Source organism: Cnephaeus nilssonii (genome assembly GCF_951640355.1).
Source record: "Cnephaeus nilssonii genome assembly, chromosome: 4".
Taxonomy (NCBI): domain Eukaryota; kingdom Metazoa; phylum Chordata; class Mammalia; order Chiroptera; family Vespertilionidae; genus Cnephaeus; species Cnephaeus nilssonii.
Genome location: NC_137075.1, coordinates 35296023 through 35440201, shown reverse-complemented (window position 1 = coordinate 35440201; position 144179 = coordinate 35296023). Strand labels below are relative to the sequence as shown.

The 144179-nt window shown below is 42.6% G+C and overlaps 4 protein-coding genes across 4 annotated transcripts; 3 read left to right on the top strand and 1 right to left on the bottom strand.

Moving 5' to 3' along the window:
• Nucleotides 1-5013: 5013 nt before the first annotated feature.
• On the top strand, nucleotides 5014-5485 carry RNASE6 (ribonuclease A family member 6; the record flags this gene model as incomplete). Its single annotated transcript, XM_079768018.1, is given in 2 exon segments — nucleotides 5014-5421; nucleotides 5423-5485. Coding segments are annotated over 2 exon segments (471 nt in total).
• A 35476-nt stretch (nucleotides 5486-40961) lies between these two features.
• On the top strand, nucleotides 40962-126621 carry LOC307097669 (ribonuclease 4-like; the record flags this gene model as incomplete). Its single annotated transcript, XM_079767735.1, has 3 exons — nucleotides 40962-41036; nucleotides 52606-52891; nucleotides 126372-126621. The coding sequence occupies exons 2-3, from the start codon at nucleotides 52623-52625 to the stop codon at nucleotides 126619-126621; spliced, it is 519 nt and encodes a 172-aa protein (XP_079623861.1). The 5' UTR covers nucleotides 40962-41036; nucleotides 52606-52622.
• LOC307097986 (ribonuclease pancreatic-like) lies at nucleotides 78932-80522 on the bottom strand. The gene is made up of 2 exons (XM_079768323.1): nucleotides 80446-80522; nucleotides 78932-79530 (listed from the first exon to the last, which is right to left on the bottom strand). The coding sequence occupies exon 2, from the start codon at nucleotides 79503-79505 to the stop codon at nucleotides 79035-79037; it is 471 nt and encodes a 156-aa protein (XP_079624449.1). The 5' UTR covers nucleotides 79506-79530; nucleotides 80446-80522; the 3' UTR covers nucleotides 78932-79034.
• Nucleotides 126622-136791: 10170 nt separating the features above from the next.
• LOC307097705 (angiogenin-like) lies at nucleotides 136792-137229 on the top strand (the record flags this gene model as incomplete). The annotated part of the gene is made up of 1 exon (XM_079767770.1): nucleotides 136792-137229. The coding sequence occupies one exon, from the start codon at nucleotides 136792-136794 to the stop codon at nucleotides 137227-137229; it is 438 nt and encodes a 145-aa protein (XP_079623896.1).
• Nucleotides 137230-144179: the final 6950 nt, after the last annotated feature.

Here is a 144179-nt window from a genome sequence, read left to right as displayed (position 1 = left end):
GAAAAAAAAATTTGGATAGTGAAGAAAGAGAAGAGACAGGTGTGTATGGACTTAGATCAGGGGATTAGAAATTAGATATATAAGTAGGGTGAAATTTTAACAGGGCATAAAAAGAAGGAACAGGGAAAACCTAAAGCAGAAATAGGGTAAGAGAAACAGGACAACAAAAGGGGAAAGTAAGGAAGAGAGTGTTGCACAAAGGGAAAGTTGAGATAGAGTAAAATGATGCTAAAGGAAAGATGAAAATAGAATGTAGAACACTAATCCCAAAATAAAATAAAGAAAAAATAAAATGACACTTTAAAAAAAGGTAAAATAGTAGTAGTAATAATACTGATTAAAAATAAAAATGTAATAATTAAAAAGGTAAAATCAAGTGAGGAAAAATAATTAGTTTCTTAAGTAAAAGATGAAAAAAAAAAAAAGTTCACTTCCTCTACTGTTCTATTTGGCTTGCCTGTTTTCTAGTCAGGACAGTATTGAAGTTCCCTGCGTTCTATTGGTCCTCAGTGTTGTAGGCCACAGTCCTAATTTTCAAGCAGGCAGTACTTCTTTGTTTCTCATACTCCTTTATTTGTGTTTACAGAAGAGTCAATTTGTGATTCAACCCTTGGGTGGCAGTGTTTCTGGACTGACCTCCAGGTCTATAGATCCTCTCTAGCTAGTGTTTAGATTTTGATTTCCCTGTGGCACTTAATACCAGTTTGGGGGGATGGGCTGCCCCAGAGCTGGTTCTCTGATCATTATTCCCTGCTCTGATCCCCAGCTTCCACAAAAACAACTTTCCCCTGCAGTCTCTTAGAGTGTCCGCAGTTGGGTGATCCTATGTATTGGGCTTAGTAATTAAAAGCAAGGATTGAAAGAGGAAAAAAACAAAGAGAGAGAGTGAAAAAAGAGCCAGAGTAAGTGCATGAACTCCAGTGCTATGGCCCCAGTCTGTGCAGTTTTTTCCCCCCTTGGGTCTAAGCAGCCACACACTGTTAAAATTTTTAGGCTGCCCTTTTGTGCCCAGTTCAGCTATGGGTTGCTTTTTAGAGTTCCCTTCTGTTAGCAGCCCTGTGGATCCCCTTCCACATTTGCGGATCACGCCAGCCCCAACAGCTGCGGACTTTTCTTGGCACAGACTTTCCCGGATCCTCCAGCTCCCACAGTGCACATTTCTCTCTCCTGCCTGGACCACAGACTTCACCTTATCCCAGGCGAAATCTGACCTTTCTGTGAGGAGGCGTAGAGCTCCTCCGAATCTGTGTGCTCGCGTCACTTGGGGACCAGTGTTCCCAGGTTCACAGCTGTTCACTGGGTGCCATTGTTGTGTATTCCCAGAATTTTCAGGCTTCCAACAACATCCACTCTCCCCTTCAAGATGGTGCTCCGGGAGGGATCCCAGCAGCATTGGAGGCTGCCCAGTCAGGGGGTCCGGCAATCCCCCGCAGTCCCCTGGAGTATAGCTGTCACTCAACTCACAAACAAACACTCCCTGTGGGACCACACACTCTCCCTTCGTTCTCTCACTCATGCACTATCTTGCAGTCTGCCTTCCCATCAGCAGCCATCTTCCTTCCTCCTATATCTCAGTTTATTTCCATGACCATCGAGAAGCCTCTAGGCTCCAATACATGATGAGGCTTCTCAGCGGTTAAAAAACAAAATTCAATGGAGTAAATTTGAAGACCTAATTGGCTTTATTAAGCAATTCATAAATCCAGTAGCATCCTATCTAGCAACTAGAAGGGTGCTCTGAAGGATTGTCCAAAATAGAAGGTTTATAGGAAGCAGGATGGGGCAACAAAGCTATTAATGAAAGAAAAGAAAGGATTATTTTGGCTCTGGAACAACTTTTCTTTGGGGGAAGGAAAGAAGAAGGTTTCAATTATATAGATTGTCTCTTCTTTCTATGTGGAATGAAGAGAGCCTTTCTATGTGGAATGGGCCTTACTTGGGCTTGACCAGAACATTCCATATTGGTTGATTAGGATTATGTTTATGGGAGAAGTTGAAATTGCAATTAAATCAGGTATTAAACCTACATTTGGTATTGTTTTAAAAGAAGAAATTACCCCATAGGCCCAAAATGGTGTCATTTGTGCTAAAAAGCCTATGATATCAAACGCAGATTTTTCCTATAAATTGTAGGGAAAGAAAAAAATTTTTTTGACTGTCTTTGGGTCCCTGTTTGGTTCTAAAAATTAAACTGACTACGACAGATCAATAGGAAAAAAAGTACAAATTTTATTATATTTTTACATGTAGTGGGAACCTTTATGAAAGAATAAAGGCCCAAAGAATTGAACAGAGCAGGACCTTTTATACCTTTTAGGAAAAAATAAATGAATTTGTTAAAAATTTGACAAAATGAAGGGGTTTCGTCTATGGGTAGTAAATGGTAAAGGTAAGGGTTAGTTTGGAGTGCCTTCTCGAGACTAATTAAAGAGCAAGTCTGTCTTCAGTAAAAGAATATATTTCCTGCCTTTAGGCTGAAAAGGGAAGTTAGGGAGTGTTTTCAGCATTTACTGATTCTTAATTGTCTTCATCACAAAATAATATTTATATAAATGAGCCATATTTTGCGGTGTCATAGTTTTGTTTCCTTCAGGATAAACTAAAATATCTCTCCATTTATTTTTCATCTATTTTGATGTCTTCTATTAGAGTTTTATAGCTTTCTTCATAGTGACCATGTACATATTTTATTAGATTTGTATGTAACTATTTCATTTTTCTTTGGTGATAATGTAAATATTTGTGTTGTGTGGGTTTTTTGTAAGTTTCAAATTCCAATTGTTCATTGTTGATGTATAACAGCGGTTCTCAACCTGTGGGTCATGACCCCTTTGGGGGTCGAACGACCCTTTCACAGGGGTCGCCTAAGACCATCGGAAAACACAGACATTTACATTATGATTCATAACAGTAGCAAAATTACAGTTATGAAGTAGCAACGAAAATAATTTTATGGTTGGGGGTCACCACAACATGAGGAACTGTAGTAAAGAGTCGCAGCATTAGGAAGGTTGAGAGCCACTGATATATAAGAAAGCAATTGATTTTGGTATATTAACCTTGTCTCCTGCAACTTTGTTATAAAGCAACAACATTTTTTATGCAGTAGATAATCAGAGCCATTAAAAGCATTAATAGCTGGTTTGGCTCAGTGGGTAGAGTGTTAGCTCGAGGACTGAAGGGTCTTTGGGCAAGAGAGGGAGGAAATCAATATTTCTCTCTCTGTATCTCTCCCCCTCCCTTCCACTCTCTCTAAAAATGAATGGAAACAATACCCTTGGGTGAGGATTAACAACAAAAAACAGAAAAGCATTAGGCAACAGTGTTCCACTATTATATTTATGCTGAAGGGACTAATCTGCAAATAATACGTAGAATGGGTTGGAAGGAAAAGAGGCTAGAGGTAGGGAGTCCATGTAGGAGGCTTTCTTGTGAACCCTCCATGAGACAATGAGATTCTGAATAAGGATATTGCAGCACCAGTGGGAAGGTAAGAATAGATTCAATAGGCAATTACCCCAAATTCCCCTTCTTCAAGTGAATGGGGTCTCTTCACACAGAGTTTCCTTCTGGGGATGCCCTTACCATCTTCTTCACCTAACTTCTAATTAATGATCAAAACTCAGCTCAGGTGTTGTGCCCTCCAATGATCACTCCTCTCTGCTGTCTCCTCACACTTTCCTGTCGTTTCCTCTATCAGAGCTGTCAGTGATGTTTATATTTATTAATGTAAAATGTATTTGTCTGTTCACCAGTCTCTTTCATTAGAACATGAAATCTGAGTAGCTCAGTGTCTGTTCTAATAAATGTCCACTTGAATGAATAATTTATTCAAGTCTGTTGTTGGGACTTACAACATTACCAAGTATGAGTTTTGAGTTACACTGTTTCTTTAAGTAAGCTTACTCTTCCTGTGCCTCTGGTGATATTGATACGATTTTAAACAGCGAGTTTGAAGGTCTAAATATCTCATCCACATTGCACACAAGAAGGTTATCTTCCAAGCCCTCTTCTTTCCTAAGGGCTCAGAACGTTCCCTTGAGAAGGCAGGCAGCTCTGGAATGCCTGGGGAAGAAACAGCCTAAAAAACCTGTGAACTTGGGAGTAACTACAGCTTCTGTTTCCAGTGGGAGCACCAAGGTGGAAAGCTGGTAAGAGAAGCCTCAGGGCTAGGGAGACTAGGACAGTGAAGATGGCTGGGAGGTCCAAGTCAAATAGATAGAGGATAAATATTTCAGGCAGGAAGGGGGAAGAGACAAGGTTTCTGACATGGGGGCCGTTGAACCCGTGAGCATAGGATAAAGAGAAGAATCAGATCTGGCAAGTAAGAAGAAAGGTCTTCTTCACATTCCTCCTCACTGGGCTTCAGGTTCATCAGAGAATTGTGTAAGACTCAAATGAGAGAGAAGATGGTTATGTTGTAGAAGACCGAAGAAACCCAAGTGACGTTTAGAGAAATGGAGTTACACAGCCTTATTTTGCCGGCTGTCTCAGAGGAGTTGTCTCCAGAGTCTGAGCAAACCAATATGGTGGAAGCCCTTCTTTTATCCCCTTTTGGTTTCTTTGTCTCCCAAATATGGATGGGGACTTCCAGACCTTTTGTGGGTTTTGCAAAAAGCCCCGTGGATTGAGATGGGGGTCTTGAGATCATATCCAACGGCCTGGCCTGTTGCCAGTGCTGATAACCCCCTCCAATGGTTCATGGTTGATGGGCTTTGTAAAATGTAAGCATTTAGGTAATAGGTCTTGCAAGACCAGATACTGGAGAAAGGGACAGTGACTTTATTATAGGTTATCAAGAATGTACATTAGGTTACTGCACAGATTCAGATTACTAGTCCCCCAAATATCAGGGTTACAGTGGAATTAACCTTTTAGCCTTCTCAGTTAGAAGAAAAAAGAACTATGAGATCTTAAAAAGCACAATAAAAATCTAAATGGTTACAAATAACAATTTTACTTTTATTGCTTATACTACTACTACTGTTATCTTCCCTCTTCCTACACAGAAATATGGTGCTAGATCTCCTGGGATGCTTTCCTCCCCTCCTATTGCTGCTGGGACTGTGGGGACCAGTGTATTCACTTTATGCTTTGCCTAAGAATCTCACCAAAGCTCAGTGGTTTGAAATTCAGCATATACAACCAAGCCCTCTGCAATGCAACAAGGCAATGCAAGGTGTCAATAATTATACTCAGCACTGTAAGCCTCAAAACACCTTTCTGCATGACTCCTTCCAGAATGTGGCTGCTGCTTGTGAGCTGCCCAAGACTGTCTGCAAGAATGGCCAGAACAATTGCCACCAGAGCCCAAAGCCTGTCAACCTCACTAACTGCAATCTCACTGGAGGGAAGTATCCTAACTGCCGCTACCAAGATTCTGCCCAGTACAAGTTCTTCATTATTGCCAGTGACCCCCCCCCCCCCTCAGAAGAGAGACCCTCCTTCTCATTTGGTTCCTGTACACTTATATAAGGTTGTTTAAAGTTTTTACCATTTTGCCTCTCACTTGGTACAGGTTCCCTTATGCTCTCCTTCCTTTTCTTTGTTGGTTCCCTAGTTCCCACATAAGAAAAAAGGAAAGTATTAGGAGAATTAGAGTGTCAAGGACACCAGACCAGAGTTGGGACAAAAAAAAACACACAGGATTCTTTTCTGCTTTGGAGCTGTGTGTGTTTCAAAGGAAGGTGCCGAGAACCAATTCCAGCATGTAATAATTACAAGAGTTTTACCAAAATGTTGGTGAAGCTTGGGGAGCTCAACAGGGTTGAGTCACATGTAGTTTACCTGTTGGAAACGGCTACAAAGCACCCCTCCCAAACCTGAATGGTATTGTTAACTGCCAGACAGCTCAGGGCATTTTATTGCCTCCTGTTGGCCAAACACCTGAACAGCTGTAGGCTATTCCTTGAACTGACAATCTCTGTAAACCTTTTGATACCATAGCCTTTGCAGTGTATATTTCCACCTTGCCTTGGGACAAATTGTGTTTAATAAAAGCAGGGGTCCTTGGTCAAGGAAGAGAGTCTTCTAGCTCCTTCAGCTGGAAGTTCCTCTGACCCCCCAATGCCTATCAAAAATATCTTTCATCCACGGGCTCCTTCTTAATCATCTACATGCAGCCCCTTTCTCCAGAATGCTGAACCCTTTGTAAGGCTGGGGAAAAAGAACCCAGGCAATTGGCGCCTGAACGTGGGACCTAACCCTGGAAGTACCAACATCAATGGCAAGTTTCTGGAGAAAGAAGTATTCACCTGAGTGGAAAATATCACCGGACCTGGTGGTGGAAAGTTCACTGTGCGTAGAGCTCATGTCGGCTTCGGAACGCCACGGTTCTGCAAGTGGGTGAGTGATACTTTGTGTTTCAGTCAGATTATTATGGGGAAGAATTTGGTCAATAGGCAAAATTATAAAGAAATTGGAAAATCAAAAGGTACTTTTTAAAATCAAGCTGAAAAAAGAGTACCGTGGTCATCTTTAATATGGTTTCTTGTTCAAATCATGAAAAACCTGGTTTGTTTTGAGGATCAAAAATCTATAATTTCTAAAAAGCCACCAGATCCTCTGCCCCTGGAGAGGAGAGACTGGGCTGCTAGAGAGATTAAGGCCATCAGGCTCTCTCCCCAGGAGATTATTCAATGTTTTGTTTAAAAATTACCGGAGAACATCTTATTGAAAGATGAAACAGAGGGCCGGAGACCGTGGGATACCAGGACACAGGCTTTATTGGAGATCACCCTGCCGGCCGCCTTCCAGAGGGGAGAGGGAGAGGGAGAGGGAGAGAGAGCCGGGGTGAAGAGTGCCTTTTAAGGGGAGGAAGAGGGGACGGGGCTTAGGGCACTCAGCACACGCTGATTGGTGGTTTCATGTAAGGCACATGATTAGGCACCTAGGGACTTAGGAATTGGGGGTCTAGGGTATATGGCAGGTGCTGATTGGTGGTTCAATGTACAGTCCATATAAGGTGTTCAGGAATGTCCGGCTGCAGGTGGAGTTTACGTCATGCTCTGTCCATCAGTTGGGGGAAGGGAGGATCTATCACTTATGATATGCAAATTTTGGCCAAGATAACCTTGGGTGCTAGTAATTCCTTCGGAAAGCGAAAAAGGAAAAAAAATTAAGATCTGTCTTTATCTTTTGAGCATGAAAAGATATTCAGCCAGATCTGTTACTGACTCTTTCCCCCAGAGCAAACAGGATGTGGGGGAAGGGAGATATCTGGCAATCCAATATGGAAACCCACTCTTCCAGTATGCTGGTTTAAGGTCTCTTTTCTCAAGCTGAAAAAGTTTTAAAGCTACACCCTTTGTTTATGGAGGAAGAAAGCTGCTTGCCCTTCCCCCAGCAGACAGGTAAATCAGTTTCCCTCAGTGGCAAACTCTTAAAGCCTTTGAAATCAGTTTCCTACCAGCAGCCATCTTTGAGGAATGTGGTAATTTGCATTTGAAAGGCTACAAACTTCCTCCAAACACGTTTGGCAGCAAAAAAATAATAATTTTTTTTTGAAGTTTGATTAATTATATAAATAATAAAGTTAAAGTTTTAAATATTTTGAAATGACAAAGTGCTAAAATATTAATCTAAATTTGCCTCATGAAAAATCTAGAGGACAGAATTGGATCTATTTTATTATGTCTTGTGTTTTAGAAATTTATTCTTAAGAATATAAAAGTGTTATTAATCTAGGAACTGCTAAATATTTGACTTGCCAGCTCTAAAAGTTCAAGGTTCAAATTGAATTGGGAGAAATTATATAGTTGTGGTAATTAAATGCCTAAAATATAAAAGTTGTTGAAAAAATGTGTTTTCTTCTGAATATAATTAAGAACTCAAATTATGTTGTTTATTTGTCTAATTAAATAAAAAGAATTAATTCTGTGATTCCCAACTGAAAATTTTTTATATAAAGACCAGTTTAAATTTGATATCTTAAGATAATTATAAAAAGTATTATAATCTTTAAATCATATATAGATATATATTTGATTTTTTTTCCAAGTTAAATTTCAAGGCTCTAGCCGAGGGATAATTTAAGACATTTTCACGGGCCCTGAGATGTTTTCAAAGTTATTCTCTCTTAAAGGAAATATTTTTGAAATTTAACCGATCTAATATACTTGAAATTGCACGGAAAGCTTTATCAAAAAAATTAATAGCCATATTTTACTTATAAATGTTATAAAGGTTTTGGCCTCTAAGGAGGGCAAAATAAGTAACTAATATTTCTTAAAATCCAAAGGCAGAATTTTAAAATAACAAAAAGCCCATAGCCACCTGCATTTTTAATCTGATGGAGGTGGGGCCGCTTTTGCACCTTGTGAGTAAGATGTAAACATTTACTAAATTTGCTTTACTTTTTAATTAAAGATACCTACTCAAATTATAAACGATTAAATTCTAATAAAGACCAGAAACAGCTAGTGAGAATTTTGTTTATCTGTAGGGATTTTGGTTTGCTCTTCCCTTGTATATTGTGAGAATAAACAAACCATCTTTTCTATCAAAGAACAGTTTAGGCAGCCACCATTATGGCCACATGGCTTGCCACTCCCCCTGGGGGCCACCATCTTGAAACAGCATCTTTGTAAGCAATTTGAATAAGTTTTCTAAGGAAGTTACTGAAGACTTCCCATAATCCCTCTGTATATGCAAATAAGCTTAAGAGGATACTTTAAAAATATAATTATAATTTTAATAAAAAGGATAAATTTGAAAATTTTGAATTCTCTTCTACTAATATTTAAAGTATAAACTAAGCCGAAACCGGTTTGGCTCAGTGGATAGAGCGTCGGCCTGCGGACTGAAGGGTCCCAGGTTCGATTCCGGTCAAGGGCATGTGCCTTGGTTGCGGGCACATCCCCAGTGGGGGGTGTGCAGGGGGCGGCTGATCGATGTTTCTCTCTCATCGATGTTTCTAACTCTCTATCTCTCTCCCTTCCTCTCTGTAAAAAATCAATAAAATATATATATTTAAAAAAAAAATAAAGTATAAACTAAGATTGTTGTTAAAATATTAAATCTGACAGTAAAATAGTAGTCAAGTTTACTGTAATGAGATTTCTTGTGACATGGCTATTCCGATGCACAAGCAAAAATTAAACAGCAGCTGTAGGTTGCTTGTATAAAGAAAGACAAAGATTTAATATTTAAATCAAAAAAGGAGGGATAGTCAAAAAATATGATATGTGGAGAAATATCCTGGAAGTAAATTATATTAAGAAATTTTTTACTTTGAAAATTAATTTTCACTTGTTATGAAAACAGCAAGACACCCATGAAAAATCACATGGTGTCAAAATAAGCCAGAGGAAAATTGTTTGGAAAAAATAAAAAGGATCCCAAGTCAAATTTATAGAAAAGATTCCTTTATTCACCTTTGGTTGAGAATATGTTTGTATATTTCCAGAAAAGCCCATGTGAATTCCTGCAACAACGGATCCCAAAGAGGAATTGACAGGACTGCTCCAGCCACAGAATAAGCAGTGGCCCCAAGAACTGAGGAGAAACAGTCCCGAAAATAAAGATGGTGAAGATGCCTTTCCATGCTAGCAGTCAGCAGCTCTGCGTCACTGCAAGTTGCCCAGGACCAAATCAGAGAGGGTCAGACCTGCGTTGCCACTACTTGTCTACCATCCAGAACTGAAATATCATTGCTGACATGTACACATAAGGAACTGTTGGACATTGAAATTGGGACTCAAAGAACTGTTGGCCCAGAAAGAAACTGACTGCAGGCTAATTCCTTTAATGCCTGACAGCAATTTAAAGGGACTTGATAGACCTCTGTCCTTTCCATTGAATTTAAAAACCTTAAAACATACATTCTTGTTTAATTTAAAAAATCAAAAAGGGTGAGATGCCAAGAACCAATTCCAGCATGTAATAATTACAAGAGTTTTACCAAAAGGTTGGTGAAGCTTGGGGAGCTCAACAGGGTTGAGTCACATGTAGTTTACTTGTTGGAAACAGCTACAAAGCACCTCTCCCAAACCTGAATGGTATTGTTAACTGCCAGACAGCTCAGGGCATTTTATTGCCTCCTGTTGGCCAAACACCTGAACAGCTGTAGGCTATTACCCAAACTGACAATCTCTGTAAACCCTTTGATACCATAGCCTTTGCAGTGTATATTTCCACCTTGCCTTGGGACAAATTGTGTTTAATAAAAGCAGGGGTCCTTGGTCAAGGAAGAGAGTCTTCTAGCTCCTTCAGCTGGAAGTTCCTCTGACCCCCAATGCCTATCAAAAATATCTTTCGTCCACGGGCTCCTTCTTAATCATCTACATGCAGCCCCTTTCTCCAGAATGCTGAACCCTTTGTAAGGCTGGGAAAAAGAACCCCGGCAGGAAGGTAATAAGGAAGAGGGCAAAGAAGGGTCCAGACCTCCATATTTTTAACCTGGCAACTTCTGCCAAGCTTTGTTACACTGCATTAACAGCAATAAAACACTTTCTGCTGCATTCCAGTGAGTGTGAGTATGAGTGAGAACCCGTCTTTTTTTTTTTTTTTTTTTTTTTTTACCAGAAGAGGACAGACACTAAGGAGGGTCTGTCCCATCACTGGTTGGAAATAGGCACTTCTGTGGTGTCAGGGGAAAAAAATTTCAGGACATTCACGTAGGAGGAGTTTAGTGATAGTGGCAAGGTTTGTTTATTTATTTACTTAGTTAGTTATTTAAATTTATCTTTATTATTAAAAGTATTACAGTTGTCCCATTTGTTTATTTCTCAGTGACTCCCCTCCACCCCACACCCACCCCTCCTAGGCCTTCACCACTCTATTGTCTATGTCCATGGGTTATGCATATATGCATACATGTTCCCTGGTTAATCACTCCCCAATATCCCCCCCTAACCCCAGCCTTCCCTCTGAAATTGTCAGACTTTTCCATCGTTCTGTGTCTCTGGATCTATTTTGTTCATCAGTTTATTTTGTTCATTAGATCAGTGGCAAGATTTATTAGAGTGACAAGTGACAGTAAGCTTTCAGAGAGGCAGAGAGAGCAGGCAGGCTATAGGGGGGTGGTTGCGTGGACTCAGAAAAGGAAGTTACAGAGGCAAAAGGAGAGTCCTGCTCTGTTTGCTGCTCCCCTGGTTCTGAGTCTTGCCAGGACCCTTCGAGTTTAGGACAAAAGAAGCCAAAAGTTACGTGCCCAAGAGGGGCCTGCTCCAAGAAGGACACACACTGTGTTCTTTGCCTAGTTTCCATATATTCCTGTGGGTTCGGGAAAGCCCAGGCTTTCTGTCGTACCACCCAACCCCTTTCCTGGATTTTCCAGGATGTGTCTGTCCTCCCTCTATCCACTGTATTTTTCAGGTTCTCTGGGGCCTGTGCCTTTCCCAAATCCAATCCTTTTCCCAGGCTAGTGTGATCACCATGTTGGCTCCTACTACACATGCCTCACAGTTATCCTTCATCCCTTGGCTTCTGTTGGGCATGCACCATGTAAAAGGAATTCCCCCTTATTGTTTTCTCCCTCCCCACCCCTCCATTAATCCAGCAAAAGGATGCCAGTTACCCTTTGTAGTGGCTGTAAAGCTATCTTTCCTGTATAGTCAACTAGGCAGGATGTTTTGCTCTGTTTGGAGGAACAATGCCAATTACTCCCCAGGGTGACTGTTCCATTCATCCCCTCCTCTTTTGTTATTATCTAACTAACTGCATGCTCTAATACTTTCACACCATTGTCAGCCTAGAGAGAGCTAGGCTTGTATTTGCCAGTTTTCCAAGAAAAATGTTAGCTCTAGGTGTAAGGGGAAAAATATTTTTTTCTCTATTCTTCTAGGTTCTTGGCTGAGAATGGTCTGCAATAAAAAGAAAGTTTAATAAGAGGAAACAATTTTAATTACATAGGTACATATGGGAGCCCCCACAAAAATATGGGACTCAAAAGGTGGCAGAGGATTGAGTCTTATACACCATCCTGAGCTAAGAAACTGGGTAGGGGGTCTGGGACTTCAAAGGGATAGAAGATGGTTCACAGGAAGGTGAGAAGAGTAAGTGGGAGACAAAGGTTGCTGTGTGATATAGTTAAGTCTCCCAGCTGAAAAAGTGATCTCTGGTTAGAGTTTTTCCTGGAACAGGCTCCCTTTCTGATGTAAATTTCTCTTATAAAAGGGCAACTTCCACTCTGTTTTCAGAGCTTCTGTGTGTGCAGTTCCTCAAAGTAATAAGCTCTAAATAATTTTGATGCCAAAGAGGCATGTTTTGGGGTGGCATATTCTGTTCCCGTTCACAGAGGGGGTTTCAGTTTCTTTGTCAACCTCTAGAGTTATTGGGTAATAACCCCATGGTTAGAAGGCCAAAGAAGTCAAAATGCTTTGTAGAGTGGTCAGTCTTAGAGTAGCATCCGAAGACAATGCATATTGGAAAGGCCAAATATTGAAGTAATTACAGATCTGCCAATTACCAGTGCTACAGAAGGTTCTTTCCAAACCAGACTATTCTTTTAATAGATGTCCTAATTGGGCTCACCTTCTTTTATGCCACACATTTATGTCATGTCTAAGAAACAAAGAATGAAATATGACACTTTAGTTTTCAGGTGCTTGGATTACAAGGTTGATGAATATTTAAGGGCTCTCCCACTGGGAAGAAAAAAGCAGGCCAGGGCAACTTGACACCTGAGAAGGTGGGTACCCAGTAGGGGAGATACCAGAGAAGAACTTGGGTTGACTCTCCTGGTTGTTGCTGGGGGTGGAGTCCTTGCGATATCCTGAGAAAAAGAATTTTCTAACTGGCATGGAAGGAGTGATTTTTATTTCTGTGGAATTACATCACTTGGTTTCCAAAGTCCCATTTTCTTAGAAGTATATATATGTAAATGGGGTTTGGGCACAGCTAAAATAAGAGCCAGTATCTAGAATGTCCTTTCCATGTTGGAGCCTGGTCCAGTTCAGCATCAGGTTAGTGTTGCAGTCCAGTAGTCATTTGTATGTGTGTGGGGGTCCACATGGCTGTGGGCCATATGGGCAGAATGTCAGGAAGCCAAGTGTGAGCCATGAGCCAAGCATGCCAAGAGGAACCAAGAGAATGAACTTCTTTGTTTAGGGGATTATCCCAATCTTCATGCCATTTTGTTGCAGAGTACCAGAGAAAAACCAAGAAATGCTTTAGAGAAATGGAGTTACATGGTTTATTATGTTGGCAGACTCAGCGGAATAACTTTCCAAGTCTGAGCAAAGTAGCATGCAGGGAGCGTCTCTTTTATATCTTTCTGGTGTCTCTGTCCCTCAAATATGGATTATGCTTCCGGTCCTTTCTCAGGCTTTGCAAAAAAAGTCCCCAGGTGTTGGGGGTCTAATGGTCTGGCTGGGTGCCAGTGCTAATAACCCCCCCCACTGCCCCCTCAAGACTGTGTACTGTTCATAGTTTATGGCCTCTGTGAAATGTGAATATTTAGGTTACATGTCCTGTAAGACCAGTTTCTGGGAAAGAGGCAGTGACTTAATTATAGGTTATCAAGAATGTACACTGGGCTTGCTGGCACAGATTTAGATTGCTACCACCCCCTCCCCCCCCACCCCCCGAAATATCAGGGATACATTGGAACTAGACTTTTTAGCCATCTCATTTTCAGTGGCCATGCCCACTATTGCCAATGACCTCTCTTCCCAGGTGTGATTGACAGAAAAGTATCTTCCCTTTGTCATCCCAACTTTACTGGGCATGCGTCTATCTTCCTTATGTGGTGTCCTCCCCCAGTGCTTTGCAGAGAATATGCCTATAAGGTCTGCCCTTCCTTTTGCTCCTTCCCTGTTATTAACAACTAGCTAATTACAATGGTATCAGGGGGAAGTCTATGGTGTGTGACTTGAGTTCTCCAATTTAGAATAGCTCTTGATAGTATTGACTTGTAAGCTGTGCTGCATTTACATTTTATAGTTTCAAAGTCTTCAAGGAAAAGTCTGTGGGGAATGGTGGGAAGTATCTTTGCTCATGTTTGGTGTGAACCAGTATAGGAAACTAGCAGCATCTTCAGAAGAGGTCTTCCGATGGTATGCTTTGACCTGAGTGATAATCAGAATGGATTTAGCTATAATAATAAAAGCATAATATGCTAATTACACCGGACGTCCTTCATCCTTCTGTATAAAGCCAGGGCTGTGAGGGCCGAGGCAAGCCACTGTGACTGCAAGGGCCGAGCCCCTTGCATGGATTTCATGCATCCGGCCTCTAGTGTACTATATAAGCATTGGACATTTCCTGACATTCTTGGAGAAAGTAATCTGGTGAAAGACTGAATTTCCTTTAATCAAACAATTCAATTACATTCTTGTTATTTATACATTAAAAGGATTGAAGAAATATGTACTATGGAAGTTTTGAATTATTAAAAACATTAAAGAACATAAAATATTACTTTAAAATAGCAAAATTAAGTGTGAGATATACATTCTATTTCATCTTTTTCTGTGTCCTTAAAAATCACTGCAAATATTTTTCCCAGAAAAAATTAAAAACAAAAATATGAGTGCCATCTTTTAGAGACTTCAGCAAGACCTAAACTTCCTCTCTCCTCTCCAACTTCTCCCTCCTCCAAGAGTTGTAGTCACTTTTTGTTTCTGATAAGGGAGGGAGTAAGAATGAGGGTAACTGGGACAATCTTATGACAAAACTCTTAGAAGGTGTTAGTTTTAGAAAAATGGACTAGACTGAGATGGAGATTCTCCCAGATTTGTTCTCTTTTCTACATGCAATTATGTACTGTGAGAGTGTCAAGATAATTGACTAAATTAGAAGTTCATTTAGCTGTATCCATAAATCAGCTTAAGTAACCTGATATACATTATAGAATAATCCCAGAACTAGGAAAAGTTTAGGAACAAATTCAGCAAATGCTCCAGCAGCTCTCAACTCTGGTTTCATATTAAATTCAACTGGGGCTTTTAGAAAAACATCAATGCCTAGATCTCTGTGAGATAAATATATATATTGGTTTCTGCCCCCATCCCCATTTCTGGCACAAGGCTCCTAAAAGCCTTAAAAATTCCTAAGTAACAAGATTACCTACCTGATCCCTGTTGTTTATCATATTTAATTCAAATTAGGCTAGGGTGCACATCCTAAGATCTCCTTCCTGAAGCAGCTTTCTCTGCCTGAAGGGTTTGATTCCTGATTAGGGCACATACCCAGGTTTTGGGTTCAATCCCTGGTTGGGACATGTATGGTAGGCGACAGATAGATGTTTCTCTTGCTCTCCCTTCCCTTCTCTCTCTAGACTCAATGAAAAAAATAAAACCCTTAGATGAGGATGGAACCCAGTACTCTTCATTCCATGGGCTGACAGTATATCCATTAAGCCAAACTGGCCAGAGGTATTATTATTATTTTTAATCCTCACCTAAAGAATCAAACCCATGACCCTTCAGTGCATGGAACAACACTCTAACCAACTGAGCCACACCAGCCAGGGCAGGAACACTATTTTTACATAAGTATACATTATTACTAAAATGTTTTACCTAAAATATTTTTATTTTATTTATATCTATTTATTAGTTCTTAACAACCCTATGTGATTTCAAAGTTAACTATCACCCAAGCTATTTTCTTGACAAATTATGTAACAAATATGAACTTATTTTTGTAAACCCAGATAAAACAAAAATACCGTATTCAATATTAATAACTAAAATACGTGTCTATTTAACTAAACCAACCTTAAATTAGCTTTAATATAAAAAATATTTTAGATTATAGGATTCTGAAAAATACGTGGGATGGCTTCTATTTTAATTTAATTTATTTTTTATTTTTTTATTTTTTCTTGTTGTTATTTCCTCCCCAGGATATTTTTCTATTGATTTTTATAAATATTGGGAAGGCCAAGGAGCGACAATGAGAAAGAAACATCCATGTGAGAGAAACACATCCATTGGTTACCTCCCCCAGGTGCCAGACTGGGGCCTGAGATTGAGCCTGCAACCAAGGTACATGCCCAAGATAGGAATGGAACCCGGGACCTTCAGTCCATGGGCCTACCTCTATCCACAGAGACAAACCCAGCAGGGCACTTCTATTTCTTAATTTAGGTAAGTATTTAATTCCTTTAAGCCAATAAATTATTACAACCTAATAATATCATCTGGAGAAAGAGAGTACACCATATATAAACACAAATATCAAAAACATATCATACACATAAACAGAATTACGAATAATTGTAGAGAAGACAAGATTTTTCATTTGCCCTCGATAACTTTTAAGGAACCTGGACATGGAACGGGGGAGTATCAGGCACGGTGACTTTAGCCACTTGTTTTAACTTTTTATCTTAAATGTATTGAGGTGACATTGGTCAGCATGAACATGTCGGTTCCAGGTGTGGGTTTCTATGTTACAAGATCTCTATATTGCACCATGTCAAATGCCACTTGTTTTTGAAAGTGCCCGTTTTTTTTTTTTTCCTTTGGTTACCTCAGGCCCTAGTGAGCTGTGTTTACCCAGCAGGAAGACCTGTTGAAACTTTGAAAATATTCCTTTTAGTCTTTGAAAAATTAGCTTCCAACTTTGTTAAGTTTCTGGTCAGTTATTGAATCTTTTAAAACCTGTTAAATATATTCTCATAATCTTTTTATCTCAATAACCTTTTGAAAATTTCCACCTTATTGGGAAGTCTCTAGCTTTTCCTTCTGCGTTTGAAAAAAATGATCTTAATTAACCTAATTAGCACCTGTAACACCCAAAAAGCTAAATAGTGAATTCAAAAGTCTCAAGTTATATTTTTGAGTATCAAACTTTTTTCTTCTAAAGTGCAAGGCAATTGTGCTTCCAGTGACCAAATTTTTACAATATCTACAGCCATTCCTACACTGTATTCAGATTGAGAGTTGAAAGATGACAACACTGGATTCTGGTGTGGCCAGCAAGGAGCCTGAGTGAGGAGCCAGCCAAAATCACCTGGAAGGAGGGAAGTGGAGAGGCTCAGGGTTTTCCTTATCGTCTGTAGTGATGGATCCCTCTGTCCATTGAGCTAGTTTGCCTTTATGAAAGCTGCTGTGGTAACCAAGAGTGTTTAATAAGTTTTTTAAAGTAATTTTTTTCTTGATTTTCTCTTACTTATTACGAGCCTACTCATGTATTCTGGGAACTATGAAAAGCCTCCATATGCATAGAGGAAACTATGTTTTTCCTTAGTGGAGAAGGGGATGGGATGATGGTATCAAAATCACATTTCAAAAATAGTTGCATATTTTAAAACATACATATTTAAATTGAGCAGTCTGTTGAATTTTGACACACACACACACACACACACACACACACACATATATTCATAAAAATAATCACCACAACAACAATCTACCCAGTCATATAGTCAGGGAATTCAGAAGAGGAAGGAAATTGGCCTTCAGAGTCACTTTGCTCAGATACATAACAAGAAGAAACTAGAGAATGACCCATAGAAGTAATGAGCTTTAAAGGGCAGTCACCACTCTCATTTGTAAAACATGCCTAGTGATGAGACAGTATAGGAGTAACATCTAGGCTCCATCTTGACTGAAAGGACTCCCACTGAGAGGCCTGACTATGACTCCTTGCTTTCAGTAAAATTCCACAGTTGAAATTAACATAACCACATCCTTACCAAGTAATAGACTGAAATGCTTCTCTCTGATGGTGTGCAGGCTAATAGCTCCTGTGATAGATATCTGAATTAATTACAGGAATTCTGCTTGAGGCTTAAGCAGCCCCTTTGTTAGCAGAGGTGAGGAAAATGCACAAAGTAATGACTGTTTTTCAGAGATTTCACAGGAGTATCCATAACTGGACTCAGATCAGTGGGTCAATGGAGGAGCCAGGAACAAAGGCACTGAGAAATTTCACACTCTTCCTAGAATCCCTGTAGATGCCTACCTGTCTGAGGCCAACACCCACCTCTTGTCTCTCCTTTCCTTCCTTCCTTTAACTGTAAAAGCTGCCTGGATTTCTGACTCTTTTTATGTTGGGTTTGCGAATAAGTTCCATAAATCTTTCCTGGCTCCTAACTCTGATGTATTGAATATTGGCTTTTCTTTTGAAGCATAAAGCTCAAGAACCTTGGGCCTGTAACAAAAAGAAAGAATGTACAACCAACATACATCATTTTTAACATCATGTTCTGCAAAATAGGTGTTTTTTCAATTAAATGTGAAGTATGGTAGCAACCATACTTAGGTAAAAACTGCTGTTTGAATTTTAACCCTGCTATTCTGGCTTCTGCACGCACTTACTTGCTTAAACAATAGGGTAATTACCTCAGCTTCCAGACTGAGACCTGGAAACTCACAAAGGTTATTTTCCTGTGCCTGTGGACCAGAACCACAGGAGATTGATTCCCACTGACTCAGTAGCTCCAGGAGATGAGACTATAGATGACCTTTAGAGATTATTAACCCTGCTCAGTTCTCTTCTTCATTCCAATGTCCAGCAAGATGTAGCTGGGAACCCCCCTGCGGGCTGTTCCCAGAATTTAGAACAAAGGAAAATTTTTGTGGTTTGGACCTTTAAAAGGACTGCCTACACCTGGGACGGCGTGGTCGTGAGGGTGGACTCCACCTGCGTGTGGTGTTCTCTCGGCCGTCCTGGCCAGTTCAATAAATCCTTGCCTGCTTTTTTTAATCAATCAGCAGCCTCCGGTGGTCTTATTTTGACTCCAGGGTTCGACCCCACAACAAAATGGTAATGAGAAAATGTATGTGGCAAAACAGCTATGATCAATAAAAGCTGTAGGAACTGTCACCTTCCACCATATTTATGGCTTAAAACCAGCAGAGACCATCTTAATCCAATTTTTCTGGGTGAAATTTAGTGGGTAAGATTTCCCCAACACTAGTGGGCATAGCGTGGTTCTTGCTATAGCTTCAGAAAATGAATTTTCTAAGGCTCCACAGGAGGATAAATTGTTTTTATTGGAATTATATTTCTCAGGTTGCAAAGTCCCATGTTCCTTAACACAGTCCTGAAAGAGGTTTAGCTGGCGGTTCAACAGACCCAAAAGCAGGGCAAGTGTCCAGAGCCTCTGTTCCATGTTGCAGCCAGGCACAGTTCAGGATCAAGGAGATTCAGTCTATTAATCCATTGTGTGGAGTCCACCTGGCCATGGGCCACATGGGCCAATGTAGGAGAATGTACCCGGAGCAACAGCAGTCCCAAGAAAGCTGAGGGCCAAGTGTCAAGGCCCCAGAGAGAAGGCTCCTTTATCCAGGAGTTTAAATATTCTCTGACCACTGACTTGTTCTAAGGTGTGACTGACAGATAAGTACCTTCCCATATCACTCAGACCTTACTGGACATTTGTCCAAACTTCCTTTGTCCAGTCCCTTTTCCCATTGAACTGTGGGGAAAGACTTGGAGAATGTTAAATTACAGCTATATAGCAAGGCTGTATAAAGGGCATGCCTATATTATCTAGTCTTCCCTTTACTCCTTTTCTGTTACCTAATAACCAGATTATGACAATGGTATCACAATATGATGACTAATTTCACCACATTATGCAATCATTAGAATACATTACCGTGCTAAACAACACACTCTGAGCCACCCTGATCAGAGATGGAAAGCCCATAAAAGAACACAAAATGGCTGACAGAGCTCCTCTGAGAAATCTCCACTCCTTTCCCAAGAATATCCTGAATATCCCCCCGCTCCCTCATTGAATACCCAACCCCTGATTGATAAAGAAAGCAAATCTTCTAAAGGGCGCTGTTCTGTCTGTGAAGGAATCCATTTTGTCTCATGGCTTCACCAGTAAACTCACTTTTACTTTAAACTCTATGCTGGCTTGTCTTTGAATTCTTTCCTGTGTGAAGTCAAGAACACACAGTGGGTCTCAGATCCTAAGATTCTCAGACCCACGTCCTGAATCAGTAACTAAAATATTTGTGGAAGCATTATTTTACAGTCCCTTCAATAGTCCACTGACCATGGAAAATTTCTTGTGGTTCCCCAGAATCAATGGGCCCCAAGTGACTATGATTATGGGACAACTGATCTCATCCTCACTCCCAAGTCCTAGATCCACACAAGGCCCCATCCACAAGAACCTCTCAGAGAGCTCAACTTCTCTTTACTTGTCCCCCCCCCGCCCCCCCCCACTTATGTACAAGCTCTCTGCAAGAAATTTATATGCCTGATCTAGTTCAGATGAATGATGCCTAATTTGCTGTTAATTGTTAATTATGAAGACAGTAAGTGTGAGAAATGACTCACATTTCTGAATTTTAAATGATGGACTTGGAAAAAGATGGGGAAAAAGACTTTTAATACATTCTCCAGAGAGCAGGCATCTATTGCACAGGCACAAGTGGGGCAAGGAACATAGCCTATTTATTTAGTCCCTCCTCTAGTTCCTCATTGGCTGAGTACTATGAGATCACCTGTTTCCTTGTACATTGCCTAGGTCTTGCTGCCTCCCATTGGGCCATTAAAAAAAATTGGGCTGAGGTCTTTCTAGCTGACTCCACCTCCCCTGTCTACCTGAGGCAGATGCCTGGGATGGTTTCTACCATAATGCTGGCCAGCGTGCATTTCTTTGTTCCTACATCCTCTTCCCTCCTCCCCACATTCTGCTTGTCCTGGGGAAATTCAGCGAATTTCATTAGAAGCAGACCTTGCTGGAGATGGACCACAAAGGTTCATTTTTTACAAAAGGAAGTGAGATAGAAGATAAGCATGGAGGGAGGAAGGTGAGAAAACACCTTTCCACTTCCACTTTCTGCAAGCCAGAAAGAAACCCAAAGTACATGTGAATCCACTGAATGATTTGCAGAGGTACTTATGGGATTTGTCCCCAGACAGTGTTGAGATGCTTCCCTGAGTGCCACTGTGTAGTCTTTAAGAGATGCACTTTCATTTTGTACCTGAAACAGTGAAATGCTTTCTCTCTGGCTATCTTAATTCTAACCTGCATTTCTCCCATGGCCTTCAGGCTAATAACTCCCACTACAGATTTGCTAATTAACTAGAGGAATTCTGCTTAAGGCCCTAGTTTTTATAAGAGCAGCCACTTGTCAGATGGAGCCTTTTCCAAAGAGGTGAGGAAATATATACAAAGTAATGACAGTTTATCAAAGATTTACAAGAGTCTCCTGATCTCCTGACTGAACTCAATTCAGCTGGGGGTCAGGGAACAGATGGGAACAAAAGGATTTAGAAATTTTTTGCTTTGTTGGATCCCTGCCATGCCTAACTGTCTAACACCCTCACCAACCTCACCATTCTTTCATTCGTTGACATAAAGACACCTTAATTATGGGTTCTCTTAACATGAATTTTTGGAAGCTATAAGATGTTAAGTCTGATCAAATAATTGAATCAAGCCCCCTCTTGGCCCCTCTCTCCCCGTGTTCCCCCCCCCCCCGCACCCTCCCCACCCCCCGCTCTAGGAACTGACCTTTAGACTACTTTACAACCAATATTCCTTTTGCTGTCCACCTTCCACTTGCTAAGACCACATTCCTCTTGTTAAGACCATTATCTTTCCCCTCAGGACCTACCCAGAGAATTCTCTGCCCAGAAAAACCCCACCTAGAGTCCTTTAGAATCTCTGACTCCCTGTCCCTGGGTACTGGTGCCATTTTGGGGCTCAGCCCACCTGGTTTTCCAGATGACTTAATAAATTCATAATTCTTTACCCCTTTTGGCCTTGTGTTCTCCTCCTTAGTTGACCCTAACATAAGGCACCCTCTCCCACCCCCACCTCCTGAGAGACCAATCGGGAGCCGAAAACCAGGATTACAGGCTTTATTAGGGGAAAAAGACCTGCTGGGCTGTCTCGCAAGGGGAGAACAGCAACCTGTGCAGAGGTGAACACACCTTTTGAGGGGAGGAATGGGAAGGAATGGGGGCTTAGAATACTCAGCACATACTGATTTGTGGCTTAATGTATGGTCCATATAGGAACAAGGGCTTAGGGTATTTGGCAGGTGTTGATTGGTGGTTCAATGTATACTCCATATAAGGTACATAGTTAGTCACTCAGGTATTTCTGGGCTGCAGGTATGGTTAGTCACTCAGATATTTCTGGGCTGCAGGTTAGGTCATACTCCACCCACCAGTTGGGGGAAGAGAGGATCTATCATTCCAGGCTTTTGGTAATAGTAAAAAAAAAAAAAAAAAAAAAAAAAAAAAAAAAAAAAAAAAAAAATTGAGAGTCTGGGCAAGGTCAGGGGGTGAAGGTCTGTCTTCCATAGCTACTTCCTGCTGAGAGGGGGCATCGTCAGGTGCATCTAAACAGGGTCTCAAAGATTCTGGTGACATAGGTGTCTCTAGGTTCTGAATTCAAGGCCAGATAGATCTCTCCCACCTTCTGGTTGGCGAACTGCAAAAAACTAGTGAAACAGCGCATGAGACAAGGGCCAAAGAGCAAAATTAAAAGAATAAATACCAGTGGGCCTAATAGTGGAAGGAGCCATGGGGTAAGTGAGCCAAAGGTAGCATACTCCCCTTCTAGCTGATTATGTCTTCTTTGGTCAATCCTGTCCCAGAGGGATTTAATGTGATCTTTGACAATTCCTGATTCATTTCCAAAGTAGAAGCATTCTTCTCCAAGAAAGACACAGGTACCCCTTTTTCTGCTGCCAAGAGATCTAAAGTGCACTAGTTCTGTAGGGCTACCGCTGCTAAGGAGTCTACCTGCCTTTGAAGGGATTCAAGGGAATTTCTAATGATGGAGATACTTTCTGAAAATTCAGCAGACAATTTGTGGTAGAAATGAATAGAGGAGTAAATGCCTCCCAGTCCTATCCCTCTACTGCAATGAAGACTCCCATACCCACTAAGAGGGGAACAAGGGCTGCCCTTTTGTGGCGAAGTCTGAGAAGAACAAGAGAGGATTCGAGTTCTCCCTCTGTTCTGATAGAAAGATTGGGGGTTAGGAAGACATAAAGGCAGAGTGAGTGTGACAGGTCCTGGGGAACACAGGTGTAGGCTGTAGTCCCACAGAGGAGAAAAATACCAGGTGGAGGGCAGGCTAAGGGAGGGGGTAAATTTATAGATTGTGCACAGTAGTAAGGTGTAGGGGTAGCTGAAGTAGTGGTTTTAGAGGTATTTGTTAAACAGGTAGTGTTTTCCGTATTAAAGAGAGAGATGTTGTATAGGGTATGTTGAGGTTTAGTATAGGTAAGAGTTAAGTTAGTGGCCCAATAGGATGGAATTGGAGTGGCTATGATGAGGGTTTAAGCCAGTGACAGACAAATCTAGCAGGATGTAGAGAAGGAGGAATTGATGTTAGAGAGAGTAGATGGAAAGTTGTGTTGATGAAGGTGGACAAAGGAGTAGGTCCAGAGTTCGTAGGGCGAAAGAGAATGTCCTTTAGTCGGGGAGGGACAGGTCGGGATTAATATAGGTGTTTTTTTAAAATAAATCTTTATTGTTCAGATTATTACAATTGTTCCTCTTTTTTCCCCCATAGCTCCCCTCCACCTGGTTCCCACCCCACCCTCTGTCTTTACCGCCCCCCCCCCCCCCACTGTACTCATCCATAGGTGTACGATTTTTGTACAGTCTATTCCCACAACCCCACACTCCTTTCCCCCGAGAATTGTCAGTCCACTCCCTTTCTATGCCCCTGATTCTATTATATTCACCAGTTTATTCTGTTCATCAGATTTTTTATTCACTTGATTTTTTAGATTCACTTGTTGATAGATATGTATTTGTTGTTCATAATTTTTATCTTTACCTTTTTCTTCTTCTTCCTCTTAAAGAATACCTTTCAGCATTTCATATAATACTGGTTTGGTGGTGATGAACTCCTTTAGCTTTTTCTTGTCTGTGAAGCTCTTTATCTCATCTTCAATTATAAATGATAGCTTTGCTGGGTAAAGTAATCTTGGTTGTAGGTTCTTGCTATTCATCACTTTGAATATTTCATTTTTAAATTTCTTTATTGATTAAGGTATTACATATTTGTCCTCATCCCCCCATTACCTTCCCAAACCCCCCTCCCACACTCATGCCCTCAACCCCCTGTTGTCTGTGACCACTGGTTAGGCTTATATGCAGGCATACAAGTCCTTTGGTTGATCTCTCCCCCTTACTCCCACTCACCCCTACCTTCCCTCTGAGGTTTGACAGTCTGATCGATGCTTCCCTGTCTCTGGATCTGTATTTGTTCATCAGTTTATGTTGTTCATTATTTCCCATAGATGAGTGAGATCATGGGGTGTTTATCTTTCTCTGACTGACTTATTTCACTCAGCATAATGCTCTCCAGTTCCATCCATGTTGTTGCAAATGGTAGGAATTCCTTGTTTTTTAGTGAAGCATAGTATTCCATTGTGTAGATGTACCACAGTTTTTTAATCCACTCATCTGCTGATGGGCATTTAGGCTGTTTCCAGATTTAGGCTGTGCCCAGGCTCCACACTGTGGCTTTTGCATATAAATGGCCTGCCTTGTGGCAGCTTAACCAAATCAACTGAAGCTCCAGTCAGACTGCTCCAAAACCACTCAAGCAAAGAGGAGAAAACTAGTTCTTGCTGTAGCTCCTGCTGGGGGGCCTCAGAGAGTAGCTGACCTGCACCCCACTGGAGATCCAGAAACTAGGGCATCAAGTGTTTGGTGTGAAATGACACCATATTTCAACCACTCTCATAAGGGACACATTCAAGAGGCAGACTCAGTGAGCGCCAAAGCCCTACTGGAACAAGTCCCTCCCCATAAACGTGTCTCCAGCACAGCAATTCCTCCTTTATAGACACAGCGGGTCCTCACGGCCAATTGGCCTGGAGGTCAATTCCTCCCAGTGACACCAACAACAATCAAGACTTAACTACAACAAGGCTGTACACACAGTCCACTAAGGGGTGCACCAAGAGCGTCCACCTCAGGTAACTGGGAGGCTGAGCCGTTAAACCCTTAGGACACCTAGTACACAAAGCTACCCTAACCAACTCAGGGAAGCAGCGAAAATGAGGAGGCAAGGAAACAGATCCCAAACGAAAGAAATGGAGGAGAACAAATGAATGGACATAGAGTTCAAAACCACAGTTATAAGGTTTTTCAAGAATTTAATGTAAAAGGCCAATAAATTTAATGAGACCCTCGAGGATATGAAAAAGGACCAACTAGAAATGAAACATACACTGACTGAAATAAAAAATATTATACAGAGACCCAACAGCAAACTAGAGGAACGCAAGAATCAAGTCAAAGATTTGGAATACAAAGAGGAAAAGGACATGCCTCCAGAAAAACAAGAAGAGAAGAGAATTCAGAAAGTAGAAGATAGTGTCAGAAGCCTCTGGGACAACCTCAAGCATACCAACATCCGAATTATGGGGGTGCCAGAAGAAGAGAGAGAGCAAGATACTGAAAACCTATTTGAAGAAATAATGACCGAAAACTTCCCCTACCTGGTGAAAGAAATAGACTTACAAGTCCAGAAACTGCACGGAACCCTAAATAAAAGGAATCCAAAGAGGACCACACCAAGACACATCGTAATTAAAATGCCAAGGGCAAAAGACATAGAGAGAATCTTACAAGCAGCAAGAGAAAAACAGTTAGTTACTTACAAGGGAGCACCCATACGATTATCAGCTGATTTCTCAACAGAAACTATGCAGGCCAGACGGGAGTGGCAAGAAATATTCAAAGTGATGAATAGCAAGAACCTACAACCAAGACTACTCTACCCAGCAAAGTTATCATTCAGAATTGAAGGACAGATAAAGAGCTTCAAATATAAGAAAAAGCTAAAGGAGTTCATCACCACCAAACCAGTATTATATGAAAAGCTGAAAGGTATTCTTTAAAAAGAGGAAAAAGAAGAAAAAAGTAAAGATAAAAATTATGAACAACAAATACATACCTATCAACAAGTGAATCTAAAAGTCAAGTGAATTAAAAATCTGAAGAACAGAATAAACTGGTGAACATAATAGAATCAGGGGCATAGGATCAGAGTGGATTGATAATTCTCAGGGGGAAAGGGGTGTCTGTGTGGGGGGTACGGGAAGAGACTGGACAAAATCATACACCTATGGATGAGGACAGCGGGGGGGGGGGGGGGAGATAAGGGCGGGGGGGGTGGGAACCGGGTCGAGGGGAGATATGGGGCGGGGGAAAGGAGGAACAATTGTAGTAATCTGAACAATAAAGATTTATTAAATTAAAAAAAAAAAGAGATGATTGGCCTTTTCTATTTTCCCTGAAGACTGAGGGTGGTAGGGGATGTGGAGGTTCCATTTGATGTTTAGCATTTGAGAGACCAGCTGTGTTATCTGAGAGACGAAAGCGGGGCCATTATCAGATTGAAGAGACATTTGAAAGCCAAAGCGAGGAATGATGTCGTGGGTGAGAGATAGTTGAGAGTACAGGTTCCTGTCCAGCTGATGGGGAGACAGATATATGTGTTTTCCCCACAGAGAAAGAAAATCCCTGATCATGGAGACAAGCTGAAAGGTGTAAGGAGAAGAGGTGGACTAAAGGGTATGAGATTCCTTTTTCTAGTTTTGCACTCCAAGCTGAGAGGGTAGTCACCATGGCACTACCAATAAGGGGTGACAGATGAGTGATTGAGATTTTATTGCAGTGAAAATGGGAGGGAATGTTAGAATGGGCTGTTATCCAAGGGAAAAGAGAAAGGAAAGGAAAGGAGCAATGGAAGATGAGGCTGGAGAAAAGGCAGGGGGAGAAGGGAGTAGGCCCCGAAGCCTGTTCCCAGGCCTCTAGTTGCTTGGATTTAAAACTGCCACATTTTTCTGAAGAGATAATGATCTCAGTTTCTGATAATAGGCAGACAGTTAAGTAAGCCTGTGCAGTCAAAAATGTTGTTCTTTGGGAAGGGTGGAGTGGTTGAGGAGGGTGGGGTAAGAAGGCTCTGAGGTCAGAGCAGTTTTCAGAGCATTAAAGGGGTGAGAATGTTGGCCTTGGGATCTAAAGGCTAAGTGACGGGGTCCCTTCGCCATGTCATGTCATAGAGGAGCTTTGCAAGAAGACTAAACTTGTGAACCTGGAGGCAAGAGTATCCAGTGAGCCTGAGAAAGGGGAAAATTTTTTGTTCATAGGAGGGGACAGTCATAGAGGAGATAAGGAGATAAGGTGTTTACAGTCCAAGGAATGGCTTGGCCTTGTGGGGTGAGAGAGTGAAACTTAGGTAGGTGACTGTGGTTTGGGACAACTGGGTTTTATGAGGGGATGCATGGTAGCCCTGGTCAGGCATCAAGGTCGAATGAGGAAAGAGTGAATGGGGGAATTTAGTAAGATGCAGTGTAGAGGTAGGTGGCTAATGGCTGTGAGACTAATCCATCAACCCCCATAATAGAGACTGAGGAGTGGACAAGGGTTCCAGCCAATTCAGAGAGGGAAGAATAAGTGGCCCTAGTGTCAATTAAAAAGGAGATCAGCTTACCTACCACCACAATCTTTATCCGAGGCTCTGTCCTGGTGATGTAAGTCTGTGGGGCCCTGTCAGGGCCTGGGAAGCTTCTTCAGTGGCCAGTCCCAAGGGGTCTGGGAGTTCCACACCAGATCCAGAGGGTGGCCATGCTGGACTGGCTAAGGCCTGAACCAGAGGAGCCAGACTATAGTCTGATTTCCAGTGGCCTTCCCTTCCACACCTTGAGCAGGACCCTGGCGGGGTTCTCAGGTTTGAGCAGGACTTGGCTCAGTGTTCTTCCTTGCTACATTTGAAGCATGGGCCCGGAGGAGGCTTAATCCCTGACTTACCCGTGGTTGGAGGACCAGCACTTCATTTGTGGTTCATGAAAGTGGTGGCTAGGAGCTGGAAGGCCTCCTTCTGGGCCTCAGCCTTGGCCTGATCTCACTTTTGATTTTGGATTTGGGTCTCCTCATCTCTATTATTAAAGACCTTAAAGGTCAGGTTAACGAGGTCTTTTTGAGGGGTTTGTGGACCTGTATCTATTTTTTGAAGTTTGCGGCATATGTTAGGGGAGTAAAGGTGGTCATGTCAGTGGAGAAAGAAGCCTGAGATGCCTCTCAATCTGTGAGGCTGGACATAGAGAATGGGACATGGACTTAGACTAAGCCCTCAGTTCCTGCTGCCTCCCTCAGGGGTAGAATGGACACGGGAATGGAAGAGACTGTTGAGGAAGACAGTCTTTGGGTGGCCTGAGAATGAGTGTCAGATGGGAAAGGCTGTTTTGGAGCTCACATTCTCAGGATTTGGGCTCTCAGGGACTGGGGAGAAGGTGGCTGCTGGTTAAGAGGGTCTGAAGAGAAAGAGCTGAGGTGTTTTTCAATTTGAAAAAGATCAGAAAGTGAGAAGGGAATGGCTACCTGGATAATTTCCTACCCCACTGCAACCTCATGCAAAGGAAACTGGTCAGCCACCTGTGAATTCAGTTGCTGGCTGTCATAGGGGTGGAGATTCGGCGGAGAGCGCACAGGGGAAGGCGGGCGGTTAGAGTTCTCAGAGGTAGAGCGTGGGGTACAGGTTTCATGGCAGGGTTGTAAGGGGGCAGCAGGAGTGGGCAAGGTGGAGAGGAATGATCAGCTGGTTCGAAAGAGTCAGAAGACAGAGAAAGGGGCTGAGGACCATTTGAGAGGGCAAAGAGGACTTCCTGAGAAGGATGTGATGAGTGGAACATGAGGAGCAAAGTGAGGGGTGAGAGCAGAGGTAAAAGAAAGCCTGTACATAGGGGATTTCAGAAGCTTTCCCTGTCTGGTGGCAAAATTATCTAGGTCTCGAAAGATATTGGAATCGAAAGTGCTGTTTTCAGGCCACTGAGAGCCATTATTGAGTTTATATTGTGGCCAGGCAGAGCTTCTTTGGTTTGATGTAGCCAGAAAGACCAAAGGTGGAGAGATTGGCGAGGAGACACCCTAAGGGTGTGTTTCGAGGGGGTTTGGATTGAGAGGTCCCCATGACTGGAGAGAAGGGGTATCAGAAGTTGGGGAAGGGGTAGTGAATGGGTATAAATACGGTCGGATACAAAGGGTCGGGGCTGCTCTCGGGGCTGCGTGGAGAGAGCAGTCAGCCGGCTGGTTATTAAAAGGCTCCCTAAATTTTAATTTGGTCTGGACTCCAGTGGTTGTTTACTTGCGTTCGCTCCACAATATTTGGAGGCCCCAGTGAGATAACCAGCCTTTGCCTGGTCCTGTGACCGGAGCTCACCGGGGTCCCCAGACTCTCCGACTGAGGGGGAGATCTCTGAGAGAAGTTCCTCAGCCCAGGGACTGGTGGAGGTTGGAAACCCCGCCTGCTAAATTTCCTGATTGACTCTGATCGGAGCCACCCTGATCGGAGCCACCTGGATCTGGTTGTTACCGGTAAGAAACTTGTTTCTGGTTCTGGTCTGTGGGCGCCCATCTAGGGTCTCTGGAAGGCTGGACTTGGCACTACTTCCGAGACCAGATCCCGGTGCACGACAGTGCCCGGCGATCCTCAGTTGGTTGTCTTTGTCTTTTGTTAGTCTGTGTGAAGTGAAAGCTACTTTGTGCTGTCTGGCTATACACATGAGAGTATTTGTTATCTCTTTCTATTGTTTAATTTGTTTAAAGATAGGGCGGACCTCCTGTGATGGTCTGCAAACGTCTTAAGCAGCGCTGCTGAGTTATTTTTCTCAGAGACGTTTGCTCTCTACCACAGTCGGAGGGAATCGGCCCATTTAGCTAATAAGAATTTCTCTCTCTGTTTGTATGTTTGTATAAGTAAGGGTTTCAGTTTGCTCTGATTTGTGAATTTGCTGTATTAAATTGAAATTTTAAAGTCCTAGAATTAATTTAAATATATAAATTTGTGACATTTCAAAGAACAAAGAACTTTTATTTATGGCTTTCTTATCTCTTTTGGTGGTCGGAGACTTCCAGGGGCAGGGCTTACAGCTACGCACAGCGGAGAGATTTACAGGCCCTGTCCCTGCCTGTGACACCATAGTCCAACATTTGTTTGACTTGCTGTTTTCAGTTATTAAGATCCTCATAGAGGACATAACCTGGTCTTTTCCTTCCTCTCTCATCCTGATTCTAATAACATCTGTAACTGGATTAAAGATCTTATCTTTCAGGAGGCCATCCAGGCTTTCAGTTCGCAAGAAATCTCCCTACACACCCTTATCCTCCTCCCCTATCTTTCCAGGCTGACTAAGAGTCATTTTTCTCCAGGTCAAACCTCAGCCTTCGAAAGGGAGGACTGCTACAGCGGTAGTCTGTAGTTTTCTCTGAAACCCCCACTGTTTCTATTTCTCCCTCTGTAGAAATTGTCTTCCTCTGACTCATAATCGGAAAGGGAGACAAGCAACTGGACTGGGGGATGGGACGGGGTAGGGAGGGGGTGGTCCGAGAAATCAAGAGTGGTAAAGGAGGAGGATTTAAGATCCTCTAGGAGTGTAGGGGCTTAGAGTAAAAATCTATGAGGGAAAACAATGGTTACAGATTTGAATGAGAAAAAAGTATCCTTAAATGTAAAAAGCCTGGTTATACAGGATCTCAGACCGCTTGCTTTATTTCCCCTGCTAAGGACAGAACAAATGGTTAATGCAGAAAAAGTGGGGGAGGGTGTCAGCAGTTAATTATGAAGCTGGGAGAGATAGGTTTTTGTTTATTTTTACTGACTGCAGACCGCTCTGCTAGCGTAGGTGTCTTATCAGAACTTCTAGCTGCCCTAGTGATTTAAAACTGGTTGCTAGGCAGACTCTGCCCCCAAGAGTCAGATGAAAGAAGGGGCTGGAGGCTCTCCCTCCTTTCGGGGACCTTAGCCAGAGACAGGAGCTGCAAGGATTTATTGAAAACGGGGAGACTGGTCTCACAGGAGGTAAGGTGCCTAGGTTGAGATCTCAAGGGTAAGAGTCTGTCGGAGGGCTGGACGCAGCATAACCTCCAGACTCTGGCCGGAGGACACGACTGTGTCCTCGGCCCGGCACAGGTGTCCGGACTGGTTGTCTTGTGTTTTGTCGTGTTGGTGTCGGGACTATTTGTTTTGTGTTTTGGTCTTCGTCAAACTGGGTCAAGGTTTGTCTGTGTCTCCATGTTCCCCTCTACAATGTTTTTTTTGAAAAATTTCTAGGACTTCAGAAAACGGGAGGACGACTACGGCTCTGCTGTTAATGCTTTTGATTTACAGATCCCAAAACTGTAAGAGTACTTGTTCACTGAAAGGGTATAAGCACAGATGTTTGTTTGATATTTTGTTTGTCTGCCTGGGTATAATTATTTGTTCATGTAAGTGTGGAAGTCTGTGAGGAAAAAAAAAAAAAAGGAAATATTTAATTTGTTTAAGGCTGAGTACTCTGACAGCTAGCAAACCCCCTGAGTGGCCACTGGGATCCCTTTTTCCCAGGGGTGCTTGCTCTCTGTCAGAGGGGGAATCGGCCCTCCTAACAAAATTTCCGTCTATGTTTATTAATTTGATAAAGTTGTAACAATTGTGGTCCAAAGAGGTTTAAAACAGGGACCAAATTCTAAAGTTAACTATTTACAAGAAGGAAGCTGGAACTGGCAAAGTCACCAAGTCTGCCCAGAAAGCTCAAAAACTAAATAAATTTTATTTCTGACACCTGCCACCACCCAGTCTTAATCAGTGGTGGAGAAACGGTCTCAGAACTGTTTTTCTCAATTGGCCATTTGAGTTTAATATGACTAATGATTCAATACATTGTAAAATCTTTAGAAGGAGGAGAATGGTCCTTTTTGTGTGTGCAGCTCTTAAGTTATTAGTTTTTAAAATCAGTACTTTTTAATGGAAATACACTCAAACAGAGGCGCTTTTCAGAGAGGTCATGGAGTCTGATTGCAGTGTTAAGGGTCACAGGTTTCTCCACGCCAACTTCGCTGGCAGGAGGCAAGCACTTTTCCCAGTGGGAACAGATGAAAACGCCTCGGTGGGAGCACCTCCTTCGCCACCTGGGACCTGCGCCATGCTCCCTGGCTCCGCCCACCCAGAGCCCATCCCTTCCAGAGGTTGTTTTGAGTAGCTGGCAGTGGAGAGGAGGAAAATTCCCTTGTGACCCCCTGCGCCCCAATGAGACCCAAGAACCCCCGGCGACTCCTTGGACACTTTTCACCATGTTCTGTTAGGGGGCTTAAAGGCAGCAGCTAGAAATTCCCCCATTCCCCTTTTCAGGGTTATCAGAATCTGAGATCTTTATCTGTAGGAAGAATGTGGCAGTTTGAATTTTAAGCGGCTGGAGGCTTGGGAACAGGGTGCTGGGCCTGCTCCCTCCTCCCTCTTCCTTTTTCTAAATATTTTAAAATAATGGAAGGTTTGAGGCATGGTTATGCATTTTTGAAGGACATAGAAAGAAAGAAAAGGCCAGCAGCAAATAGGAAGGAATTAGTATACCTATTATAGGAAACAGGGGCACTGGAAAAGAGAATGTCCTGACAGGTTAACTAGAGAAGCAAAAGGGGAGACTCAGACTCCAAGGGTCTTTAACTTAGAGGAAGAGGACTGACCGGGCCAGGGCTCCTTTCTATTAAGCCCCCAGGAGACCAGGGTAACCTTACAAGTGGGGGCAAACCTGTTAGTTTCCTGGTGGACACTGGGGCAGCCTATTCAGTCTTGACAGAGCCAATGGGACCCGTAACCTCTAAGAAGACATCAGTCCAGGAAGCTACCAGACAAACTTCCTGTTTTCCTTGGACATCAAAAAGGACCGTAGACCTCGGAAGGAACACGGTAACGCATTCATTTTAGGTCATGCTAGAATGCCGGTACCCCCTACTTGGATGTGACCTCCTAAAGAAGCTACAAGCCACCACCACTCCAGCTCAGCCGCTGAACTGGACTGAAGTGGAACAACGGGCCTTTGAGGAGCTAAAGAAGGCTCTCGTCTCAGCACCTGCCCTAGCCTTGCCAGATGTCATGAAGCTCTTCCACCTCTACGTGAGTGAGGTAAGGGGAATTGCCAAAGGGGTTCTCACTCAGATTCTAGGTCCCTGGAAGAGACCTGTAGCCTATCTGTCTAAGAGGCTAGACCCCGTGGCAGCAGGGTGGCCAGCGTGCCTCTGGGCAGTGGCCGCCACAGCATTGTTGGTAAAGGAGGCAGATAAGCAGACTCTGGGCCAGAAACTAGCCCTGACAACACCCCATGCTGTGGAGGCCCTCCTTAGAGGTGCTCCAGAGAGATGGATGTCAAACACCAGGATCACCCAGTGCCAAGCTTTTCTCCTGGACCAGCCCCGTAACGGTTCCATAAGACACTGGCCATCAACCCTGCCAGCCTGCTTCCAGATGATGATCTGGAGGAACCCATTCATGACTGCACAGAAGTAACAGACGCAGTACAAACAGCTTGCCCAGGCCTGACAGATGTCCTGCTATCATCACCAGGCAAGGTATTGTTTACGGATGGGAGTAGTTATGCTCAGGATGGTATCCGATATGCAGGGTCAGCGGTAGTCACCCTGGACCACACCATTTGGGCACAGTCTCTGAAGAGGGGGACATCAGTACAAAAAGCTAAACTTTTGGCCTTAATCAAGGCCCTTCGATGGGGACACAGTACCAACCACCGAGAAAGAGGGTTACCAACTTCAGCCGGAAAGGACATTAAAAATAAGGAAGAGATTTTAGCCTTATTAGAGGTCATCTGGCTCCCAAGGGCAATAGTGCACTGCAAAGGACATCAGAAAGGGGAGACAATTGAAGCCAGAGGAAATAGAGCCACAGACCAAACTGCAAAGGAAGCTGCCCTAAAACCAGTGGGGCCTTTACAAGTCTTAGTAACCCTGCCGGACCCCGACCTACCACAGACCCCCTCCTACATCAAACAAGAGGAGGAATTGGCAGAACAGAAGCAAGCCATCAAAGGACCAGATGGTTGGTGGACCCTACCAGATGACAGACTGTTGGTCCCAGAGGCTCTAGGTCAGACGTTAGTTGCCCAGTTACACCAGGCTACCCACCTAGGCATCACCAAGACTTCTGAACTTCTGCGAGGCAGGTACTATATACCAAGCTTAGATAAGATAATTAAAAGCATAGTCACTAGAAGTACTGTCTGTGCACAGGTAAATGCTAAGCAAGGTAAGAGGGTCCCCCCTGGGAATTCAGGCCCCAGGGAAATCCCCCAGGAGAGCATTGGGAGGTGGATTTCACAGAGATTAAACCACTAGCGTCAGGGTACAAGTACATGTTAGTTCTCATAGACACCTTCTCAGGTTGGGTTGAAGCATACCCCACTAGGACAGAAACTGCCTCTATAGTTGTCAAGAGATTACTCCAGGAGATTATACCTAGATTCGGGCTGCCAGTAGTCATAGGATCAGATAACAGCCCCGCCTTTGTAGCCAAGATATCTCAAAGTATAGCTCAAGCCTTAGGACAGGCATGAGCAGGACTCTAAAAAGGAGTTTAAATTTGTCCTAGAAACAGGTGAAAACTGGACCAACCTCCTGTCCTTCGCCCTCTTATGGGCCAGGTGTACCCCCTACCGGGAGGGGTTCCCTACTTCTTTTTGAGATCATGTATAGTAGACCTTCCCCCATCCTTCCCAGGGTCAGGGAGAAACTGAAAGCTGGAATTCACCATTCCCTTGCTCAAGTCCTTACAGGCTCTGCAGTATACCCAGAGAGCCACCCATAAGCTTGTTCGAGATGCACTGCCAGTGCCCACCTTGGACCCTGTACATCTCTTCCAGCCTGGGTCATGGGGACTCGGTGTGGGTAAAGAAGTTCACTGCCCAAGGACTCACCCCAACCTGAAAGGGACACTACACTGTTATCCTGAGCACGCGACGGCTGTTGAATTAGGAGGCACCCAGACCTGGCTACACCACCCCCAGCTCCTGCACCAGGAAACAGCCTGGATCCTGGCAACCAGCGGCCTCACCTGTGAGATCCCTAACTTGGGCTCCACGCAGGCCAGGAGACTCGACGCCTGCAGGAGGGGAACTGGACTTCAGTGAGGACAGTACTGATGGGGACTGTGGTACTAGGGGACTTGGAAACTGTAAAAACATTTTTGCTAGCCAGTGAGAAAGTCCAGGGCTAATTAAGGCTAGATGTGCTAGGGGACGGGAGAGCAGGAACAGAACAGAAAATGTCCTTAAAGGAAGTGGGATGAGTAAATAGAAAACTAATTGTGCCAAGCAGGCAGTTTAGAAAATAATAATAATAATAATAATGCTGTTAAACTATTTAAAGTTAGGGGGCAGTACAATCCCCTAACTAATAAGGATGAGTCCATGATTTGACTCATGCATATAAAACCAGTGGGGAATGTTAGAGAGTGGGAATTTTTGAGCATGCTTTCTCCTAGTAGACTTGGCCATAAATCCCAGCTACAAGTAACAAAATATCCTTACAAGATGTATCACTGTCAACTTTCCTGATAACGGGATGCAGTTACTTACTCTACCAGGCGCCAGGACCCAGGCGCCAGGACCTTATAAATGACATGTTGACTTTACCTAAGAAGAACTACTTTGTTTAAATTGTTTTAAAATTGTTTGCTCTGCAAAAACAAGAGGTAGTGAATGGGTATAAATACGGTCGGACACAAAGGGTCGGGGCTGCTCTCGGGGCTGCGTGGAGAGAGCAGTCAGCCGGCCGGTTATTAAAAGGCTCCCTAAATTTTAATTTGGTCTGGACTCCAGTGGTCGTTTACTTGCGTTTGCTCCACAACACTTGCAAGTGGAAAGGCACTTGATGCTTTCATTTTCTGTTTCTTCACCTCAGTCTCCTCACCCTTAACCCACCCACAGCCAGCGCGGTGGAATTCTTGAAGACTCTGCCAACAGCCTCCTCTTTAAGCTTCCTTACTGCACCATTGGGATCCTCAGCCTTCTTACTGGGAGACAGCACACCCACAGACACAGCACGTGGGCATGACATGACATCTTTATTTCCAAAGGACAGTAAAAGCAGTCTCAGCGCCATTGTGGGGACTAGGGAAATCTTCAATTAGCCAAGACCCTCCTTTTGTGTCATTGAGAATCTTATAATCAAGTCATAAATGTAATCACTAGAAACCCAAGTGACATAATTATCTGAACAGCAGGTGGCCAACTTCCCAGAACCAGCCTCAGGTATTCATAGAGCTACTTAAACTGCACAGCTACTAACTTTCAAGTTCAAGCTGTCAGAACATTTTTAAATATCTGAGTGTATTTTTCTATTGGCAGTTGTTTCACATCTATTACAATCACTGGCAAAGATACAGTGTTTATTAATCATAGACTATAATTTCTTGTTACATTTTGAAACGCAAATGGATAAGACTTAGATGCACTTTAATAAAATTGTAAAACTTTCTTCTCAAAAAACCTCATTTTCTGTTTCCTTATAACCTCATTGTGCCAAGCTGAAAATAAAAACAATTAGAATGAAAGCAACCATTCACCATTCACCTGACTCTGCACTGTCATCTGTGTAGGCAGGTTGTGGATTTCCCCAAGGTTGCTCAGTGAAATCCTTGAGGCAGAGAAGGGATGTGGCTGTGTTCAGAGGCTGGAGGCTGCTCCCAGCCATCACTGCCAAACTAAACCCAGAGGCTGATCTGTTTGTGTGAGCTGGGATGGAACTGGTGTTTCAGGCCACGGGACTGTTTGTGTGTGAAGGTGACATTGGAGTGGAGTCCCTTGTCTCTGTTGTTAGGTGGTTCATCAGAGAAGGGTTGTGTTGATCAAGTCATCTTGTCCCCAAGGCTGTAGGAGGTGGCTGCTGCCTCAGTCTCCTGGGACTGCTGAGGCGCTCAGGGTGTTGGAATGGGCCTGGCAGCCACCTTCCCTAACAACTGACTGGTTGATAACTTTTTAGAACTCACTTCTCAGTGTCTCTTGAAAAAGTGATATGTGATTAATTTAAAATAGGTCCCATTCCCAAATAGCTTGTCTGCCCACAAAGGACAGTGAGGATTTGGGCACTCTGCTAGGTGCCAGTAGAGGCTTCACTCTAAGGGCCCCATATCCTGTTACCTCTCTTTGCTCCTAAAAGACATTGAACTTTGGTGTTTGGCAGAACAAATGCTCTGATCAGAGACATGCCTGCACCTTCCTCTCCAGAGGCTTCAGTAACCCTGAGTCACCAAGTACTGAGGGAAAGCGTTTATTGCAGTTTACTTCGTCCTCTTCTCACTATCTTCAACTTTTTTCCTTTTAGCTCAGGATTTGGTAGGGGATGAAGGCAAGCAGAGAGACGATGGGGGAAAGTGAAGCTCAGGCAGGACTCTGTCACAACACAACTGAAAAGCAGATGATGTTTGTCCTTTTTGGGTTCTGCATGCTGCCCATGTCACCAGAAAGGGACAGGACTTGGGCAGTAGGACGGGGATGTGTGGGTTTTTGACTTCTGCAGGAAAGAATTCAAGTCACAAGCCCAGCTGATTTTGAGAGTATGTTTATTAAAGGATGGGACCGTGACACAAAGGAAGAGCTTTGGATAGAAGAGGCAAGATCACAGTAACAGAAGTGACCCTAGACTGGGCTGCCTAAACTCAGAAAAGGAAGTCACAGCAACAGATGTGAGCCTAGGCTGGGCTGCTAGATCACTGAGAAGGAAAAAAAATCTTATTATGACAGATATCAGGCTGGTGGGAAGCAACAAACCATAGGCACTTGGAAGTTCAGAAAAGAACTGTTTTATTCACACTGATGCTGACTTAGCGGAGTCACCTCTAGAGGCTGAGCCCTGGGTCTGGGTTCTGACCTTCTTTTATACGTGACTAGTAGCCCTGCGCATGAATCTGTGTGCCAGTAGCTGGACAATAGATCGCTGCTGCCCTTCAATAGCTCTCTGCCCACTGCCCCACCCTCCTGTAGCTCCCCCCCCCCCCCCCCCCCGCTTCCCCGTCCCTTCCTCCCACCCTCCCTTATAGTTTGGTGCCCTGTTCTGTCCTGTAGCTCTCCACCATCCGCTTGTAGCCTGCTGCCCCACCCTCCTGCTGATTCGTGATCCGGTCGTTTTGTCTTTGGTCATAATGACCATTTGCATATTACATCTTTATTATATAGGATAATCATCAGGGTACTCAGGGATCTTTCCACACAATGGCAGCCTAGGAGGTTGGCTGATGCAAGAAGCAAGCGAGATTACAGAAGCCAAGGGCATGGTTATGGTGGAGCAAGTAAGGGGAGGGTTATCTGCTATTGGCTTGCCTTCTCAGTCTGAGTGACAGAAGTGAGCCAAGCAGGGACTGTTTTGGATCATTGAAAAGTTAAAGAAGAGGAGGGCCCTGGGAGCTTAGGAGGAAGAAAGTAAAATTATGCACCTGAGGAAAGGGAGGCAAGGGTGTGCTCAAGGGAGAGCATTCATTGGGTCCATTGTCTTGAGGATTTTTATGTGTTTTCTATAGACAGAAATTTTAGTGGAGGTCAATCAGAATTCCGTATTTTTCCATGTATAAGACATTATTTTTTTCTGAAACTGTTAGACTGAAAATCGAGGGGCATCTTATACACGGAAGTCAGACAAGGAGGGAGCTGCGTGGGTGGGTAGCTGCCCCTTCCTTGTCAAACAGGCTTCCTCCAATCACGAGCCTTATTGTTAACTAACATCAGCTGATGCCGTGATTGGAGGTGAAGGTGCAGAGTGTGCAGATGCAACAGGGACCAGAGTGTTCTGAGCCCATGAAGATGCCAAAAAATAAAAAGATAAATAAATAAAAATGTGTTCTGTTTTATGTTTAAAATACTGATTTCTTAATTTGGGGTTGGAAAAGTGGGGGCATCTTACACAAGGGGGTGTATTATACACAGAAACATAGGGTACTCATCAGCTTTTTAGGCATATCTTTTAACATGCTTATGTATCAAATGAGTTTATAGTGGGGTTTGAAATCATTCTCTCAAAGAGTGATGTCTGAATAATTTAAAATAGGTCCCACTCTCAAACAGCTTGTCTGTCCACAAGAGGAAAGTGAGGATTTGGGCAGGCTGCTAGGTGTCAGTAGAGGCCCCACTCTATGGATCCCCTATCCTGTTACCTCTCTTTGCTCCTAAAAGACATCAACTTTGAAGAAGAGACATAGAAAAACATTTTAGAAAAAGGAGAATAACTTTCAAGTTCAAGCTGTCAGAACATTTAAAAAATATATGAATATATTTTTCATATATTTTATCTCTATCTTGGATTTGTCAGGCTCTAATTGTTTTTGTTTGTTTGTTTGTTTGTTTTGTTATTTATTCCTCTGACTTCATTCGTTCTTGGGTTTGGCACTAATGGCACCACTGGGTCTCTGTTACCTATCTCCCTGAATAGGGTGATTTTAGCTATTCACTCTCTGGTTGGTTAGGTGTCCTTCCCTAACCAAGGACACCTGCTCCTAAGTGTCCTGGTTAGAATGATATGTTACAGAAGACGAGAGAAAAACCGAACAACGCTTAGAGAGATGGAGTTACACTTTATTATTATTACACACGGGCTGAGAGAAAACTGTATTCAAATTCTGGGCCCCAACATGAAGGAACTTTCCCTATTTATATTTTTTTATCGTCTTTGTCTCCCAAATATGGTTTTTTTCCGGTCCCCTTTGCAAGTTCTGAAAGAGCCCTATGTGCTGGGGCCTTGAGACCTCAACCAAAGGCTTGGCCTGGTGCCAGCACTGATAACTTCGTCTGGGAAGGTTATAGCCTCTCTAGAATGGGAGTAGTCTTATTTTCCTTATTATTCAAGCAAGCAAGCAAGCATTTACAGAAGCCAAAATAGCAGGGTTAAAATTTTAAACAGCAGTTTTTATATAAGAAGGATGCTTCAGATAGAGTCTTATGATTTATTAGCTGACTGTTAATTGTTTGGCCCTTTGTTTAAATATTTTTCTCTGTTGTCCTCATTCTACTTGCCAGATAATTTCCCTAGTTTTTTATTAACCTGCCTCATTCACTTTTCTTCCTCCTTAAGTCCTCAGGCCCTTCCAGTTACCAAAACTGTTCCTAAGATAGGCTCTAGAGCACCTGCCCAAGCATGTGTAACCCACTGGCAGCTGTTTAAAGAGTTAATCGCTCCTAGGAGAGAGTGCTTTGGAACAGGGACCAATGCCTCCAAAGTGAAGGCATATCTTGGGTTTTTAGGATTTATCAGTAAGCTAGAAGCAGAACTTTCCTGGGACTCTTGGAAGCCTTCCTACTCTGCCTGCCTTATTTGGTAACCACGACCAAACCCAGTTGTGCTGGTGAGCCCTGAGAGAAGCCAGGAGAGTTTGCATGGTTGGGGTCTCCAAAGTGATATTGGAGAATGCATTTTTAGACCATGAGGGATAATAAAAAGAACTTTGGGCCTAGGTGTCAGTCACTGTTTTAGAAACTAAGACTATAGAGATGATAAGACAATTATTCTTCTTTCAAAGGGTTCTATCCAATGGAGAGACAATGAGATCAATTAACCATCTCAGGAGTGATGCTTATCAGTGAAGATAATCAGTTTTGAAGCTGTGCTACAAGGAACAGAATACTGGGGGCTCCTGGTTAGTCTCTTGTGGACAGCTGAGGATGAAGTAAGGAGAAGCCCAGGAAATATGGCAAAGATATTTCTGAGGCTTAGTAGCTGGGAGGCTGAGGTGAAGTAAGTGGGTACTAACAGCTGTCACATAACCTTCTCTACAAGTGCTTTCCTGGTTCTGTGAAATCTATGAAAAACATACTTATTGGCATGGCTTCCTTTCATAAAACCAAATTATGTGTGTAAATAGACAGTGCAGGGGAACAGCATTCTGCTGGGAGACCACATTTACTCTGTGGGGTTCTTTCAAGGCAGTTCTTGGAGTTGGCACATAGATCAGAAACAACATCTTCTGGATCCAGATCATATATGTGAACAAAGAAACCTTTGTCCTATCTTGGGCAAGAGTAAGAACCACGGACATCAGAAAAAGGGCAGCTTTGGAACAAAGGGCCTTGCTTATCACATCAAACATTGCCTCTTAGAACAACTCCTTAATCCACTCCAGTGGGTAAATATTTGATCTGGTCATTTCCAAGAAAAAGGTGAATTTCCTTTTTTGCCAAGGGCAGAGTTCTTGGTTTCCTTATCTCTGCCAGCATTAGGGTTCTTTGGAACTAGTTTCCCCACCCAGTTCATTAGATCGCTATATAATCAGAACCAGAGGGATCCAGTGCACACAGCTGGAACGCATCTTCAGGAACAAAGAGCTGGAAACCATCTTCAGCTGGAGCCACTGTTCCAGATTTTTGCAAGATTCTTACCCCTGGGTAATCTACCGCTGTATTTTTTTCATATATACATACGATTTCTAGCCACTTAGCTATTTCTATGAAACAATTTTCCCCCCTTTAAAGCCTATGGGCCCAACTTATGAACTAAGAAAAAATGAACCAGATTGTAAAGTTTAAAATGAGAGCAGATTTCTTTTGGTATTGTGTGTGTGTGGGTGTGGGTGTGTATGAAGGGAGATTAGTGAGCCTGGGAGCAAGTGAAGGGTTAGAAGGGATTCCTGAATTGTGATAAAATCCCCAAAGACCTGGGGAAGCCATTTGCTGAAGGGCATCTGGATGCCCCCAGTGAACAGGCATTAAATGTGGCAGAGCAAGAAAAGAAACAAAAAGAATGCTTTTAGCCCTTTTCTTCTAATCTTCTCTACTAATTTTTTTTACTTTAAAAAAAGTTTTTAAAAAATATATATTTTATTCTTTTTTTTTTTCTTTTTTTTTTTTTTACAGAGAAGAAAGGAGAGGGATAGAGAGGGAACATGGGTCAGCTGCCTCCTGCACACCCCCTACTGGGGATGTACTCGCAACCAAGGTACATGCCCTTGACTGGAATCGAACCTGGGACCCTTCAGTCCACAGTCTGACGCTCTATCCACTGAGCCAAACCGGTCAGGGAAAGAAAAAAAGAAGTTTTGATTGCTCTTTAAGAGCCAAGTGGAACACATCCAAGATCAAAAGAAGTTACACTGGCAGGCTGAAGGAAAGAAAGAAGGAAAAGAGATAAAGGGAGGAGTATGCATTGGGTGTTATGCTTTTCGCTTTGAGGGATATTGCCCGAGAATATATAAAAGTGTGAAGCCATATGGAAATTATAACCATAGTTACTCATCATAGACTGTAAGTTAAGTCCCTGGTGTGTAAAGTTGGACAAATATCTTGAATACAAAACATTGGCTGAGGAGAGAGGAAGAGAATATTCATTCTTGTGAAGATTAAAGGATGGGTTTGAGACAGATGATAAAGTTAGTCTGAAGAACAGTGAGGATATATTTCACTGACAAAAAGCTGACTGACACTTATGTGCTTGAATATGGAAGGTTATGTGTGAGTGAGTTTGACCACCAGATGTGAGGCTCTAAGCCCTTGACCTAGGCAGATTCACTTCAGTAGCACAAATAATCTGTCTCATACTTGTTTTCTCCCAAATTGATTGTACCTCTTTAGGGGAAATTTAGGATTGAATATATGAGTGAGAAAGTTGTGAGTGGGGGAGCAGATATTAGAAACTGGTGGCCATGGTGTGTACTGGCTGGGCTTTGGTTTCTGGATGTCTTAGGGATTCAAGATTACAATACGCCTGAGCAAAATTTAGCTAAGTTCTTACAGAATTAATGTGCAAGTTCTGCAAGTTTGAAGGAAAGATTTTTCTTTACCTCTCCAGACTGGGATGGGAGGCCTTCAATCTCCACCAGCAAGTGGCTTTGTAGGATGTAAAGCCCCTGTGTGGCATCAGTCCAGGGCCTTAATTAGAGGTGGTCTATGGGTTTTCCTTATACACTGAGCCTTAAGAAATGATACATCTCAGTGAGATTGAGTCTCAGTTCTCCTTATCATCTATTTGTTTCACAAGGTGCCTTCTACTATCAACAAAACTTATACAAACTTGTCTCTGTAATTCCACTAGACTTTTGCCAGTAAAACAGGAAAATATTCTGTTATGCTTAAATAGAACCATAGAATTTTATATTTTAGAGTTGGGAACTCTCTCATTCTATAGATGAACAAACTTAAGCCTGGAGAGGAAAATGAAGTCAATCACTAAAAAAATTTTTAAAAATTGAGGGTCTACTGTGAGGCAGGCACTGTGATTCAAGGTGAATAACATGGGCTCTGCCCTCCTGTAGAGTGTACACTAGTAGGAAACACTGACAAGGAGATAGGTGATTGAATAACAGCTTAGAAATGGCACCCGTGGAAATTTGCAATAGATATATCTTTACTTGGTGATATCCTTGCGAGCAGATCCTGAGCTGTATGACTCTTGCTTTGACACTTGTATCTACTGGGGTGTCCTTGGTCTCAATAACTAAGCACAGAGTGTTTGGACAGACTCTAGTCAGGCCCAGCAGCTCACACTACCTTCTTTGAACAAAGATATTCCCACAACTTGTAGAGCACTGGCACATCTTGCAAGGACCCATGGTCTCCACTACCTCATGGAAGATGTTGGCAACATTTCTACCCACCACTGCCACCTAATGACTCTTTTGGCTACTACAGCTCTGGCTCTACTTGATTTTGAACTCTGGGTTTCTGGCCCCAGGCAGAGAGGTGTTGACTTGGTGACCCTAAGGTCCTATTTCATCTTGGGAACCTTAGAAGACAATATTTGTCTATTGAAGAATAAGAGACCTAAATGAATCCAAATCAATAAACCTTTGATGAGGTCTTCCACAAAACTAGAAAAAGAAAACACACCCAGAAGACTAAAAAGCACAGTGTAAATGTAAAGAGCTTGGCAAATGGGGAGCATGGCAGGCCGGCAGCTGTGTTGAAGCAGTGGCCATGTATGAATACTTGTTATTCTTTTAGGGCTGGCTCTTCTGTCTTCAGTCATGAATCACATTTTTGCTCAAGTTCCAAGAACATGCTTTCACTTGATTCTATTACAAGTTATAATTGATGTTCTTAATGGAAAAATTTTCAGCTGTTGTTTATTTCAGTATTGTGGGATGAACAACATTTTTCTTAGTGTATAATTTGGTATTCTTCAACAGTGTGCCAAATTTGTGTATCATTATTAAGAATCAGACAAGGGGTATCATGCCAAATGATTATGAGAAAGAGTGTTCACTTTGCTCACTCTCTCACACGCCTTCCCATGAAACCATCAGAACCCTGGATTTCCGGGTCTTTCTAGATTCACAGACTTACTCCAAGGGCTGTTTAGTAATACTACAGGCTTAGAGCTAGAACCTGTGGCATCTTTAAGGGTATAAAAACACTTGACATGAAAATAATGTTTATTGAGTTAGAAAAGTACAAAATAAAGATTGCTAATTAATTTAATGTCTATGAAAATGTACCATTTGTCTTTTAATTTAGGATTTATATGAATCACATCACACTTAAGAATAAATTGAAGGTCCATTTTTTTCTCCCATTGTAAGAATTTCTCATTAAGTGTGATGGTTGCTAAGAAATCATAGCCAATCATAAAGTAAATAAGTTGCTCATTCACAAACCATTTGAAAAGTAAAATTATAAAAATCAGTTTCAAATTTTTGTGAAAAGTCACTTTTATTATTGGATATGGGAGTACTCACATAGATTTGATATAATGTGGGGGGAAGATATGACAGTTTTTAAAGGTTCTGAATGTTCTTTAATTTTTTTGCCAAAGAACTAAAGATATTGTCAGAAACCTCTTGCTGCAAACACCAAATAGTTTTCAGTTCTCAAATCTTCACATTTCTTAACACATAAAGTTTTAAAAGTTCATAAGAAATTTGTTTTCTATTTTGTTATAATCTATGCTTGTTTAATTCCATTTTAATAGCTATCATTGAGATAAAATCAAACTCCAGGAAGAAGCATTATATTTACTTTATGGGTTTATTTGTCTGTGATACACTGCCCCTGGGGAGTTTGAGTTCTACAGTTTAGACTGAAAACTCTTGAGAGATGATGGTAGCAATTCTCTACTCTTCCTTATTCTTTTTTTTTAAATACTTTATTTATTTAATTTTTAAATCCTCAACCCAGGATATTTTTTCCATTGATTTTTTAGAGAGAGTGGAAGAGAGAGAGAAAGACAGACAGAAATATTGATGTGAAAGAAACACATTCATTGATTGGGTGCTATAGGAGCCCCAACCAGGGCCCTGGCCAGGAAGGAGCCTGCAACCTAGGCACATGCCCTTGACCTGAATCAAACACTTCTTTGGTCCACAGGCTGACACTCTATTCACTGAGCCAAACTGGCTAGGGCTTATTCTTCTTTTCAAGAAGACGTTAAGAAATCATTACAGCCAATTATAAAGACTTCAGCTTGAGGAAAAGTTCTGAAGAGGCTTTTTTTTTTTACACTTGATCTTAGCCAAAAGGCCAAGAAGCTATTGAAGAGGTTGTTTTTTTGTTATTGTTGTTTTTTTTATCACATAGTAACATCATATGCCTATTGTATAACAGTCTATGTACATTTATAAGGAAACTAGAAAATATTCTCTGAGAATAATCCACATTGTTCCTAAGAATAAGCTTGAATTCCTCCTTCTGCAGTCTTCTGTAAAAGTTGACCCCAGACCCACTTCCAGGAATTGCATTGATTTTTCCATGCTCCTCTCTGTTTTTTTCTAAATAGTACAGAATAATTCCACCTTTAGCCACAAACCAACTAATTCTTGGGGAATTAGGTCTGTGCCCCTTCACCTAAGGGCAAAATTGCTCTCAACTGCTCTCCTTATAGCCAGCTGGTTTATTAACTTGAATACCTGGAATACTGACTTTAACAATCCTCTGATTCACCCTTTCCTGGGTTTAGGGTTCATTAGAAGTCCTTCTTTGACCTCTTTGGTCAGTATAGCTCAGTTGTTTGAGCATCATCCCACGCACCAAAGGTTGCCGGGGTTGACGGTTTGATTCCTGGTCAGATCAAACCCCTGGTATTGGTTTGATCTCTGGTCTGGGTGCCAATAGGAGGCAACCAATAAGATGTTTCTCTCTCACATCAATGTTTCTCTCTCTCTCTCTCTCTCTCTCTCTCTCTCTCTCTCTCTCTCTCTCTCTCTCCTCTCCCTTCCTTTATCTCTAAAATAAATTAAATGTAATTTTTTCAAAGTCCATCTTTTTTATATGTCTCCTATCTTACTGTCTCATCTCAGTGAACTGGAGCTCCCATTACTTCCCCATGGATGCTACATCTCCTTTTAGGGAGGACTTGGTATGTCTTACTGGTTTCTGTGTGCCAGGGCCTACCTAGCACAGTGCCTTGTACCCAGAGGAGCTTATATAATATTTGTTAGTCAATTAATTAATAAATGAATTAGAGTGTGAATGGATATTGCAATGCTATGACTGATAGAAAGGTAAGTACTCAGTGAGTCTGAAGGGATAGGAAAGAATGTTTGGGACTGGAAGTTGTGTTCAGGAAATTTTTTTTTTTTAATTTCTTTATTGATTAAGGTGTCACATATTTGTCCTCATCCCCCCATTCCCATCCCACATCCCTCCCCATGGATGCCCCAACCCCCTGTTGGACTTAACCATTGGTTAGGCTCTTATGCATGCACACAAGACCTTTGGTTGATCTCTCCCTTCTCCCCCCACCCTCCCCTATCCTCCCTCTGAGGCCCGATAGTCCGATCGATGTCTCCTTGTTTCTGGTTCTGTTCTTGTTCATCAGTCCATGTTGTTCATCATTTCCCCTAGATGAGCGAAATCATGTGTCACTAGAGATGTACTTATAAGAATTGAATGTGCGACGAGCAATAATAGTTATGCTGACAGGCAAATGAATCAGTCAGTAGTGAGTTTCTTTCTGGACCAACAGTTCTTTTGAGACCCAATATCAATGTCCACCAGTTCCTTATGAGTATATGTTGGCACTGACCCCTCAGGTCTGGATGGTGGACAAATGGTGGTATTGCAGGTTCGACTCCCTCTGGTTTGGTCTCGGCCGGACCCGGGGCCAGGCTCACCCGGATCCAGGGGCCCACTGCCTCACCCGGATCCGGGGCCAGGCTCTCCCGGATCCAGGGGCCCGCGGCCTCACCCGGACCCGGGGCCAGGCTCACCCGGCTCCAGGGGCCCGCGGCCTCACCCGGACCCGGGGCCAGGCTCACCCGGATCTGTGTTCAGGAAATTTTAGATTGATTTTCCAAAGTATTGGCTTGACAAGAAATGTGAGATTAATGAGGAAAAGAAAATATGCAATTTAGGTGACAGAGGGTACCTGACTCATGATGCCCTGTGCTTTTAGCCTAATTTCCCTTTTTAGCCTAATTTGCCCCAGCATACCTTTTTCCCTTGGCAGAAGCCTTTGTTAGTAAAGATGATGATGGACCTAGGTCCCCTGTTGCTAGTCTTCATTCTGGGTCTGGGTCGGACCCCACTGATCCTGGCTCAGAATGACAGCAGGTACAGACACTTCCTGGCCCAGCACTATGATGCCAATCCAAGTGTCCACAATGGCACATACTGTGAAACCATGATAAGGACATGAGGGTCCCCCCCGGCCTCCCTGCCGGTACGGAGCCACAGTAGGGTCCAGAGACATAGTTGTTGCCTGTGAACATGGCTTGCCTGTCCCTTTGATGAGTCCTTTTACCGTCCATAACCAGCAAGCCCCTGGCCCAGAGTTGACTCTGCTCTCCATTCCTGGAATTTCCCCACATACTCCAAAACAGTGGTGACTATATTCATTGACAGGGGCCCAGAAAATGAGTTGCCTGGATCTTTTGTTTTCTGTTTTACAACATGTTAATAAATAAAAATGTCTCTGAAATCAGTAAGAATCAAAGTCTTCTCATTAATTCTTGGCCTATTGATTTTTCCCCATTTTCTCTACTCAGCTGCCCCCAGAGAGGATGGCATGGAATACAAATGCCCTTTTCCCTGTCAGTTAGTGCCTTCTCAGTCAATAGGAAGGTAGACTTCCCCTTCCTGTGAGTGGAAAGATAGATGTAAATTCATCTTACAGAGAGAGCTGGGAAATTGCAGGGCTCATGGCTGCTAAGCAAAATTTTCATGAGAGGCAAATTGTTCTTGCTTTCAAATAAGTCAATATTACTTTTATAAAAGTTAAACTAAAAGGAGTAGTGTTTAGAACTAAATACCAACAGATTAATTAAACTTTATATCTACCTCTCTCTTAAACTTTCTTTTTCCTCTCTGTTTCTCTCTCTCTCTCTCTCTCTCTCTCTCTCTCTCTCTCTCTCTCTCTTTCCAACACATACACCAACACACCGACACACACACACACACACACACACACACACACACACACACCTGCATGAATACCAAAATTCACTCCTGGTACCCACCTCTTGTCTTAGGCAGGAGGTAATTTTGAGTTGTATTGACCAGACTGCTCCCAGGGTACTCTTGTGGTTATTTCTCATAAAGTTAAAAAATTTGATTTTCTCCTGAATCTTTTACTTTATCAATGGATGTCAGGCAACTGTGAGGTCTTTGGGAATTTATAGAAAGATTCCAAGCTTATCTCTTATTCTTCTTCATCTAGATTTGTTTTCATGTAAACAGACACTCTCTTTATAAAATACTAGAGACTCGATGCACGAAATTTGTGTAAGGGTAGGCCCATGCACCCCGGCTGCCTCGGGGCCCCACCATCTACCCACTGGTGGTTCCAGAGGTCTAATTAGCATATTAGCTCTTTATTATATAGCATACTAATCAATTTACAGATTTTGTGGTTAACTTTTGGTAATCTAATTTCTATCAACAGATGCCTGAATATTTTATTTAGAAAGTAGTTGTCAATAAATTACAATTATGAATCACTAGTTTTGCTGTCTTGTGAACATATGACTGTGCTTGTCAAGGTATTCACAATGGTGCCCTCTCCTGCTGCCTACATTGCCCTGAAATGGGCCAAAAGCCTTGCTTTTTCAATACCCAGGTTATAGATAAGTGTCCAGGTGCCACCAAGGAGAGCCCAATCTCACTGAAAGCATTTAAAGTTATACAGGAAGAAATGGGGAAGTAAATTACTGGTGCACACTCAGCACATGAATCTTTCTTCCTTGACTTATCCTATTTCAACAACTTGATATCATTATCATTTCCTAAGATAGTAGGAAGAAGAGTTTTCCAAATCTCTCCTAATAGAAATTTACCTTATTGTAAAATCTCAAAAACCCCTTAGAAAGTGAGAAAGGTCCAGATGTTGGCAGAATATTTGGACCTTTTTCTCAGGTTCTCCAACTAGTACCTTCACCCTGATATGATGCAAGACGACTTCCATAGAGATCATTGACCTACTCAAGGTCTTTTAGGGCAGTCCACGAGTATGAACCATTATTATATTGAGTGTGCCATAGCTGTGAAAATACATATTTTTCTCCAAAAATCTGCTTAGAGTATTATCATTGCATTCTCTGCTCTGGTGTTAGGGCAAATGACTGTTTCCTAGGAAATCACATGGCAGTGGGATGGGGCTGCTTGCTGACCTGCTGATGGAACTAGAAGCTGGGTAGCCAATCCTAGCACTTTTTTCTCTGGGTCTCTTGTTCTCTCACAACCTAAAGCTGTTTAAAATGAAATGTCATGTGAAAGGCAAGTCACTCTGTATCTCAAGTGAGTATTTTGAGGAATTGAAGTCCTGGTCAACTGTTTTTGTTAACTTTGCAGGGAAAAGTAAACAAAAACCTAAAAATGCCCAAGCCCTTTGAAGAATGGTGATATGCAAGGAAGACAATTCCACTCAATTTGCCATGGAAATTTTTCTGTAGGGACAGAGCATAAAATCTAGTAGCTGAGATATTTCAACTTAAAAACAGCCTTCTAATTTTGAAGGAATACATGTACTCCACAAAATAAAGGAGAGGGGAGCAACAATATATACAAATTTGTGTAGTCATATTATTTTATCCAGATTGAAAGAAGCAAAGGAAACCAAGAAAAATGGAAATTGCAAAAATGATCATTGCCAACACTTACTGAGAACTTACCATGTACCTGGCATTATGATAAGCACTTAACATTGATTTTATAATTTATTCCACATAACATCCCTAAGATGTAGGTATTATTATACTCACTAATGAGGAATAACGCTGAGAGAGGTTAAGTAATTTTCCCAAGATCATATAGGTAAAGTGGCAGAGCTAGTTCTTTGGGATCACAATATCAAAAGAAGTTCTTATTGAGAATCAATGTGGTAGAGTGGAGGAAGCTTTTGGGACAAGCTCTGACCAAAAAGTATGTGTTGGGATGGTTTGGGGATCAATTCATTTTCTGTTGCAGCTAGAGTCTTGAGATACACTCATTGATGGCTACTTTGGACTTGTTGGCCAATATTTGTTGGTGGCTTATTAAATCAGTTTGTTATTGTGGCCGAGGCTGTGGATTTAGTTTAGGTCTTCTCTGGAGCCAGTTATCTTTCTAAATCATATATTGGACACCAAGAAGCAGGATGAGAAAAAGTTAGACAGTCCCAGGCAAAATAAGAAGTGCAAGATTAACCATGCAAGATTAGATTTGGGGAAAATAACCAAAGTACATTGTTGTGATGAAGCTATGATCTAAGTGCTAAGTGTACCTTCAGAAATTTTATCCATTAGTCTAAGGATGAGGAGTTAATCAAGCATCATTTATCCCTTCTACTCTTGTTCCCACACTGTTCACTTCTCTATCTTCCTAAGTCCATATCTCATATCTATAGCTATAGACACTCTAATGTAACCTAGAGCTTTCTAGCTTTTCGTATACAAGCAAAAGGTGGCTGTGACTATAGGAGATAGCATTTTAAAGAATGAAGTTATGTTTGAAACTGGTATGCAGGTCCCTCATCAGCCATTTCAGTCACCCAGACAGTGTGACCTGCCATCATGAAGCAGCATCTTTGAAAACAAAGGACAGTAGTACCCATACACATCAAACCAGGACTTCAGCTACAATCAGCCCATGGACTGCATATTAGAAATGGGTCTGTATGACCCTCAAAAAATTGTGCTTTCTGTTTTGGGTTGCTCACTTCCTGTTGAGTCAGAGATTAATTTTATTTGCTCTAGTACAGCAATTTTCAACTGGTATGCCACAATAATTTTTAAAACATGCAATACCTGACTATTTAGTCAGGAGCACTGACTCTTTTCTCTTAGATTGTCAAATTAAAAAATGACAACCAACACAATAGCTGCCTGTTGTGAATGAATCAAAATTATACCTATTTATTTTGTCAGATTGACAAATGATATATTTTTTGGTGTGCTGCAGAATTTAATAATTAGTTTATGTGTGCCATGAGATGAAAAAGGTTGAAAATCACTGCTCTAGTGAGTCAGCCCTGCTTCAATGCCAGGGTCAAGGAGAATCACAGTTCATGAGTTCATGCCAATCGCGGGAGTGACTGTCAGATGGCAGCATTTAGCTAGTTGGTGTTGGTGAGGGATTCCCACTTCCACTCCTACCCTATTCTACCCCTGATTAAACTCTGTTGCTAGAGAGAAGCAACTCTGAACATAAATGTCTTGAATATCCTGAATATTTGGGGAGTGGAAAGAGAGAGGCAGCAGAAGATGTGGGAAAAGCACTGATTTTAGAGTCAGATAGGTCTGGGTGTCTTTCTCTACTAGGTCAACAGAAGCAATGTTCTGACACTATATGGCAATGTTTTCTTTGTTGTGGCTCTGAAGGTTTTTGTTTAGTGTTTGTGTTGTTTTTAAACTGTATTAAACATATGTTTATTTTCCACTGCCAAAAGTGCCAACAAAAGGATTCTGCAAGTAGAGACAACAGAAAACTATCAACAGCTATTGACAAGACAGACACAGCATCAAGGATACATGCATGATATGGAATATATCACCAGGGCCTAGTTTTTGGTTGTGCATAGCAGCAAGGAAAAAAGACAGTCTAAGTCCTCTTTTGTGGCAATTGTGCTGTTGAGATTTATTTTTAAAATTTCTTTTGTCAGTCAATTCCACAAGCCATTTTGTTTCATCCCTCGTTTTGTTTCTTAGTTCACTCAACCAATATTTACTATCTTCAGAGCACTTTGGCTGGATACTCTTTTTTTTTTTTACTTTGTTTTTGTTTTTAAATAGGATTAGCAAGATTTCCAAAACGACTTGATTTTAATACCATTAAAAGAATGCCAACTTGGTGACAAAGGTGAAGGAATTAAGAAGTACAAATGGCCAGTTTTAAAAATAGCCATGGGGATGCCAAGTCAGTATAGGAAATACAGTCAATAACGTTGTAATAATGATATATGGTGTCAGATGGGTGCTAGACTTATGTGGTGATCACTTCTTAAGCTATATAAATCAGTATACATGTAGTACAGTATGTCAACTGTTATTTAATTTTTTTAATTTAATAAAAGAATAGACACATGAGAGGAAAGGCTAACCCTAAAGGTTACTCTATCCTTTTTTCCTACACCTTCCTCAATTCCAAGATTTCAGGAATTAAAATCAGTTCACAAACTCTCATTGGCATATCCTATCTATTCAAATCTTTGGGAATCAGTCTCCAGGGAACCGAACACTCTCCAAAGATCACATGACTAGAGAATTTCCTCAAGAGACAGACAACTCCAGTGTAATTTAGATCTGCCTTTTCACACCCTGGCCATATAGGACATATACACCTGGGCTTCCACCTGTTCAGTCTCTGCCCTGAGTCATTATACTGGATACAGCATCGTGTCTCTATAAGAGAGAAAAGCTCTTGCTTTCAGAGAAGATCATGTTTGCAAACTTTATACTCTTTAGGAAGCAGTGATGAGAAAAGTTGTGAGCAGAGAAGTGGGGAGGAAAGAGTAGACTATAGAGTTGAGGAAATATCAACTTGCCATTCTCAAGACCTCTCTCTGGTGCCCATTTGTTACCTTCCTTTCTCCTTCCCCTTGGTTTCTCTCCAGGCACCTCCAAGGTGGTGATGGCTCTCCAGAAGACCCTTTCATTGCTTCTGCTCTTGCTGCTGACCCTGCTGGGGCTGGGGCTGGTGCAGCCCTCCTATGGCCAGTTCATGTACCAACGATTCCTGCGGCAACATGTGGACTCTGAAGAGACAGGTGGCACCGACTTGTACTGCAACATGATTATGCAAACACGGGGGATGACGAGGCCTACGTGCAAGCAATTCAACACCTTCATCCATGCAGACATCGGGGCCATTAATAACATCTGCAGGAACCCCAACATCCAGTGCAAGAATGGCAAGATGAACTGCCATAAGGGTGTAGTGAGAGTCACAGACTGCAGGCTTACAGCAGGTTCCCCGGGAAACTGCAGATATCAGGGCAGGGGCAGCTCTAGGAGTGTGGTCATTGCCTGTGATGGTAAACCCCTGGTGCCTGTGCACGTTGACGGATAGATGCTATCCTGAAGCAGTTATGGCCTCGTAGTTGACCTTTTACTTACTCCTTGAATAGCAATGAGTAATGCATTTGAGCTATGTCTACTTATGTCTACTTCTTTTTCTCTATATAATCTATTCTGTTAAATGCATCAAAGAGAAATGGAGACATAAACATATAACAGGACTGGGCTTTCTATAATAAAATTTTCTATAAACTCTTCTGATTCCTTTTATAATACTGGTCAGCATAGCTCTCTCAAATCCTATCTTCTGGAATTTCGTCATTATATGTGTGATATAGCATTTCGCATATTTTAAGGTATTTCCATCTCAGTTATCTAATTTTAATACCACCGCACCCCTGTGATGTTCATGTTGCTACAAAAGGGGCCCAAAGTTAAAGGATTTGCTGAAGAACATGAAGATGTGAAAAAGCTGATACAAAAAAATCCATTTAAAAAAACATCCATTTCAACTGGCTACTAATCCTACTTCATGACAGGTAGTGCTTTAAAAGTAACTGCTTTTTGATATTCTCAAAAGTCAGCTGTTGGGGGAAGCATTAAACATTTAGAAATATGAACTGGAAAAATGAGATCTCTGTCTGTATAATTTGGCAACCTAGTTATGTTTGTATCTAATAAGATTAAGAAATAATACAGAAACTTTCTTTTTCTCTTCACAAACTTTTGAATCATAGTAGTAAGTCAGATTATTAACAGTGTACTAGATCAGTAAGACTCATTGTCTCTTCCTGACTGGAAAGATTATTCATGTTTTCTTTGTAATAAAGAACTCAAACTACAGATATCTGTGAATATGGTGCTATGTTTCTTGTGTGGGATTTCTTTTCTTTTATCTTTTTAAAATTCTTTTCTAGTTTATAAACATGCACGAACACCTTTATACCCTCATAAACTGGTCCATGACACAGAAACATTTGTGTCATTTACTAAAGACAATTCTTACACCCTTCCCTTTTCTCTTTGATTATTTTGAAACATATTGGAGAACAGAGATGTATGAAGACACTAGCAGCTAAAAATGTAAGTATGTATGTGAGTGTGTGTGTGTATGTGTGTGTGTGTGTGCACGTGAAAGGACTAAACTGAAAATATTTTAATTAAAGGAAATATACATTGTTTATGTTTAAGGTGTGCAACCTCATTCAGTATACTAGTACATATGCATTGTGAAAGAATCACTACAATCAAGGTAATTCACCTATCTGTTACTTCACATGATTACCAAAAGTGACCCCATTTTGGATTGCTTTCTACTCCATTCTTTTCAACACTACTGAACATCATAGCTTAGCCCACCAATTTCTTCTGACTACATATTGCTTTCACACCAGTGTAAAGTTAAAAAATCCTAGGCATGAAAAATCCTATATAATAAAAGAGTAGTATGCAAATTGTCCCCTGGACCGGGAGTTCGACCAGGGGGTGGGGCCAGCTGGGGCAAGGGAAGGAGGCCCTGGCCTACAGCAGCAGGCGGCTGGGGGAAGGGAGGGAGTACCCGGTCAGTAATCGGCAGCCGGCAGCTGCTAACGAACCTACCAGTGCACAGATTTGGTGACCTAGGCCTCTAGTTCATAAATAAAATGGTGGATCATTTTTGCTAATCCATGTCACCAAACTAAAACTTAACAACTAACCATATTTCAGCCTCTTCCACAGTTGAAATTTTAAACCAATCAATTTAGAATTACCTGATCAGCACTGGTGAGGTAATATGGCTGATAAGACCTTCTGCCTTCCCCTGAATGAAGGTGTCCTTGCTTAAAATAATCCATTCTTCTAACTACATAGTCCCACCCTCTTTCTGCTTGTAAAAACCCTCCATTTTGTACAACTCACCGAAGCACCTTTCTAGTTGCTAGATGGCATGCTGCCCAACTCCTGAATTGCTTAATAAAGCCAATTAGATCTTCAAACTTACTTGGCTGAATTTTGTTCTTTAGCTCCTGCCTCCAGGGCCTTGTCATTCCTTTGTACCCAGAAGACTGTGTTTGATGTATGATCCCTTTGCTCCAGGCTCTTCATTTTACCTTATTTTATTTTTCTTTGCACCTTTTTCTTCCTCACTTCTCTTTCTTTCCTCCCATTTCTCTTCTCCTATCTCTGTATTAGTTTTTTTTCCTTTCCCTTCTTTTTTATCCTTTCTAAAAATGGATCTTCTTTATCTTCTTTATTGATGTGTCTCTGTTGGTTTATTCATATATCTAATTTCCTTTTACCTGCTCCTGTTCCATTTCTCCTTCTCTTTTCTTTCTCCTCCTACTCAATTTTACCTTTTTTCCTCTTTCTTTTCTTGCTCTTTTCTTCTCTTAATTTTTTAACTTGTTTCATTTCCTAAATTCCTATCTGCTCTCTCCACTACTCTCTGTTTCAAAAACTTTTTTCAATATTTATTTTTCTCCTGCCTCTATTCCAAACCGTGATCCTTCCCATATTCGTCCAATTCCTCAACCTTATATTTTCTATTTAAGCTCTGCATCTATAGATTCTGCTCTCTCCTTTTCTTTGGGGGGGGGGGTGTTTTTTGTTTGTGCTTTTTTTTATTTATTTGTTGTGTTTCCTCCCCATAGACTTCCTTTCTTTCTTTATTCTTTCTCACTATCATTCTTGTTCTCTTTTCTATTTTCTAAATCTCTTTTCTCTAGCTGTCACTTTTATTAGGGTTATAGGTGTCTTGTGTACATTCATGTTCTGTTCCTCCTGTGTTGTGTCTTGTCATATTGTGTTATGTGCCATTCAGTCAGCATCTCCAAAACGTTGGCATAATGTGGTAGGAAGTGAGCCACATGATCAGACATCTTGAGAGGCAACTCCATCCATGAGTGGGACAATAACATTAAAGACCAAACTCTATCACGAGAACCCAAATATTTCAAGTAGAGGGCCTCCCTAGAAATCTCAGCCAAGGAGACCTGAGACACTGAACCACTGGGTCCACCAAAATATCTACTACAAAAAACCAATTCAAAAAATCTGGGTGGCATAGCAGTTTGATCCAATACATGAAAACAATTACAAAGCAATAGCAAAAATAGGGAGACAAAGAAACACTCCCAAATGAAAAAAAAAAAAAGGAGGAATCACGAGAAAAGGAATGAAATGCAATAGAGGCAAGCAATTTGTCAAAGAAAGAATTCAGAGTAATGGCTATAAGGATGCTCAAATGTCTGGATCAGAAATTCACCAAGATGTGTAAGAATTAAGATGAAAGAATGACATAGCAGCAATAAAGAACACAATGGAAAGTTTCAACAGTAGACTAGTTAGAAGACAAGGTAGAAAAAACACCAAAGCAGAACAAATGGGAAAAAAATTAAAAAGCAGGAAGAGAGTCTAAGGGAGTTCTGGGACAACATGAATCAAAACAACATCAACATAACAGACATGCTAGAAGGGGAAGAAGCTGAGAAAGGAATAGAAAACTTGTTTGAAGAAATAATAACAGAAAACTTCCATGACTTTGGGAAGAAAAAAGCCACATATGTCTAAGAAGCACAGAGCGTTCCAAACAAGATGAATCCAAAAAGACACACACCAAGACATATCATAATATATTGGCAAATGTTAATGACAAAGTAAGTATCTTAAGGGCTGCCAGAGAGAGAGACAGAGAGTTACCTACCAGGGACTATCAACTGATTTCTCAACAGAAACACATTAGGCCAGAAGGTAATATAAAGAAGTGTACAAAGTGATGAAAAGCAAGGCAATTAATCCTAGAATACTCTGTCCAGCAAGGCTATCATTCAAAAATGCAGGTGAAATCAGGAACTTCGCAGATGAAAAAAGACTAAGAGAGTTTATTACCACCAAGCCAGCAGTGCCAGAAATGCTAATAGGATTGTTGTAAATAGAAGAAATAGAAAGGGAGGAAGGAACACAGGCATAAAGAGTAAAAATGGATACAAACAAGAACCTATCAATAATAACCTTAAATGTAAAAGGATTAAATGCTCCAATCAAAAGACATAGGGTAGCCAAATGGATAAGAAAACATGACCCGCCCTAACCGGTTTGGCTCAGTGGATAGAGCGTTGGCCAGTGGACTCAAGGGTCCCGGGTTTGATTCCAGTCAAGGACATGTACCTGGGTTGAGGGCACATCCCCAGTGGGGGATGTGCAGGAGGCAGCTGATCGATGTTTCTCTCCCATCGATGTTTCTGACTCTCTATCCCTCTCTCTTCCTCTCTTTAAAAAAAATCAATAAAATATATTAAAAAGAAAACATGACCCATGTATATGCTATCTATAAGACACCCACCTCAGAACAAAGGACTCACACAGACTGAAAGTGAAGAAATGGAAAAATATTTTTTCAGGCATATGGAAGTGAAAAAAAAAAGCTGGGGTAGCAATACTTATTTCTGACAAACTTGACCTCAAAGTGAAGGCCATAATAAGAGATAAGGAAGGCCACTTCATAATATGAAAGGGATCGATTCAACATGAGGCTATAATTCTGATAAACATATATGCAACCAATACATTAAAAAAACTTATGGAAGATATTAAGGGAGAGATTGACATCAACACAATCATTGTACGGGACTTTAATACCCCATTGACATCACTGGATAAATCTTCTAGACAAAAAAATCAACAAAGAAACAGCAATCCTAAACAACTGACTAGATCAGATGGAATTAATTGACAGCTTCAGAACATGCACTCCAAAGCATGTATACATTCTTCTCAAGTGCACATAGGATATTTTCAAAGATAGAACACATATTAGGACACAGTCTAAGTGTCTACGAATGCAAGAAGGTTGAGATCATATCAAGCATGTTCTCAGATCACAGTGGCATAAAATTAGAAACCATCTACAATAAAAATAATCAAACACATGGAGGGTAAATAGCATGCTATGAAACAATGAATGGGTTACCAAAGAGATCAAAGAAGAAATAAAAAACAACCTGGAAACAAATGAAAATAAAAACACAACAATCCAAAATTTATGAGACACAATGAAAACAGTCCAGAGAGGCACTACAGGCCTACCTAAACAAACAAACAAAACAACACAAGAAAAACTGGTAATAAGATATCTAACCCTACAACTTAAAGAACTAGAAAGAGAGAAAGAAGAAAAGCCCAGAGCAAGTTGAAGGAAGGAAATAAAGATCAGCGAGAGAATAAATGATATTGAGATCATAAAAACAATACAAAAGATCAATGAAATCAAGAGCTGGTCCTTTGAAAGAATGATGAACCTCTAGCACGGCTCACCAAAAAACAAAGAGAGAGGACCCAAATAAACAAAAACAGAAATGAAACCTATGAAGTAACAACCGATCCCACAGAAATACAACTGATTGTAAAATAAAACACTATGAACAACTCTATTCCAACAAACTGGACAACCTTGACCATATGGTCATTTTCCTAGAAAAATATGGTATTCCAAAACTCAATCAGGATGAATCAGAAAACCTGAATAGGCCAATAACTACTGATGAAATTGAAGTAGTAATAAAAAAAACTTACAGCAAACAAAAGCCCTGGTCCGGACAGCTTCACACAGGAGTTTTACCAAACATTCAAAGAAGAACCAATACTGATCTTTCTTAGACTATTCTAAAAAATTCAAGATGAAGAAACACTTCTAAGCTCCTTCCATGAAGCCAGCATTACCCTAACCCCAAAACCAGATAAAGACACTACAAAAAAGAGAATTACAGGCCAATATTCCTGATGAACCTAGATGCTAAAATCCTCAACACAATATTATCAAATCACATCCATCAATACATTAAAAAGATCATACATCATGACTAAGTGGAATTTATTCTAGGGATGCAAAGCTGACACAATATCTGCAAATCAATAAACAGATACATCACAAAAACAAATTGAAAGACAAAAACCATATGATCATATTAATTGATGCAGGAAAAGCATTTGATAAAATCTAACACCCCTTTTTGATAAACATTCTCAGCAAAGTGGAAATAGAGGGATCGTACCTCAACATAATAAAATCCTTATCTGACAAACCTACAGCCAACATCACACTCAATGGGCAAATTCTAAAACCATTTCCCCTAAGAACAGGAAAAAAATATGGATGCCCACTTTCACCACTCCTGTTCCACATAGTATTGGAAGTGCTTACCATAACAATCAGCCAAGAAGAAGAAATAAAAGGTATACAAATGGGAGGGCTTAGGCAAGCCACTGCGGCTGTGCAGGTGGAGCCCTTGCACGAAATTCGTGCATGGAGGGGGGGTGGGGTGTCCCTCAGCCCAGCCTACATCCTCTCCAATCTGGGACCCCTCGAGAGATGTCCGACTGCCCTCTCACAATCCAAGACTGCTGGCTCCCAACTGCTTGCCTGCCTGCCTTCCTGATTGCCCCTAAATCGCTTCTGCCTGCCAGCCTGATCACCCCCTAACCACTCCCATGCCAGCCTGATTGATGTCTAACTGCTCCCCTGCCAGCCTGTTTGCCCCCAACTTCCCTCCTCTGCCGGCCTGGTCACCCCTAACTGCCCTCCCCTGCAGGGTTGATTGCCTGCAACCGCCCTCCCTTGCAGGCCTGGTGCCTCCCAACTGCCCTCTCCTGCTGGCCATCTTGTGGTGGGCATCTTGTGTCCACATAGGGACAGGATCTTTGACTACATGGGGGCAGCCATATTGTGTGTTGGATTGATGGTCAATCTGCATATTACTCTTTTATTAGATAGGAGGATAGAGGCCTGGTGCGCGGGTGGGGGCCAGCTGGTTTGCCCTGAAGGGCGTCCTGGATCAGGGTGGGGTTCCCTTGGGGCGTGGAGAGGCCTGAGCAAGGGGCCTGTGGTGGTTTGCAGGCCAGCCAAGCTGCTGGTGACCCAAGCAGAGGCCCTTGTATCTGGAATTTATTTACCTTCTACAATTGAAACTTTGTAGCCTGGAGCGGAGCCAAGCCTCCTGCTGGATCCGTGTCTGCCGCTAGGATTTGTTTACCTTCTATAATTGAAACTTTGTATCCTTGAGTGGAGGCCTGGGCCCACCAGAGTGTGTGGAAAGCTTAGCTTCTTCTGTTGCCGGGGAAACCCAATGGTAGCCATCTTAGCTGGGGTTAATTTGCATACTCGCCCTGATTGGATGGTGGGCGTGGCTTATGTAGCGGAGTGATGGTTAATTTGCATATTATCCTTTTATTAGAGAGGATAAGCATTGGACATTTCCTGACATTCTTGGAGAAAGTAATCTGGTGAAAGACTGAATTTCCTTTAATCAAACAATTCAATTACATTCTTGTTACTTATACATTAAAAGGATTGAAGAAATATGTACTACAGAAGTTTTGAATTGTTAAAAACATTAAAGAACATAAAATATTACTTTAAAATAGCAAAATTAAGTGTGAGATATACAGTCTATTTCATCTTTTTCTGTGTCCTTAAAAATCACTGCAAATATTTTTCCCAGAAAAAATTAAAGACAAAAATATGAGTGCCATCTTTTAGACACTTCAGCAAGACCTAAACCTCCTCTCTCCTCTCCAACTTCTCCCTCCTCCTATAGTTGTAGTCACTTTTTGTTTCTGATAAGGGAGGGAGTAAGAATGAGGGTAACTGGGACAATCTTTTATGCCAAACTCTTAGAAGGTGTTAGTTTTAGAAAAATGGACTAGACTGAGATGAAGACTCTCCCAGATTTGTTTTCTTTTCTTCATGCAATTATGTATTGTGGGAGAGTCAAGATAATTGACTAAATTAGAAGTTCATTTAGCTGTATCCATAAATCAGCTTAAATAACCTGACATACATTATAGAATAATCCCAAAAGTAGAAACAAATTCAGCAAATGTTCCAGCAGCTGTCAACTCTGGTTTCATATTAAATTCACCTGGGGGCTTTTAGAAAAACATCAATGACTAGATCCCTGTGAGATAAATACATATATTGGTTTCTGCCCCCATCCCCATTTCTGGCAAAAGGCTCCTGAAAGCCTTAAAAATTCCTAAGTGACAAGAGCACCTGCCTGAAGCCCTCTTGTTTATCATCTTTAATTCAAATTAGGCTAGGGTGCACATCCTAAGATCTCCTTCCTGAAGCAGCTTTCTCTGCCTGAATGTCTTGGGTTTGATTCCTGATCAGGGCACATACCCAGGTTTTGGGTTCAATCCCTGGTTGGGGCATGTATGGTAGGCAACTGATCAATGTTTCTCTTGCTCTCCCTCCCCTTCTCTCTCTAGACTCAATGAAAAAAAAAAAATCCTTAGATGAGGATGGAACCCAGTACCCTTCATTCCATGGGCTGACACTATATCCATTAAGCCAAACCAGCCAGAGCTATTATTATTTTTAATCCTCCCCTAAATAATCAAACCCATGACCCTTCAGTGCATGGGACAACACGCTAACCAACTGAGCCACACCAGCCAGGGCTAGAACACTATTTTACATAAGTATACTTTATTACTAAAACGTTTTACCTAAAATATTTTTATTTTATTTATATCTACTTATATGTTCTTAACAACCCTATGTGATTTCAAAATTAATTATCACCCAAGCTATTTTCTTGACAAATTATGTAACAAATATGAACTTACTTTTGTAAACCCAGGTAAAACAAAAATACCGTATTCAATATTGATAACTAAAATACGTATCTGTTTAATTAAACCAACCTTAAATTAGCTTTAATATTAAATATTTCTTTTTAGATTACAAGATTCTAAAAAATACGTGGGATGGCTTCTGTTTCTTTCTTTAAGTTATTTTTTATTTTTTGTTGTTGTTATTCCTCTCCCCAGGATATTTTTCCATTGATTTTTTTCAATTGTTTTTTTACTGATTAAGGTACTACATGTGTCCATATCTCCCCATGCCCCTCCCCACCCCACTCCCATATATGCCCTCACCCCCCAGTGTCTTGCATCCATTGGTTATGTTATATGCATGCATACAAGTCCTTCGGTTGATCTCTTACCTCCTCTCCCCCTCCCCAACCTTCCTGCTGTAATTTGACAGTCTGTTCGATGTTTCTCTGCCTCTGTATCTATCTTTTTGTTCATCAGGTTATAATGTTCTTCATTATCCATAAATGAGAGAGATCATGTGGTATTTTTCTTTCACTGACTGGCTTATTTCACTTAGCATAATGCTCTCCAGTTCCATCCATGCTGCTGCAAATGGTAATAATTCCTTCTTTTTTACATTAGCGTAGAATTCCATTGTGTAGATGTACCATAGTTTTCTAATCCAGTCATCTGCTGATGGGCACTTAGGCTGTTTCCAAATCGTAGCTGTTGTAAATTGTGCTGTTATGAACATAGGGGTGCATATATCCTTTCTGATTGGTGTTTCTAATTTCTTAGGATATATTCCTAGGAGTGGGATCACTGAGTCAAATGGGAGTTCCATTTTTAGTTTTTTTGAGGAAACTCCATACTGTTCTCCACAGTGGCTGCACCAGTCTGCATTCCCACCAGCAGTGCATGAGGGTTCCTTTTTCTCCATTGATTTTTATAAATAGTAGGATGGTGGAGGAGAGACAATGAGAAAGAAACATCCATGTGAGAGAAACACATCCATTGGTTACCTCCCCCAGGTGCCCAGACCGGGGCTGGGATTGAGCCTGCAACCAAGGTACATGCCCAAGATAGGAATAGAACCCGGGACCTTCAGTCCATGGGCCTACCTCTATCCACAGAGACAAACCCAGCAGGGCACTTCTATTTCTTAATTTAAGTAAGTATTTAATTCCATTATGCCAATAAATTATTACAACCTAATAATATCATCTGGAGACAGAAAGTATGCCATTTATAAACACAAATATCACCAACAGATCATACACAGAAACAGAATTATGAATAATTGTAAGAAGACAAGATTTCTCATTTGCCCTCGATAGCTTTTAAAGAACCTGGACATGGGAGGAGGGAATATCAGGCATGGTAACTTTAGCCACTTATGTTTACTTTTTATCTTTGTTAAATTTATTGAGGTGACCTTGGTCAGCATGAACATGTAGGTTTCAGGTGTGGGTTTCTATGTTACAAGATCTCTATATTGCACAATGTCAAATGCCACTTGTTTTTAAAAGTGCCCGTTTCCCCCCCCCCCCCCCCCCTTTGGTTACCTCAGCCTCAGGCCCTAGTGAGCTGTGTTCACATTTCTGATTACCCAGCAGGAAGAACTGTTGAAACTTTCAAAATATTCCTATTAGTCTTTGAAAGATTAGCTTCCCACTTTGTTAAGTTTCTGGTCAGTTATTGAATCATTTAAAACCTGTTCAATATATTCTCATAATCTTTTTATCTCAATAACCTTTTAAAAATTTCCACCTTATGGGGCAGTCTCTAACTTTTCCTTCAGCATTTGAAAAAAAAAAGATCTTTTTAATTAAACTAATTAGCACCTGTAATACCCAAAAAGCTAAATAGCTAATTCAAAAGTCGCAAATTATATTTCTGTGTATCAATCTTTTTTCTTCTAAAGTGGTGGCAATTGTGCTTCCAGTGACCTAATTTTTACAATATCTACAAATTTCTGGAAGTAATTAAGAAGGGGTCTGAGTGGAATTCGAATTTTATTCTAATTTCTGTCCTTTCATCTTATTAAGGGTCTCTCTGTTTCTCTTTTTTAATCTCTCTCTTTTTTTCTTTATTGATTAAGGTATTACATAAGTGTTCTTATCCCCCCATTACTCCCCACCTCCCATTCATGCCCCCACCCCCCTTTTGTCTGTGTTCATTGATAGGCTTATATGCATGCATATAAGCCCTTTGGTTGATCTCTCCCCCATACCCCCCTACCTTCCCTGAGGTTTGACATTCTGATTGATGTTTCTCTGTCTCTGGATCTATTTTTGTTCATCAGTTTATGTTGTTCATTATATACCACAAATGAGTGAGATCATGTGATATTTATCTTTCTCTGCCTGGCTTATTTCACTTAGCATAATGCTCTCCAACTCCATCCATGTTGTTGCAAAAGGTAAGAACTCCTTTTTTACCGCAGCGTAGTATTCCATTGTGTAGATGTACCATAGTTTTCTAATCCAGTCATCTGCTGATGGGCATTTAGGCTGTTTCCAAATCTTAGCTATGCTGAATTGTGCTGCTATGAACATAGGGGTACATATGTCCTTTCTGATTCATGTTTCTAGTTTCTTGGGATATATTCCTAGAAGTGGTATTACTGGGTCAAATGGGAGTTCTATTTTTAGTTTTTTTGAGGAAACTCCATACTGTTCTCCACAGTGGCTGCACCAGTCTGCATTCCCACCAGCAGTGCATGAGGGTTCCTTTTTCTCCGCATCCTCGCCAGCACTTGTCATTTGATGATTTGTTGATAATAGCCATTCTGACAGGTATGAGATGGTACAACTTTGTTGTTTTGATTTGCATCTCTCTGATGACTAGTGACTCTGAGCAGGTTTTCATATGTCTCTTGGCCTTCCTTTTATCTTCTTTCGAAAAGTATCTATTTAGATTAGTTGCCCATTTTTTGATTGGGTTGTTTATCTCCTTTTTGTTAAGCTGCATGAGTTCCCTGTAAATGTTGGAGATTAAGCCCTTATTGTTGATATCATTGGCAATTTGTTCTCCCATGCAGTGGGCTTTCTTGTTGTTTTGTTGATGGTTTCCTTTGCTGTGCAAAAGCTTTTTATTTTGATGTAATCCCATTTGTTTATTTTCTCTTTACTTTCCATTGTCCTAGGAGCAGTATCAGTAAAAAAATTGCTTCGGCATATGTCAGAGATTTTTCTGCCTGTGGATTCCTCTAGTATTTTTATGGTTTCCCGTCTTATGTTCAAGTCCTTTATCCATTTTGGGTTTATTTTTGTGTAAGTTGTAAGTTGGTGGTCTAGTTTCATTTTTTTTGCATGTATCTATCTAATTTTCCCAACACCATTTATTGAAGAGACTGTCTTGACTCCATTGTGTGTTCATGCCTCCTTTGTCAAATATTAATTGAGCATAGTGATTTGGGTCGATATCTGGGTTCTCTATCCTATTCCATTGATCTATATGTCTGTTCTTGTGCCAGTAACTGGCAGTTTTGCGAACAGTGGCTTTGTAGTACAGCTTGAAATCTGGTATTGAGATCCCACCTACTTTGTTCTTCTTTCTCAGGATTGCTGTGGATATTCAGGGTCTTTTTTTTTATTATTATTCCAGATGAATTTTTGGAGAGTTCTTTCTAGGTCTATGAAATATGCCGTGGGTATTTTAATGGGGAGTGCATTGAATATTTGGATTGCTTTGGGTAGTATGGAAATTTTAATGCTGTTGATTCTCCCAATCCATGAACATGGTATGTTCTTCCATCTGTTTACATCTTCCTCTATCTCTTTTTTTTTTTAGTGTCCTGTAGTTTTCCGCGTATAAGTCTTTTACCTCCTTGGTTAAGTTTATTCCTAGGTATCTTAATATTTTTTTTAGTGCGATGGTAAATGGGATTGCTTTTTAAATCTCTCTTTCTGTAAGTTCACTCTTGGTGTATAGAAATGCCATAGATTTCCTGGTGTTAATTTTGTATCCTGCTACATTGCCAAATTCATTTATTAAGTCTATTAGTTTTTTGATGGAATCTTTCAGTTTTTTTATGTACAATATCATGTCATCTGCAAATAAGGACAGCTTTACTTCTTCTTCTCTAATTTTGATACCATTTATTTCTTCTTCTTGTATAATTGCAATGGCTAATACTTCTAGTACTATGTCAAACAGGAGTGGTGAGAGTGGGCATCCCTATCTTTTTCCTGTTCGTAGGGGAAATGGTTTTAGTTTTTTCCCATTGAACATGATGTTAGCTGTGGGTTTATCATATATAGCTTTTATTATGTTGAGGTATGATCCTTCTATTCTCACCTTGTTGAGAGTTTTTATCAAGAAAGGGTGTTGAATTTTGTCAAATGCTTTTTCTGCATCAATTGATATGACTATGTGATTTTTATCTCTCCATTTGTTTATATGATGTATCATGTTTATTGATTTGTGGATATTGTACCATCCTTGCATTCCTGGGATAAATCCTATTTGGTCATGGTGTATGATCTTTCTGATGTAGTGCTGGATCCGATTTGCTAGAATTTTGTTGAGGATTTTCGCATCTATGTTCATGAGGGATATTGGCCTGTAATTCTCTTTCATTGTGTTGTCTTTATCTGATTTTGGTATTAGTTTGATGCTGGCTTCACAGCATGAGTTTGGAAATGTTCCTTCCTCTTGAATGTTTTGGAATCATCTGAGGAGGATAGGTTTTATTTCTTCCTTGAATGTTTGGTAAAACTCCCCTGTGAAACCATCTGGCCCCGGGCTTTTGTTTGCTGGAAGCTTTTTGATGACTGCTTCAATTTCTTCCATAATTATTGGTCTATTGAGATGTTTAGATTCTTCCTGATTGAGTTTTGGAAGGTTATATTTTTCTAGGAATATGTCCATTTCCTCCAGGTTGTCCAGTTTGTTGGAATAGAGTTGTTCATAGTATTTTTAAACAATCCTTTGTATTTTGGCGGGGTCTGTTGTTATTTCACCCCTTTCATTTCTGATTTTGTTTATTTGGGTCCTCTCTCTTTGCTTCTTGGTGAGCCTGGCTAGAGGTTCATCAATCTTTTTTAGCCTTTCAAAGAACCATCTCTTGATTTTGTTGATCTTTTGCATTGTGTTTTTGGTCTCAATGTCATTTATCTCGGCTCTGATCTTTATTTCCTTCCTTCTGCTTACACTAGGCTTTTCTTGTTGCTCTCTTTCTAACTCTTTGAGTTGTAGGGTTAGGTAATTTATTACCATTGTTTCTTTGTTTTTCCAGTAGGCTTGTAGAGCTATGAACTTCCCTCTCAAGAGTGCTTTCGCCGTGTCCCATATATTTTGGATTGTTGTCTTTTCATTGTCATTTGTTGCCATGATGTGTTTTTTTTTTTCGTCCTGATCTCTCTGGTAACCCAGTCATTGTTTAATAGCATGCTGTTTAGCCTCCAGGTGTTTGATTTTTTTTGGAATGTTTTTATTGTAGTTGATTTCTAGTTTTATTCCACTGTGATCTGAGAAGATGCTTGATATGATTTCTATCTTCTTATATTTGAAATCACTTTGTCTATGACCCAACATATGGTCTATCTTTAAAAATGACCCATGTGCACTTGAAAAGAATGTGTATTCTGTGATTTGTGGGTGAAATGTTCTGAAGATGTCAATTAATTCCATCTGGTCTAGTGAGTCATTTAGGATTGATGTTTCTTTGCAGATTTTTTTTTTTTTACAGGATTTGTCCAATGGTGATAGTGGGGTATTAAAGTCTCCTACTATGATTGTATTGCTATCAGTCTCTCCCTTGATATCCTCCAGGAGTGTTTTTATGTATTTGGGTGCTCCTGTATTGGGTACGTATATGTTTACCAGAGTTATTTCTTCTTGTTGGATTGCTCCCTTTAGTATTATGAAGTGGCCTTCCTTATCTCTTGTTATGTCCATCACTTTGAGATATAATTTGTCAGATATAAGTATTGCTACCTCAGCTTTTTTTTTTTCATTTCCATACACCTGAAAACACTTTTTCCAATCCTTCACCCTCAGTCTGTGTGCGTCGTTTTTTCTGAGGTGGGTTTCTTGTAGAGAGCAGATACATGGGTCGTGTTTTCTTATCCAATCCGTTGTGCTATGTCTTTTGATTGGGGCATTTAATCCATTTACATTTAAAGTTATTATTGATAGGAACTGATTTGTCACCTTTTTTATTCTTTACCCCTGTGTTCCTTCTTCGCTTCTTATTCCCCCCCCCTTTTTTTTTTTTTTACATTAGACCCTTTAGCATTTCTTGCATTGCTGGTTTGGTGGTAATAAATTCCCTTAGTCCTTTTTTGTCTGTGAAGCTCCTGATTTCACCTTCAATTTTGATTGATAGCCTTGCTGGGTACAGTATTCTTGGATTCAGACCCTTCCTTTGCATGACTTTGTATATTTTATTCCATTGCCTTCTGGCCTGATGAGTTTCTGTTGAGAAATCAGTTGCTAGTCTGATGTGGGTTCCTTTGTATGTAACTTTCTGTCTCTCTCTGGCCGCTTTTAAGATTCTTACTTTGTCGTTGGAGTTTGCCAATTTAATTATAATGTGCCTTGGCGTCAGTGTTTTGGGATTCATTTTTTTGGGGACTCTGAGTTTCTTGGATTTGTGTGGGGTTTTTCTTCCCTATATCAGGGAAGTTTTCTGTCATTATTTCTTCAAACAGGTTTTCTATTTTTTGCTCAGTTTCCTCTCCTTCTGGAACCCCTATTATGTGGATGTTGTTTTATTTCATGTTGTCCCAAATTCCCTTAGGCTCTCCTCCTGCTTTTTAAATTTTTTTTTCTAGAAGCTGCTCTACTTGGGTATTTTTTCCTACCTTGTCTTCTAGCTAACTGATGCAGTCCTCTGCTTCTTCTAGTCTACTCTTGATGCTTTCTATTGAGTTCTTTACAGCAGCGATGTAATTTTTCATTTATTCTTGGTTCTTTTTCATTTCCTCTTGGTTGTTACTCATATTGTCGAATTTGTCTTACATTCTTTTCAGCCACCTTATGACCATTTCTCTGAATTATTTATCTGACAGGTTGCTTGCCTCCATTTTGTTCCTTTTCTGATAATGCCTGCTTTTCTTTCATATGCAGGCTGTTTCTTTGTTTCCCCATGGTCTCTCTTCTCCGGGTGTCTGGTTATGTAGTACTCTCTCTCCTGCGTTGATTTAAAGGCACAAAATACAACACAACCAGGTACAACACACAAGGCACTGAACATAAATGTATTCACGAAAATAATACCCAAAATAAAGGTGACCACCAGAGAAAGGCAAATTAGGGGGTAGGAGAGAAAGGAGAAGAGGGAAAAAAAGAAAAAGAAGAAAAAGAAAGGAGTGCAAGAATGAAATTGGGAAAAGGAAAAAAAGTAAGAGAGGAAAAAAAAGAGAATAAGAAAGAAAAGGAGAACAAACTATATGTATGGGGATAAAACTCCAATAGAACAGCCACTATTCCCAGCAAATGCCAGCAACAAGTACCTGGAGATGAATACAAACTACAAACAATAACTAATATCAAGCGAGGCAAAAGAAAACAGAAGAAAAAAAAAAGCAAAATAAAACATAAATAGAATAAGCAAAACAATCTCACAAACAAGCATAAAAATTTGATATAATCAACATTCAAGCAAACAATAACAAAAGACAGAGAGAAAAACAATTTTTTGGATAGTGAAGACAGAGAAGAGAGAGGTATGTATGGACTCTGGGCAGGGGATTGGAAATTAAATATATATGTAGGGTGAAATTTTAACAGGGGGTAAAAAGAAAGAATAGGGAAGATCTAAATCAGGAAAAGGGTAAGAGAAACAGGACAATGAAAGGGGAAGTTAGGAAGAGGACTCATGGCATAAAGGCAGAGTTGAGATAGAGTAGAATGATGTTAAAGGAAAGATGAAAATAGAATGTAGAACACTAATCGCAGTAAAATAAAGAGAAAATAAAATGACACTTTTTAAAGAAAAAGGTAAAATAAAGTAGTAATACAACTGATTGAAAATTAAAATGTAATAATTAAAAAGGTAAAATCAAGTGAGGAAAAAAGAAAAAAATAGTTTCTTAAGTAAAAGATGGAAAAAAATATTTTTAAATGTGCAGTAGTGAAGGTCATTCACTTCCTCTATTGTTCTGTTTGGCATGCCTGTTTCCCAGTCAGGACAGTATTGCAGTTCCCTGCATTCCACTGCTCCTCAGTGTTGTAAGCCAATCCTGATTTTTGAGCAGGCATTGTGTCTTGATTTTTTGTATTCCTTTATTTGTGATTACACAAGATTCAATTTGTGATTCAACATCTGAGTGGCAGTGTTTCTGGATTCACCTCCGGGTCTATAGGTCCTCTCTAACCTGTGCTTAGATCCTGCTTTCCCTGTGGCACTCAATACCGGTTTGTGGGAGCGGGCTTCCCCAGAGCTGGTTCTCTGATGGTCACTCCCCGCTCTGATCCCCAGACTCCAGAAAAACAACCTTCCCCCGCAGTCTCCTAGGGTGTCCCCAACTGGGCAATCCCTTGCACTGGGCTCAGCAATCAGGAGAAAGGATTCAAAGAGGAAAACGCGCAAGTGTGTGAACTCAGGCGTCACGCTCAAGTCTGTGCAGTCCTTCCTTCCTGCTTGTGTCCAAGCAACCTGCACACTCCCAAAATTTTTAGGTTGTCCTTCTGCATCAGAACAAAATGGGCTGTTTTCTAGAGATCCCCTCTGTTATCCGCTCCAAGGACCCCCTTCCACATTCACGGATCACACCAGCCCCAACAGCCACGGATTTTTCTAGGTGCAGACTTTCCCTTTTCCTCCAGCTCCCGCAGTGCACGTGCCTCTCCTCCCTGCCAGGACCAGAGACCTCACCTTATCCCAGGCAAAATCTGACCTTTCTGTGGTGGAGTGGAGAGCTCCTCTGAATCCGTGTGTTTGCGCCAATTGGGGACCAGTTCTCTGGGGTTCACAGCTGTTCCGTGGGTGCCGCAGTTGTAGATTTTCAGGCTTCCGATAACATCCACTTTCCCATTCAAGATGGCACGGTCTCTGAGTCCGAGCCAGTGGCTCTGGGAGGGAACGCAGCAGCAGTGGGGGCTGCCTGGTCAGCGGATCCCCGTCCAGCAGTCCACCACGTTCTCCTGGAGTATAGCTGTTCATTAACTCACCAACAGACACTCCCAGTGTGACCCTCAGCTGTTCTTTCTATCTGCTCCGGGACAAGGCTTGGGACACATCTATCTACTCAGCCACAATTTTTTTTCCTCTAAGGGTCTCTTAATGGCTAGTTAATTATACCAATATGAGAGCTCTCTAAAATTTTTCATTTAAAAGTTCTTCAATTCAAAACGTCAAGGTCTAATCAATGATAGTAGGATTTTAATAGCAATAAGTCTTTTACAGCTTAACCAAGGAAGCAGAAAGGCTTACCCAAAGAGAGTACAAAAGATGCAGCTCTCATAGCTACACACATTCACTCTCAGAGAAAGCGCAGACCTTATTAACACAGGAATCAGAAAGATGGAGTGTATGCCACAATATGTGAGATGCCTTCAGCCACAACCTTCTCATTTGTGGTACCAGGCAGGCCCTACTAGAATGGGATTTTTCAGCACTAACAAGTAACAAAGGTTTAGATGACAAATACCCTCTTTTTTTGTTTCTTAATAAACATCTTAAAATTAGTATCCCAAAAAGGTAACTTCAAGGTGGCAAAACTTAGATCCCTTTATTAGTAAAACCAGGAATGGCATAAACACCAAGATAAATACCAAGCTGGTGATGGTATCAATTAGAAACAACCATCTATCACAAGACCACCAGGAAGTATGGGCCCTGGTGAGTACTACATTTTTTGTCCCTTTGTCTTGTCAATCTTTAGTACCTGAATTCTAATATTAAGAAAGTGCTATAACAGGGGCCTGTTAGTGGAGAATAATTTGTGTAAAACTCCTGGGGCCTCTGCTCTGACTCTCCATGCCTGTAAGTTAATTGCCCTTTAATAAATTCTATTAAGCCCTATGGATTTGCCTGCATCATCTTTCAGTCTAAGATACCTTTTCATTACAATGGCCATTACACCTCTGCCATATCGTGAGACATGTGCAAGTTACTTAGCTTCCCAGTTGCCTCATTAACTATAGGATATTGATTAATTAAAACTATTAAATTCTCCTTGGTCTGGCACCCTGCAAATCACCAGCCATACAAGGGTAGAAAGGCTTGGTTTCTGTTCTCTAATAGCTTTAAGTTTAATGCAAAGACAAACAAGAAAACTGTAATTTTCAGTAAAGAATGATTAGTGTTCATTATTAGGACAGTTTCAAGACCTAAATAAACAAATATAGATATAAAATGGACTTAATAAAATTCCTGGTACGTCATAAAGTTAGTTCCATGTCCCCTTGAATGATTATAAACTTTGAGGGGAGTTATTTTATTCCTCTAAAACAAGACATTCTCAAATAGCTCACTTTCTAGTCAGCTCCCAACTTCCTGTCTTTTACCATGGGACAGTGACTTGTGACAGCAGTCCTTCGGTAGACTTGTGTTAAATATTAATGTTGCAAACATTGCTTAACACCCCCTTTAAAGGGATCAGAGAGCAGTCAGAGACCTGGGGCTGGCCTGGAACCAGTGTGCTTTGTGGCAAGTGGGCAGTGCCACAGCCATTCCTGCACTGTATTCAGACTAAGAGTTGAAGTATGACAAGACTGGATTCTGGTATGGCAGGCAAGGACCCTGAGTGAGAAGCCAGCCAAAATCACCTGGAAGGAGGGAAGTGAAGAGACTCAAGGTTTTCCCTATAGACTGCAGTCATTGATCCCTCTGTCCCAAAGAGATTGTGCTAGTTTGCCTTTACAAAAACTGCTGTGTTAACCAAGGGTGTTTTATAAGTTCCTCTAAGTAATTTTTTCCCTTAGTTTTCTATTTATTACCAAGCCTACTCTTGCATTCTGGGCAACTATGAAAAGCCTAGATATGCATAGAGGAAACTATTTTGTCCTTGGTGAAGGAGGGGATGGGATGGTGGTATCAAAAGCACATTTCACAAATAGATTTATTGAGGTATAATTGCATATTTTAAAACATACATATTTAAATTGAGCAATCTGATGAGTTTTGACATATATATGTTAACATAAAGACCTTCAAACCTGTAAAGAATTTTTGTGAGTTTATTTGAGCCAAACTGTCGACATATGGCAGGAAGCAGAACTTCAACGAACTGAGAAATGTTCTGGAGAATGGCTGGTTACATCTATATCTATACACTAGTGGCCCAGTGCACAGATTTGTGCACATTGAAAGGAAATTAATTAGAAGAAATATTTTAATATCACTATTTGCCCTTTCTCTATAATAGAAGTGTCAACCAAATTCACAATTGACAACGATAACTGCTTTTAGTTAAAGTTTAATTGCAGACAATCCTTTGTGGTTACTTTAGGTCTATGAGTTTGCAAGACTGCCATGCAGGCCTTCCCTGAGCTTGTCAGGTTAGCATGTGGCCCTTTCATCCACATATATAAACACTCATAAAAACAATCACCACAATAAAAATATTGAACAATAACCTACCCAGCCACATAGTCAGGGAATGCAGAAGAGGAAGGAAATTGTCCTTCAGAGTCACTTTGCCCAGACATATAACAAGAAGAAACTAGATAATGACACATAAGTAATGAGCTTTAAAGGGCAGTCACCACACTCACTTGTAAAACATGCCTAGTGATGAGACGGTATAGGGGGAATATCTAGGCTCCGTCTTGCCTGAAAGGACTCCCACTAAGAGGCCAGACTATGACTCCTTGCTTTCAGTAAAATTCCACAGTTGAAATTAACATAACCACATCCTTACCAAGGAACAGAATGAAATGCTGCTTCTCTCTGATGGTTTGCAGGCTAATAGCTCCTACTATAGATATCTCAATTGATTCGAGGAATTCTGCTTGAGGTTTAAGCAGCCCCTTTGTCAGCAGAGGTGAGGAAATACGCACGAAGTAATGATTGTTTTTCAGAGATTCACAGGAGTATCCATAACTGGACTCAGATCAGTGGGTCAACGAATAGGCCAGGAACAAAGGGATTGAGAAATTTTACACTCCTCCTGGAATCCTTTTAGATGCCTACCTGTCTCAGACCGGCATCCACCCTTGTGTCACCCTTCCTCCCTTACTTTGACAGTAAAAGCTGCCTGAATTTCAGAATCTTTTAAGATGAATTTGAGAAAAAGTTCTGGAGGTAGGTCTTCTTGATCAATAAATCTTTCCTTATTCCAAAATCTGAAGTCTAAAATATTGGCTTTTCTTTTGAAGCATCAAATAGATGAACCTTGGGTCTGTAACAAAAAGGAAGAATGTACAAAAACTATACATTCTTTTTTAATGTCATGTTCTATAAAATTAAATGGTAATAAGATAGAGTTTGTGGCAAAATAACTATAATTGATAAAAGCTACAGGAACCTGAGAGAGATGCCTGGTCCTTCTTCATCTTGAGGGCTTTTATCTATTTTCCAAATGCAGGGATTTTAGAAGAGGTCTCAGGGGAGGATCTCAATAGCATATTCATCAGCTTTACAAGTGTGTCCTTTCAGGGTTGTGATCTCTACTGATTAGTTGGTGTGAGGGTAGGAGATCATTATTCATTGCATCTGATCCCAAAGCCAGCCATGTCATTGCTTCATCTGGTTTTGCTGCTTTTCTGGGCCTGGAGCTGACACGCAATTGAGGCCTAGATGTTATCTCTAGTTTGACCAAAACTCTCTCCTTGGTCAAAAGATACAAGGTTTTATTCCTAACATTATTAGATGCGGGTCAGAACCTCATTGTTCTGGGGGCTTAATGCTTAAGGGAATGGTCATACAAGGGTCATATGGGAGTTGTATGATGCTATTCTCTGGCCTTATTCTGACTCTCTCATAACTAACAACATTCCAAGGGATGAAAATTCAGGGGAGAATCTGAACTCCATGACCTGCGATATGAAAGCTCAGGACATGAAAACTGTATGAACAATGATATGTTAGGGGAGGAAAGGTCACCCTGGGGGTGAAGTCCCACCCTACAATACTTGTTTACAAAGTTTTCCCCATTGCTAGGCACCAGGTACTTTCTACCCTGGTAACATTCTGTACCTGGCCTGTAATTTCTACTCTGCTCATGTCTGTCTAACTGCCAACTATATCAGATACACTTAAAGCTGCAGGGGTAAGGAAGAGCTGGGACACTAGTATGTGTTTATCTGTGTACTGAGAATGTAGAATTATTGAAGCTTGTTTGGTTTAAAGAATCTTCTGAAAATTAACATTATTCTTCATTGGATATAATTATTTCAGCCTATAAGCTGAAAGGTTATAGGTTAATTTGCCTGGGTTAGTCTTCTGGTGATAGAGTAGGAATCTAGACAGGCATGAGCAGAGCAGGAACCAAAGGCCAGAGTGGACATTCCTGGGTGCCTAACAAGGGACAAAACAAGAGAAAAAAAGTATTATAGGCTTGGACCTTGCCCCCAAGGTGACCTTTTGTCTCCTAGCATGTCACTAGTCATGCAGTTTAGACCCTTTGAACTTTTATATCATTAGTCATGCAATTTAGCCCCTCCTACAGGAGGAACAAGGGAGCCAGAGAATAGTATCATACAACTCCCATATGACCCTTTTATGGCCATTCCCTTAAGCATTAAGCCCCCAAAACAATGAGGTTCTGAGTCGCATCTAATAATCTTAGGAACAAAGCCTTGGAACAGATGTTGACTAAGGAGACAGTTTTGGTCAAACTAGAGATAACATCTAGACCTCAGTTGAGTTTCAGCTCCAGGCCCAGAAAAGCAGCAAAACCAGATGAAGCAACAACATGGCTGACATCAGGACCAGAGGTAATGACTAATGATCTTCTACCCTAGCACCAGTCAGTCAGTAGAGACCATGACCCTGAAAGGACACACTTGGAAAGTTGATGAATATGCTATTGAGATCCTCCCATGAGACCTCCCCTAAAATCCCCACCTTTAGAAAACAAATAAAAACCCTTAAGATGAAGAACTGAGCAGGTGCTCTCCCTCTCTTGAGTACACCCACAACTCTCCACACCCACTTTTGTCCCCAGGCACACTCTCTCTGGAGCATAATGGTGCCTTTCTCCCTCTTCCCTCAGGTGCATTATCTTTACCTTTCTTTCTCCTAAGCTCCAAGGGCCCTTCTTTTGCCACTGTAATTTGTCTCTTAAGTCATGCAAGCACATTTGGCTCATTTCTTTTACCCCTGTGACTTTCTAAATAAACTTTTGAACACGAAAAAAAAACACAAAAAACAAAGAAACTAAATAAACTTTTGCTTGTATTTCAGTTCTTGGCTCTGAATTCTTTTTTAGCTGAACTCAAGGACTGGGGTGTAATTCTGACATTAACATCAGGAGGAACTAGTACTCCTTTTTTTGTGGGGTAGCAATAGGCCCCACAGAACAAGACCTCTGATTTGTCTCCTGATGGCTGTTTCTCTTCTTGACTCAACTGGACCCCTCCAGGATAGGACCCCATCTATTTTCTCCCAGTCTTCACCTCTTCAGACCACTTTCCTTCCCATTGGCTCCCTGGCTGTGCAAGTCTGAACCTGGACCATCTGTTGTCACCTATCACTTTATTCCACAGATGGAGGCCCAGTGGTCTCATGGTCCAGGTGAAAGATAACATGAGTGGAGCCATATTAAAATAGAGCCTAAGTAGCCATTTCAGAGGAACTACTCTGCACGTCTTATTTTTCTTTATCTTACAAGCTGTACCAAACCACCAGAATTCTAAGAATGCCAAGAGTATCCTATTTGTAAAGACTGGTGAAATTGGATTTTGAGAATGACCAAATTTCTAACCAACAAATTAAATACAATTTCAGGTAAATCTCAAGCCAATGCATGAAGTACAAATATAACTTACCTCATCTAGTACCGATAAATCTTCTTTAATACAACTTATCTCATCTTCCTCCCTTTTCCCCATAAAACCCTGAGTTTCTATTAAGGGGGAACACTATTTGGGTTTCTGTCTGAATTTGTTCTCCCAAATTGCATTTTTTTTGGATCTTAAATAAATGTTTATTGCTTCTATTTTTATTTTATTTTATTTTATTTTATTGCTTCTTCTTTTTCAGTTAACACCCAGGAAGCACAAAGACCCAGAAACCAGAAGTGGTGATATGCAGTTACAAATGTAGCAAAACACCAAGTTAGCATTCTTAGAAGTTCCACTAAGGAGCAAAACTGAGAAGCTTCAGGCTTGGGAAGAAGGGTGAGATAAGAAAAATTCTGTCTACAGGAAACAAATCTAAAAACTTAAAAAGTTTCCTTTTTCCCCCTCCTGCATCCTCACTGCTGGTAAGGACTGAGACTCCCATTACCCCAGAAATGCAGGTATATCTGACCACTCTCGCCTGCAGGTTTCCTCCTTATATAGAAGCTCCCAGGGCTAAGAATTCAGTTTACAGGAGAAAAATAACCATTTCCAACATTTATAAATGCAGTATATAAAGACAATACAGTAGTGGTGAAACTGGTTGGAAGTAGGAACTTTCTCTCCCTATGACCTTGTCTAGAGTCAGATACAGCTGTAAACAAAGGGACAAATAAAATGGCTAAGTGATGACAGAAGCTGAGTCTAGTCTGTTCAAGAAATGTAAGGAAGCTCTGCCAACAACTAAGCAGACTCACAGGCCAGGTACTCTGGGAATCTGTGAGAGCCACCAGCTCAGGAAGAGCCACAAGTCCACAGCATGTAGTGAAGCAGGAAGACTCCGAGTTTTTTTTTTTTTCTTGAGTTGACTCTGGTGGCAGAAAGGATGACTTGGAAGCAAGGAGGCCTAGGGTCTACTCCCAGCTGTGCCACTATTTAGCAGCAGCCCTGAGCAAGCCACTTAACCGTTTTGAGATTCAGCTTGCTCCTCTATAGAAAGCAGGGGATACAATAGAACAGGGGTGGCAAATGGGAGGCATGTATATCCTTATTTCTCTCATGCCTTCCGCAGAGGCTATTGTTCAACTACATTATGGTTTAGAAGTTCTTCTACAGCAGTCCAAATAGGCACTTCTAATGAAAGTTTGTACACAAGTTGAAATATAGTTATTTTACCTCTAAAATCCATTCTAGCTCCTAAATGGAAGGTTCCAATGTTCCAAGTGAGAGCTGACTATTTTTCTGATTTAGTGGCTCAGTCAGAAAAGAAAAGGAAGGAAGGAAGGAAGGAAGGAAGGAAGGAAGGAAGGAAGGAAGGAAGGAAGGAAGGAAGGGAAAGAGAGGGAAAAAAAGAAGAGAAAATGAAAGGAAAGGAAAGGAAAGGAAAGGAAAGGAAAGGAAAGGAAAGGAAAGGAAAGGAAAGGAAAGGAAAGGAAAGGAAAGGAAAGGAAAGGAAAGGAAAGGAAAGGAAAGGGATAGCAGGGAAAGTCACTAAGAAAAGAAAACATTTATCACTCCTCCTCCTCCTCCCCACCCTGAGGCTGGGCAGGGTCTTCCTGATGTCACACTGTCCTTCCTTCTGTGTCAGAGATTTTAGTGTTTGACCTTCTCCTTCTGTCAGTTCACCCAGCATGAGTGTCCTCTGCAGCACCCTTTTATCTAACCAGCCCACACTTGTTAGTACATGCAGACCCAGGGGAAGGTCCCAGGACTGAAAACCTACTTCCCAAAGGGAAGGTCAAGGAAAGACCAATGAAAGAGGCTGGTCACTCCAGTCTGGTAATTAATAGAATTCACTAAGGGAAACTTACTACAAGGCTCGTCTTGGGTGGCTGTGAGACAGAGTAGATCCCCAGGACACCTGGCAGGTGACAATAAACTTACTTAGGCTAAAAGAGGTGGGGGATAATCTGGGATAATAATACGTGAATGCTACCAGGTACAGAAATTACTGTACATGCTTGACCAGATCAGGACAATGGCCTGTTCCAGGAAGGAACAAGTCACTGGAGGCAGGGGAGGGGTCAGAAAGGACATCAATTATGGTCTGACAGTCTCTAAGGGGGATTTATGGGAAGCAATCTCTGTTCTGGCCCAGGTCCTGCTCACGGGACAGGAATCATGTCATGGAGTAGTCTTTCCTCCACACTTAAAATTTTATGTTTGGCATCAAGGAATCTACTTGAAAAGGGATTATCTACAAAAGGAATTATCTCTAAGAGCCAAGAGTCAGAAGAGGGGGCATTTAATGATTCTACTTGCTGCTCACCAAAGTTAACCAGATTTACAGTTCTCACCTACTGGCAGGAAAGCAATCACATTAACCGTAACCTGATTGAAGACAGCTTCAGGAAGCCAGGTAGTTGCAACTGAGTTTTATTGAAAGAAGCAGTAAAGTAGTTCACATGGGACCCACCTCACAACCCACCCCTCACCCCCCAAACCACACTTTTGTGTTGCATAGGAGCCCTAACTTGAGTCATTTCCCCCAGTGCTAAGAAGGAGGAAGGGAGACAGATGATTCGGTGAGGTGGGGCATCTCACTGCTCTGGTCTCAGGTGGAGACCTCTACTGAAGCATCAAAGTGGACAGGCACGTACGGGTTTCCTTCACAGGCCACGATGATGTGCCTCTCCTTCTGGCTGGTCCGGTAGACACAGTTGGGGTACTTGGAGCCACTTGTCTCATGACAGTCCGTGATCTTCATGCTGGAGTTGCTCTTGTGGCAGTTGGGCCTCCCATTCTTGCAGGTGATGTTTCCCTGGAGGCAAATGGCTTGGACATCTGCCAGAGGCTCGTGCACGAAGGTGTTCACTGGTTTGCACCGTCCCTCTGTCATATTCCGGCGCCTCATCATTTGGTTGCAATAGTTGGAGTTGTTGCTGGGGTAACCGTCTGGGTCCATGTGTTGCCGCTGGAACTTCATGGCCCGTGATTCCTTGCCCAGGGAAGGCTGGACCCACCCCAGCACTAACAGCACCAGGACTAGCAGTGGAAACAGGATGAGGGACTTCTCCTGAGCCATGGTGGCTTCAGTGCCCTGGAGGAGTCTAGCCAGTGAAGAGAGAGAGGAGGAAAAGCATCACTTTAGAAGAGAACCCTAGGTGCCACCTGTGGTCTCCCTGGCTTACAGTCTCCCTTCAGGTCAGCCAGAAAGACACTCTTCTTCCTGTAAGATTTTCCAAGTGATGGGACACTCACATGTACTCGCCTCCAAAGCATTTGACCCTACTAGTGACAGGGAGCCGGGTCTTCCCCTCTGGGTAGTGACCTCCAAAGTGACCTAAAATCCCAGGGGTCCTGTTTTTGAATACTGGATGTTTTGTATCTAAAATACTTTTTTTAAATATATTTTTATTTATTTCAGGGAGGAGGGGAGAGGGAGAGATAGAAACATCAACAATGAGAAAACATCATTAACCAGCTGCCTCCTGCTCAACCCCTACTGGGGATCAAGTCCACAACCTGAGCCCATAACCCTGGCATGTGTCCTTGATTGGAATCAAACCCAGGACCCTTCAGTCTGCAGGTGGACACTCTATCCACTGAGCCAAACTAGCTAGGGCTAAAATACATTTCTACTCAGTGTTCTAGTGGTTCAATAGATCTTTTTGTCTAAACCATGAGCCAAATTGTATCGTGGTTACTGCCATGACATACAGGGTCATGGCGGACAGAGCTCAGTTGTCCTACAACATTAGGGAAATTCAACCGAGTGCCTGGCACTGGCATCATAAAGGGATGCCATTGTATTCCAAAAAGAGATGCTTGCTTCTCCTCACCTGGGGTTGCTCCTTCTCTAGCCCCATGTGTTCTCTGTAGCCAGAATGCTAGCTCCCATCCCAGCTCTGCCCCCAGTGACATTTGCCTAGCCTAAGCTTAGGGGTTAACCTTGCCCACCCTGCCTCCCTCCTCTCCAGACCTCAAGCAGAAGCTGCTCCAAGACCACCTCTTAGGCCTCTTACCTGGGACTTTAGCTTTGATGCCAGGCAAGAGCAAGTGGAAGTCCAGTTTCTGCAGTCACTGGATCCCTGGGGAGTGGAGCTTATATAAATTACAAAGGGGCTTGGCTTCCAAGATAAGAAGGGTAGGAGGAGCAACCCTGAGGACAATGGGGAATAACCGAGGCTCCCCTCTTTTCAGAATTGCTGGGGGGAATGAACCTGCCTATAGGAGTCTTTCTTGCCATGTGAATCTCATCTCTCCACTGGTTCACAGGGATAGCAGGGGAAGTCACTAAGGCCCTGATGCTCAAACCCTAACCACGTCTTTGTTCTCTCTTTGGGGGCCATTTCACCAAATAGCCCTTAGAGATTAGCAAAGGGCACATAATATGTAATCAAGGGAGGGGGGGGGGGAAGGGAGGTCATCTCTCTCCCCAGGAGTCCTGGAGTGGTTTTGACCAGAATTACCAAACTCCTAACAGCAGCTCTCCTGTGGGAAGTGGGAGAAGTATCCAGCTGTCTCTAGCTGGCATGCTTCCCCAATCTGGAGGAGGGGAGAGTGCCTGAACAGTTTGGGTAAGAAGGAAACCTCTGCATGGCCTCACCCAGTTCTGGTAACTTCAACATTCCTGAGGTGAGTGTGTGACAATTTTTATCTTCAGTGACCACTCATCCAGTAGGTCAGAGTTAAGTAGAGAAACTGAAGATAAATCAAAACCCAAATTCCTTTTCAGAGAAAAAATAGAGAGCAATAAGTTTCTTAGCAGCAGAATTCCCTCCTAGGTAGAGATCTATTTTGGTGTGACAATTTTGATACTGCTTGAGTGAGAAATAGCAAAATTCTCTCCATGCTCTAGATTTTTTATTTTTTCTAGGAAAATTATTTTATTTAGCTATAATATCAACTCCAACAGCTTGAAATAAACATTTCCATTCTTTTTCATTGAACGGTATGGTTTGCATGTCACTTTTTTCTAGAATGTCCTGTTTTTTATTAAAGTAACTTCTATACCACTCAATTTGTTCTACTTTTTATTTAACACTCAGATATGGGCTTTTAGAAAGGCCAAATAATTGAATCGATACTCCTTCCCCTGGAAACTGACCTTGAGGCCACTTCACAGAGGACATTCCCTCTTGCTTAGACCACATTCCACTTGCTAAGACCATTATCTCTCTCCTCTGAACCTTCTTAGGATCCAGACCACCCAGAGAATTCTCTGCCCAGAAAAAGCCCGCCTAGAGTCCTTTAAAATTTCTGACTCCCTGTCCCTGTGTGCTGATACCATTTGGGGGCTCAGCCCATCTGGTAACCAGATGACCTAATCCTATCTAATAAAAGAGTAATATGCAAATTGACCGTTACACCAAGACACAAGATGGCCGCCACCATGTGGTCAAAGATGGCTGCCCCCATGTGGACACACATGGCCACCACAAGATGGCTGCCACAAGATGGCCTGTAGGGGAGGGCAGTTGTGGGAAGTTAGGGGTGACCAGGCCAGGAGAGGAGGGCAGTTGGGGGTGACCAGGCTGGCAGAGGAGGGCAGTTGGGGGAGACCAGGCTAGCAAGGGAGGGCAGTTGGGGGGGACCCCGGCCTGCAGGGGAGGGCAGTTGGGGGAGACCAGGCCTGCAGAGGAGAGCAGTTGGGGTGGGGGGAGACCAGGCCTGAAAGGGAGGGAAGTTGGGGGTGGACAAGGCCTGCAGGGGTGGACAGTTGTGGGGGACCCAGGCCTGCAGGGAAGGGTAGTTGGGGGGGACAAGACCTGCAGGTGAGGACAGTTGGGAGCCAGCATTCCTGGATTGTGAGAGGGATGACCAACCACCCGTTTAGGACTGATCCCAGTTGGATCGGGCCTAAATGGGCAGTCAGACATCCCTCAACAGGTCCCAGATTGGAGAGGGTGCAGGCTGGGCTGAGGGACACCACCCCCCAATGCATGAATTTCGTGCACCGGGCCTCAAGTAATTTTATAATCCCTTACCACTTTGGCTCCATGTGTTCCTCCATTGTCGACCCTAACAGGCCACAGGTCACCAGCTCCATGAAATAGTGAACTGGTCTTTGTTTTGGAAAATACTGCAAGTATTTATCCATATGTTCATTAAATTCTGAACCATCATCAATACCTGCTTCATTGTTAATTGGGAATTCCCAGTTTTCCCTCTTTCATTCACTGGCTCATCTTTTCAAAACCATTCCGAAAGGGGTGTTCATTTACTGCAGCTACCTGCTTAGAAATTCCACATCCCAATGTGAAGGTGCTGTTTCTGTTTCAGGTGCCTCCTCAGTAACTGCTTTAACATAAAAAACATTAAGTTTCTTCCTCTTGAATATATTTTTTCCTAAAATAGCTGACAGACTCACTGGCTCTGAACTGCAGTGCTGGGGCAACAGCTTCAAGCACCAGGGACATTTAGGGAGGAACTGGCTTTAGGGTGAGGGCTGTCAATGCTCTGGATTGAGACTGTCTCCGTCCAAATTGTAGTTTAGCACTTAAGAGCTGGGCAAGTTATAGAACTTGATTCATTTCCCTGCTCCTCAGTTTCCTGGTCTCTAAAATGGGGATAATAATATGTACCTTTTAGATTTGTTATTACACTGAAATAAGGTCTGATGTGCAAAGCTCTTCAAGAGTGCTTAGAAAGCTTCTATAAATGGTAGGTCAGTGATGTTCATAGGGAGTGGTGTTGAGGTTCTGTGCAAAGGAAACTGTTTAAATAACATTGGGTGATCTCTGAATTGCTGTTTACAGGGGGTGGGGTCAAGTAATAGGCAGACCTTGGTTTTGCTAAAAACCTGAGCTTAAAAAGCAGGCAATTTTGAAATCCTGGAGAGAGGTGGAAAGAGGTAGAGGAGAGAAGAAAGGGACCATGGTAGAAAGAACAGAATTCTTTTAAATGAAATTTCAAAATTGTCGCCATGTGATAGCCAAGACATCTTTAGTCAAGTCAACATTATTTGCTAAAGTGTAGGAGTTTGGAAGTAGCAGGGGGGCTAAGGAAGCCATGGCATAACATAAGCTTTTAGTTTCATGTTTCTGTAGTTCACCCACCACCTCATCCTCCACCCATGTTTTGTTTGTCTTAGTCCTTAGATAGTATTCTTATCATCTTGAGTGGTGTTGGGAGGAAAATTTTTCATAGCCATTTAGGTTCCTAGTTGGGGGCCTGTGAATTAACTGAAGAAAGCCAGATTAACAGGAGAGACTAGACAAAGTTTGTTCACGTGCATATGAAGAAGCACAAAAAGGAGGAGAAAGGATGAACTGGAGTGTTCAAGGCAGGCTCCCAAGACCAGGGGACATTATGAAGCCACATCAGTAAATGGCCTGATCCCAGGTGCAGGTGGGAAAGTAAAAGGAAGTACATTTTTGCCCCTCCCATAGATGCCTGGAAATTAATCTCTGAAATCCTCCTAGAGCCAAGGACAAAAGGTTAAAATGCTTTCAAGGCTGTGCAGGTTACCATTCCTGTTGATGATTCCCATTTTATAAGACTTCTCATTTCTCTTTCCACGCCCATTTCACTTCCATCCATCCAACAGTGTGAACTGGGAAAAAAGGGGTTCCAACACCTGAGCCCTTGTTTGAGGCCAACCAGGTACAGGTTGCACTTTTCCAGAGGGCAGCTCTGATCTGTGTGTGAGCCCACCAGGTGCAGTCAACAGCCTGGTCTCTGGAACACATAGAGAAGGGCCCCAGTCTCCTCCCTCTCACTCTAAGCCTCCTGACACTATCAGTTTTCCTCAGCCCCAAGGACAGAGTGCATCTGCCCTATGTCCTTTCCCACTCTGAGTGCCACCCTGAGTCTTCTTAATGGAGGTCAGATATTGTTCACAGTGTATGAGGAAAGACAGAGACTTGGGAGAAGACCTAATTATCTTTCAGCCTAGGCAGTTCAGTGGTCTCCTTGGTTCTACCCATTTTAGGAGAGTCTCCCTGCCCTTCCCTTATAGGATGAGCACCAGTGCCTCCATTCTTTATTTTAGGGTAACCCACTTGTGCCAGCTCTTCTGAAAGCTTATCACAGTGGCATTAATTATTGACCTGGATTTCTGAGTGAAAGAAAACAGCTGATAGCCCTGGCCTGGTCTTTCAGTTGGTTAGAGCATCATCCCTTGCAACAAAAGGTTACGGGTTCAATGCCTGGACAGAGCACATATCTATGTTGTGGGTTCAATACCTGGTCGGGTTGTGGGTTGGGTGGTAAATGACCAATTGATGCTTATCTCTCACATCAATGCTTCTCTCTTTCCCTCTCTTCGTCTCACTTCCTATCTCTCTAAAAAATCAATAAACACATATTTTCAGGTGAGGAAAGAAAACAACTGATAAGAGAGGAAAGCAGGACACCTGAGGGAGCTGGGAGTCTGAACTCTGCAGTCTCCACGAGAGCCACAGACCTTGTCTTGTCCTGAGAAGAGCTAAGCAGCTAATTCAAGAACTTTGTTTTAGATCCAAGTGCTGAAAATTCTCACCAGAGAAGCAGCCCCTAGAGTTGTAATACAAACTAGACCTTAATATGAGCTCGGTACAGATGAAGATGGGGTTATCAGAAAGCAATGGGAGAAAAGGGGTGGAGTGGGGGAAATAGGGGAAGATTTCAGAGCAAAGTTCACCTTGGGAGGACTTTTAAAGATATATAGGTGTTTTTTATTAGGCATACGGTAAGGGAAATTCAGATTTAAAAAAAAAAGCCCAGAAAGAGAAGTAGATGCTCATGGTACAGTACTGTTTATTTTGAAAATAATAAGTTCTCCCATGTGACTGGGAGGAGGTGAGGGATGGCACAGAAAAGAAAGCTGAAGGCCCAAATAGAAGTACCTTCAATACCAAGCAAGAAACTTCAATATGTAAAAGATGTAGATAGTTACTTTGAACTCAAGGAATGGAAGGACACAAGCAATGGAAAGGATGTTTCATCGTTTTCCCGTTATATATACAAGGAGACTGAAGGTCACAGCAGTCCCAAGGTCAGACAGCATCTTGGCAGCAGAAACAGAAACCAGCCTCAGGTCCCCAACTTCCAGGGCAGGGTCCTCACTACACTGTGCTGCCTGGTGTGCCCTGGGTGGGGCACACCAGGATGTGCATCCAAAGAACTGCAATAAATAGTGAAATTGATCTCTTCTTCTAGTTCTGATTTCCCCAAGAGTTCTCCCACTGCCCTTCCTGCTGTGAAGTGTGGTGGGAGAAGGCAGGATAGCTTTGCTGCTGCCCCGACCTGTGGAGTTCTGGGGGCTGGGGACTCATACTGAGGTATTTTCAGGGGTACTTCCGTTGCAGGAGCTGGGATGAGGGAAGTGGAGGCAGGAAGGGAATGAGTGGCTCGGGACGCCCAGCTCCAGGCTCTGGGGGCATTGGTTGATTCTACTAGGGACGCTGGAGGGAGGGGAGCCAGCTTAGGAGGAAGAGTTCCCCAGGAGAATATCTACTCCAAGCAGTGTCTCTCCCTCTCTTTAAGAAGCCTCACATGCTGGCTCCATCAAGGAAGCAAAGTCTTGAGAACACTCATTTGCTTAGAATTTTGGGGGTCTTGCATCTTCCATCTCCTGCTTTCTTCCTTGAGTTAATTACCAGGACTGGTACAATGAGCACAATAGTGCTTCTTTTCCTAAAGCTGGGAGATATTGTCAAGAACAAACCACGTGGATGAGGAAGTCCATGCAGGCATATCAAGTGAAGAGAGTTCAGCTTTATCCAGTTCAGGGGACAAGTCTCACATCTCATTAAGTGGAGCCTTTTATTGATTCATTAAGTCCAACCTTCTGACCTACTAGCTGATCTGCTTTCAGCTGTGAATTAAACAGTCCTGATGCCTCCTTTCATTGCAATCTGATCTGGCAGGATTTTCTCTCTCTGAATATGAGTCTCACTTCTCCAGAAAGGCTAATCCTTAATCCCTCTCTGCTATTCTTGGCACTGTGCCAAACTCAACTCTACTTTTCTCCCCTTTTCCCCAGTTTATCTCTCACAGAGGAAATAGAAAAGCAGAACTCAGCAGTGCTATGGTTGTGTCACATGTGCAGGAGAAAGTATCCCACTGTCAGAAAGCACGTGTGTGAGCATAAGTGTTGGTGCAGGACACCCAGCTCCCTCCACCAGCTGGGACACAAGGCTTGTCAGCAGGTCATGCAGTGACTGTGGCCAAACCAAGTGACTTCTCTGAGCCTTAGAATTGTTTTCTGAGAAATGAAAGTGTGAAGAAAGATGATTTCTAAGATTGCACTCAGTTAAAACAATTTTTCAGTGTTTTCTGTTTCTAAAGATCTTCCTCTTAATACTTCCCAAAAGAAAGATTGGATCTCAATATAACATCTATTTCCATAAGACCTTTATGTGTTTCAAAGATGCAAAGTTGTTTTTGTTGCAGTACTCACCAATTATTGCCTTCAGTTTAAATAAAAAAGAAATTCATTCACACAGAAATGCAGAAAGCGAGAGAAACATTCTTATTTACCCTGACTCCCACCCTCCTGAATTCCTGTCAAAATACCAGCAAAAAAAAAAAAAAAAAAAAAAAAGAATTTTTACCCTAATATGGATCTTGTATATATTAATATTTTTAAAAAGGCACAAACTCTGATATTTATTAAAAAAACACACACAATGTCTTCAGAATAGACGTTTAAAGCTTAAATTGTATAGCTGAGTTGCACAAAAAATAAGTATTGCAATTTAATACACTAATTTATTATATGTTGATTTCTATAGTAAGAAAAAACAATGTCAGCCTATCTATAGTTCCATCATTAATTCGTTGGGTAAATGAAAATTTCAAGAATACAGTCTTATCAGAGACCCAAAATTAGAGGTAAATCTAGGAATAGAGTTCATAGAACTAGATACTCTCAATTAATTTTGGGAATAAGCCAATAGTAAGTAATTATTCATAAGAAAGCTCTAGTATATATTCCTCTAAGTTACCAAGTGGGTGGTAAATATTGAAAAGGCACAAAATAATAAAATACCTAATAAACAAATACAAATATGTTATTTGTATTTTCATCACCTATAAAAACATTGATGTTTTAGTGCATAATTCTCCACAATTTTGTCTATGCTATGTATATGTTTTTATAGCATATGGGATATTGTATACTATGTATATACTGCTTCAGATTCTGCTTTTTCTCTTAAAATGCATCTGGAATTTTGTTAAAATTCAGTTTCTTTTCTTTTTTTTTATAATGATTCGACAGTGTCAATTTATTTAACGAGTCTCCTCTTGATGGACATTTAGGTTATATCAGGTCCTTTGCTTATTACCAATCAGTTTGAGATGTAAAATTATAATGCAATTTAACAAACTTTAAATACTTACTGTGTATAAAGCCCTATTTTTAGCATTATAACATAAACTAGACTTGTTTCTTTTTTTGCATTTTAATTTCTTTATTGATTACGGTATTACATATTTGTCCTCATCCCCCCATTACCTTCACAACCCCCTCCACACACACACACACTCATGCCCTCAACCCCCTGTTGTCTGTGTCCACTGGTTAGGCTTGCATGCATGCATACAAGTCCTTTGGTTGATCTTTCCCCCTTACCCCCACCCTCCCCTACCTTCCCTCTGAGGTTTGACAGTCTGATTGATGCTTCCCTGTCTCTGGATCTGTTTTTGTTCATCAGTTTATGTTGTTCATTATTTTCCATAGATGAGTGAGATCATGTGATATTTATCTTTCTCTGACTGACTTATTTCACTTAGCATAATGCTCTCCAGTTCCATCCATGGTGTTGCAAATGGTAGGAATTCCTTCTTTTTTAGCTCAAGATAGTATTCCATTGTGTAGATGTACCACAGTTTTTTAATCCAATCATCTGCTAATGGGCACTTAGGCTGTTTCCAAATCTTAGCTATGGTAAATTGTGCTGCTGTGAACATAGGGGTGCATATATCTTTTCTGATTGGTGTTTCTAGCTTCTTGGGATATATTCCTAGAAGTGGGATCACTGGGTCAAATGGGAGTTCCATTTTTAGTTTTTTAAGGAAACTCCATACTGTTCTCCACAGTAGCTGCACCAATCTGCATTCCCACCAGCAGTGCACCAGGGTTCCTTTTTCTCTGCATCCTTGCCAACACTTGTTTGTTGATTTGTTGATTATAGCCATTCTGACAGGTGTGAGATGGTACCGCATTGTCATTTTGATTTGCATCTCTTGGATAATTAGTGACTTTGAGCATGTTTTCATGTATCTCTTGGCCTTCCTTCTGTCTTCTTTCGAAAAGTTTCTATTTAGGTCCATTGCCCATTTTTTGATTGGATTGTTTATCTTCCTTTTGTTAAGTTGTATGAGTTCCCTGTAAATGTTGGAGATTAAACCCTTACTGGTGATAACATTTGCAAATATGTTCTCCGATGTAGTGGTCTTTCTTATTGTTTTGTTGATGGTTTCCTTTGCTGTGCAAAAGCTTTTTATTTTGATGTAGTCCCATTTGTTTATTTTCTCTTTATTTTCCGTTGTCCTTGGACCGTGGTCGGCAAACTGTGGCTCGCGAGCCACATGTGGCTCTTTGGTCCCTTGAGTGTGGCTCTTCCACAAAATACCACGTGCCGGTGCACAAATACAGTGTGATTGAAACTTCGTGGCCCATGTGCAGAAGTCGGTTTTCGGCTCTCAAAAAAAATTTCTTTTCTTTTTTTTTAAATATATTTCTTTATTGATTTCAGAGAGGAAGGGAGAGGGAGAGAGAGACAGAAACATCAATGATGAGAGAGAATCACAGATCGGCTGCCTCCTGCACGCCCCCTATTGGGGATCGAGCCCGCAATGCAGGCATGTGCCCTTGGCTGGAATTGAACCTGGGACCTTTCAGTCTGCAGGCTGTCGCTCTATCCACTGAGCCAAACTAGCCAGGGCTCAAAAGAAATTTCAGTCGTTGTACTGTTGATATTTGGCTCTGTTGACTAATGAGTTTGCTGACCACTGCCCTAGGAGCAGTATCAGTGAAGAAGTTCTTTTGGCATATGTCTGAGATTTTGCTGCCTGTGGATTCCTCTAGTATTTTTTTGATTCCTGTCTTATGTTTAAGTCCTTTATCCATTTTGAGTTTATTTTTGTGTATGGTGTAAGTTGGTGGTCTAGTTTCATTTTTTTGCATGTATCTGTCCAATTTTCCCAATACCATTTATTGAAGAGACTGTCTTGACTCCATTAGTATGTTCATGCCTCCTTTGTCAAATATTAATTGGGCATAGTGGTTTGGGTCGATTTCTGGATTCTCTATTCTATTCTATTGATCTATATGACTGTTCTTGTGCCAGTATCAGGCTGTTTTGAGAACAGTGGCTTTGTAATACAGCTTGATATCTGATATTGAGATCCCACCTACTTTGTTCTTCTTTCGCAGGAATGCTGCAGCTATTCGGGGTCTTTTTTTTTTTTTTTAATTCCAGATGAATTTTTGGAGAGTTCTTTCTAGGTCTGTGAAATATGCCGTTGGTATTTTAATGGGGATTGCATTGAATCTATAGATTGCTTTGGGTAGTATGGACATTTTTTTTTTTAAATTTCTTTATTGATTAAGGTGTCACTTATTTGTCCTCATCCCCCCATTCCCATCCCACACCCCTCCCCTTGGATGCCCCAACCCTCTGTTGAACTTAAGCATTGGTTAGGCTCATATGCATGCACACAAGACCTTTGGTTGATCTCTCCCCCCTCCCCCCACCCTCCCCTATCCTCCCTCTGAGGCCCGATAGTCCGATCGATGCCTCCTTGTTTCTGGTTCTGTTCTTGTTCATCAGTCTATGTTGTTCATCATTTCCTCTAGATGAGCGAAATCATGTGTCACTATAGATATACTTATAAGAATTGAATGTGCGACGAGTAATAATAGTTATGCTGACAGGCAAATGAATCAGTCTGTAGTGAGTTTCTTTCTGGACCAACAGTTCTTTTGAGACCCAATATCAATGTCCACCGGTTCCCTATGAGTACATGTCGGCACTGACCCCTCAGCTCTGGATGGTGGACAAATGGTGGTAATGCAGGTCCGACTCCCTCTGGTTTGGTCTCGGCTGGACCCAGGGGCACTGCTTCACCCGGATCCAGGGGCCCACGGCCTCGCCCGGACCCGGGGCCCAGGGCTCACCTGGCTCCAGGGGCCCGCGGCCTCGCCCGGACCCGGGGCCCAGGGCTCACCCGGCTCCAGGGGCCCGCGGCCTCGCCCGGACCCGGGGCCCAGGGCTCACCCGGCTCCAGGGGCCCGCGGCCTCGCCCGGACCCGGGGCCCAGGGCTCACCCGGCTCCAGGGGCCCGCGTAGTATGGACATTTTGATGATGTTGATCCTACCAATCCATGAACATAGTATGTTCTTCCATTTGTTTATGTCTTCCTCCATCTCTTTTTTCAGTGGCCTGTAGTTTTTTGCACATAGGTCTTTTACCTCCTTAGTTAAGTTTATTCCTTAATTTTAGGTATCTTAATTTTTTTGGTGCGATGGTAAATGGGATTTCTTTTTTAGTCTCTCTTTCTGTAAGTTCACTCTTGGTGTATAGAAATACCAGAGATTTCTTGGCGTTAATTTTGTATCCTGCTACCTTGCCAAATTCATATATTAAGTCTAATAATTTTTTTGATGGAGTCTTTAGGGTTTTCTATGTACAGTATCAAACAGGAGTGGTGAGAGTGGGAATCCCCGTTTTATTCCTGTTCTTAGAAGAAATAGTTTTAGTTTTTGTCCATTGAGTGTGATGTTGGCTGTGGGTTTATCATATATGGCTTTTATGATGTTGAGGTATGATCCTTCTATTCCCACCTTGCTGAGAGTTTTTATCAAGAAAGGGTGTTGGATTTTGTCAAATGCTTTTTCTGCATCAATTGATATGACTATGTGGTTTTTATCTCTCAATTTGTTTATGTGATGTATCATGTTTATTGATTTGCGGATATTGTACCATCCTTGCATCCCTGGAATAAATCCTGCTTGGTCATGGTGTACGATCTTTCTGATGTACTGCTGGATCCGATTTACTAGAATTTTGTTGAGGATTTTGGCATCTATGTTCATGAGGGATATTGGCCTATAATTCTCTTTCATTGTGTTGTCTTTAGTTGGTTTTGGTATTAGGAAGATGTTGGCTTCCTAGAATGAGCTTGGAAGTGTTCCTTCCGCCTGAATTTTTTGGAATATTCTGAGGAGGATAGGTTTTAGTTCTTCCTTGAATGTTTGGTAAACTCTCTTGTGAAGCCATCTGGCCCCGGGCTTTTGTTTGCTGGAAGCTTTATGATGACTGCTTCAATTTCTTCCATAGTTATCAGCCTATTGAGAGTTTTAGAATCTTCCTGATTGAGTTTTGGAAGGTTGTATTTTTCTAGGAATATGTCCATTTCCTCCAGGTTGGCTAGTTTGTTGGAATAGAGTAGTTCATAGTATTTTTAACAACCATTTGTATTTCTGTGGGATTTGTTGTTATTTCACCTCTAGCATTTCTGATTTTGTTTATTTGGGTCCTCTCTCTTTGCTTCTTGGTGAGCCTGGCTAGAGGTTCATCAATCTTGTTTGTCCTTTCAAAGAACCAGCTCTTGGTTTCATTGATCTTTTGTATTTTTTTTTTTTTTTTTGGTCTCTATGTCATTTATTTCTGCTCTAATCTTTATTATCTCCTTCCTGCTACTCACTCTGGGCTTTTCTTGTTGCTCTCTTTCTAATTCTTTGAGTTGTAGCATTAGATGATTTACTACCATTTTTTCTTTTCCTTTTCCTTTTTCTTTTTTTTGAGGTAGGCCTGTAGAGCTATAAACTTCCCTCTCAAGAATGCTTTTAGTGTGTCCCATAGGTTTTGAATTGTTGTGTTTATATTATCATTAGTCCAGGATGTTTTTAATTTCTTCTTTGATCTCAATATTTAATATATTGAACAATCAATATTTAATAACATGCTATTCAGCTTCCAAGTGTTTGAGTGTTTTAGATTGTTTTTATTGTAGTTTATTTCTAATTTCATGGCATTGTGGACTGAGAAGATGCTTGGTATTATTTCAATCTTCTTGAATTTGGGGAGATTTTGCTTGTGACCCAATATGTGCTCTATTTTTGAAAATGTCCAATGTGCACTTGAGAAGAATGTATATTTCATGACTTTGGGGTGAAATGTTCTAAAGATGTCAGTTAAGTCCATCTGATCTAGTAAGTCATTTAGGATTGCTGTTTCTTTGCTGATTTTTTGTCTAGAGGATTTATCCAGTGATGTCAGTGGTGTATTAAAGTCCCCTACTATGATTGTATTGTTGCCAATCTCTCCATTAATACTTTCCAAGAGTTTTTTGTTGTTTTTTTTTAATATATATTTGGGTGCTCCTGCATTGGGTGCATATATGTTTACCAGGGTTTTATCCTCTTGTTGTATCAATCCCTTTAGAATTATGAAGTGGCTTTCCTTATCTCTTGTTATGGCCTTCACTTTGAGGTGTATTTTGTCAGATATAAGTATTGCTACCCCAGCTTTTTTTTTTTTTCATTTCCATTTGCCTGAAAGATATTTTTCCATCCCTTCACTTTCAATCTGTGTGAGTCCCTTGTTCTGAGGTGGGTCTCTTGTAGACAGCATATATATGGGTCATGTTTTTTATCCATTCAGTCACTCGATGTCTTTTGATTGGAGCATTTAGTCCATTTACATTTAAAGTTATTATTGAAAGGTACTTGTTTGTAGCCATTTATATTTTTGAGCCTGTGTTCCTTCTTATCTTTTTATTTCTTCTTTTTACAGCATTCCCTTTAGCATTTCTTGCATTGCTGGCTTGGTAAGTGATAAACTCCCTTAGCCTTTTTTTGTTGTTGTTTGTGAAACTCCTGATTTCCCCTTCAATTTTGATTGATAGTCTTGCTGGATAGAGTATTCTTGGATTCAATCCATTGCTTTGCATCACCTTGTATATCTCTTTCTATTCCCTTCTATCTTGATGTGTTTCTGTTGAGAAATCATTTGATAATCTGATGGGGGATCCTTTGTAGGTAACTCTCTGTCTCTCTCTTGCAGTCTTTAAGATTCTCTCTTTGTTGTGAACATTTGCCATTGTAATTATGACATTTGTTGGTGTGGGTCTTTTGGGATTCATTTACTTGGGACTCTCTGTACTTGTGTAACTTTTTTCTTCCCCATATCAGGGAAGTTTTCTGTCATTATTTCTTCAAATAAATTTTCTAATCTTGCTGCTCTTCTTGTCCTTCTGGCAGCCCTATTATACATTCGTTATTTTGTTTTGCATTGTCCTAAAGGTCCCTTAGGCTGTCCTCCTGCTTTTTAATTTTTTTCTCTAGTTGCTGTTCAGATTAGGCTTGTTTCTGTACTTTATCTTCTAACTCACTAATTCGGTCCTCTGCTTCTTCTAGTCTACTGTTGAAGCCTTCCATGGTATTTTTGACTGTAGCCATATCATGTTTCATTTCTTCCTGATTTTTGCATAGCGTGTTGATTTTTTTCATCCATCCAGTGCATGAAGTGTATTACCATTACTCTGAATTCTTTTTCTGTCATGTTGCATGCTTCTGTTTCACTTATTTCCTTTCTTGGCGATTCCTCTTTTTCATTCCTCTGGGGATTGTTTCATTGTCACCCCATTCTGACTATCACCAGAAGGTTCAAATGTCGAGTTGCAGGGGCCTGGGCCATATGCAGTGGGAGTTTTGCACCCTCCAAGTGTCACTGAAGAGTTCTGACACCAAGACATTTGGCTGTGATGGGTTGGTGGGAGGCACGCTCACCCTGGGTCAGAGTCACAGGTGCTTAGTGTGGCCTCCTGTGCACACCTAGAATCAGGGACCCTGCCTGCTCCACATTGAAATAGAAAACCCGCTGGTATGTGCCAAAAAATCAAAGCCCCCTAGTGCGTGTCAGGAGTCAGAGGCTCTCTGTGTCTGCACCAAGAATCGAGTGTCAGATTCTCTGTTGCTTGCTGTGGCCTTGCACTGAGAATCAGGGTCCCTGTGTGTGCATGCACCAAAAATTGGAGTGGCTGGCTCTTAAAGTGAATGTACTGGGTATCAGGGATCCCAGGCGCACGCAATGAGGAACATATTCTAGTCACTGGTGCTCATTCCTGCCTCTTGTGTGGAGATTCAGGGTCCTGATCTGCTTGGGAGACCGGGTTGCACAGTCGCACTGTGTTGGCAGGAGGTCCACTCCTGCCCTGAGGAAAATAGCCTTCTATGTGCGCTTGCCCTGAATCAAAGTCAGGTGGCACTGCTGGTCAGTGTGGGTGTGGGGTCTGGTCACGTGGGTGTGCACTGTGGAAAACAAACTCTCCGTGTCCATGCACCCAAGTTCAAATTCAGCACTGCTCTCCTGTGTGGGCATGGGGTCTGGTCGTGGGGAACAAACTCCCTGAGTTTGCATGTTCAGGTTCAAATTCAGGGCAATCTTCCTGGTTGGGTGCAGGATCTGGTCATGGGAAACAAACTCCCTGGGTTTGCACCCCCAGGCTCAAATTCAGCACTGTCTCCCTGCCTGGGCATGGAGCCTAGTTGCGGGAAACAAATTCCCTGAGTTCGCACATCCAGGCTCAAATTCAGTGCTGTCTCGCTGCCCTGCATGGGCATGGGATCTGGTCACATTAAACAATCTCCCCAAGGATGCGCACCTAGGCTCAAATTCAGTACAGTCTCCTTGCCTGGGCATGGAGCCTGGGCATGGGAAGCAAACTTCCCGTGTCCGACACCAAGGCTCATAGTCAGGTAGAGCTGCTGCAGCTGTGTGTGTGCAGAAAGCCTTATTGTGTGGCCAGGGACTGGTAGTTCCTATGCCACTGCCACGGGGGTGGTAGGGTAGGGGTTTGGCGTTGTGACTCACAGAAATCTGCGGCTGGGGTGCCTGAAGTCTTGGTGTCCCTGGATCTGCAGCTATGGTCGCAGGTCTTTTACCAGAGTGGCTGTAGGGTCCCAGTTTTCTACTGAGACCAGACTGCATGGTGGTGAGGCTAGGATCCTAGTCTCAAGCAGTTCTGGTCTTCAAGATGGCGTGGTCTTTGTGGTGCCAGTGTCCTCCCTGGAGTGTTTGTGGTGGCAGCAGGGTTTTGCCATCTAAGACTGCCCAGATTAGCAGCCCCTTAGAAGACCTGCAGGATCTAACTGTCCCTATTTCACACACACACACACACACACACACACACACACACACACACACTCACACTCACACACACACACGTCCACACACTCCTCTATTGCTCCCTCACTCTCATACACTCTCCCTTCTTACCTTCTTGCCGGTCACCATCTTTGTTTTTTTCAAAATTCAGTTTCTTAACTTAGATAGTAGTGAACAAAGATATGTTAACTTTGGATAATTTTATCGAGTTTTATACTTAAAACTTATTCATTTTTCTGCAAATCCAATATAATAAAAAGGTAATATGCAAATTGATCATCACTCCAACACACAAGATGGCCACACACATGTGGTTAAAGATGACCGTCCCAATGTAGACACAAGATGGCCACCACAAGATGTCCAGCAGGGGAGGGCAGTTGGGAGGGACCAGTCCAGCAAGGAAGAGCAGTTGGGGTGATCAGGCCTGCAGGGGAGGGCAGTTGGAGGTGACCAAGCTTGCAGTTGAGGACAGTTGTAGGGGACTCAAGCCTGCAGGGAAGGGCAATTGGGAGGAACCAGGCCTGCAGGGGATGGCAGTTGGGGGTACCAGGCCTGCAGGAAAGGGAAGTTGGGGGGAAACAGGCCTGCAAGGGAAGACAGTTGGGGGGAACCAGGCCTGCAGAGGAGGGCAGTTAGGGGTGACAAGGCCAGCAAGGGGGGTCAGTTAGGGGTGACCAGGCCAGCAGGGAAGGAGAGTTAGGGGCAACCAGGTTGGCAAGGGAGGGAAGTTTGGGGGGACCGGGTCGGCAGGGGAAGGCAATTGGTGGCAACCAAGCTGGCAGGGGAGGGAAGTTAGGTGCAACCAGGTTGGCAAGAGAGAGCAGTTAGGGCTGACTGGGCCAGCAGGGGAGAGCAGTTGGGGGTGACCAGACCAGCAGGGGAGGTCAGTTAAGGGTGACCAGGCTGGCAGAAGAGCAGGTATGCATCAATCAGCCTGGCAGGGAAATAGTTAGGGGGTGATCAGGCCAGCAGGCAGAAGCAGTTAGGGGCAATAGGGCAGCCAGGCAGGCAAGCAGTCCTGGATTGTGAATGGGATGTCCGACTGCCTGTTTAGGCCTGATCCTAAACGGGCAGTCGGACATCCCTTGAGGGGTCCCAGATTAGAGAGGGTGCAGGCTGGGATGAGGGACATCCCTCTCTGCTATTTATGGTACTGCCCTAAACTCAACTCTACTTTTCCCCCCTTTTTTCCAGTTTAGCTCTCACAGAGGATCTAGAAAAGCAGACCTCAGCAGTGCTATGGTTGTGTCACATGTGCAGAAGAAAGTATCCCACTGTCAACAAGCACGTGTGTGAGCATAAGTGTTGGTGCAGGACACCCAGCCCCCTCCACCAGCTGGGACACAAGGCCTCTGTCAGCAGGTCATGCAATGACTGTGGCCAAACCAAGTGACTTCTGAGCCTTAGAATTGTTTTCTGAGAAATGAAAGTGTGAAGAAAGATGATTTCTAAGATTGCACTCAGTTAAAACAATTTTCCAGTGTTTTCTGTTTCTAAAGATCTTCCTCTCAATACTTCCCAAAAGAAAGATTGGATCTCAATATAACATCTATTTCCATAAGACCTTTATGTGTTTCAAAGATGCAAAGTTGCTTTTGTTGCAGTACTCACTAATTAATTGCCTTCAGTTTAAATAAAAAAGAAACTCATTCACACTGAAATGCAGAAAGCGAGAGAAAAATTTTTATTTACCCTGACTCCCACCCTCCTGAATTCCTGTCAAAATTCCAGCAAAAAATGAAATTTTATCCCAATATGGATTTTGTATATATTGATATTTTTAAAAAGGCACAAACTCTGATCTTTTATTAAAAACACACAATGTCCTTAGAATAGACATTTAAAGCTGTAATTGTATTGCTGAGTTGCACAAAAAATAAGTATTGCAATTTAATACACTAATTTATTATATGTTGATTTCTGTAGTAAGAAAAAACAATGTCAGCCTGTCTGTGATTCCATCATCAATTCGTTGGGTAAATGAAAATTTCAAGAATACAGTCTTATCAGAGACCCAGAAAATAGAGATAAATCTAGGAATAGCATTCATAAAACTAGAGGCTCTCAATAATTAATTTTGGGAATAAGCCAATAGTAAGTAATTACTCATAAGTAAGCTCCAGTATATATTTCTCTGAGTTACCAAGTGGGTGGTAAATATTGAAAAGACACAAAATAATAAAATACCTGATAAACAAATACAAATAAGTTATTTGTATTTTCATCACCTATAAAAACATTGATGTTTTAGTGCATAATGCTCCACACTTTTGTCTATGCTATATATACGTTTTTATAACATATGGGGTATTGTATACTATGTATATACTGCTTCAGATTCTTCTTTTTCTCTTAAAATGTGTCTAGGCTTTTGTTAAAATTCAGTTTCTTAACGTAGATAGTAGTGAACAAAGATATGTTCACTTTCAATTAATTTATTGAGTTTTATACTTAAAATTTGTTTGTTTTCCTGCAAATAGGTTATCCTCTCTAATAAAATGGCAATATGCAAATTAGCCATCACTCCGCTACATACGCCACGCCCACCAGCCAAGCCACGCCCACCAGCCAATCAGGGCGAGTATGCAAGTTAACCCAAACCAAGATGGCTACAGCCACAGAGATCAAGGTTTCCCAGGTAACAGAGCAAGCCAACCTTTCCATAGCCTTTGCAGGCCTAAGCCTCCACTCAAGCTACAAAGTTTCAATTATAGAAGGTAAACAAATTCAAACAAATGGCGGCAGAATGGAGCTTGAGAGAGCAGGCCAGGGTTGCCGGCAGCAACAGGAGAAGCAAAGCTTTCCACACACCTTGGCCGGGCTCACCCGCTTAAGGCTACAAAGTTTCAATTGTAGAAGGTGAATTAACTGCCACAGAAATGGCTGCCACCCAGGAGGGAGCAGCAGGCTTAGCTTAGCTCCAGGCTACAAAGTTTCAATTATAGAAGGAAAATAAATCCCAGATACCAGGGCCTCTGCTTGGGTTGCCAGGAGGCGTGGCCGGCCTGCAAACCACCACAGGCCCCTCGCTCAGGCTGCCCCATGCCTCAAGGGAACCTCACCCTGATCCGGGACACCCTTCAGGGCAAACCAGCTGGCCCCCACCTGTGCACCAGGCCTCTATCTTATCTAATAAAAGAGTAATATACAGATTGATCATCACTGCAACACACAATATAGCTGCCCCCATGTGGTCAAAGATCCTGCCCCCATGTGGACACAAGATGGCCACTATAAGATGGCCAGCAGGGGAGGGCAGTTGGGAGGCACCCGGCCTGCAAGGGAGGGCAGTTGAGAGGGACCAGGCTTGCAAGGGAGGGCAGTTGGAGGTGATCAACCCTGCAGGAGAGGGCAGTTAGGGGTGACCAGGCCGGCAGAGGAGGGCAGTTGGAGGTGATCAACCCTGCAGGAGAGAGCAGTTAGGGGTGGCCAGGCTGGCAGAGGAGGGAAGTTGGGGGCAAACAGGCTGGCAAGGGAGCAGTTAAGCATCAACCAGGCTGGCAGCAGAGTGGTTAGGGGGTGATCAGGCTGGCAGGCAGAAGCGGTTAGGGGCAATCAGGAAGGCAGGCAGGCAAGCAGTTGGGAGCCAGCAGTCCTGGATTGTGAGAGGGATGTCCGACTGCCCGTTTAAACGGGCAGTCGGACATCCCTCCAGGAGTCCCAGATTGGAGAGGGTACAGGCTGGGCTGAGGGACGACCCCCCGCCGTGCACGAATTTCGTGCACCGGGCTTCTAGTATTACATATAACAGCAAAAAAGCTTATTCAAAAATATGCATCATAAACATTTATTCCAAGTCAACAAATATCTATATTATTCTGAAAGCTCTGTAGTATTTCACGTTAAGGATGTAGCATGATCCATCAAACAATATCTCTATTGTTGGACATTCATAACATTTATAAATTTTTACATGTGTGCATTCTAAAATAAAAACCCATCTAATCCTGTTAGTGTGGCTCAGAGATTGAACATGAACCCATGAACAAGAGGTTGCAGTTTGATTCCGTTCAAGGCCACATGCCTGCTTTGCAGGCTGGATACCCAGTTGGGAGCATACAGGAGGTAGCCAATCAATGTTTCTATCTCTCTGTTCCTCTCCCTTCTACTAATACTCTCTCTAAAATCAATAAAAACATATTGAAAAACAAAAAGACATCTAGCCCTCCCCAGGTCGCTGTTAGTTGAAGTGCCATCCCACACATCAAAAGGTCATGGCTTGGATTCACTCCCAGTCAGGGCACATACCTCAGGCGGGACAGGTATAAAAGTCAGCCAATGGATGTTTCTCTCTCACATAGATGATTCTCTCTTTCTCTTTGTCTCCCTTCTTCTCTCTCTAAAAAATCAATAAACACACATATTTTAAGGTGAAGAAAGAAAGAGAGAAAGAAAACAACTGACAAGAGAGGAAAGCAGGACACCTGAGGGAGCTGGGAGCCTGAACTCCGCAGTCTCCACCAGAGCCACAGACCTTGTCTTCTCCTGAGAATAGCTAAGCAGTAATTTAAGGACTTTGTTTTAGATCCGAGTGCTAAGAATTCTCTCCACAGAAGCAGCCCTTACATTGTAATACAAACCAGACCTTGATAAGAGATTCCTACAGGTGAAGATGGGGTTATCAGAAAGCAATGGGAGAAAAGAGGTGGAGTGGGGGAAATAAGGGAAGGATTCAGAGCAAAGATTACCTTGGGAGGACTTTTATTATTTTATTATTATTATTATTATTATTATTTACATTTTTCTGCTTGTTGCTTCTATTTTTAAATTTAATAAATCTTTATTGTTCAGATTATTACAATTGTTCCTCTTTTTTCCCCCATAGCTCCTCTCCATCCGGTTCCCACCCCACTCTCTGCCCCTACCTTCCCCACACTGTCCTCATCCATAGGTGTATGATTTTCATCCAGTCTCTTCCCGCACCCCCACACCGTTTCCCCCTGAGAATTTTCAGTCCACTCCCTTTCTATGCCCCTGATTCTATTATATTTACCAGTTTATTCTGTTCATCAGATTTTTAATTCACTTGATTTTTACATTCACTTGTTAATAGATATGTAATTGTTGTTCATAATTTTTATCTTTACCTTTTTCTTCTTCTTCCTCTTCTTAAAGAATACCTTTCAGCATTTCATATAACACTGGTTTGGTGTTGATGAACTCCTTTAGCTTTTTCTTATCTGTGAAGCTCTTTATCTGCCCTTCAATTCTGAATGATAGCTTTGCTGAGTAGAGTAATCTTGGTTGTAGGTTCTTGCTATTCATCACTTTGAATATTTCTTGCCACTCCCGTCTGCCCTGCATAGTTTCTGTTGAGAAATCAGCTGACAATCGTATGGGTACTCCCTTGTAGGTAATTAACTGTTTTTCTCTTGCTGCTTTTAATATTCTCTCTTTGTCTTTTGCTCTTGGCATTTTAATTATGATGTGTCTTGGTGTGGTGCTCTTTGGATTCCTTTTGTTTGGGGTTCTGTGCGTTCTGTGAACTTGTAAGTCTATTTCTTTCACCAGGTGGGGGAAGTTTTCAGACATTATTTCTTCTAATAGGTTTTCAATATTTTGCTCTCTCTCTTCTGGCACCCCCATTATTCTGATGTTGGTACAATTGAAGTTGTCCCAGAGGCTTCTTACACTATCTTCAACTTTTTGGATTCTTTTTTCTTTTCCGGTTGAGTGCTTTTTGCTTCTTTGTATTTCAAATCTTTGACTTGATTTTTGCGTTCCTCTAGACTGCTGTTAGGTCTCTGTATAATATTTTTTATTTCAGTGAGTGTTTGATTTCTAGTTGGTCCTTTTTCATGTTATTGAGGGTCTTGCTAAATTTATTGGCCTTTTCTAGAAAATTCTTGAAAAACCTTATAACCGTGGTTTTGAATTCTATATCCAGTCATTTGTTTTCCTCCATTTCCTTTGTTTGTGATCTGTTTCCTTGTCTCCGCATTTTTGCTGGTTCCCTGAGTTGGTAGGGTAGCTTTGTGGCTGGCCTCCCCAGTTACCTGAGGTGAACACTCTTGTTGCACCCCTTTGTGGTCTGTGTGTACAGCCTTGTTGTAGTTAAGACTTGATTGTTGTTGGTATCACTGGGAGGAATTGACCTCCAGGCCAATTGGCTGTGAGGATCAGCTGTGTCTACACCAGGAGAACTTCCGTGATGGAGACAGTCTTATGAGACAAGACTTGCAAAATTGCAAAAGACTGCACTCACCTTGGAGGGGGCGGAGTCTCAGGGCTGAGCAGACAGCTTTGGCTTCCCGTCAGCCCTGCCCTATGATGCCCATGGGTCTCAGTGTCCCTCAGTAATCTCTGCAAGCACCTCTAAGAGTAAGCTGCCCTTGAGTTTTGCCTGCTGCCAGACAGTCCAGTTTCTCCCCCAATGAATCTGGATTCCCAGATTCTCGCCCAGAACTGGGGTTCAGTGTAGTGGGGGAGCTTCTGTTTCCCACCAGCTAGAGAAAGCCAGCGGCATTCAGCAGTCAGTTTTCTCTTCGTGCACTCATGCATGCGCCTCCAGACCTCTGCTTTTTGTGGTTCCCTTTAGTTTCCACTTGACAGTCCAGATTCCCTCCGTATAAGCCTGGGTACCCAGGGTCTCGCCCGGAACTGGGGATCATTGCAGTTGGAACTGGGGTTCAGCGCAGTTGGGAGCTTTTGTCTCCTTCCCACTAGAGAAAGCCAGCCAGGCACTCAGCCACCTGCACGCATGCATCCATACCTCAGCCTTTTGCAGCACCTCTGATTCTCCGAATGCTTTCCTCTTTCCTTCTAGTTGTAGAATTTCCACTCAGCCAGCTTTCCTGTGGTTCTGGATGATGTTCATTTTGTCATTCAGTTGTACTTTTGAAATTGTTGTGCAAGGCAGCAGTTTAGGTGTTTACCTATGCCACCATCTTGATTTCTCCACCTTGGGAGGACTTTTAAAGATAAATATGTGTTTTCTACTAGGCATATGGGAAGGGCAATTCAGATTAAAAAAAAAAAAAAGTCCAGAAAGAGAAGTAGATGCTCATGGTACAGCACTGTGTATTTAGAAAATAACAAGTTCCTCCATGTGACTGGGAGGAGTTGAAGGATGGCACAGAAAGAAAACTCTAGGCCCAAATAGAAGTACCTTCAATACCAAGCAAAAGACTTCAATATGTAAAAGACTTAGACAGTTCCTTTGAACTCAAGGGATGGAAGGACATAGCAATGGAAAGGAACTTCTGAGACTGAAGGTCACAGCAGTCCCAAGGTCAGACAGCACCTTGGTAGCAGAAACAGAAACCAGCCTCAGGTCCCCAACTTCCAGGGCAGTGTCCTCACTACACTGTGCTGCCTGGTGTGCCCTGGGTGGGGAACATGCCCCCAGGATGTGCATCCAAAGAACTGCAATAAATAGTGAAATTGATCTCTTCTAGTTCTGATTTTCCCAAGAGTTCTCCCCCTGCCCTTCTTGCTGTGAAGTGTGGTGGGAGAAGGCAGGATAGCTTTGCTGCTGCCCCGACCTGTGGAGTTCTGGGGGCTGGGGACTCATACTGAGGTATTTTCAGGGGTACTTCCATTGCGGCAGCTGGGGTGAGGGAAGTGGAGGCAGGGAGGGAATGAGTGGCTCGGGACGCCCAGCTCCAGGCTCTGGGGGCATTGGTTGATTCTACTAGGGACGCTGGAGGAAGGGGAGCCAGCTTAGGAGGAAGAGGTCCCCAGGAGAATATCTACTCCAAGCAGTGTCTCTCCCTCTCTTTAAGAAGCCTCACATGCTGGCTCCATCAAGGAAGCAAAGTCTTGAGAACACTCATTTGCTTAGAATTTTGGGGGTCTTGCATCTTCCATCTCCTGCTTTCCTCCTTGAGTTAATCACCAGGACTGGTACAATGAGCACAATAGTGCTTCTTTTCCTAAAGCTGGGAGATATTGTCAAGAACAAACCATGTGGATGAGGAAGTCCATGCAGGCATATCAAGTGAAGAGAGTTCAGCTTTATCCAGTTCAGGGGACAAGTCTCACATTTCATTAAGTGGAGCCTTTTATTGACTCATTAAGTCCAACCTTCTGACCTACTGGCTGACCTGCTTTCAGTTGTGAATTAAACAGTCCTGATGCCTCCTTTCACTGCAATCTGATCTGGCAGGATTTTCTCTCTCCGAATATGAGTCTCACTTCTCCAGAAAGGCTAATCCTTAATCCCTCTCTGCTATTCTTGGCACTGCGCCAAACTCAACTCTACTTTTCTCCCCTTTTCCCCAGTTTATCTCTCACAGAGGAAATAGAAAAGCAGACCTCAGCAGTACTATGGTTGTGTCACATGTTCAGGAGAAAGTATCCCACTGTCAGCAAGCACGTGTGTGAGCATAAGTGTTGGTGCAGGACACCCAGCCCCCTCCCCCAGCTGGGACACAAGGCCTCTGTCAGCAGGTCCTGCAGTGACTGTGGCCAAACCAAGTGACTTCTCTGAGACTTAGAATTGTTTTCTGAGAAATGAAAGCGTGAAGAAAGATGATTTCTAAGATTGCACTCAGTTAAAACAATTTTTCAGTGTTTTCTGTTTCTAAAGATCTTCCTCTCAATACTTCCCAAATGAAAGATTGAATCTCAATATAACATCTATTTCCATAAGACCTTTATGTGTTTCAAAGATGCAAAGTTGCTTTTGTTGCAGTACTCACTAATTAATTGCCTTCAGTTTAAATAAAAAAGAAATTCATTCACACAGAAATGCAGAAAGTGAGAGAAACATTCTTATTTACCCTGACTCCCACCCTCCTGAATTCCTGTCAAATACCAGCAAAAAAATAAATTTTATCCCAATATGGATTTTGTATATATTAATATTTTTAAAAAGGCACAAACTCTGATCTTTTATTTAAAGAAATTATGTCTTCAGAATTGACGTTTAAAGCTGTTATTGTATAGCTGAGTTGCACAAAAAATAAGTATTGCAATTTAATACACTAATTTATTACATGTTGATTTCTGTAGTAAGAAAAAACAATGTCAGCCTATCTTTGGTTCCATCATCAATTCGTTGGGTAAATAAAAATTTTAATAATACAGTCTTATCAGAGACCCAAAATTAGAGGTAAATCTAGGAATAGAGTTCATAGAACTAGATACTCTCATTAGTTAATTTTGGGAATAAGTCAATAGTAAGTAATTATTTATAAGAAAGCTCCAGTATATATTTCTCTAAGTTACCAAGTGGGTGATAATATTGAAAAGGCACAAAATAATAAAATACCTAATAAACAAATACAAATATGTTATTTGTATTTTCATCACCTATAAAAACATTGATGTTTTAGTGCATAATTCTCCACAATTTTGTCTATGCTATGTATATGTTTTTATAACATATGGGATATTGTATGCTATGTATATACTGCTTCCAATTCTGCTTTTTCTCTTAAAATGCATCTGGGATTGCCGGAAGCCAATTCCAGCATGTCATAATTGCAGGAGTTTCAGCAAAAGGTTGATGGTCCTTGGGGACTCAACAAGGGCTGAGTCACATATGTTATCACCTGTTGGAATGGCTAAAGGCATTTCCCCAAAACCTGAATAGGATGATTGTTTGCTGCCAGACAGCTCAGGGCATCTTAACATACATGTTACTGCCTCCTATAACCAAACACCTGAACAGCCATAGGCTATTCCCCATTCTGACAATGGACTCTGTAGATGAAACCCTACCCTTTGAAGTGTATAGTTCCACCTTGCCTTAGGACAATCCTATCTAATAAAAGAGAAACATGCAAATTGACCGTACCTCTGATATGCCCGCAAGCCATGCCCACCAGCCAATCAGGAGTGACTATGCAAATTAACCCAACAAATATGGCGGTGGCCACAGAGCTGGAGAAAGCAGGAGGCTTGGGTTGTCCCTGGCGATGGAGGAAGCTAAGCTTTCCACCTGCCCTGGCCAACCTGGCCTCTGCTCAAGGCTACAAAGTTTCAATTATAGAAGATAAATAAATCCCAACAAAAATGGCGGCAGCCATGGAGCTGGAGAGAGCCGGAGGCTTGGGTTGCCCCTGGCAATGGAGGAAGCCAAGCTTCCCGCCCTGGCCAGCCCCGGCCTGCAGTCAAGGCTACAAAGTTTCAATTATAGAAGATAAATAAATCCCAGATACCAGGGCCTCCGCTTGGGTTGCTGGGGGGCGTGGCTGGCCTGGAAACCACCACAGGCCCCTCGCCCAGGCTGTCCCATGCCCCAAGCGAACCCCAGCCCTGATCTGAGACACCCTTCAGGGCAAACTAGCCAGCTGCCACCAGTGCAACAGGCCTCTATCCTATCTAATACAAGAATAACATCACTCCAACATACAAGATGGCTGCCCCCATGTGGTCAAAGATGGATGCTCCCATGTGGACACAAGATGGCCAGCAGGGGAGGGCAGTTGGGGGGGGACCAGGCCTGCAAGGGAGGGCAGTTGGGGGTGACCAAGCCTGCAGAGAAGGGCAGTTGGGAGGGACCCAGGCCTACAGGGGAGGGCAGTTAGGGGTGACCAGGCCTTCAGGGAAGGGCAGTTAGGGATGACCAGGCCTGCAGGGGAGGGCAGTTAGGGGCAATCAGGCCGGCAGGGGAGTAGTTAGGCATCAATCAGGCTGGCAGGGGAGTGGTTAGGGGGTGATCAGGGTGGCAGGCAGAAGGGGTTAGGAAAAATCAGGGAGGCAGGCAGGCGAGCAGTTGGGAGCCAGTAGTCCTGGATTGTGAGAGAGATGTCCAACTGCCCATTTAGGCCCGATCCCAATAGGATTCTTACTGAAGTAAGAATCCAGAGATGAAAGATAATTTTGAGAGGCATTGGGGGTCAGAGGATCCTGGCTTAAGAAGCTAGGTTCTCCTTGTCTCTGGACCACTTGCTTTTTATTAACACAAACTAGAGGACCGGTGCACCTCAGCCCAGCCTGCACCCTCTCCCATCTGGGACCACTCGAGGGATGTCTGACTGCCCATTTAGGCCCAATCCCAGTAGGATTGGGCCTAAATGGGCAGTCAGACATCCCTCTCACAATCTCTCTCTCTCTCTCTCTCTCTCTCTCTCTCTCTCTCTCTCTCCCTTCCTCTCTCTCTAAAAAGTAATAAAACCTTTCCTCGTGTGAGAAAACAATAAAACATCACATGTGCATTTGTATTCTTGTGTCATAAGTCAGGTTCCTTGGCGAAGAGTCACTGAGATAAAGATTTGCATTCAGGAAGTTTACTGGGAACCTTGGGATCAATACCTACAGAGGGGTCCATAGGGATCTTAAGTGTGAGCAAGTGCTCATCTGGGCTCTTGGACTCAGGGTATGATTCTTGCTTTGGGTGCGAGAGGTCTCAGGTTCAAATCCCGGGCCAGTCCAATCTTTCAAAATTTGCTTTTCTCCCTTTGGGGTATACTGCAAAAAGTTCTGTTCCGGGCCTGTTCCAAACTGTTAGCAAACAAGAGGGGCATTGAACTGACGGGAAGCGGATGACCTGTGTTGGAGATGAAATTGCCTGGCTTCCCGGACTCTGGGATCAGCAGCCCGTGTCCCTTCGGGCTTCTGTAGGCAGGACAGGTGTCCCGCATCATGCTGTCGCGAGTCCTGCTGTCCAAGCCAGCCACGCCTTTGCTGACACCGTGTCTCCAAAGCAGATCTCCAGGGTCGCTCCAGGCCATGCAGGGCCTCTCAGGCTGTGCCTGGGTCGGGGATGCGGTACCGCCAGCTCCAAAGGCAGGACCTCGACACGGATCTCCTTAGAGAAACTAGGCGTGGTACCAACTACCCAAAGGCTCGCCCGCGGGGCGTCTCCACTCCACACAGCATCCCAATCCCCTTAGTGTACACACACAAAGCAGGAGTCAGAACATCTTTGCGTTTTCTACCAGCTCCCCATTTTCTTACAAAGGAGGAAGAAGCAGGTGAGAAACAAAAACTTCTCTTTCTAAGCCCTGCCCTTTTCTGCAACTTTGTTCCCAGGCCAAGATGAGTTCAATTTCTGCTCCTCCTCCTGCTTCCTGTCCTAACTTTACCAGGGCGCTTTGGCCAGGGTACTCCCTTCTTAGCAGAGGAAATTCAGGAGGAGTTTGTGGGACCAGACTGGGAGCTGAGGAACGGGAAGGAGGCAATAGTGCAGTTTTGTAGAGTTAGCTGTGCTACATTCCCACCCCATGTTTACTTTCCGCAGCTGGGCAGAGATGGCAGCGGGAATGCCTAGCAGGTAGGGAAAGCCTAGCAGGTAGAACTCCAAGGGACCACCGCCTGGGCGGCCCAGGGAGGCCCGCACTGGCTCAAACCAGGGATTCTTTGCTGGCTACTAGGTTGATCGCCAGATTTATGGCGCAGAACTTGTTCAGTTCTTGCAAGTGGAAAGGACATTTGATGCTTTCATTTTCTGTTTCTTCACCTCAGTCTCCTCACCCTTAACCCACCCACAGCCATTCACTGCCAACAGCCTCCTCTTTAAGCTTCCTTCCTGCACCATTGGGATCCTCAGCCTTCTTACTGGGAGACAGCACACCCACAGACACAGCACGTGGGCATGACATGACATCTTTGTTTCCAAAGGACAGTAATACAGTCTCAGCGCCATTGTGGGGACAAGGGAAATCTTCAATTAGCCAAGACCCTCCATTTGTGTCATTAAGAACCTAATAATCAAGCCATAAATGTAATCACTAGAAACACAAGTGACATAATTATCTGAACAGCAGGTGGCCAACCTTCCAGAAGCAGCCTCAGGTATTCATAGAGCTACTTAAACTGCACAGCTACTAACTAGTTAGTTAGTGCAGGATGATAATGGTGTTACATTTCATTTCAAGCAACTTCATTTTTATACAGATAAAGTAATATATTTTTTGAATTTGAGGAAATACTCAAAGTAGGTTTCCCTTAAACAGCAACTTTCACAGGAACCTTTAAAATTAACCTTGATTTTCTAGAAATTCCTAGTATAGAACATGAAGTATGTGTAGATGTTCCTTGGGCCACACATTGTTCTCTTTCTTTGCTCCTCAGTTTCCTCATCTGTAAAATGAGGAGTTAACAGAATGGTTTCTGAGGTCCCTCTCTCTTATTCTTTGTTGCAGGAATGGCCAGGTATTTCAACAGGCCTCATAGAAAAAGAAGGTACTCCAGTCATGAGGAGAAAAACTTTCTTTGGCAAAGAGGATAGGAAAAGCCTTTCCAGGGAAAGAGGAAGTGCTCTGGCTTTTGTCAAAAGTGCAGATGTCAGGTTATAAGCAGGCAATGGTAAGAGGCTGGTCAAGTTATTGTTGGGAGCATTTACCAGTGTGACTCACAAATGAAAGTAGATGGCTAAGAAAGTGGACCAAAACAGGCTGGCAAAACCCCTCTTTAGGAGTTTCCATTATACTGTATTTGAGCAAAAAGCAATCTCTGTAAATAGTTATTCTCAGAAGAACACCTTGAAACATTTGGGAAAGAAAGAATGGGCACAAAGCCCAGAATTTGTTGAAAAGTGAATGATTAGTTATTTTCTGTTTGGAAATAGAGCCATGTCAGCAGGCCTGTGTCCCATTCTCCCTCTATCAGAACTGTCTCTCCTTGCTAGAAGTGGAGACATGATCCTTCTTTTCACGTGAGCTTCATCCTCTTTTAACCATTACTTCTCTTCTTAAGTAAGTTTCATGCCTGTAGACCCAAACTCTGTAAGAGTTATAAAGAAATGTGGAGATTAACCTCTTCCCTCCATCACACAATTTACTATTAGTCTTAAGGACAGAATTAAACATTTTTACTCTGTATAAAGGGGAGAGTACACCAGCACTAGAGTCCTTAGAAGGAGAACCAAATCTTCCCATGTCCGTGCAGGGAAACTATTGGCTTGAAGAAGAGACATAGAAAAACATTTCAGAAAAAGGAGAATAACTTTCAAGTTCAAGCTGTCAGAACATTTGAAAATATATGAATATACTAGAGGCCTGGTGCACAAAATTTGTGCATGGCGGGGGGGAAGGAGTTGGGTTGGGTGGGGGGTGGGTGGGTGTCCCTCAGGCCAGCCTGCACCCTCTCCAATCTGGGATCCCTTGAAGGATGTCCTACTGCCGGTTTACAGGGATCAGGCTTAAACTGGCAGTTGGATATCCCTCTCGCAAACCAGTACTGCTGTCTCCTAACTGCTCACCTGCCTGCCTGCCTGTCTGATTGCCCCTAACCACTCTGCCAACTGGCCTGATCACCCCCAACTTACCCTGTGCCAGTGTGCTCACACCCAACTGCCTCCCTGCCAGACTGATCACCCCCAACTGCCCCCCCGTGCTGGCCTGCTCGCCCCTACCTCCCCTCCCCACTGGCCTGCTCACTCCAAACTGCCCCCCTCGCTGTCCTAATCACCTCCAACTGACCCCCACTGATGGCCTGCTTGTCCCCAACTGGCCCCCCTGCTGGTTTGCTTACCCCCAACAGCCCCACCCCCCAACAGCCTGATCACCCACAACTGCCCTCCCCTCTTGGCCTGTAACCGCCTCTACCTCAGCCCCGCCACCATGGCTTTGTCCAGAAGAACATCCGGAAGCTCTCCTGGAAGGTCTTCCAGTCTAATTAGCATATTACCCTTTTATTAGTATAAATAGAGGCCTGGTGCACGGGTGGGGGTCAGCTGGTTTGCCGGATCAGGAAAGGTGTCCCGGATAAGGGTGGGGGTTGCCTTGGGGCGTGGGGCAGCCTGGGCGAGGGGCCTGTGGTGGTTTGCAGGCGGGCCATGCCCCCATGGGGTGAGGGTCCCCACTGGGGGGGCGTGGCCAGCCTGGGTGAGGGGCTGAGGGCTTTTTTCAAGCTGGCCACAGCCCCTTCAGCGTGGGGGGTCGCCGCTGGGGTGCCTGGCCAGCCTGGGTGAGGGGCTGATGGCTGTTGCAGGCTTGCCAAGCCCCCCAGAGGGGACCCTCACCCCATGGGAGTGTGGCCAACCTGGGTGAGGAGCTGAGGGTTGTTTTCAGGCTGGCCACACCTCCCGGCGATCCAGGCTCCCAGCCCTTCCTTTATTTCTTTTCTTTTCTTTTTTTCACTGACTCCTTGAGCGGAGGCCAGGGCCGGCTGGAAGCAGGTTTCTGGGATTTATTTATCTTCTATAATTGAAACTTTGTAGCCTTGAGTGGAGGCCAGGGCCGGCCAGGGCAGGTGGCAAGCTTGGCTTCCTCCATCGCCGGGGGCAACCCAAGTCTCCTGCTTGCTCCAACTCCGTGGCTGCGCCATCTTTGTTGGGCTAATGTGCATACTTACTTCTGATTGGCTGGTGGGTGTAGCAGAATGATGGTCAATTTGCAGGTTTCTCTTTTATTAGTGTAATTTTTCAATTGGCAATTATTTCACATCTATTACAATCACTGACAAAGATATAGTGCTTATTAATCAGAGACTATAATTTCCTGTTATATTTTGAAACACAAATGGATAAGCACTTCGATGCACTTTAATAAAATTGTAAAACTTTTTTCTCAAAAACCTCATTTTCTGTTTCCTCATAACCTCATTGTGCCAAGCTGAAAATAAAACCATTAGAATAAAAGTAACCATTCACCATTCACCTGACTCTGCACTGTCAACCATGTAGGCAGGTTGTGGATTTCCCCAAGGTTATTCACTAAAATCCTTGAGACAGAGAAGGGATGTGGCTGCGTTCAGAGGCTGGAGGCTGCTCCCCGCCATCACTGCCAAACTGATCTGTCAAACTGCTCCCCGCCATCACTGAGGCTGATCTGTCTGTGTGAGCTGGGATGGAACTGGTGTTTCAGGTCATGGGACTGTTTGTGTGTGAATGTGACATTGGAGTGGAGTCCCTTGTCTCTGTTGTTAGGTGATTCATCAGAGAAGGGTTGTGTTGATCAAGTCATCTTGTCCCCAAGGCTGAGGGAGGTGGCTGCTGCCTCAGTCTCCTGGGACTGCTGAGGCACTCAGGGTGTTGGAATGGGCCTGGCAGCCACCTTCCCCAACAAGTGCCTCTTAGATAACTTTTTAGAACTCACTTCTCAGTGTCTCTTGAAAAGGTGATATGTGATTAATTTGAAGTAGGTCCCACTCCCAAATACCTTGTCTGCCCACAAAGGACAGTGAGGATTTGGGCACTCTGCTGTGTGCCAGTAGAGACCACTCTAAGGACCCCATATCCTGTTACCTTTCTTTGCTCCTAAAAGACATTGAACTTTGGTGTTTGGCAGAACAAATGTTCTGGTCAGAGACATGCCTGCACCGTCCTCTCCAGAGGCTTCAGTAACCCTGAGTCACCAAGTACTGAGGGAAAACATTTATGGCAGTGTGCTTGGTCCTCTTCTCACTACCTTCAACTTTTTTCCTTTTAGCTCAGGATTTGGTAGGGGATGAAGGCAAGCAGAGAGACGATGGGGGAAAGTGAAGCTCAGGCAGGACTCTGTCATAACACAACTGAAAAGCAGATGACGTTTATCCTTTTTGGGTTCTGCATGCTGCCCATGTCTCCAGAAAGGGACAGAACTGAGCCAGCAGGTCTGGGATGTGTGGGTTTTTGACTTCTGCAGGAAAGAATTCAAGTCACAAGCCCAGTTGATTTTGAGAGTATGTTTATTAAAGGTTGTGACAGTGACACAAAGGAAGAGCTTTGGATAGAAGAAGCAAGGTCACAGTATCAGAAGTGACCCTCGACTGGGCTGCCTAAACTCAGAAAAGGAAGTCACAGAAAGAGATGTGAGCCTAGACTTAGCTGCTAGATCACTGAGAAGTAAAAGTGTGAGAGTCAAAAGTGAGTCAAGTGTGGATTGCTGTTGGCTCACTGAAAAGTTAGACAAGAGGAGGACCGTGGGAATTTAGGAGAAAGTAAGTAAAATTACACACCTGAGAAAAGGGTGGCATTGGTGTGCTCAGGGAAGAGCATGTCTTGAGGATTAATCTGTTTTCTGTAGAAGGGAATTTTAGGGGAGGTCTCCATCCGAATATTCATCAGCTTTTAGGCACGTATTTTAACATGCTTATGTATCAAATGAGCGTATAGTGGGGTTTGGGATCATTCTCTTGTCATCTTTAGCCCTATCTTGGAATTGTCTGGCTCTAATTGGGTTTTTTGTTATTTATTCCCCTGACCTCCTTCGTTTTGGGGTTTGGCACTAATGGCACCACTGGGTCTCTGTTACCTATCTCCCTGACTAGGGTGATTTTAGCTACTCTCTGGTTCATTAGGTATCCTTCCATAACCAAGGACACCTGCTCCTAAGTGTCCTTGGTTAGGGAAGATAGAGTCAAATGTTTTTTTTGTTTTTCCTTTATTGATCCATTTATCTAACAAATATTATTTTTTTATTTCTTTATTGATTAAGGTATTACAAATGTGTCCTTATCCCTCCATTACCCTCCCATCCCTCAGAGTCTAATGTTTTACGAGCTGGCTTTGATTGCTTGGCCCTTTGTTTAAATATTTTGTCTCTATTTTCCTTATTCTACTTGCCAGGGAACTTCCCTAGTTTTTTTTTATTACCCTGCTTCATCCATTTTTCTTCCTCTTTAAGTCCTCAGGCCCTTCCGGTTACCAAAACTGTTCCTAAGATAGGCTCTAGAGCACCTGCCCAAGCATGTGTAACCCACTGGCAGCTGTTTAAAGAGTTAATGTCTCCTAGGAGAAAGTGCTTTGGAACAGGGACCATACCTCCAAAGTGAAGGCAATCCGTGGGTTTTTAGGATTTATCAGTCAGCTAGAAGCAGAGCTTTCCTGGGACCCTTGGAAGCCTTCCTACTCTGCCTGCCTTGTTTGGTAACCACGACCAAACCCAGTTGTGCTGGTGAGCCCTGAGAGAAGCCTAGAGAATCTGCATGGCTGGGGTCCCAAAAGTGGTATCGGAGAATGCATTGTTAGACCATGAGGGATAATAAAAAGAATTTTGGGCTTAGGTGTCAGCCACTGTTGTAGAAACTAAGAACATTAGAAAAAGGGCACCTTTGGGACAAAGGGCCTTGCTTACCAACATCAAACATTGCCTCTTAGAACAACTCCTTAATCCACTCCAGTGGGTAAATATTTGATCTATTCATTCCTAAGAAAAAGGTGAATTTCCTTGTTTGCCAAAGGCAGGGTCTTTGGTTTCCTTATCTCTGCCAGGATTAGGGTTCTTTGGAACTAGTTTCCCCACCCATTTCATTTGATCGCTATATAATCAGAACCAGAGGGATCCAGTGCACACAGCTGGAACCCATCTCCAGGAATAAAAAGGTGGAAACCATCTTCAGTTGGAGCCACTCTTCTTGATTCTTGTAAGATTCTCACCCCTGGGTAACCTATTGCTGTATTTTTTAAATATATACATACTATTTCTAGGCATTTAGCTATTTCAATGAAACAATCCCCCCCCCCCCCCTTTAAAGCCTATGGGCCCAACTTATGAACTAAGAAAAAATGAACCAGATTCTAAAGTTTAAAATGAAAGCAGATTTCTTTTGGGATTGTCTATATGTGTGGATGAAGGGAGATTAGTGAGACTTCAAACTAGTGAAGGGTTAGAAGGGATTCCTGAATTGTGATAAAATCCCCAAAGACCTGGGGAAGCCATTTGCTGAAGGGCATCTGGATGCCCAGGGAACAGGCATTAAATGTGGCAGAGCAGGAAAGAAACAAAAAGAATGCTTTTAGCCCTTTTCTTCTAATCTTCTCGACTAATTTTTTTTTTTTTTTTACTTAAAAAAAGTTTTGAATGCTCTTTAAGAGCCAAGTGGAACATATCCAAGATCAAAAGAAGGTACACTGGCAGGCTGCAGGGAAGAAGAAGGAAAAGAGATAAAGGAAGGAGTATGCATTGGGTGTTAAGCTTTCTGCTTTGAGGGATATTGTCCTAGAATGCATAAAAGTGTGAAGCTACATGTATGGAAATTAAAACCATAGTTACTTATCATAAACTGTAAGTTAAGTACCTGGTGTGTAAGAGTTAGATGAATCTCTTAAATACAAAACATTGCCTGTGTAGAGAGGAAGAGAATATTACTTCTTGTGAAGATTAAAGGATGGGTTTGAGACAGATGATAAAGTTAGTCTGAAGAACAATGAAGACATGTTTCATTGACAAAAAGCTGACTGACACTTATGTGCTTGAATATGGAAGGTTATGTGTGAATGAGTTTAATGACCAGATGTGAGGCTCTAAGCCCTTGGCCTAGGCAGATTCACTTCAGTAGCACAAATAATCTGTCTCATACTTGTTTTCTCCCAAATTGATTGTACCTCTTTTGGGGAAATTTAAGATTGAATATTTGAGTGAGAAAGTTGTGAGTGGGTGAGTAGATATTCGACACTGGTGGCCATGGTGTGTACCGGCTGGGCTTTGGTTTCTGGATGTCTTCGGGATTCAAGATTACAATAAGCCTGAGCAAAATTTAGCTAAGTTCTTACAGAATTAATGTGCAAACTCTGCAAGCTAGAAACAAAGATTTTCCTTTACCTCTCCAGACTGGGATGGGAGGCCTTCAACCTCCAGCAAGTGGCTTTGTAGGATATGAAGCCTGTGTGTGGCATCAGTCCAGGGCCTTCATTAAAGGTGGTCTGTGGGCTTGGCTTACATGCTGAGCCTTATGAAATTATACATTTCAGTAAAATTGGATCACAGGCCTTCTTATCATCTTTTTTTTTTTCACAAAGTGCCTTATGCTATCTACCTACTAAACTTATAAAACCTTGTCTCTGTAATTCCACTAGGCTTTTGCTAGTAAAACTGGAAAAGATTCTCTTATGCTTAGTGAGAACCATAGAATTTCAGACTTTAGAGTTAGCAACTCTCTCATTTTATAGATAAACAAACTTAAGCCTGAAGAGGAAAATTAAGTCAAGCACTAAAAAAATAAAATAAAAAATATTGAGGGTCTACTGTGAGGCAGGCACTGTGATTTAAGGTGAGTAATATGGGCTCTGCCCTCCTGTAGAGTGTACACCAGTAGGAGACACTGACATGGAGACAGGTGATTGGATGAAAGGTTGGAAATGGCAGCCCTGGAAATTGGCAATAGGTATATCTTTATTTTGCGATATCCTTGTGGGCAGATCCTGAGTTATGTGACTTTTGCTTTGAAACTTGTATCTAATGGGGTGTCCTTGGTCTTTATTATTTAAGCACAGAGTGTTTAGACAGAAACTCCAGACAGGCCCAGCAGCTCAGACCCCCTTCTTTGAACAACAATATCCCCACAACCTGTACAGCCCTGGCACCTCCTACAAGGACCTCTGCTTTCCACTATAGCGTGGAAGATATTGGCAACATTTCTACCCACCACTGCCACCTAATGACGCTTTTGGCTACTACAGCTCTGGCTCTACTTGCTGATTTTGAACTCTGGGGTTCTGCCTCCAGGCAGAGAGGTGTTGACTTTGTGAATCTAAGATCCTGTTCCATCTGGGGAGCCTGAGATTCTATAATTGCCTTCGACTTAGAAGGCAATATTTGTCTATTAAAGAGCAAGAAACTTAAATGAATCCACATCAGTAAACCTTTGATGAGGTCTTCCACAAAACTAGAAAAAGAAAACACACTCAGAAGACTAAAAAGCACACTGTAAATGTAAAGAGCTTGGCAAATGGGGAGCCTGGCAGGCCAGCAGCTGTGTTGAAGCAGTGGCCATGTATGAATACTTGTTATTCTTTTAGGGCTGGCTCTTCTGTCTTCAGTCATGAACCACTTTTTTGCTCAAGTTCCAAGAACATGCTTTCACTTGATTCTATTACAAATTGTAATTAGTGTTCCTAATGGAAACTTTTTCAGCTGCTATTTATTTCAGTAATGTGGAATGACCAAAATTTTTCCTAGTGTATCATTTGGTGTTCTTCAACAGTATGATGAATTTGTGTATTGTTATTATGAAACAGACAAGATGTATCAATGCCAAATGATGATGAGAAAGAGTGTTCACTTTGGTCTCTCTCTCACATGCCTTCCCAGGAAACCATCAGATTTACTGGTCTTTCTAGATTTACAGTCATTCTTCAAGGGCTGTTTAGTAATAATACAGGCTTAATGCTAGAACCTGTGCCATCTTTAAGGATATAAAAATATTTGACATAAAAATGTTTATTGATGTACATATAAGAAAAGTTCAAAATAAAGATTACTATTTAATTTAATGTCTATGAAAATGTACCATTTGTTTTCTTTTAATTTAGGATTTATATGAATTACATCACACTTGAGACTAACTTGAAGGTCAAATTTTTCTTCCATTGTAAGAATATCTTATTATGTGTGATGGTTGCTAATAAATCATAGCCAATCATAAAGTAAGTGAGTTGCTGATTCACAAACAATTTGAAAAGCAAAATTATAAAAAACAGTTTCAAATTTATAGTGAAAAGTCATTTTTATTATTGAATGTGGGAACACTGACATTTATTTGATACAATGTGGGGGAAGATATGATGGTTTTTAAAGGCTCTGAATGTTTCTTAAATTTTTCTCCAAAGAACTAAAAATATTGTCAGGAACTACCAAATATTTTTCTGGAAACACCAAATATTTTTCAACTCTCAAACCTTCACATTTCTTAACACATAAAGTTCTTAAAGTTAATATGAAATTTGTTTTCTATTTTGTTATAATCTATACTTGTTTAATCACATTTTTAATAGGTATCATTGACATACAATTTTACTCCAGAAAAAAGCATTCTATTTACTGGATAGGTATGTTTGAATGTGTGTGACACACTGCCCCAGGGAAGTGTGAGTCCCACAATTTAGACAGAAAACTCTTGAGAGATGATGGCAGAAATCTCCTTCTCTCTCTTATTCTTCTTTTGTGGAAGATGTTACAAAATCATTATAGCAAATTGTAAGGATTTTGGCTTCACGAAAGTTCTGAAGAGGTTTTCTTTGGTGTTCTTTTATCTGATCACATAGTAACATCATTTGTCTATTGTGTAACAGTGTATGTACATTTATGGGAAAACTAGAAAATATTCTCTGAGAATAATCCAACTTGTTCTTAAGAATAAGCTTGAATTCTTCTTCCTCCAGTCTTCTGTAAAAGTTGACCCAGACCCACTTCCAATCATTGTATAAATTCTTCCATGCTCTTTGTTTTTTTTTCTAAGTAGTATATAATAATTCCACTTTTAACCACAAACCAACTAATTCTTAGGGAATTGGGTCTGTCTCTCTTCACGTCAGGGCAAAACTGCTCTCAACTGCTCTCTTATAGCCAGCTGATTTATTGACTTAAATACTTAGAATCTTGTCTTTAACAAACCTCTGATTGACCCTTCCCTGGGCACAGAAGACCCTCTTTGCCCTGGCCAGTGTGGCTCAGTTGGTTGAGCATCATCCCATGCTCCAAAAGGTTGCCAGTTTGATACCTGGTCAGGGCATATACCCAGGTTGTGGGTTTATTTGGTTTTGGTGCATACAGGAGGCAACCAATAGATGTTTCAGTCTCACATCAATGTTTCTCTCTCTCTCTCTCCTCCTCCACCCTTCCTTTCTCTCTAAAATAAATTAAACATATATTTTTTTAAAGTCCATCTTCTTCATAGGCCTCCTATCTTACTGTTTCATCTCAGTGAACTGGACCTCCTATTCCTACCCCATGGATGCCTTGTACCCAGAAGAGCTTATGTAATGTTTGTTATTCAATTAATTAATAAATGGACTAGAGTGTGAATGGATATTTTAATGCTATGACTGATAGAAAAATAATTACTCAGAGTCATAAGGGATATGAAAGAATGGTTTGGGCAGGAAGTTGTGTTCAGAACACTTAGATTGATTTTTCCAAAAGAATGTTTGACAAGAAATGTGAGATTAATGAGGAAGAGAAAAGATATAATTTAGGTGACTGAGGATACTGGACTCATGATGCCCTGTCACTAGTCCAGCAGGTCCCTGTCCTTTTATTCTCATTTGCCCTTTTAGCCTAATTTGTTCTACCATACCTTTTGCCCTTGTCAGGAGGCTTGTTGGAAGATATGATGATGGGCCTGGGTCCCCTGTTGTTGATCTTCATGCTGGGGTCCTGTCTGACCCAACCAAACCAGGATCCAGATGACCAGAGGTACACACACTTCCTGGACCAGCACTATGATCGCAAACCACGTGGCCACAATGACAAGTACTGTGATGACACGATGAGCGAACGAGGCTTGACTTCACCCTGCAAAGACACCAACACCTTTATTCATGGCACCAAGAATAAAATCAAGGCTGTCTGTGAAGATGAGAATGGAAAGCCTTATGGGACAAATTTCAGAATAAGCAAGGCTCCTTTCCAGGTCACTATTTGCAAGCACCATGGAGGGTCCACCCAGCCTCCCTGCTACTACAGAGCCACAGCAGATTTCAGATACATTGTTATTGCCTGTGAACATGGCTTGCCTGTCCACTTGGCGAAGACCGTTGTCATACCAAAATCAGCAGGCCACTAGCCCAGAGTTGGCTCTGCTCTCTATTCCTGGCATTTCCCCTACACACTCTAGAACAGGGGTGGCCGCATTCATTGCCAGGGGCCCAGAAAATGAGCTGCCTGGATCTTTTGTTTTCTGTTTTACAATATGTAATAAATAAAAATGTCTCTGAAATCAATAAGAATCAAAGTCTTCTCATCAGTTCTTGGCCTATGGATTTTCCCCCATTTTCTCTACTCAACAGCTCGCAGAGAGAATGGCATGTAATACAAATGCCTTTTTCCCTATTAGTTACTTCATTCTCAGTCATTAGGGAGGTAGATTTTCCGTTTTTGTGAGTGTAAGGATGTTAAATTCATCTTATAACAGAGCTGGGAAATTCCAGGGCACATGGCTGCTAAGCAGAATTTTGAGGAGCAAATTATTTTTGCTGTCAAATAAGTCAATATTACTTTTACAAATGTTAAACTTTAAGTAGTGTTTAGAATGAAATACCAGCAGATTAAATTTTACCTCTCTCTTAAGTTATCGCATTTTTTAAAATATATATATATTATTGATTTTATACATAGAGGAAGGGAGAGGGATAGAGGGTTAGAAACATCAATGAGGGAGAAACATCGATCAGCTGCCTCCTGCACACCCTCTACTGGGGATGCGCCTGCAACCAAGGTACATGCCCTTGACCGGAATCAAACCTGGGACCCTTCAGTCCACAGGCCGAAGCTCTATCCACTGAGCCAAACTGGTCAGGGCTAGTTTTCACATTTTAAAAGATATATTTCAATAAAACACAAGGCATATTCATTAATGGATTCAAATCTATCCTCTAAATTCTCTATAAGAGGCAAACTCAGATTAATATTTCAGTATCCCGTTACTCCAAAATACCTAGATATTTAAATATTTTGCTATTTAACCCAGCAAACTCCAAAGTTTTAAATTACCAAAAAATTATGGAAAACTATGTTTAGTCATAGATATATCTATATCTATATCATCTATATCTATATGTATCACCTAAAAAGCTTTATCATAAACCCTTTCTTTAGTTACATCTATTTATTATGTATTAACAAACTTCAGATTTTAAAGCCAATTATTTTACCCAAGGCATTTTCTTGGCAGATTTTGTAATAGGCATAATTTACTGGCCTTCAGTGGCTTTAATATGAAAGTACCATTTTATTTTATTTTCCTTTATAAAAACAGGAGTTCCCCCTCCCCTGCCCACCTTCACTGCTATTTCTGCACCTTCCTGGAGGGTTTTTCTACAGAGCTGTTCCTCCCAGTGTTATGGGCAAAAATAGAACATTGGGGACTAGTTATGGTTATGGGAAATATTAATCTGTTAGCCATGATTGCCTAACCAGGACATACCACCTGGCTAGGAGTCATATGTCCCCTCCCTCCTTGGGATGCAGTACATTCTTATTCAAAAACTGTCCATTATCATGAAAACATTAACCCTGTTGCCCAAACAATGGAGTCCCAACCCAGACTGCATTGCTTGCCCGTAATTCCTACTTCCCCATGTAATCTTTGACCCTATATTCATAAACCAGGGAACAGCAAACTAAAGGCCCCAAAAGATAGAAAGCCAAAATTACATTAGACACACAGACAGAAATCTCACTAGCTAAGAGTTTCTGGTGACTGATGCCCTGAGAAGGAGAGCAGGAAGAGTACATTCTGACAATCTCTGTCCCATGTTCAGCCTCAATGCACATAACTGGGCTTCCCCAAAGCAGGACATGCCCCATCTTTAAACAAATTGAACCAAACAACAAAAAACACAAAACATCAACAGAAACGCTCTTATACAGGTGTGCACAATGCACTAAAATTTACACCACAGAGTGCCCTGCATTAAAAAACCACCGAAGCAGAGCAATATCTCCTGTCCGTGGTTCGGGGACTGTCCCTCCCCTGAAATTCAGCATTCTCCCAAATAGACTATTTGGGGAAGAATTCTACCTAGGCCTAGAATTTTTATTTCCCATCCTTGGAAAGTCCTTTGTGACTCTGTTCCTGCTCAGTCCCCCATATTGGAGATGGCTCGCACTGTGCTCAATCCCCCATTTTAGAGATGTCTCACACTCCCCGAGATCTGTTTTGTCCCTCTCTGGCCATTTCCCTTGTGGGAGAACGGAAGAGCAGATCAGAACTCCACACTAGCTTTATATGTCAGACATTTCCCAGTCACATATACCCGACCTCTGAGGATACCCAACCACCAAGATGGTATTTCCACCTTGGCCCGCATGAGACTTGCCTGGTTGCTGGGCATGTACCCTCTTGGTATCATTTTCGCCACCTTCCAAAGAAAAACAGTCTCAGGCTTATCTATGGCACCCGCAAAGAGACAGGGCCCAGGCAAAGGGCCACCCAAAATTGGGTGGGACGCACCTACCCTTCAACCAGGGTCCCTCCCTAGTCTGGGCACAGAAATCCCAGACAAGCCCCCAAGTTTTGAGAAAAGGCTCACCTGTCTAAATTTCAAATGATGGACTGGGAAACAGAAACATGGCAAAAATGAGACTTTTAATAACACTCTCGAGAGTGGGTTGTCCATCATGCGGCACACAAGTGGGGAAGGGAACATAGATTATTTATTTAGTCCCTCCTTTGGTTCCTAATTGGCTTAGTCCTACGAAGTCGCCTGTTTCTTTATACATCGCCTAGGTCTTGCTATCTCCCATTTGGGCCATTTAAAATATTGGCTGAGATCTTTTCTTTTTTTTCTTTTTTCTTTTGGCTGAGAACTTTCTAGTTGACTCCACCTCCCTTTGTTTAGTTAGGGCAGTGGTTCTCACCTTCCTAATTTCGCAATTCTTTAATACAGTTCCTCATGTTGTGGTGACCCCCAACCATAAAATTATTTTCGTTGCTACTTCATAACTGTAATTTTGCTACTGTTATGAATCGTAATGTACATGTCTGTGTTTTCCGATGGTCTTAGGCGACCCCTGTGAAAGGGTCGTTCGACCCCCAAAGGGGTCGTGACCCACAGGTTGAGAACCGCTGGTTTAGGGGAATTTTATGGGAAAATGTGCTATCAGCCATGTGCACAGCTCTCATACCTTCTCCCCACTGCCTACATTCTGTTTGCTCTAGGGCCGCGGTTGGCAAACTGCGGCTCGTGAGCCACATGCGGCTCTTTGGCAGCTTGAGCGTGGCTCTTCCACAAAATACCACTGCCTGGGCGAGTCTATTTTGAAGAAGTGGTGTTAGAAGAAGTTTAAGTTTAAAAAATTTGGCTCTCAAAAGAAATTTCAATTGTTGTACTGTTGATATGTGGCTCTGTTGACTAATGAGTTTGCCGACCACTGCTCTAGGGAAATTCAGTAACTGCCTGGCCACACGATGTTTCTTTTCTATAAAATTTGAATCAGAGGCATGTTTCTTACACTGAGCACCTACCATGTACCTGGCATTATGATAAGTACTTTACATTGATTTTATCCTTTATTCTTCCTAACACCCCTAAGTGAAAGGTATTATTATGCTCACTTACTTAAGAGTAATAATGCTGAGAGAGGTTAAGTACTTTCCCCAAGATCATATAGTTAATGTGGCAGAGCTAGTTCTTTGGGGTCACAGTATCAAAAGAAGTTCTTATTGGGAATCAATGTCATAGAGTGGAGAGAGGCTTTGGGGCAAGCTCTGACCAAAAAGTATGTGTTGGGATGGTTTGGGGATCATTTCATTTTCTGTTGAAGCTACAGCCTTAAGATACACTCATTGATGTCTACAATGGACTTCTGTTGGTAAATATTTGTTGATGTCTTGTTAAATTAGTTGGTTATTGTGGCTGAGGCTGTGGGTTTGCTCTTGCATGAATAGTTTAGGTCTTCTCTGTAGCCCGTTATCTTTCTAAATCACTAGAGGCCCAGTGCACAAAATTCGTGCATGGGAGGGTGGCCGGGATGTACCTCAGCCCGGCCTGCACCCTCGCTAATCCAGGACTCCTCAGGGGATGTCCGACTGCCGGTTTAGGCCCAACCCTAAACCGGCAGTTGGACATCCCTCTCGCAATCTGGCTCCTAACCACTGGCTCCTAACCACTTGCCTACCTGCCTGCCTGATGCCCCTAATAGCTCCCCTGCCAGCCTGATCACCCCTAACTGTTTTCCCTTGCTGGCCTGATCCTCCTAACTGCTCTCCCATGCTGGCCTGATTGCCCCTAACCACCTCTGCCTTGGCCCCGCCACCATGGCTTTGTCTGGAAGGACATATGGAGGTCTCCTGGTCTAATTATCATATTACCCTTTTATTAGTATAGATATCTTGGACACAAAGAAGCAAGATGAGAAAAGGTAGATAAAACTATGCAAAATCAAAGGTGAAAGATTAACTATGCAAGATTAGATTTGTGGAAAATATCCCAAAGTGTATTGTTGCAGTGAAGCTATTACCCAAGTGCTAAGTGTGCCTTTAAAAATTCAATCCATTAGTCTAAAGATGAGGAGATAATCAAGCATCATTTCTCCCTGCTCTCATATCTCATATCTACAGCTATAGGTACTGGTATGTGACCTAGAGCTTTCTAGCTGTTTGTATACAAGCAAAAGGTGGCTGTGAATATAGGAGATAGCATTTTAAAGAATTAAGTTATGTTTGAAACTGGTATGCAGGTCCCTCATTAGCCATTTCAGTCACCCAGACAGTGTGACCTGCTATCATGAAGCAGCATCTTTGAAAACAAAGGACAGTTGTACCCATATACATCAAACCAGGACTTCAGCTACGATCAGCCCTCCGACTGCATATGTAGAAATGGGCCTGTATGACCCTCAAAAAACTGTCCTTTCTGTTTTGGGTTGCTCACTTCCTGTTGAGTCAGAGATTTATTTTATTTGCTCTAGTATAGTGACTTTCAATGGGTATGTCGCGAGAATTTTTAAAACATGCAATACCTGACTATTTAATCAGGAGCACTGACCACTTTTCCCTTAGATTGTCAAATTAAAAAATGACAACCAACACAATAGCTGCCTGGTGTGAATGAATCAAAATTATACCTATTTATTTAGTCAGACTGTCAGGTAATATATTTTCTGGTGTGCTGCAGAATTTAATAATTAGTTTATGTGTGCCATGAGATGAAAAAGGTTAAAAATTTCTGCTCTAGAGCCTCATTGCTGCTCTAGTGCCTCCTTGCCAGGGTAAAGGAGATTCACCATTCATGAGTTCATGCCAATCCCAGGAGTGACCGTCATGTGGCAGCACCTAGCTAGCTGGTGTTGGTGAGCGATTCCCACTTCCACTCCTCCCCTATTTCACCCCTGATTAAACTCTGTTGCTAGACAGAAGCAACTCTGAACATAAATGTCTTGAATATCCCAAATATGTGGGAAGTGGAAAGAGAGAGGCAGTAGAAGATGTGGGAAAAGCACTGATTTTAGAGCCAGATAGGCCTGGGTTTTCTTTCCTTGGTCACCAGAAGCAATGTCCTGACACTATATGGCAATGCTTTCTTCGTTGTGGCTCTGAAGGGTTCTGTTTAGTTTTTGTGTTGTTGTTTTTAAACTCTATAAAATATATGTTTATTTTCCACTGTCAAAAGTGCCAACAAAATGATCCTGCAACTAGAGAAGACAGAGAAATAGCAACCGCTATTGACAAGACAGACACAGGATCAATGATGCATGCATGATGATGGAGTATATCACCAAGGCCTAGTTTTTAGGTTGTGTATAGAAACAACAAGGAAAAAAAAAAGACATCCAAGTTCTCTTTTGTGGAGATTGAGCTGTTGAGATTTATTTTTAAAAATTTCTTTTATCAGTCAATTCCACAAGCCTGGGAATCATCTTCATTCCCTATATCCATTCCATTTCATTTCTTCATTAATTCCCTCGTTTTGTTTATTAGTTCACTCAACCAATATTTACTATCTTCAGAGCACTTTGGCTGGATACTCTAATTTTTATTTTGTGGGTGTTTTTTTTTTTAATAGGACTAATAAGATTTCAGAAAAGACTTGATTTTAATACCATTAATAAAAATAGCCCCATGAGTGAAAAGATCAAGTAATTAAGAATACAAATAGCCAGTTTTTAAAATAGTCATGGGGATGTCAAGTAAGCATAGGGAATATAGTCAATAGCATTGTAATGGTGTCAAATGGGTACTAGGCTTATGGAGTGACCACTTTGTAAGATATATAAATGTCTAATCACTATGTGGTACACCAAAAACTAATATAATATTAAATATAAACTATAATTGAAATATTTAATTAAAAAAAATAGACACATGAGAGGGAAGCCTAACCCTAAACATTACTCTATCCTTTTTTTTACACCTTCCTCAATTCCCAGATGTCAGGAATTAAAACCAGCTCATAAACTCTCATTGGCATATCCTGTCTATCCAAACTTTTGGGAATCAGAGTCTCTAGGGAACCAAACACTCTCCAAAGATCACATGACTAGAGAATTTCCTCAAGAGACAGACAACTTCAGTTTCATTGAGATCTGCCTTTTCTCCTGTTTCACACCCTGACCATACAGGACATAAACACCTGGACATCCAGCCCATCAGTCTCTGCCCTGAGTCATTGTACTGGCTACAGCAGAGTCTCTCTATAAGAGAAAAGCTCTTGCTTTCAGAGAAGATCATGTTTGCAGACTTTTCACTCTTTGGGAAGCAGTGATGAGAAAAGTTGTGAGCAGAGAAGTGGGGAGGAAGAGTGGACTATAGAATTGAGGAAATATCAACTTGCCATTCTCAACACCTCTCTCTGGTGCCCATTTGTTACCTTCTTTTCTCCTTCCCCTTGGTTTCTCTCCAGGCACCTCCAAGGTAGTGATGGCTCAACAGAAGACCCTTTCATTGCTTCTGCTCTTGCTGCTTGCGGGGGCCTGAAGCGGTGGGAGCCATACATGGCAGGGATCTCCCTTTTCCATGTCCCGCGCAGAAAGAGAGATGAACGAACCGGTTATAAGTGGAGGCGGCCAGGGATTGAGAAATAATAGAAATAAACAAAGAAGACGCAGAAATAGATTTAAAGCTGGGGGCCAGGTGGGATGCCATTTTCTCTCTGATGGAGAGGCAGCATATGACAACGCAAGCCACCAGCGCGTTTATTTTTATAGGCCTAGATTTACATATCTATTCCCGCCCCTGCTGACACCTTGGCTGCTATGAAGTCAGAACTGATTAACATGGCCAGTTTTTAAAATAGTCATGGGGATGTCAAGTAAGCATAGGGAAGCATGTTCCCAGGGCGTGGCTCTGCCCATCGCCCTGAGCTCAGCTGACGATAATTAAAGAGAAAATGCCCATGTGTCTTCTCAGGCGGCCCCCTACAGCTGCTGACCCTCCTGGGCCTGGGGCTGGGGCTGGGGCTGGGGGTGGTGTAGCCCTCTATGGCCAGCCCATGTACCAACAATTCCTGTGGCAACATGTGGATCCTACAGTGACAGTTGGTGACATTAAATACTGTAACTTGATGATGCAAAGATGGAGGATGACTCAGTTTCATTCATTGCAAGAAATTCAACACCTTCATCCACGAAGACATCTGAAACATTCATAGCATCTGCAGCACCACCAATATCTGGTGCAAGAATGGCAAGATGAACTGCCATGAGGGTGTAGTAAGTATTACAGATTGCAGAGATACAGGAAGTTCCTCAGCCCCCAACTGCAGATATGGGGCCAGGGCCAGCACTAGGTGTGTGGTCATTGCCTGTGAGGGTAACCCCCCGGTGCCTGTGCACTTTGACAGATACTACCCTGCAGGGGTTATGGCCCCGTGGTTGACCTTTAACTTACTCCTTGAATAGCAAGCAATGAGTAATGTATTTGAGCTATCTCAGGCAGTTTTCTCTGCTTACGTCTACTTCTTTTTCTCTATGTAATCCATTCTTTTAAATGTATCAAAGAGAAATGGAGGCATCCTATCTAATAATAGACAAATATGCAAATTGACAATACCTCTGACACACCCACAAGCCACACCCACCAGCCACGCCCACCATCCAATCAGAGCGAGTATGCAAATTAACCTAAATCATGATGGCTACAGCCACAGAGAGCAAGGTTTCCTAGGTAACAGAGCAAGCCAAGCTTTCAGCCTGCCCTTGCCAGGCCTAAGCCTCCACTCAAGCTACAAAGTTTCAATTATAGAAGGTAAACAAATTCAAACAAATGGCGGAAGAATGGAGTTTGAGAGAGCAGGCCAGGGTTGCCGCCGGCAACAGGGGAAGCAAAGCTTTCCGCACACCCTGGCCGGGCCCACCCGCTTAAGGCAACAAAGTTGCAATTATAACCCCAACACAAATGGCTGCCTGCCTCGGAGGGAGCCCCAGGCTTGGCTCCACTCCAGGCTACAAAGTTTCAATTGTAGAAGGAAAATAAATCCCAGATACCAGGGTCTCCGCTTAGGTTGCCAGGGGGTGTGGCCGGCCTGCAAACCACCACAGGCCCCTCGCTCAGGCCGCCCCACACCCGAAGGGAACCCCCACCTGTTCCGGGATGCCCTTCAGGGCAAACCAGCTGGCCCCCACCCCTGTACCAGGCCTCTATCCTATCTAATAAAAGAGTAATATGCAGATTGATCATTACTGCAACACACAATATAGCTGCCCCCATGTGGTCAAAGATCCTGCCGCCATGTGGACACAAGATGGCCACCACAAGATGGCCAGCAGGGGAGGGCAGTTGGGAGGCACCCAGCCTGCAAGGGAGGGCAGTTGAGAGGGACCAAGCCTGCAAGGGAGGGCAGTTGGAGGTGATCAACCCTGCAGGAGAGGGCAGTTAGGGGTGACCAGGCTGGCAGAGGAGGGAAGTTGGGGGCAAACAGGATGGCAGCAGAGTGGTTAGGGGGTGATAGGCTGACGGGCAGAAGCGGTTAGGGGCAATCAGGAAGGCAGGCAGGCAAGCAGTTGGGAGCCAGCAGTCCTGGATTGTGAGAGGGATGTCCGACTGCCCGTTTAGGCCCGATCCCGCCTGGGGCAACCCAAGCCTCCTGCTTGCTCCAGCTCCTTGGCTGCCGCCATCTTTGTTGGGCTAATGTGCATACTTACTTCTGATTGGTTGGTGGGTATAGCAGAATGATGGTCAATTTGCATGTTTCTCTTTTATTAGTGTAGATTTTTCAATTGGCAATTATTTCACATCTATTACAATCATTGACAAAGATATAGTGTTTATTAATCAGAGACTATAATTTTCTGTTATATTTTGAAACACAAATGGATAAGCACTTCGATGCACTTTAATAAAATTGTAAAACTTTTTTCTCAAAAACCTCATTTTCTGTTTCCTCATAACCTCATTGTGCCAAGCTGAAAATAAAACAATTAGAATAAAAGCAACCATTCACCATTCACCTGACTCTGCACTGTCAAACATGTAGGTAGGTTGTGGATTTCACTAAGGTTATTCACTAAAATCCTTGAGACAGAGAAGGGATGTGGCTGTGTTCAGAGGATGGAGGCTGCTCCTCGCCATCACTGCCAAATTAAACCCAGAGGCTGATCTGTCTGTGTGAGCTGGGCTGGAACTGGTGTTTCAGGTCATGGGACTCTTTGTGTGTGAATGTGACATCGGAGTGGAGTGTCTTGTCTCTGTTGTTAGGCGATTCATCAGAGAAGGGTTGTGTTGATCAAGTCATCTTGTCCCCAAGGCTGTGGGAGGTGGCTGCTGCCTCAGTCTCCTGGGACTGCTGAGGCACTCAGGGTGTTGGAATGGGCCTGGCAGCCACCTTCCCCAACAAGTGCCTCTTTGATAACTTTTTAGAACTCACTTCTCAGTGTCTCTTGAAAAGGTGATATGTGATTAATTGAAAATAGGTCCCACTCCCAAATACCTTGTCTGCCCACAAAGGACAGTGAGGATTTGGGCACTCTGCTGTGTGCCAGTAGAGACCACTCTAAGGACCCCATACCGTGTTACCTTTCTTTACTCCTAAAAGACATTGAACTTTGGTGTTTGGCAGAACAAATGTTCTGGTCAGAGACATGCCTGCACCGTCCTCTCCAGAGGCTTCAGTAACCCTGAGGCACCAAGTACTGAGGGAAAGCGTTTATGGCAGTGTGCTTGGTCCTCTTCTCGCTACCTTCAACTTTTTTCCTTTTAGCTCAGGATTTGGTAGGAGATGAAGGCAAGCAGAGAGACGATGGGGGAAAGTGAAGCTCAGGCAGGACTCTGTCACAACACAACTGAAAAGCAGATGATGTTTGTCCTTTTTGGGTTCTGCATGCTGCCCATGTCTCCAGAATGGGACAGAACTGAGCCAGCAGGTCCGGGATGTGTGGGTTTTTTACTTCTGCAGGAAAGAATTCAAGTCACAAGCCCAGTTGATTTTGAGAGTATGTTTATTAAAGGTTGGGACCGTGACACAAAGGAAGTGCTTTGGATAGAAGAAGCAAGGTCACAGTAACAGAAGTGACCCTTGACGGGGCTGCCTAAACTCAGAAAAGGAAGTCACAGCAAGAGATGTGAGCCTAGACTTAGCTGCTAGATCACTGAGAAGTAAAAGTGTGAGAGTCAAAAGTGAGTCAAGTGTGGATTGCTGTTGGCTCACTGAAAAGTTAGACAAGAGGAGGACCGTGGGAATTTAGGAGAAAGCAAGTAAAATTACACACCTGAGAAAAGGGTGGCATTGGTGTGCTCAGGGAAGAGCATGTCTTGAGGATTAATCTGTTTTCTGTAGAAGGGAATTTTAGGGGAGGTCTCCATTAGAATATTCATCAGCTTTTAGGCACGTATTTTAACATGCTTATGTATCAAATGAGCGTATAGTGGGGTTTGGGATCATTCTCTTGTCATCTTTAGCCCTATCTTGGAATTGTCTGGCTCTAATTGGGTTTTTTGTTATTTATTCCCCTGACCTCATTCGTTCTTGGGTTTGGCACTAATGGCACCACTGGGTCTCTGTTACCTATCTCCCTGACTAGGGTGATTTTAGCTACTCTCTGGTTCGTTAGGTATCCTTCCATAACCAAGGACACCTGCTCCTAAGTGTCCTTGGTTAGGGAAGATAGAGTCATATGTTTGGGTTTTTTTCCTTTATTGATCCATTTATCTAACAAATATTATTTTTTTATTTCTTTATTGATTAAGGTATTACATATGTGTCCTTATCCCTCCATTACCCTCCCATCCCTCAGAGTCTAATGTTTTATGATTGGCTGTTGATTGCTTGGCCCTTTGTTTAAATATTTTGTCTCTATTTTCATTATTCTACTTGCCAGGGAACTTCCCTAGTTTTTTTTTTTATTACCCTGCTTCATCCATTTTTCTTCCTCCTTAAGTCCTCAGGCCCTTCTGGTTACCAAAACTGTTCCTAAGACAGGCTCTAGAGCATGTGCCCAAGCATGTGTAACCCACTGGCAGCTGTTTAAAGAGTTAATGTCTCCTAGGAGAAAGTGCTTTGGAACAGGGACCAATGCCTCCAAAGTGAAGGCAATCCATGGATTTTAAGGATTTATCAGTCAGCTAGAAGCAGAGCTTTCCTGAGACCCTTGGAAGCCTTCCTACTCTGCCTGCCTTGTTTGGTAACCACGACCAAACCCTGTTGTGCTGGTGAGCCCTGAGAGAAGCCAGGAGAATCTGCATGGTTGAGGTCCCCAAAGTGATATCGGAGAATGCATTTTTAGACCATGAGGGATAATGAAAAGAATTTTGGGCCTAGGTGTCAGCCACTGTTTTAGAAATTAAGACTATAGAGATGATAAGACAATAATTCTTCATTAAAAGGGTTCTATCCAATGGAGAGACAATGAGATCAATTAACCATTAAAGGAGTGGTGGTTATCAGTGGAGATGATCAGTTTGCAGCTGTGCCTCAAGGAACAGAATACTGGGGGCTCCTGGTTAGTCTCTTGTGAACAGCTGAGGATGAAGTAAGGAGAAGCCGAGGAAATATGGCAAAGATATTTCTGAGGCTTAGTAGCTGGGAGGCTGAGGTCAAGTAAGTGGGTACTAACAGCTGTCACATAACCTTCTCTACAAGTGCTTTCCTGGTTCTGTGAAATCTATGAATAACCTACTTATTGGCATGGCTTCCTTTCATGAAACCAAATTATGTTTGTAAATAGACAGTGCAGGGGAACAGCATTCTGCTGTTGGCGTTCTACCAAGGCAGTTCTTGGAGTTGGCCCATAGATCAGAAACAGCATCTTCTGGATCTAGATCATGTATGTGAACAATGAAACCTTGGTCCTGTCATGGGCAAGAGTAGGAACCACGAACATTAGAAAAAGGGCAGCTTTGGGACAAAGGACCTTGCTAACCAACATCAAACATTGCCTCTTAGAACAACTCCTTAATTCACTCCAGGGGGTAAATATTTGATCCATTCATTCCCAAGAAAAAGGTGAATTTCCTTGTTTGCCAAGGGCAGGGTCTTTGGTTTCCTCATCTCTGCCAGGATTAGGGTTCTTTGGAACTAGTTTTCCCACCCAGTTCATTTGATCGCTATATAATTAGAACCAGAGGGATCCAGTGCACACAGCTGGAACCCATCTCCAGGAACAAAGAGGTGGAAACCATCTTCAGTTGGAGCAACTCTTCCTGATTCTTGTAAGATTCGCACCCCTGGGTAATCTATTGCTGTATTTTTTTAATATATACATACTATTTCTAGGCATTTAGCTATTTCAATGAAACAATTCCCGCTCCTCCCCCCCCCCCTTTAAAGTCTATGGGCCCAACTTATGAACTAAGAAAAAATGAACCAGATTCTAAAGTTTAAAATGAAAGCAGATTTCTTTTGGGATTGTCTCTATGTGTGGATGAAGGGAGATTAGTGAGACTTCGAACAAGTGAAGGGTTAGAAGGGATTCCTGAATTGTGATAAAATCCCCAAAGACCTGGGGAAGCCATTTGCTGAAGGGCATCTGGATGCCCAGGGAACAGGCATTAAATGTGGCAGAGCAGGAAAGAAACAAAAAGAATGCTTTTAGCCTTTTTCTTCTAATCTTCCCTACTAATTTTTTTTTTTTACTTATAAAAAGTTTTGATTGCTCTTTAAGAGCCAAGTGGAACATATCCAAGATCAAAAGAAGATATACTGGCAGGCTGAAGGGAAGAAAAGGAAAAGAGATAAAGGAAGGAGTATGCATTGGGTGTTATGCTTTCCGCTTTGAGGGATATTGACCTAGAATACATAAAAGTGTGAAGCTACATGTATGGAAATTAAAACCATAGTTACTTATCATAGACTGTAAGTTAAGTCCCAGACAGGCCCAGCAGCTCAGACCCCCTTCTTTGAACTACAATATCCCCACAACCTGTACAGCACTGCCACCTCCTACAAGGACCTCTGCTTTCCACTATAGCATGGAAGATATTGGCAACATTTCTACCCACCACTGCCACCTAATGACGCTTTTGGCTACTACAGCTCTGGCTCTACTTGGTGATTTTGAACTCTGGGGTTCTGCCTCCAGGCAGAGAGGTGTTGACTTTGTGAATCTAAGGTCCTGTTCCATCTGGGGAACCTGAGATTCTATAATTGCCTTCGACTTAGAAGGCAATATTTGTCTATTAAAGAGCAAGAAACTTAAATGAATCCAAATCAATAAACCTTTGATGAGGTCTTCCACAAAACTAGAAAAAGAAAACACACCCAGAAGACTAAAAAGCACACTGTAAATGTAAAGAGCTTGGCAAATGGGGAGCCTGGCAGGCCAGCAGCTGTGTTGAAGCAGTGGCCATGTATGAATACTTGTTATTCTTTTAGGGCTGGCTCTTCTGTCTTCAGTCATCAATAAGGTGACCAGACATCCCGCTTTTGGCGGAACAGTCCCGATTTTTAACAATTTGTCCCGCGTCCCGCGGCGTTTTAAAAAAGTCCAGATTTTTGGAAAGAATTCACGACAAGCTAGGGAACACGGGGAGAACGGGAAGGGAATATATGGTTTACGGCGGCCATATGGCTATTTAGCCAGGATATGAGTTTTATATTATTTTTGTTAATTTTATAATGTTAACTTTAATAATAACAAATAATTGTTGAGAACTGATTATCGAGAACTGCTTATCAAAGTTCGCATTGTTGATCAGTTCTTAGAATTCGACCACCATTGTTTGGACTTAATGAACAATGGCATTTTTTGGGATTGGCAACAACGAAAACATTTTGTAACTGTCTCTCAGACGATACACATCGTACTGCGTGCTAGTAAGCTAGTTAAACAAGTGATGTCATTACAAATCAGCTATTTAGATAATTTAGGTAATTTATTTATTTATTTATTTATTTATTTATTTCCTAAATACATAAATTTTCTTGAATTTAGCAGACAATACTTGTATTATTTATATTTTATAGTGGCGGCAAAAAGTCTAGTGCAGGCCTTGAAAGTGACACTTACGACTTACGTTACGGCAAATTCAGAGGAAAAATAATACAAGTTAGTATTGTTATTATTTAGAAAGAAATATAGGATTAAAATAATTTTAAAATATAGTTACTTTATAACAATCAAATTAATTTAATTTATAAACTAACAATAAAATATGTTCATGTAATTATGTACCTACTTACTGTGTTTTTAAGCATTATTTATATAATAATTTATAATATAACTAGAGGCCCAGTGCATGATTGAATCATGCACGTGTAGGGTCCCCTACACGCTTTTGCTTTTGATCACGGGGAGCTCGGTGCCTGTCTGCTAGTGCACCAGGCCTTTCAGAAGCCTCCAGCGCGGAGGAGGCTTCTGAAAGGCCTGGTGTCTGAGCAGAAAGGCATCCAGCTGCCACGCTTTTGCTTTTGATCGCGGGGAGTTGAGTGCCTGGTGCTTGAGCGGAAAGGCATCCAGCTGCCACACTTTTGCTTTTGATCGCGGGGAGCTGGGTGCCTGAGCGGACAGGCACCCAGCTCCCACGCTTTTGATGGTCCGTGGCCACTGAGGGGGGCTACCCTGCTGTTGAGAGGCGCAGGGGGCGGGACTCCCACCCCCTGCGCCTCTCAATGGACGCTGAGGGGGGCTGCCGCGGACACCTGGCTACCCTGCCCTTGAGAGGCGCAGCTAGGTGTCCGCGCAGGCCCCCTCAGCGGCCGCAGATTTGGCCTGGATCTGGCCGTTGGGAGTTGCAGGGGGCGGGAGTCCCGCCCCTCTCAGTGGCAGCGGATCCCTGCCTCTCAATGGCCGGATAGGCCACCCCGAGTCCCGCCCCCCAGCCTCCCGCCGCCCAATCCTGGGCGTAGCGGAGTGATGGTAATTTACATTTTACTCTATTATTAGATAGGATTTTAAATTATTTTATTTTAGATTTTTAACATAATGAGTAAGAAAAGAGGATGCAAATTCAACGATGATCTAAGTGAATTTCCTTTTATTAAAAAAACCAAAAGCGATTACAATATAGACCAAATTTTTAATCAAGAACCTCTCCCCCCTCCGGGCCGAAACCGGTTTGGCTCAGTGGCTAGAGTGTTGGACTGCGGACTCAAGAGTCCCGGGTTTGATTCCTGTCAAGGGCATGTACCTTGGTTGAGGGCACATCCCCAGTAGGGTGTGTGCAAGAGGCAGATGATCAATGTTTCTCTCTCATCGATGTTTCTAACTCTCTATCCCTCTCTCTTCCTCTCTGTAAAAAAAAAATCAATAAAATATATCTAAAAAAAAAAAGACACCCCCCCCCCCCCCCCCCCGCCAGTCAATGGTGTCCCGCTTTACCAGTGTTAAAATCTGGTCACCTTAGTCATGAACCACTTTGTTGCTCAAGTTCCAAGAACATGCTTTCGCTTGATTCTATTACAAATTGTAATTAGTGTTCCTAATGGAAACTTTTTCACTGCTATTTATTTCAGTAATGTGGAATGACCAAAATTTTCCTTAGTGTATAATTTGGTGTTCTTCAACAGTGTGCCAAATTTGTGTATCGTTATTATGAAACAGACAAGATGTATCAATGCCAAATGATGATGAGAAAGTGTGTTCACTTTGGTCTCTCTCTCACATGCCTTCCCATGAAACCATCAGAACCCTGGATTTACTGGTCTTTCTAGATTTACAGTCATTCTCCAAGGGCTGTTTAGTAATACTACAGGCTTAATGCTAGAACCTGTGGCATCTTTAAGGATATAAAAATATTTGACATAAAAATGTTTATTGATGTACATATAAGAAAAGTTCAAAATAAAGATTACTATTTAATTTAATGTCTATGAAAATGTACCATTTGTTTTCTTTTAATTTAGAATTTATATGAATTACATCACACTTGAGACTAACTTGAAGGTCAAATTGTTCTTCCATTGTAAGAATTTCTTATTATGTGTGATGGTTGCTAAGAAATCATAGCCAATCATAAAGTAAGTGAGTTGCTGATTCACAAACAATTTGAAAAACAAAATTATAAAAATCAGTTTCAAATTTATAGTGAAAAGTCATTTTTATTATTGGATGTGGAAACACTGACATTTATTTGATACAATGTGGGGGAAGATATGATGGTTTTTAAAGGCTCTGAATGTTTCTTAAATTTTTCTCCAAAGAACTAAAAATATTGTCAGGAACTACCAAATATTTTTCTGGAAACACCAAATATTTTTCAACTCTCAAATCTTCACATTTCTTAACACATAAAGTTCTTAAAGTTAATATGAAATTTGTTTTCTATTTTGTTATAATCTATACTTGTTTAATCACATTTTTAATAGCTATCATTGACATAAAATCTTACAGCAGAAAAAAGCATTCTATTTACTGGATAGGTATGTTTGAATGTGTGTGACACACTGCCCCAGGGAAGTGTGAGTCCCACAGTTTAGACAGAAAACTCTTGAGAGATGATGGCAGAAATCTCTCTCTTATTCTTCTTTTGTGGAAGATGTTACAAAATCATTATAGCAAATTGTAAGGATTTTGGCTTCACGAAAGTTCTTAAGAGGTTTTCTTTGGTGTTCTTTTATCTGATCACGTAGTAACATCATTTGTCTATTGTGTAACAGTGTATGTACATTTATGGGGAAACTAGAAAATATTCTCTGAGAATAATCCACCTTGTTCCTAAGAATAAGCTTGAATTCTTCTTCCTCCAGTCTTCTGTAAAAGTTGACCCAGACCCACTTCCAATCATTGTATAAATTCTTCCATGCTCTTCTCTGTTTTTTTTCTAACTAGTATATAATAATTCCACCTTTAGCCACAAACCAAGTAATTCTTAGGGAATTGGGTCTGTCTCCCTTCACCTTAGGGCAAAACTACTCTCAACTGCTCTTCTTATAGCCAGCTGATTTATTGACTTAAATACTTAGAATCTTGTCTTTAACAAACCTCTGATTGACTCTTCCCTGGGCTCAGAAGACCCTCTTTGCCCTGGCCAGTGTGGCTCAGTTGGTTGAGTGTCATCCCATACTCCAAAAGGTTGCCAGTTTGATACCTGGTCAGGGCATATACCCAGGTTGTGGGTTTATTTGGTTTTGGTTCATACAGGAGGCAACCAATAGATGTTTCAGTCTCACATCAATGTTTCTCTTTCTCTCTCTCCTCCCCCACCCTTCCTTTCTCTCTAAAATAAATTAAACATATATATTTTTAAAGTCCATCTTCTTCATAGGCCTCCTATCTTACTGTTTCATCTCAGTGAACTGGAGCTCCTATTCCTACCCCATGGATGCCTTGTACCCAGAAGAGCTTATGTAATGTTTGTTATTCAATTAATTAATAAATGGACTAGAGTGTGAATGGATATTTTAATGCTATGACTGATAGAAAGATAATTACTCAAAGTCATAAGGGATATGAAGGAATGGTTTGGGCAGGAAGTTGTGTTCAGAAAACTTAGATTGATTTCCCAAAAGAATGGATTGACAAGAAATGTGAGATTAATGAGGAAGAGAAAAGAAAAGGTATAATTTAGGTGACTGAGGATACTGGACTCATGATGCCCTGTCACTAGTCCAGCTGGTCCCTGTCCTTTTAGTCTCCTTTGCCCTTTTTAGCCTAATTCTACCATACATTTTGCCCTGGGCAGGAGCCTTGTTGGAAGAGATGATGATGGGCCTGGGTCCCCTGTTGTTGATCTTCATGCTGGGGCTCTGTCTGACCCCACCAACCCTGGCTCAGGATGAGAGGTACAGACACTTCCTGGACCAGCACTATGATCCCAATCCACGTGGCCGGAATGACAGATACTGTGATACCATGATGAGGAGACGAGGCTTGACTTCACCCTGCAAAGAAACCAACACCTTTATTCATGGCACCAGTAACAACATCAAGGCTGTCTGTGAAGACAAGAATGGAAAGCCTTATGGGACAAATTTCAGAATAAGCAAGTCTCCTTTCCAGGTCACTACTTGCAAGCACAGAGGAGGGTCCCCCCGGCCTCCCTGCCAGTACAGAGCCACAGCAGGGTACAGAGACATTGTTATTTCCAGTGAACGTGGCTTGCCTGTCCACTTTGATGAGTCCTTTTACCGTCCATAATCAGCAGGCCACTAGCCCAGAGTTGGCTCTGCTCTCTATTCCTGGCATTTCCCCACACACTCTAGAACAGGGGTGGCCACATTCATTGCCAGGGGCCCAGAAAATGAGCTGCCTGGATCTTTTGTTTTCTGTTTTACAATATGTTAATAAATAAAAATGTCTCTGAAATCAGTAAGAATCAAAGTCTTCTCATCAATTCTTGGCCTATTGATTTTTCCCCATTTTCTCTACTCAGCTGCCCCAGAGAGGATGGCATGGAATACAAATGCCTTTTTCCCTATTAGTTACTTCATTCTCAGTCAACAGGGAGGTAGACTTTCCCTTTTTGTAAGTGTAAGGATGTTAAATTCATCTTTTTTAAAAAATATATATATTTTATTGATTTTTTACAGAGAGGAAAGGAGAGGGATAGAGAGCTAGAAACATCAATGAGAGAGAAACATTGACCAGCTGCCTCCTGCACACCCCCTACCGGGGATATGCCCACAACCAATGTACATGCCCTTGACCGGAATCGAACCTAGGACCTTTCAGTCCGCAGGCCGATGCTCTATCCACTGAACCAAACCGGTTTTGGCTAAATTCATCTTACAGCAGAGCTGGGAAATTCCAGGGCACACGGCTGCTAAGCAGAATTTTCAGGAGAAGCAAATTATTATTATTTTTTTATTGATTTTATTTATTATTATTATTATTATTATTATTTAATTTCTTTATTGATTAAGGTGTCACATATTTGTCCTCATCCCCCCATTCCCATCCCACACCCCTCCCCACGGATGCCCCCACCCCCCTGTTGTCCTTAACCATTGGTTAGGCTCGTATGCATGCACACAAGTCCCTTGGTTGATCTCTCCCCCCTACCCGCACCCTCTCCTACCCTCCCTCTGAGGCCCGACAGTCCGATCGATGCCTTCTTGTTTCTGGGTCTGTTCTTGTTCATCAGTCTATGTTGTCATTTCCCCTAGATGAGTGAGATCATGTGTTACTAGAAATATAAGAACCGAATGTGAGACGAGCAATAATAGTTATGATGACAGGCAAATGAATCAGTCTGTAGTGAGTTTCTTTCTGGACCAACAGGTCTTTTGAGACCCAATTTCAATGTCCACCAGTTCTTTATGTGTACATGTCAGCACTGACTTTTCAGTTCTGGATGGTGGACAAATGATGGTAATGCAGGTCCGACTCCCTCTGGTTAGGTCTCGCCTGGACTCAGGGGCACGCGGCCTCACCCGGACCCGGGACCCAGCATCACCCGGGCCCCGGGGCAGGTGGCCTCACCCAGACCCGGGACCCAGCCTCACCCGGACCCAGGGGCGCGTGGCCTCACCCGGACCCAGGGGCGCGCGGCCTCACCCGGACCCAGGGGCGCGCGGCCTCACCCGGACCCAGGGGCGCGCGGCCTCACCCGGGCCCGGGATCCAGCCTCACCCGGACCCAGGGGTGCGCGGCCTCACCCAGACCCGGGGGCATGTGGCCTCACCCGGACCCAGGGGCGCGTGGCCTCACCCGGACCCAGGTGTGCGCAGCCTTGCCCGGACCCCAAACCCAGCCTCACCCGGATGCAGGGGTGTGTGGCCTCGCCTGGACCCAGGGGTGCACGGCCTCACCCGGACCCTGGACTCAGCCTCACCCTGACCCGGGTCCCAGCCTTGCCCAGACCCAGGTGCGCGCGGCCTCACCCGGATCCGGGACCCAGAGGGGCTTCGTCTTCTTGATCCCAATTCCTGTTGGTCAATTCCCTCTCAGCAATTCCTTCGGCCATTTTCTCAAAGCTCCGGGGCGGCTGCCGCGGAACTCGCTGGGCGGCGGGCTTGGCGAGGCTCCGGTGCGCCCGGTGCGCGGTGGGGGGCTGGTTCGAGGTCGCTGCGACGGCGCTCGGGTCTGCAGCGGCGGCCGGTCGCCAGGCGTGCGCACCTGGCCGCTTCCGGGGCGCAGAGATTATCGAAGGATTCGGAGGTCAGCAAGCGTGGAGTCTCCCACCCCATGTCCCCCAGGGGCTCGTCTGTCCGTTCTCGGCAGCGAACGGAGCCGTCCCCTCACCCAGAGACCGCCGGGAGAACCGCGCCGAGCACGTTCCAGGCCGCCATTGTGTCACCAGAGCCTCAGTTCTTAAAGTGTGATCTTTGGCTCACCGGCATCAGCATCGTCCTGCGTCCCCCTCTCTTTTATTCTAGTTGTAGAGCATCCGCTCAGCCAGCCCTCCGGTGGTTCTGGATGGTGTCTGCTCTGTTTTCCAGTTGTAGTTTCAAAATTGTTGTGATAGGCAACAATCAGGCGTCCGCCCTATGCCGCCATCTTGGTCCTCCTCGAGACTTTTTAAGTTTTATATTCCTCGAGGAGCACAAGAGACATCCTAGGCCAGACAGGTCTTTTGTGCTCTCGAGCAAATTATTTTTGCTGTCAAATAAGTCAATATTACTTTTACAAATGTTAAACTTTAAGGAGTAGTGTTTAGAACTAAATACCAACAGATTAATAAAACTTTACCTCTCTCTTAAGTTTTCACATTTTTAAAGATATATTTCAAATAAAACACAAAGCACATTTATTAAGGGATTCAAATCTACTCTAAATTCTCTATAAGAGGCAAACTCAGGTTAATATTTCAGTATCCCATTATTCCAAAATACCTAGATATTTAAATTTTTTTACTATTTAACCTAGCAAACTCCAAAGTTTTAAATTACCAAAAAATTATGGAAAACAATGTTTAGTCATATATATATATATATATGTATATATATATATATATATATATATATATATCACTGAAAAAGCTTTAGTTACATCTATTTATTATGTATTAACAAACTTCAGAGTTTAAAGCCAATTATTTTACCCAAGGCATTTTCTTGGCAGATTTTATAACAGGTATAACTCACTGGTCTTCAGTGGCTTTAATGTGAAAGTACCATTTTATGTTATTTTCCTTTATAAAAACAGGAGTTCCCCCTCCCCTGCCCACCTTCACTGCTATTTCTGCACCTTCCTGGAGGGTTTTTCTACAGAGCTGTTCCTCCTAGTGTTATGGGCAAAAATAGAACATTGGGGACTAGTTATGTTTATGGGAAATATTAATCTGTTAGCCATGATTGCCTAACCAGGACATACCACCTGGCTAGGAGTCATATGTCCCCTCCCTCCTTGGGATGCAGTACATTCTTATTTCAAGAACTTCCCATAATCATGGAAACATTAACCCTGTTGCCCAAACAATGGAGTCCCAACCCAGACTGCACTGCTTACTGCTTACTTCCCCATGCCCATAATCCCTACTTCCCCATGTAATCTTTGTCCCTATATTCATAAACCAGGGAACAGCAAACTAAAGGCCCCAAAAGATAGAAAGCCAAAATTACATTAGACACACAGAGAGAAATCTCACTAGCTAAGAGTTTCTGGTGACTGACGCCCTGAGAAGGAGAGCAGGAAGAGTACATTCTGACAATTTCTGTCCCATGTTCAGCCTCAATGCACATAACTGGGCTTCCCCAAAGCAGGACATGCCCCATCTTTAAACAAATTAAACCAAACAACAAAAAACACAAAACATCAACAGAAACGCTCTTATACAGGTGTGCACAATGCACTAAAATTTACACCACAGAGTGCCCTGCATTAAAAAACCACCGAAGCAGAGCAGTATCTCCTGTCCGTGGTTCGGAGACAGTCCCTCCCCTGAAATTCAGCATTCTCCCAAATAGACTATTTGGGGAAGAATTCTGTCTCGGCTAAGGTGACCAGATTTTAACATTGGTAAAGCGGGACACCATTGACGGGGAGGGGGGCGCTTCTTGATTAAAAATTTGGTCTATATGGAGCAACAAAAATTTTCATAGAATGCAAAAATAGTATTGTAATATATTTTTTTAAATTTCAACATAAGTACAATTTACAAATATAATAAATAAAAATTATGTATAGTATTAATTTATTCTTTGGCATATTTCTCATTTGAGTGAATTTTTTTTAGTAGATTGCTGTCGTTCTTTAAAAGGTTATGAATTTGCCGTAACATAAGTCATAAGTGTCACTTTCAAGTCCGGCGCTAGACTTTTTGCCGCCACTATAAAATATAAATAATACGAGTATTGTCTGCTAAATTCAAGAAAATTTATGTATTTAGGAAATAAATAAATAAATTACTTACCTAAATTATCTGAATAGCTGATTTGTAATGACATCACTTGTTTAACTAGCTTACTAGCACGCAGTACGATGTGTATCCTCTGAGAGACAGTTACAAAATGTTTTCGTTGTTGCCAATCCTAAAAAATGCCATTGTTCATTAAGTCCAAACAATGGTGGTCGTATTCTAAAAACTGATCAACAATGCGAACTTTGATAAGCAGTTCTCGATAATCAGTTCTCAACAATTACTTGTTATTATTAAAGTTTAACATTATAAAATTAACAAAAATAATATAAGAGAAACCAAGATGGCGGCATAGGTTAAACACCTAACCTACAGCCTGGCATAACAATTTCAAAAACACAACTAAAAGTCAAAACGGACATCATCCAGAACCACAGGAAAGCTGGCTGACTGAAATGCCCACTACTAGAAGGAAAGAGAAAACCACAAGGAAAATCAGAGAAGCCGTAAAAGCTTGAGGTATCGAGACACGGGCGGAGACACGAGCCCGTGCACGTGCGGGGAAGACGGAGCCGGAGAGGAAGGGGCGGCTGACGGCCTGGCTGGCGTTCTCTGGCGGGAAGGAGATAAAAGCGCCAGATTGTGCTGAACCCCAGCTCCGACTGCACTGAACCCCAGTTCCGGGAGAAACCTTGGGAAGCCGGGCTCAGGCTGGAGGAGTCTGGGCTGTGGGGCGGGGACACAGAGGAGTTGCGCCGGAGCCGCGCACGGGAATGTGCGCAGAGGAGGGACTGTTGCCTGTGCTGCTGGATTGCCCTAGCGGGAGGGAGACAAAAGCTCCTGACCGTGCTGAACCCCAGTTCCAACTGCACTGAACCCCAGTTCTGGGAGAGACCCGGGGAAGCCAGGCTCATACTGGGGAAAGCTGGGCTGTGGGGCAGAGGTGCAGAGAGGCGGCGAAGGGCAGAGCACCGGAGGCGCGCACGGGATTGTGCGCGGAGGATGGGCTGTTGACTGTGCCTCTGAGTCGCCCTGGTGGGAAGGAGACAAAAGCACCAGACTGCGGTGAGCCCCAGTTCTGACTACACGGAAACTCAGTTCCGGGCGAGAATCTGAGAATCCAGATTCACTGGGGGAGAGACTAGACTGTTTGGCAGCGCGCGAAACTCCAAGGCGCTTTTCTCTCAGAGGTGTTTGCTGGGAGTACTGAGGGACACTGAGACACAGGAACCTCATAGGGCGGGGCTGACGGGAAGCCAAGGCGGTAGGCTCCGCCCTGTAACTCCGCCCCATCCAAGCTGAACACAGAGGCTTTTACAATTTTGCAAGTCTAGTTGAATGGGGCTGTCCCCCAGCATAGACACAGCTGATCCTCACAGCCAATTGGACTGGAGGTCACATCCTCCCAGTGTACCAACAGCAATCAAGGCTTAACAACACCAAGACTTTGCACTCAGCCCACAAAAGGGGATATCAAGAGCGACCACCTAGGAAGATTGGGGAAGCTGAGCGATAGGGAGGCAGCCAAAAGGGGAAGACACCGAAACAGGTCACAAATATAAGGGATGCTGTAATTCCTGCTGAGGGGCCTCAGGCAGTAGCTGACCTACACTCCATTGGAGACCCAGAAACGAGGACATCTAGTGGTCGGTGTGAGATGACACCAGATTTCAACCACTCGCATAAGGGACACATTCAAGAGGCAGACGCAGTGAGCGCCAAAGCCTTGCTGCACCAAGACCCGGCCCATAAACGTGTCTCCCGCACAGCAACTCTTCCTTTATAGACACAGAGGGTCTGCACAGCCAAGTGGCCTGGAGGACAATTCCTCCCAGTGACACCAACAACAATCAAGACTTAACTATACAAACAAGGACCAAGATGGAGGCATAGGGCAGAAGCCTGATTGCTGCCTACCACAACAATTTTGAGACTACGACGGGAGAGCAGAGCAGACACCATTAGGAACCACCGGAGGGCTGACTGAGCAGATGCTCTACAACTAGAATAAAAGAGAGGGGTACGCGGGATGAAGCTGATGCCGGTGACCCAAAGACCACACTTTAAAAACTACGGCTCAGGTGACACAATGGCGGCCTGGAACGTGCTCGGCGCAGTTCCCCCAGCGGTCTCCGGCTGAGGGGAAGGCTCCACTCGCTGCCGAGCACGGACAGACGAGCCCCTGAGAGACATGGGGTGGGAGACTGCGCGCTTGCTGACCTCCGAGTCCTTCAAGAATCTCAACGCCCCGGAAGCGGCCAGGTGCGCACGCTCGGTGACCGGCCACTGCTGCAGACCCAAGGGCCAACGCAGCCACCCCGGACCAGCCCGCTGCCGCGCACAGGGCACACCGGAGCTTCGCCGAGCCCGCCGCCCAATAAGTTCTGCGGTGGCTGCCCTGGAGCTCTGAGAAAATGGCCGAAGGAATTTCTGAGAGGGAATTGACCAACAGGAATTGGGATCAAGAAGACGAAACCCCGCTGGGTCCCGGATCCGGGTGAAGTTGCGTGCCCCTGGGTCCAGGTGAGGCTGGGAACTGGGTCAGGGTGAGGCTGGGTCCCGGGTCTGGGTGAGGCCACGCGCCCCTGGGTCCGGGTGAGGCCATGCGCCCTGGGTCCAGGTGAAGCTGAATCCTGGGTCTGGGCGAGGCCGTGTGCCCCTGGATCCGGGTGAGGCTGGGTCCCGGGTCCGGGTGAGGCCGTGGGCCCCTGGGTCCGGGTGAGGCCACGTGACCCTGGGTCCGGGGGAAGCTAGATCCCGGGTCCGGGCGAGGCCATGTGCCCCTGGATCCGGGTGAGGCTGGGTCCCAGGCCTGGGAGAGGCCACGCGCCCCTGGGTCCAGGTGAGG

What these genes read in the sequence shown, in the direction of transcription:
- LOC307097986 (XM_079768323.1), bottom strand. Translation starts at nt 79,505, where the DNA reads ATGGCTCAGGAGAAGTCCCTCATCCTGTTTCCACTGCTAGTCCTGGTG.